At 43.0% G+C, this 142,338-nt stretch overlaps 6 protein-coding genes and 1 non-coding gene across 15 annotated transcripts; 3 read left to right on the top strand and 4 right to left on the bottom strand.

The window, feature by feature from the left end:
* Positions 1-56,358: 56,358 nt before the first annotated feature.
* Positions 56,359-65,380, bottom strand: SOD2 (superoxide dismutase 2). The gene is made up of 5 exons (XM_055713372.1): positions 65,238-65,380; positions 63,905-64,107; positions 60,044-60,160; positions 58,144-58,323; positions 56,359-56,879 (listed from the first exon to the last, which is right to left on the bottom strand). Exons 1-5 carry the CDS (start codon positions 65,264-65,266, stop codon positions 56,734-56,736), a joined length of 675 nt encoding a protein of 224 aa, XP_055569347.1. The 5' UTR covers positions 65,267-65,380; the 3' UTR covers positions 56,359-56,733.
* Positions 65,381-68,417: 3,037 nt separating this feature from the next.
* Positions 68,418-96,857, bottom strand: WTAP (WT1 associated protein). 2 transcript variants are annotated; one of them, XM_055713369.1, is made up of 8 exons: positions 96,619-96,857; positions 92,783-92,820; positions 92,633-92,688; positions 84,869-84,927; positions 83,018-83,145; positions 76,451-76,629; positions 71,498-71,652; positions 68,418-69,640 (listed from the first exon to the last, which is right to left on the bottom strand). In XM_055713369.1, the coding sequence occupies exons 2-8, from the start codon at positions 92,810-92,812 to the stop codon at positions 69,057-69,059; spliced, it is 1,191 nt and encodes a 396-aa protein (XP_055569344.1). In that variant the 5' UTR covers positions 92,813-92,820; positions 96,619-96,857; the 3' UTR covers positions 68,418-69,056. The 2 variants fall into 2 exon arrangements, with proteins under 2 accessions (XP_055569344.1, XP_055569345.1); XM_055713370.1 differs by lacking the exons at positions 68,418-69,640; positions 71,498-71,652 and adding an exon at positions 72,076-76,238 and having other exon boundaries at positions 96,619-96,844.
* An 8,507-nt stretch (positions 96,858-105,364) lies between these two features.
* ACAT2 (acetyl-CoA acetyltransferase 2) lies at positions 105,365-113,763 on the top strand. Its single transcript, XM_055713371.1, has 9 exons — positions 105,365-105,515; positions 105,640-105,774; positions 106,901-107,082; positions 107,931-108,048; positions 108,815-108,958; positions 110,006-110,128; positions 110,835-110,989; positions 112,880-112,990; positions 113,522-113,763. The coding sequence occupies exons 1-9, from the start codon at positions 105,467-105,469 to the stop codon at positions 113,687-113,689; spliced, it is 1,185 nt and encodes a 394-aa protein (XP_055569346.1). The 5' UTR covers positions 105,365-105,466; the 3' UTR covers positions 113,690-113,763.
* A 164-nt stretch (positions 113,764-113,927) lies between these two features.
* On the bottom strand, positions 113,928-123,278 carry TCP1 (t-complex 1). The gene is made up of 12 exons (XM_005443093.3): positions 123,111-123,278; positions 121,511-121,596; positions 120,608-120,736; positions 119,927-120,024; positions 119,475-119,585; positions 118,694-118,875; positions 117,480-117,606; positions 116,968-117,143; positions 116,116-116,239; positions 114,926-115,118; positions 114,455-114,618; positions 113,928-114,223 (listed from the first exon to the last, which is right to left on the bottom strand). The coding sequence occupies exons 1-12, from the start codon at positions 123,181-123,183 to the stop codon at positions 114,010-114,012; spliced, it is 1,677 nt and encodes a 558-aa protein (XP_005443150.1). The 5' UTR covers positions 123,184-123,278; the 3' UTR covers positions 113,928-114,009.
* On the bottom strand, positions 122,126-122,261 carry LOC114016900 (small nucleolar RNA SNORA29). The gene has a single exon (XR_003561667.1). It is a non-coding gene; the product is annotated as a small nucleolar RNA SNORA29 (small nucleolar RNA).
* A 248-nt stretch (positions 123,279-123,526) lies between the features above and the next one.
* MRPL18 (mitochondrial ribosomal protein L18) lies at positions 123,527-126,811 on the top strand. The gene is made up of 4 exons (XM_014283119.3): positions 123,527-124,199; positions 124,950-125,106; positions 126,113-126,347; positions 126,609-126,811. The coding sequence occupies exons 1-4, from the start codon at positions 124,136-124,138 to the stop codon at positions 126,678-126,680; spliced, it is 528 nt and encodes a 175-aa protein (XP_014138594.1). The 5' UTR covers positions 123,527-124,135; the 3' UTR covers positions 126,681-126,811.
* A 148-nt stretch (positions 126,812-126,959) lies between these two features.
* Positions 126,960-140,057, top strand: PNLDC1 (PARN like ribonuclease domain containing exonuclease 1). Of its 8 annotated transcripts, none has more exons than XM_055713365.1 (19): positions 126,960-127,795; positions 128,188-128,245; positions 128,364-128,437; positions 129,427-129,460; positions 129,584-129,707; positions 130,983-131,071; positions 131,367-131,455; positions 132,798-132,877; positions 133,886-134,023; positions 134,968-135,037; positions 135,276-135,361; positions 135,579-135,634; positions 136,593-136,660; positions 137,433-137,486; positions 137,702-137,744; positions 138,315-138,414; positions 138,862-139,037; positions 139,212-139,310; positions 139,880-140,057. In XM_055713365.1, exons 1-19 carry the CDS (start codon positions 127,720-127,722, stop codon positions 139,950-139,952), a joined length of 1,587 nt encoding a protein of 528 aa, XP_055569340.1. In that variant the 5' UTR covers positions 126,960-127,719; the 3' UTR covers positions 139,953-140,057. The 8 variants fall into 8 exon arrangements, 7 of the variants coding, with proteins under 7 accessions (XP_055569340.1, XP_055569339.1, XP_055569338.1 ...); XM_055713364.1 differs by having other exon boundaries at positions 131,355-131,455; positions 136,596-136,660; XM_055713363.1 differs by having other exon boundaries at positions 131,355-131,455.
* Positions 140,058-142,338: the final 2,281 nt, after the last annotated feature.

Here is a 142,338-nt window from a genome sequence, read left to right as displayed (position 1 = left end):
GTGTGATCAGTACACAGCAAATAGCTCAGTCATGAGGCAGTATGTGCTGCCCTTTCTGTGGGACTGGGGCAGTCATTTGTCACAGGGAGGATCAAAGGCACCCAAAGAATCTTTTGAGGGAGTTATCCCAACAGGACCAGAGATAAAATCTGTTCTGCAAGAAAGGTCATTAAATCAGTTATGGGAAAGCTGATCTGTTCCAAGTCCACGCTCAGTTCATTTGGCAGTAACGTGCTCGGGTGCCCACGTCCCTCTCACTGCACTCGCCTGGGGAGTGCAGATGGGCTGATGAGGGAGTTGAGAGCACACCAGCAACACAGCTTTCTGCCTCCGTGCTCCCTCTGAAAGGGAGGCCAGATCTACACTACATGCAGAAATCTGTGCTCTCTTCCAATGATTATCCAACTAGTTTTAAAGTTGGTCTTTCACAAAATAAAAGGCTATTTGAACTTTACTTCATATAATTCTTTTCATTACAAAGATGTAAATCTTACAATTAAAGCCCATGATTTACTAATTTAAGGAATACTAAATGAAAGCAATGCTGATACATTAAATGTTAAATCAGAGGAAATGAGTAAAACCCACTTTATCCTCTTTATAATCTTCTGAGTACACATGCTACGGACCAAATTCCAACTGAGTTATCTCCATGCAGTACCACACACGGAAGGAGGTTGCAGGCACGGATATGAGAAGTTGCAGAAGCTGTGCTAAGTTTTCTGAGGGAGTTCACAACAATGGTGCTTTTGTTTCTGTGAGGACAAATACTCTGCTGAAGCACATGGCTACTGGCACACACTAGGCTGGCTAGATCAGAAAATGCTGGAGCTCTTCTTTTGAAGCTTCAGCTTTCTGTGTTCTGAGTAAATAAAGACATGGGTTTTTTGAAGGAGATTTTACTAATCTGAAATATGTAGGGTAAGGTTTTCCAAAAATTCCCAAGTGGTGTAAAGCAACGCTTCTTGCTTTCTAGCAGAGCACTAAGGTTCCTGCACTGCCTGGACATGTTCTAAAGCGCCACCACAAACCAGAAAATGCTCCAAATTGCACTCATACTTCGTTGGCAAACAGCCAGCCAAGAGCCAAGAGAGGAGACACGCGGTGGAACCATGGCCTCCGAGTCACCGGTGTGGTGCTGCAGGAGCGTAACTGGGGTCGGAGTCACCAGTGTGGCACTGCAGGAGCATAACTGGGGTCAGAAGTCAGTTCCTCACTGCCTACAGCTAATGCCAAGCAGTCAGTTGTGGCATTCAGCAAAAACGAATTGAAATTTATAAAATATGACATAAGTTTGGGCCTGACATGAACATTGGAAACATTCTTGTTGCAGATTCTGTAACCACAATATTAAGTAATAGTATTCAGCCTTGACTTAGAGTATATAGGGAAGGTTCACAGCTGCTGTAAACCAATATCCTTACACAGGTATCAGAATTTGCTTCCTCAGAAATGGCTTTCAGAGAGCAATGGGAATTTGCACCACATGAATCTCTGCCCCTGGGTGCCCACTCCTTACATGCTGAACCAGTAAAAATGTCCTTAGCGTTAAAGGCTATGCTGAAACAGCAAAGTCATAATCTTCGGGATATGCCATTAATGAAAAGACACGTTATCAAGAGATCAAGATATTTGCAATATAAAGACTATTTCTGATCCATTAAGGCATTTTGTAGGTCTTGGTTTAAAGCACTACTTGAACATTTCCAAAAAAAAAAAACCAAACCAACAAAAAAAACCAAACCAGGAAAGTGACAATAACATGCAAATTAGACTTGACTAAAGGCAAGTAAAGTAACTAGTTAATTAAATCTCTTTAAACAAGAGATTTAAACTTTAGCAAGGAATGGGATTCATTTTGTTTTAGAGCAGCAAAAGCATAAGGGCATTTGAAGGTATAAAATGGAGAAGGGAAAATCTTTTCATGGCATCAGATGCAAAAACATCTTTCCATCCCCACACATATGCAGTTAAAGAAAAGTACAATGTCAATGTAAGGTTGTTGTGTCAAGAAAAAACAATACAAACTGCTATCTTGCTGTTTTCTTGTGCATATTTCTTAATTAGCAGATCTTCAATCTTGTGTATCACAGCCTTTTTATCACCTTGCATTGAGGGAAGTTAACTTCCATTATATAAAAGTGTGGTTTGTCACGTTGTGGTTGATGGATGCAGTTGTGGAGGCGTGATGCTGTTAGGTGGTACTGCTCAAGGGTTCCCCAGTCAAGGTTTAAAGAACTTCTAGTATTTCCTCACTGGCACTGGGGAAAGGAGTGTCAGGACCCTCCTGACCCTGGCAGCAGTGTTTCTCATTTCTGCTGTTTCTCATGTTGTTACCTTGTCAGTGTAGCCTACAAGGCTACACTAGGCTGCAAAAGGGTATCAGCAATTCTTAAGCATTTCTTCAACATGACACTTCAAGCATGCCTCTTGTTCAAATCCATCGTGTGTGATGTTGTCTTGAAGCTGGACTACAGAGCTGCTGCACTTCAACATCTTAGCTCCCCCCTAGTGCAAAGCCCTTCCCCTTCCTCACACCACGTATCATCCTAGACACTGGTAGTCCAGTCTCTGAGATGGTAGCCACTGGGATTCATCTTTACAGACACTCCTGCCTTATGTGCTTTCAGTAACAGGTGAGGGGACTGACTGCAAGCACACAGACTCTCCTATCCATGTCATTACCACATCCACACTGTGCCTTGGTTAATTCATTGTGGGCATGCTCTTGGGCTTATTTGAGGTCCATCTGTTGGAGCAGGACTGCATTCTTTTGGAGGAGAGGGGCTGGTTCTCTCATTTCTGGTTTTCTTCCTCTGGTTGTGTCTAGCTGGGTGTCTTTTTCAGGTCTCACTCTGTACCTGTGAGGCAATTTCATACCTTAAGCTGTGATGGTGTCCCTTCGGTTCTACATCTCATGGTGGCAGATCTGTTTTAGACACAGTTGGCCAAAGCTTTAGCAATGTGTTAAGAGGAATGTGAAACTGACATTTCTAAAAACAAACTCAGTAACCACCTCATCTATTTTCAGTGTCTAAACTGAAAAAGAATGAAAGAATGTAATATGTAAACATACAGTATCAATTGCCATAAGCTATTTCAAAGTGATTTTTATCTTTGAATTTCAATATTAAAAGCTGTTAGTCATAAAAGCACAGAAAATGTTTATTTTCTTTAAATGCAAAAGCATTTTTTAGATTCTTAGGAGCTGATATTTGTGGAGAGCTGCATTCAAGTCTTGAGATATTAAATCCAACATGATTTAAATTCATACTCATATAGTTCTAAATAGTGAAGCTAAACAGTATGTTATTCTTTCTCCAAAGCAGTAACTTTTCCATTCGTCACATCTGGCTTTTAAAAGCATCAGTTTCGGCATTGGGTAGACTTCATTAACATAGAAGATGAAATCACTTTGTGACAAATACTCAGTGTACTGCTATATGCTATTATTCCAAAGCCTAACAGCAAACCTCAGTCTTTACAAGCAGAACACTGGCCAAACTGCTTAGTTACCAAATGTGTTTGCATTTGTGTTTACAAACCAAACACATCCCTTCCTTCTTTTAATTTTAAAAAATAATAATAATCCTTGTATTTTATTAAACTAACCCTGCACTTGCTGACCAAAGGTTGGAGGGAAGAATATCCCTTCTAGTGAATCACTAAAATTAGTGACTACATTTATCCCCACCATCCCTGTGCCACACCCTGTGTCAGTGGAGACATCTCCTCGCCATTCAGAAACAATTATTCTCTTCTGGGTAAGAACACAATCCACGCTAGCAAAATCAGTTAGTCTTTGGCAACTGTATGTTTGTGGTCACTAGAAAAGCTCCCATTGTTTCTGGTGTAAGTAGAGGTAATAACTCTTCCTTATCTGACAGGGTTATTGTGAACTGACTTATGTTTGTGAGAAAGTCAGCTATTCAGTGCAGTCTGCAGGAGAAAAGCCTGTCAATAAACCAGGGATGCAGCTCTGCAGAGGATGCTGAGAACTGCCTGGGAAGTGGGATGGACTGACCCAGCAGAGAGGAGATACCAATGGGATCCAAATGTTCGGCAGGAATTCAGTGCTTTGGAGCCTGATCTCTCTGAAAGCTCATGGAAAACTAGCAAAAAACCCACCCCAGTATCATCATGTTACAACAAGACCGGCCAAGCAAGAGCAACAGACTGACTGACTGGCCAATACTGTAACATCATCTTTTCCGAGGAGGCTCTGTTAGAAAACAAAAGTGCACACTGGGGGCAACCCTCATCAACTGTGACTGTCTGTACTCATGCAGAGCCTTTGAAGAAAAACCACAAGCCCCCATGTGGGCTTAGGGCCTTCTCTGTGTATGACACAGCTAAATGAGCAGAAAAGGGGCTCTTTCTGCTACTTTCCCTCGCAAAGGCTTTTCCAGGCTTCACTGTCCTTGAAGGAGGAATGACGCAGTATAGCTTCAACGGAAAACATGTAAATAGATGTAATATCAAACACATATTTATCCAAGTGCTGAACTTACCCCACCATATTATCATTTTCCCTGGCACGTTACCATACAGTTACAAAATTCCTTCTGGGTCTGTAGGGGAGACTCCTGTATCCCATGATTGGTGGCAGAATTCCCATCCACTTCAGCCGGGCTGAAGTTTCACCCAGTCTCTCCTATGGACTTTTTCTGCCTGGAGGGGGAAAGTTTGTGCTCACATTTTGTCTCACAGGCTGGTTCCTATGTACACTGAGTTACACCAAGCCATGGCTTGATTCCGCGCTGTCCCTCAGGTGCACCTCCCCACCTTTTTGCACCTACAAGCCACAGCAGCAGAAGCTGAAGGAGCGTCCTACTGCTTTCAGTAAAAACACTTCTGTGTCCTTTGGATTTTGCAGTTTCATTATTCTGAGTCGGTCTCTTTATTTTTTTATTCCTCAGCCTGTATTTCAAAGTACATTGTCCCCTGCATGACCTGAAGTAAATTAAAAAGTACCATATGCTACAGGACTTATAAAAAGAAAAAGTGCATACATTACCTGAGCAAATATGCAGAAAATAAGTCCATTGTGGGGCTCCCTCCTTACAGAAAACCCACTCTTGTGGTGATACATAACGTGGATACATCAGACATGTATTCTTCTTTCTCCTTGCCATGCACAAAATAAATTAGGGGCTAAAACTCAGTAATGTGAGATAAAGACAAAAGCAACAGCTCAAGCTGCTGTATCCCAAGGCGGATCACAGGAATCTCTGCTATCCACTGTATCAGGCAGGCTGGTGGAAGCCATGCACCCCCAGTTCCCTCCTCTGCTCCCCAGCACAGGGGGCTGAATCGGCAAAAGCAGAGCCCTGCCAGATGCGGGAACACAGGGATGCTGCACCTCATCCTGCTGCTGGGGCGGCAGGAAGGAGCACCCCATCCCTGCAGGGGTACACCTGGGTACTGCTAAGGCCAGCCAACAGGGAAAACCACCGGTAAAGCTGCTGCAGCAACCCAGAGAGGAGGAGGAGTTCTGTCTCCATCCCAAAGTGTCCTGTGTTCACAGTGGGGCGCCCAGCCCCTCCAAAGTGCTAGCGCCAGTAAAACTACATGCTGATAGAGGTCTGATCCAGGTGTCCCCCCTGCTGCCAAGGAGCATGTTCCTTGTGGAGCCACATGATCCCTCTGCCCATGCGAACCATCACCTTGCACCCCTAAAGGGACCCACTCGGGCCCCCACGCACCCAGCCAGCTCTGGGAGAACCTCCCTGGGATGCTAAAGCTGCCAGCTCCCATGCCATCTCAGGGATGTGCCAAAGAGGGCTCTGTCTCCACTCACACTGGCCACTGAGGGTGGCCACCATAACTGGTAAGGTCGTGAAGACCTGGATGACTTTATTTTTAATATGCTTTCCCTAGGAGGAGAAAAAATACCACACTGAGAAACAAGTTGTGCAAAAACTGAACAGACACATGCAACGCTTTGCAAAGAAGGTCTGACTTCAGGATTAGATCATTTTAATATGCAACAATAGCAGTTTGCCAAAATACTTGCCCTGTTAAGTCTCTCTCTAGCAAAGGACTACATGCTGGAACCTGCATGCTGTATGGCAAGCCACATTACTTTCTATAAAATCAGATTTATCTCCTTACTTTATTTATAAGTGGTCAGCTGATCAGTTCAATTAAACCACCCTTAACTGATGTTTATTGGTGTGAACAGGAGTTAAAGCCTCAAACCCAAAAAAAAGGGTGAAGATTTGCTTTTACAAAATGAAGTCAAATGAAAAGTACTCTAGGCATAGGTTTGAAGATCTTTTGTCAAAGGTACAAAACCCATCTACCGCCTGTGTTTCAAATAATTTAAAACTATTATGCAGAAGGACTGCCTAGCTATCTAACTGAATAAAAACCTAGCACAAAAAGTAGTATTGCCACCAAAAAAAGGGGTATTAGTAGCAATCACAGAGTCTTTAGGGAATGGGGAAGATGAACTAGTCAATAAGGAAGCCTATGATTAAGACTTCAGGAAGGTCAGGTATAGGAATCAAAAAGGCAAGGAGTTGGAAAGAAAAAGCAAGTTTTTTCTATCATACACAGAAAGAGTAGGACTGGTGGGCAGAACGGAGAAGGTTGAAATGAAGGATAATCTAGACAAGGCCCAAAACCTGAGTTTTAAATAAAGATGGTGATCTTGAACATGGGAGCAAAGTTGTGATGGCCCATAACAGTAGTTAGAAATGGTAGTTGCTCAAAACCAGGGTGTAAGAAAATTGGAAAGAAGATAATGCATGAAATGTAGATGGCACAAATGTTCCTTCCCCTGTAATCCTAGAGAAACTAGCACCTGGAACTGGGAAACGGTGAAGTCAAAGCAACTAAAGGCATTGTGACAAGTGGAAAAGGCAATAAAACCTGAAGTGCATTTAGAAGGGTTAACATGATTTTGGGGGTACAAGATAACTGATATCTGGAAGAAGAAAATGTAAGAGGTTTATTCCTTTTGGCCTCGAGTAGAACATTTCCTACGGCGTTGCTTGCGGAGATTGCTGCAAGCGACAGCGGACTAAAAGCAAAGGAGAACAGACTGCACAAAAAGGGGCACAGCTGTGTTGAAAGGAGGTTATTAGTGGAGTTTATCCAATGGAACATGTTGGATCTTACGGTAACACTTTCAGGAATGACCTGAATGACTTGCTGCAGTTTGTCATGTGTTAAATGTAATTTGCTGCTAACACAACACAGAAAGGAACTGCCAAGAGAGAAGGACTGTGATATCATTTGAGAAAAACTGGGTGACCTTGAAGTCTAGAGCAGTAGAAATGGAATTAAAAGTACAAGGTCATATACTTAATGCCTTATAAGAAGGATCTCTGCTATAGATGAGGAGTTTGTTTGTGTGAAACAACTGAGAAGACTTAAGTGTATTATTTAGGGTGATGTCCGGCCACAGATTATGGTGCATCCTTAAGAAAAGCAGATGCTATAATGACATGAATCAGATATTTCCAATACAAGAAGTAATGAACTAATGACATTACACAAAACTCTTTTCACACCTAATTTGTACTGCTGTGCACAATTTTGGTGACCTCTACTCTGAAAAAAGTAAATTAAATTGGAGCAAGGCTAAGTAAGGTTGTGGGGTCATCAAAGGACCAGAGAAGTTATTCTATATGAAAAGAAGAGAAAACCAAGGCTGAATGCATACAATTGCTCTCTAAAAATATATCAGTTGGAACACACCAGGGGTGGGAAATAATTTTTTTAAATGATAAGGAAATGGCAGCACAAAAACCCGTCAGTAGAAATGGCCCTTCAGTCCTGCAGCCATCTATGAAACAAGACTTGGGACAGCTACGTAGGTTTAAAACAGAGCCTGATCCACTTACCATACTGGTTGCTTTCAGTAGTCAGAGATACAACTCAAGAGTTCATGGGGTCACTTCCAGTCCTGTGATGTGACATTGTGAAGCATTGGTGGAGCACAGCATGGCCCCTAGACCACCCCAGGTGGGAGAGGAGAAAGGGAAGGGAGGGGAGGGGATCCTATGCTGTTTGAACTTAAATGCAGGGCTGCCTAGGTTGAACAATAAAGAAGCAGAAGGAAAATTTACCTCTGAAATGCAGTTCTCATTTCACTGTAAAGGTCATTGGCTTCCAACCCCACCCAAAGCAGCTGTGCTGCAGTTTTTCAAACCAAGCCCAAAACTTGTGACTGTTTTTGGCTGGAGGAGAGAACAGAAAACTGCTTGAAAGGAATGCTTGGAAGGAACAGAGAGGGTGGGAGAAGCAAGCTCCACATGCTGGGCTGGTCGGGGAGGATGCAAAGGGGCATCCCAGAGCTGGTGTAATGAAGATCCAGCAATAGTTAGAAATACCTGAAAATCAAGAGCAAAAAAGTAAAGGTAGACAACATGCAGCAAAAGTTCAAGCTCTGTGTGTGCCTGACACAAACAGCATAGGCATCCCTGAATACCATACCTCTTCAAAGGCTTTTTTTTTTGAGAGAACTGAAATTTACAACTCATCTGGGATTTATTTTATTTTATTTTGTAAGGAAGTGCTCTACATTTCATCTGATCACTTGCAAATGGAAGGAAGAGGTTGGATGTGTTTAGGAATCCCCCAATACATGTTTTACAAATAACCCTGCAACTCACCTTCATCATGGCTCTGCTCCGCATGAGTCACCAGCACACATAAAAGACAAGGAAGTACAGGGTTAACGAAAAACAGCCTGCTTGCAGACTTAATTCTAATGTTAACAATTAAAGAAAACAGAAGATAAAGTATTCCTTCCAAAGCAAAAATGCTCTGTTTGTTCAGAGCAAGCCAAAATCAAAACAGGAATAATCTATTCCCCACAGCATTGCAGAGGAAGACAAATATAGAATAAGTGCTATGCATAGGAAAAGTTCTGGATTTTCTATAGCGCTAGCAATAAAAGCGGGAACTGTACACATTGATAATGGAAGTAACTCCCAGATATGGTTGGTCTCTTAAGTGGGTCTCCATATACACTAGCCATAGCTCACTCCATGACCTTACAGATTTTCTCAACATCCAGCAGGGATTTGCTGGTGAGTGTCCAGCAGAGTGGGCATTCCCTGGATACTGCCGTCAGCATTCCCATTTGAGATGCCCTCTCAATTTAGTAGGCTCCTTCATTTCAAAGATGTGGTTTTTCTAGTTTTCCTGGGTCTTCTCACCTGGTAATGTAGGGCTTGATGGGAAACACAGAAACTGGGAAGAGGAGACCCTGCAGAGGCAAGGGCAGCAAAGCCTGACCACCTAACAAGAAGTGTCTGCCTTTTGTGGCACATCTTCTAATCACAGTGTATGGCAATCATTACAGGTATCCTTTACTCTCTACTTCTCCTCAGCAGGCTTCTTTGGCCATAGGGTCCCAGATTATTCCAGCAGCATAAAGAAATGTCTTTTCCAGCTAGATCTCTCCTGTTGGTGCATACCACTGTAAGGATGCCCAGTGCTGCCTGTACAAATACAGCACTACCAATGAAACTGCTATACCATGAGTAATGCACAAAACACACCACACCCTCTGCTGATGCTCCAAAGCCTTCTGAAGCTGCCACACCAATGCAGCAGCCTTGGCACCATTTTGGATTTCCCCAGAAAATGGGTGGAATGCAGGCCTGGCCATAAGCCACCTAATGCAGCTTTGTCCCAGCAAGTAATCAAGAAGATCAGCTGTCAGTCACAAAGACTGTGTCAAACCCTACAGAGGAGCTCTTGGAGAGCCCTCACCAGGGTGAACATCCCCTTGGGGGTCTTCCATCAGTACCATGGACTAGGGCTGCCCTGGGGCCACCCTGGGGCATGGGGCTGGGGGTGACCCCCTGTAAGAACACTGCAGCACCAGCTAACTCACCGTCAGCTCTGTGTCACTCCATTGTTTGGGTATACTTATGGGCACTGTGATGTGATGGTGGTGGACAGCCTGTGTCAGCTTAATGGGGGTGAACAGAGCACCGTATGGAAACCGCCTTATACGCTTGGGTGGTTGGAGCTTACTTGAGAGAGACCAGAAAGAGAAGAACAGAATAACCTGAGATGTAAATCACTCGGGTGAAGTACATACATTTTGAAAGGCCAGCACCAGGTGGAGAAGAATCCCACCCTTAACTGCTACATCAGATGTTGGCCTACAAAGGCAGATGAGAGCTGGTGAAGCCAATTCTTGCTCTCAAAGACTTTGCCATTGGGGATGAGCGATCCCAGTTGGCTACTCTGCAGCAAAGGAGCTGTGCTGCTGGGACAGCTGGACCCTGCTCCTGGGATGGAGCACCATGCTGCCAGGCAGGTACTCTGCTAGCACAGTCAGCACTATCTGCCCAAAAGTATTGCTACATGGGGTGACCCTTCCTCACATTTCTCCCATGGGTGGCTGTGCTGGCAAAGCTCCTCTGAAGAAGCCTGAGCATAACATCCCATCCTGTCACATTCCCTACACCAGTCAGAACAGGATTTTATGCAGCCGGAATAGATTCAATACCCTGGGGCATCTGTTTCAAAATAAATCTACAGACCCTACCTGTGAATATCTTGTGTGTACAGACAGAGACAGAGAAGTCAATCAATCAATCAATGTACCTATCGATCTTAGTGAGCATCCCCCATCCCTTACCCTCTGCTCAAATGACCAAATATTCAGCAGTCAGGTCAACGAAAGGCAGTCTCTGCTGCAAGTCTACATCACACTCACAGCCCTGGATCTACCACCATAACCGTGCTGCTATCCCATCTGGACAAGCGTAATTTTTTTGCACACATACTCCATCAGAAAGCATTGCTGCCACAGTCACCCAGGAAGGAGGCTCCTGCAGCAGAAAGACAGGAATTCAGCTGCCGAAGGGGTCACGCACAAAGAAGATTTTCCAGAAAACTCGTTTCCTAGCTCACCTGTTGCATTGTTTGAAAACCTGAAAGTCACGTAATCCTCAGAAATGGATAAAAACATGCCCTTTCCTAAATGGTGACTTCAGAGCCGAGCAGAAAACTAGCTTTCTATAGTGCAAGTTGCTTCTTTTCCTAAACTCCTGAACCATGATGCTTTGCATCCAGTATCTAGTTCATTTGCTGGCCTGCTCAAAGGTCTTTATTGTCTATTAGGAGGACCTGCAGCTTGTTGAAATTATGATGCATCATGGTTGCTTGTAAATTCCTTGTGTCTTCCCTTGTCATTGAGTCAAATAAGAAAATGTGTGTATAACAACCTTTTTCTTCTTAACAAGAAATCTTGTGAACAACAGAAAAACAAATTAAATCTTTACAAGTACCAAATAAATAAAACTAAAAAAATTGTACTTCCTGTAGGAAACATCATAATCTGTTTACCCTGAAAACAATAACATTAACTCCTCAAGTCTTTCACTGGCCTAATGTTATGGAAAAAGCTGCAGCAGTGGAAACTGTTTCAAGGCGCTTTGCAACATACATCAGCCTTTTCTATGCATAACCCACCCTACAGATGAACACACCAAACCCAGAAATTAACATCTCTGCCCATTCTGCTCTGGATCTGCCTATACGAAGGGCAGCAGGTAACAGAGTTGCTTCTGATCTATAGACAAAATTTGTACATGGGTTGAAACCACTAAGCCTTTAGATGACCATCAGCTGCTGTTTTCCGTCACACTCAACCATGATCAAGCTGCCACATGATGATAGGTGATGCTGTTTGGAACTGGTGGTTCTCCACTTATTATACCCCATTTCTCAGGAAATCTGAGGCTTGGAGCCAGCCTAGGAAAACCTTCCTCTACAGAGGTGGCTGTAGCACTGGTGCGGTGGGAGGTATTTTGTCCTGGTCTTCCTCTCTCACAACAGCTTCAGCTCCAATATGCTCAGGCCATTTCCTGTGATGAGAAAGGAGTGATGCCAGGCATGGACATGGGAATGGGAGCAAGACCATCCCTGTAGAGGTGGTCGGTACAGGTGACACCATCACAGTTACAGAGAGGGAGACCAAGGGAGGATATGTTTATGAAGACTGAGGTTCGCCAAGTAATTCTAATAATGTGAAACAGGACACCTCTAGAAGAAACAACTGAGCAGCTGCTGTTAGAGACATGGTACAGCTCACCACCTGATGTCACTCCATTAAGATACCAGTGACTGCAAAGCTGATAGAGCAGTGTTGGCTCACACCTGCTGAAAGGCTGGCACTTTGGTTTCATCTCTGGTGCAGCTCACATTCAGAGAGATCAAAAACATTGTAAGACAAATCCTGCATGTCCTTTTCCTTTACTTTGCCCAGCTGAAGGGACAAGGTGACCAAGGGGTCACCTTTAGAGTGGTGTTTATATTTTTGATATTATGCAGTAATACGATGATATCTGACTGAAGGTTTCTCGTGTAGTCCTATTGGTATTACAAATGTTCTGCAAGAGGACAAAGTTCATCACTTTTGCCTCAAAAATATAAAAGCAGACATAAAAACATAGCAAAGAAGGGATCCACCCTGAAGTCTGTCTCCCTAATATGTATTGGGTAGCTCTTGATGCAGTCCCATGGAGTTAAGTCATTATATGCTATTGACTTTGATGTAATAAATTTAGTATTATCTACTGTCATATTTTATGATAGTTTCATACCCTGATTGACATAAACCTCTATAAAACCTCATATCTGAACCCAGATCAAAAGAGATTATGCACTAGCTCAGACAGATGCTTTTTATTCAGTTCTTTCAGAAATGCCTGGAATTTCTACTGCAAGCCTTCTTGGGACTTTCTCCAGTTAGCTGGTCATCCACTGAGCAGCTTGCAGATTTCCAGAGTTTGTTGTGGACCTTATGAGAGCTGGAAGAAAAGTCATTTTCCATAGCTCAGGCCATATTTTTTCCTGGGGAACCCTGCATTCCATGGGTTTCACTGTCTAAATTTGATATATGTGAAATCCAAGCTTCGAAACATGTTCCTCATGAGAGATTTATTTTTTTGCTACCACAAATACTTTAAAGCAGGCATCACAGTAGGAAAAACACTGGAAAAGAAGTGTTAGAATAGACAATAGAAGGGTGAGGTAATGTTATCATAATTTCCCAAAGGCTGAGACACTCAGAGAAGTGTACACAAACTAGTCATTAATTTAGGAAGAAGAGTTCATGGGAGCTAAGTGCCAATTTTTTTGCTGGAACCTGAAAATTCCAACCCATAGTGACTGCCAGCTCTCCCTGGTTCAAGGCTTCACAAAGTGTGACACTCCCTCTTACACCTGAAAAACCCTCTGTGTCAGGAGAGTGGTCAAGGTGTTTCTGATCATACTGACAATTTTGACATTTTCTGACAATTTTTATTTTTTCTGACAATACCAACAAGTCACAAGGGGAGTTTCCCATGACCACAGACAGCAGGTGCCCAATATCATAAGCCTGGCACACAGAACTGTGTAGATTAAAACTGGATCTTAATCCCCCTCTCCTACCTACCAGTAGGACTGGGGTTGAGCACTGGGATTCCATAGTGATTTTTTGTTTGACTCGTGCTCCTCAACCTCTACGGTCATTTGCAAAAGCCTCCTACCTGCTTATTGCAAGTGTTGGTGAGATTTGGCAGAACAAGGAACTGCTAAGTGTAATATGACAGTGCAAGACAGTGCCTTGTTCCCCATGCAATGCATGCCACTAAGTGATACCACCCCTGGGGAGGAGCACCTTGCTTGCCTTGCTGTGGCAATTATGCATGCAAAGCTCATGGGAGCATTTCTGTGTAGTCCAAGAGCAGCAGAAAGGCCTTACACCTCCCTGCTCCTCCACCCCTTGCTCACCTTGTCCCCTCAGCTGGACAAAGTCAAAGACAAAGTCCCGGAAAGATGGTCTTGCCACACCAGTGCTACCCACCATGCCCACAAACACCCTTATCCTCACTGACCACATCAGCAAAGCTGGGAGGCAAAGCCCAGCTGTAGGAAGGTTTATCTGAAGCTGGCAAGTGCTCTGTGACAGGTCTCTCAGCTGACCCTCAGCACCTGATGCCCTTCCCAAACACTGTACTCTGTCAGCATACAGCCGGAGGAGTGGGCACCCTGGGCTCACCTGTGCCTGGCCCTGCCAGCACGGAGGGAACAGCCACGCACAGTGAGGATAAGGTGGCCCAGAGCTCAGACTTGGTCATGATCCAGCCCTCCTTGCATGCAGGCAAGGGCACTGAAATGGGCAGAAGAGCCATTCTGCCTAAAAAGCCTTTCTTTGCGGGCAGCAGCCACATGGAGATAAGGCCAGACAGTTGATGTCATCCTTTCTATCATCCATAAATCACCTGCTTTCCATGCCTCTAGCCAGCTCCTTGACGCGGTGGATCAGACTTTGCTAGAGAAGGAATAGGAGCCCACTTGTATTTCTTATGAAATAACCTGTGGATCTGCCACAAAGGGTATCAAACATTGTTTATCCGAATGTATAAACCTTTTAAGACTTAACATAGGGATGAGGACGTACCTTCAGTGCAGCTCCATTACATATGCAGCAAGAGAAATAACTTTGCCCTGAAGGGACAGCACTTGCAAGTTTTGAGAAACCAGTGCCATACAACATCGCCTTTCCTTCATATAAATACAGTCACTAAAGACTTGAGCCTTCAGCTTTGCTGAAACCATCAGGAAAGCAAGTATCCATTGTATCCAGATAAGCACGATGGGGGTGGGTGTGCCACCTTGAATTTTATGGCTGGTTTCATGTAAATGTAGCACTGTAGAGCAGATCAGAACAAAATTATTCAGGAGACATGTAGAAGGAAAAAGATTAGATATGGCCATAAGTACTTTTTTATCTAAGTATTTAAAACTTATAGGACATAGCAAAAATCCAGGGCTGGCCAAGGACAAAGAACAGTTCACCATTACATTAAAAAATATCACTTAAGAACATGTTCTTGTCCATTATAATATATTACCTCTGACCGGAGAGTTAAAAGAAACATGTAGCTTGCGATGTGAGTGCAAAGATGTTGGTGAGCTGAGAGGCCTCAAACCCTCCAAAGCAAAGGTGACAACCCCTGACCACAGTCCTAGCACAAAGCATCTGCGCTGCCAAAGGCATCAGCCCAGGGAGGGGCAGGCGTTTATCTGAGGCACAGCCTGGACCTACAGTGTTTGACATTCCCCAAATACCTTCGTGCAGAAAAAAAACCAGGGGTATTTTGAGACTTGAAATTGCTGTCAGAGAGCCATATCCGACTTCACCTCTACCATCTGCAGCCCTCTGCCCAGTGCAGAGAGAGGGTCTCTGGAGGATCTGAAGGAAACCAGCCAAGGATACCACTTAACCTCCTGCCCTCCTTATCCTCATCACAGAAAACTGCCTCTCTTCCAGTGGCATCTTTGTCTCCCCCAAAGGCAGCGGGAAGGGAGCCCGGGGTACAGGCGGAAGCACAGCTGTGTTTCCATCAGGAAGGACTGGCTAGGTCCTGTGCCTTCTGAAGGCTACAGCATTTTTTACATGAAAAAAGCACAGAGGAATCAAGTACCTCATAATCCTGTGTTGTAAAGAAATGGTGGTAAAAGGACTTTGAAAAGACCCCAGTGGGATGTGAGAGACAAGTCTCTAGTCAGTAACTACAGCTAGATTTCTGTGCATGATGGTGATTGTAAAAAAATTTAAGTGAAGCACTAAATTCTTCCCCAGCCTTGTAGGTGCTCAGGATTGCATCTTCACTCAGATGCTGTGTGTACCCAGTGCACGCTGTTACACTCCTCCACTACTGACAGCGTGGACTTCATATAACTGCCCCTTCTCTCATTTGGCAGAGAACTGTCAATATAACAGTCCTGGAGGGTCCATTGTAAAGATGAGCTCAACAGTTAATGCATCGTGTCATTCCATGGAAGCCTCTCCTAGGGTCCTGAGATCACTATGTATTAAATATGGACAGACTGTTCAGCCAAGAACAAAATCCCAAGAAATTTTATGAGCTTTGTGTGAGCTGAAGAGAGAATGAATTCCTGGGGAAGGAAGCATGGCTTTTTATTGCGTGATGTCAAATGTGCACCTATACTCAGATAAAATCAGAAAATGCAACTGGCATTTAACTTAAGAGGACAAGAGTTACTAGTAAGTCACAGTTTTGGCCCTGGCAGGACTCAGGGCGCAACATTCATAAGGATGGTTTGAAGGAAACATTTGTTCATATTAATATGAGAAGAAACCATGTCTAAAACACCTTTTGAGACACAGTTATTTCTGAGCCAGCTACAGGAGTGCCTGAAAGAAAATTCACATAGCGCAGTGTGGGACTTGTAACTGGAAAAACCCCACTGTCAGTGCCCCCCACCTCCATTCCCGTGGTAGCTTCTACTTGTGGCTTTTGCACATTTACTGAGAATTTGCTAAAAGCCATAGGGAAGTCCAGGAGACAGTTGTGGGTGTGGGGGTGATGTATGTCAGGTGTGGGGCGGGAGGAACAAGCATCCTGCAGCCCTTTCCAGACTGAAGCCTGATCCCTGCTGCTGGTCCTGTGGGACTGAGCTCACCCCACCGCTTCCACACTTGTACTCTCCAATTACAGAAGAAATTCAGTTTTATTGTCCTTGTTCTCAATATATGTGAACTCAGCCACGGAGAAAGGTGCCATACAAAGTACCTGAGCCTGAAGAGGCACCTGTATGCTTCAGAAGTTGTCAAAAAACTGATCATACTTATGAAAATTTTACTTCTAAGGGTCTGCCAAAGATATGGTTTGCACCGTTACCAACAACATAAATGAAAGTTGCATAAAACAAATGTGATCTGCAGCAGGACCAGCTGCCAGAACTAACTCCTGTAAGCGTTTTCTGACTCATTTGGTAGCCTCATCCTTGCCTGTCACCCTTGCCAGGCACCGTACATAACAAGCTTTCCATCTCCTGCAAAATCAGTGGAGTGACAGGAGCACGGGCGAGACAGACATTGGAAACAACAGGTATATTGCCCAGATTTTGCTGGGTTACTCACATCCATCCTGCGCTCGGATCTCACAGACATGAGCAGCCTTGCCTTTGAGCCAAGAGCTCTGTACATTGGTACAGACCGACATCAATGGGTGAAGAGTGTTAGCAAAATCACATACCCTTCTTTGCTTCAGTTCTGCTTAGTGGTCTTCCCTCCAGGACAGAGACCTTTGATTCCCATCATGTTTGAAATCAGCATAAAAATCTCTGGTGTTTGTCCAGACTTTGCAGGAAAGGCATTTAGGGTCTTTTTTCCTGAAGAGCTATGCAGAACATTCTTCAATACAATGAAGGAAAAGATCATACTCTGGTTCCCTGTATGATCTTACAGCAGTTCTGCCTCCTGAACACTAAAATTAGGCATCTCTCTGAAAAGTGACATAGCATGGACAACTCAGTCTTCAGTGGGAAATGTGTATCAACCTTGCCTTCCCTGCAGCAAGGATGGAACAGGAGCTACCTGTGTTGCATGACAAGGCAAATTCCATCTCCCTGCTACTGGGAAAACACCGAGGACCAAACCTGGGCATTCTGTGATCTATCAGCATCCCCATGCCTGGTGTCTCCTGACAGCACACAGTCCTCGATGGGTCCCTGCTCAGCTCCTCCTCAGAGACCCCTGGGCCTTTCTGCTGACAGGTGGAATTTGCTGTATGTGGTTCACAGCTTGAATTAGATAATTCAACCCACGAATTTAGTCACCTGCACCCCAGAGTATCCAGTTCTAAGAAAAATCTGGAATCTGCTGTGATCATGGGCACCAACATGCATAAAGAATTTTTATAGGAGGCTATTTTGTGGAAGAAGAGCAACAATACTGTGCCACCATGGACAGGTGAGGAATCTCTTCAGAGCTCAGGAAGCACAACACAAAGGCACTGTCTTGCGTGGATGTGGAGTAGGAGATGGCAGTCCTTGTGTCCTACAGCCACCACCAGGTCATGCCAGAGCAAACGCAGCACCAGTGTAAGGGATGCACGTGAGCATGTCTTGGATGCAGGAGCCCGTGGTGGGTGAGTTGGTGCAGAGGCAGGTGCTGACGCTGCTCGGCCCTCTACCTGTGGTTTGTTACAGCACCCGCTTCCCCTGTACCTCACCTCTCGCCTCACCTCGCCTCAGTGGATATCCAAAGCCATGTTCTTAGTAAGCATATGGTATTTAAGATCTGAATCACAGAATCTGCTACTATTTAGGCTGTTACTGTTGATACCTCTTAAACAGTGCATCTGGCTAATTCTGCAAGGGCTGGAGCTCTGTTGTTTCTTGCTTAGGATGTTTACATGAACATCAAACTTACTGGCTTGTGGCCTTTTTCAGAAGTGTTAATTTTTAGTGTTTATTTATATCAAGGAAGTGCCTAGAAATTCTGGGCATGGACCAATGCTCAGCTTGGTAAGGTATTATCCAAACACATAACAAAATGATTCTCCACCCCCCTTCAAGTCTATGATCAAAGCAAAAGAGAAGAAAGAACAGGCACATATGGAGCATAAGGAAACAACATCTATGTATGACAAAAGTTTACTGTAAGAGTTGCTGGGTTTGATTCATTAAAGACTGAATGTAATTTTGAATGAAACAACATCAGAGTTAGACATAAGAATGGTTGTGCTGGGTCAGAACAGGCTGCTGAGCTTCTCCCCAGCCCCCTCCTCACCATCATACTTGGTGTCCTTGCCTTTCCAAGTCCAAGGTCGATGCCCCCTTGGATGCCTCTGTTGGACACGTCTGTGGCAATGGCTGTTCATTTGAGTGACAGCACGTTCCCATCTATCTTTTCTGGCTAGCACTTCATGTTCAGAAAAAAATGTTCCATGACTTAGACACCAGCCCCAGAGGTAGCTCAGATCCACACACAGATCTCAACCCCGGCACTTGGGAATTGCCCCTGACCTGACTGACTGCAACATAACCAGAGATTGACCAGTGTATTTTGTGTAAGCTGCACATTACATTCAGGAGATTGTGGCATACAACAGTCTCAGAGGAATGTAGTCCTGTTACTTATTTATGTAGCTGCTCTGAAAGAAAATAGCTTTCTTTCCTTCCTTCCTTCCTGGCCAAGCTGTGCTCAGTGAAACATCTTGCACCCATCTTTTGGCTAATTCACTTTAGTCAGAGAATTTAAATACAGTAGAGGAAATGCAGTTCCTGTAATGCTGCTTCACTTCTACAAAGATACTCATGCATAAAAGATGCAGGTGTGTGCTCCTGCCTGTGTGTATACATCAGCTGCTCCTTCAGAGGAAGAATCCAACTTTTGTTCTTAGTTTTCCATTACTATTGCTTCCCTTCCCAATGGGTTTCAAAAGTTAATAGAGCTTCTTCAAAATTATGATGTTGTTCCCTTTTCTTGAATACCAGGAAAATCTGATACTCACAGTAATGATTTATTTGAAAAGTATTTCCACTTACCTACAGCTATGCATATTACTTAAACATACTGTATCATCGGTTTTGAGACATTTAAGGCCGAATTCTTCTTTCCGGGATATTTTGGAATGCAACTGAACTGATGGGGTTTAACAAAGACTCTGGAAGAGGCTGCTCAGAGAAGCTGTGGATGCCCCATCCCTGGAAGGTCATCCAGGCCAGGTTAGAAGGGGTTTTGAGCAACCTGGTCTATTGGAAGGTGTCCCTGCCCATGGCAGCAGGGTTGGAACTAGATGATCTTTAAGATCCCTTCCAACCCAAATCATTCTGTGTTTCTGTGATTTATACAAAGTGAGCAGTGTTGGAAGAGAGTGTAAGAGCACTTCCCAAGTACAAAATGCCTCTCACCTGGGCACTATCAGCAGATGCAGGTGGACAGCTCTGGGGATGGAGATGCTTACAAATATGGATCTCTTACATCCTGTAAGTTTGAAAAAAAGTAGGGGTCCGTTGCCTTCCTCTCAGGTGTTTTGTTTGTAGCTGTTCATTCTTTTCTTTTCTTGTAAGACCCTGAGATGACACGTTTAATCTGGAGTCAGAAGGCATGTTTCTTGCCAAACTGAGTGGACTTCATTTGATTCTACTTCATTGGGTGAGAAACAGAACTTCTTCCTTTTTATACTACTTCAGTCCAAAGCCAAACAATTTTTCCTTTCATCTGGCTGGTTAAACAAAAACTCTTGACATAGCCTTATAAAGAACAAAAAAACACAAGCCGCGCCCCACACAGCCAACAGCTCAAGTGCAAGAGAAGAGGCAGGAGATGGGCACAGCCCTCTTGACTTCTGTCTTTGCAGAGGTGACGAGTGGATGTAGTCTGTCCTAGTCTCCATTATCTATGGCGAGTGCTGTTGTTCCAAAGGCAGCTTGCCTTGGGCAAGATGGGCTTCTCATCCTTTAATTCAGTGACAAGCCTTTGCATGGTGTCTGCCATTTTATGGGCACCTGGGATGAGACAATGATTTGCATGACAATCTTTTTTCAGGTGTGCCAGAAATCAAAACAAAACTTGCCTACTGATTAAAATAAGGAGGCTCTTGGAGTAGTTTTTAGTTTCTTACACCTCAGTAGCTGCCCTGCATCATTTCTGTACCTTAGAGCCTGGCATTTAACCCCATCAATAGAACTGTTTCTCCCTTAGAGGCAAAAGACAGAAATCTCAAACTAAAAAGATATTTGCCTGGTACAGTGGTGAGGGAGATACACCTCACACAAATACACAGCATCATTTCTTGTTGCTCATCAGGTGTATGTGTCCCAGTCACCTCATGAGCTCTTGCGCTTTCTGCCTGGAACAAGTTTTCATTAAACAAGCTAAATAAACAAGCTGCACAAAAAACACCACCAAGACAAAACCCTGAATAATCCAAGCTGGACTGTAGTCAGTGGTGCAGCACCCAAAGGAAATTAAAAAGACAGGCCAAGACAGAGTTTAAGCCACTGAAACTGGAAATCCCATTACCTCTTCTGGACTGTTTTCAAGCAAATATGGGCTAGGGAGAAGTATTTCTGTTAGCTAGATCACAGGTTGCTGCATTGGGACGTTCAGGGACACCAGGATGAATGACCTGTCTACATTGGCCTTTAAGGACTGGTTTGAAGCTGGCATGTTTTGGTTATTGGCCTCTGTGTGTTCCCCAGAACACTGCTGAGCCTCAGAAAAAAGGTGCTCATAAGAGAGTAGAACAGAACGTGGGGGCGAGGCCCTGAGAGCATCCTGTCCTGCTGGCCTGGGCTTGCTGCCTGGCAGACTTGCGGTGCTGTTCAGGGCATTGGTTTAGATCTACCAAGTTTCACACTAAGGTTACTACAAAGACTTCCCGGGCAACTGTCATATTTGCAGCCACCAGAATGACTAAAGAGGAGTTTCCGCCTCTTGGTCACCCTCTTGGGTGGTCTGTGGGCCTCCAGGCCTAGAAGAATCCTGTCTTTTCTTTCAGGCATTTGAAAAGAGGGTGGGACTAGTGGGTTATGGCCAGTTCAGCATACACATTCATTTCTTGCTTCTTGGCTTGTTCCAGGCTGCTTCCTCTGGAAAACACCTTTTCTAATGGCCAGAATCCCTCAAGGCTGCCTGTTTGATGTCTGTAGATGTTGTTTTTCCATCCTTCTGACCCTAGTCTTGTCTCCCCTGCAGGCCCTCTTAAGCAAATCTTTGCCACCGTGCGCTGAGGGTGTGAGCATTGGATACTACCACGAGGAAATGGCATTCACTGAAGCAGCCAGCTCTATGAGTAGTGCCTAGAGCTGCTTAGCACTGGCAGTGACTGCTCTGTGGTTCAAGTCCTACTGTCTCCTCCAGCTTTGCCTCCCAGCAGCCTAGAAGACTGCCTTCAATTTCTGGAGGGGGCTTTGGATGTAATTCAATTAATACACTACTGGGACAAATTTTGATACAAGGTAGAATCTCATGTTAAATTCTGTAAAGCAACAGGAGTTTGCTAGTAGTGTTTTACGATACCTGAACACACTGTGTGGCACTGGGCTGCTATGAGCATCACTTCTTAGTTTCTTTGGGTTATGTCAAGACAGACTGATAAGTTTCACCAGCAGCACTAGGTATGTCTGTAGCTGTAACACCTCCTGACGATGTCCTAAAACTTTTTTATTTGCAAAGATCCAGTTTTTGGTTTGCCTCTTTAGTTTTCATCTCTTGAGTGGAGTGAGCGAGACGCTGCAGGACCTATCCATGGGCTGTCCAGCCACTCCAGTGAGAATATTCTCCAGGAGAATAACCCTGAGCAGGAGAAATCACACTGGCAGTCTCCTCATGGCAACCCTGTCCTATGCTCCCATTAGCTTGTGGGTGGCTCTGCCCTGGTACAGGTGCCCTGGTGCGGGCAGAAGGGAGCGGAGCTTCCCCCAGAGGGTAAAACAGTGGATTCCTCTTTTGTGTCGCACATACGAAAGCACCATTATAACCACCCCAGCCAGCAAGGCAACCTGCTCCGGGCTGCTCAGGAGCAGCACAGCCCTGTAGCCTGAGCTTAAGTGCAGGCAGCTCATAAAGGGCAATGGCAATTTCATGGCAGTAACCAGTCTCCTCTCTTTAGAGGAAATCCCCTCGAAATGCTTGACTCAGGATCTGAGCACTTGGGAGTTTGGTAGGGGATGTGTAATTGCCACCAAAGAGCAAGACAGCCAGTGGCTCAGATGCTTGTGGCTGGAGGGACAAATGGTTTGGCTGAGGCAATCCCCACTGATTATAGGGTTCTCTATAATTAGGAGGTTAACACTGCCCCAGGAACCTGGAAAAGGAGCTAGTTTCCTGCAGGGGTCAGCAAGGAATCTCCCCCACCATCACTCGCTATGCAGCACTGGGCTGAGGGCACACCCCGGCAGACAGGCACCTACACCCAGCCTTCAGCCTTGGCAGCTGGTGGCCAGCAGGAAAGCACAGCGAGTCACCAGTGCTGGGCTCCAGTGACAAGGGGTACATCACAGACTCGTGACCATTGTGGAAGTGAGCCACTGGAAATCTTTGTCTTTGACCAGAAACCACGGCTGTGCCATTACAGAGCATTATCTGGACTGTCCCAGCAAGTAACCACCCCAGCACCCAGCATTGCTTGGCTTGTGGTACATTAAGTCCTCTTTGCAAAGGCAGTCTGGTTTACCCAGACAGCAATTCCAGCAACCTCCTCTCCTTCTCTTCCCGTGGCCTTGTAGCAGGGCAGCATTTGGGGAAAGTGCAGCTGAGGCAGGAGACGTTAGTCCCACAGCTGCAAAGGCAAGTGACGTGCTCAGGCAAAGAAGCTGGATACCTGAAGCCAAAGGTGTTCATGGCTCTCCACCTTATCCTAGTACTTAAGAGGACCTGGTTTGGGTTGGGAGATAACAGTGAGCCGGATGGGATGAGTTGTCTGTAGGACATACTAGTCAGGTATAGAGCTGTAAGAATGGACAGATACACTGGATTATACAGAAGTTATAGATATATTTCTATATACATATGTATGTACCTAACTACATAAGTGTGTGTATATAGAAAAGATCTCTATGCATGGCAAACCCATCAGTGAACAGTCCTCATTGTTAAAGCATTTGCTGCCTCCCATGGGATACTGTTTAAGGATGAGCATGCTAAGACCTTGGCTCAGATCACATTATCTATAAAGAAGTTAAACGCTATTTTTCCAGCCTGTAGGTTGAGGTGACTGGCTGGGTTTTCCTCTTCCAGTGGAAGAACACTGAAATATTCACAGGTCCCACATGATGAATAAATTTGGCAATTCCATCAACTTCCTTAAACATTACCACAGCATCAGCCTGAAAACACATTTATCCAGAGGTGAACTTTTCCCTAATGGGATAAACAGAAATATCTGTAAGAAGTGTCATGCCTCTGCCTCCTCCTGCAGAGGAGCTGCTCAAGAGCCAAGCAAGGACAGGACTCTGATGTGTCCTTGAAAGTGCCCAGTGACAAAGCAAAGCGCGCTCTGCAGTGGCTGTGAGCTGACCCCAGCCAAAACCTGCCAGCTGTACCGGTTTGCTTTCAGTGAGCACAAACCTGGCAGGCAAAAATGGAGAAACATCTTGGGAGTTGTTGCTTAGAGTTCAGCTCTTCCCTTCCCCGTGCCCTTGGTTCCTTCAGTCACACCAGCAGAGCTTTTGCCTATTCCTGCAACCCACCATCAGGCTACGTGCACAGAGGATGACACCAGCTCTCTGAATTAAAATGACAGAAAAAGACTTCAATAAAAGTTCTATACATTTTTTATATATGTAAAACTTACAAACCACACTGCTAAATGCCCTGGTTTCATTGCAATGGCCTCAGTTTCTCTTATTATCTGTCCACTGCAGCTAATTAACCAATAGAATTTCTTGAATTTTGTGTTTTCTCTATAAACCAGGGAAGAGTTTGTTGTTAGTAACAACAAAACAGAACAAACCCACATTTTGCCTTAGGTAATTCAAGATTTTACAGCCCAGCCCACCTGAAATTTTTATTCTCCTTGACAGTTACGGTCCAAATCTTCAACTGCAGCTCAGCTAGAAGGTGGGAACAAAATTCCCCTCAGAAAGCATCTCCAGTGCATTATCAGCAGGTACCAGATTTGAGACATGAAAACACCATGGGATTGTTGCAGTATGAATCTCTAAACAGCTAAGGGGAAAAAATAAGTTGAAGTAAGTTGCTGAAAACCAATGGATATACTGTGAGATTTTACCAGAAAAGACATGACAAAAGGGCTTAGCAGGCATTGCAATAAATGCAGAGGGATGTAGACAACATATTTCAGGAGCAGCAGACATATGATAAAGGCATGTGTTGAATACAGCTGAATTGCAGGATGGGCAAAGATTGAAAAGACTTTAAAGTCACACCATCTCCAAGGGGAGGCAAGTGGAACTGGCCAATACCAGGACTTCGAAGTATCTATATCAGAATTTGTTGGTATTCATGCTGATGTTCTTGAATTCCCATTTCAGCCACTGAGGATAGGTGTAAAATATCAGTCAGCAGATGCCATAAGTTACAAACATAAGTTTGTTGCATAAACGACATACATACATTCATGTTCAAATGTTTTGCTTCATTTAAAGTCCATTTTTTACCCTCAAATAGGAACTAGAGCGTGAGCACTTTTACACTTCTTTAATAAAATCTTTTCCTAGAAACACATTCATAAGTCCATTGCCCGACTGAAGTTTTAGCCAGGCTCCAACCATCCCAATAAAAAAGTTATTGGAGAAACACTGATGGTGGGTGCTGTTGATAGAAACGGTTTCAGGCAAAGCAGGTCCCATTCACCATATTGCAAAAAGAAAGCCTTAAAAGTCTGGTTGCCTGTTGAAGTGTTCACACCCCACACCGATGTGTCTCTGGAGAGGACATCATCTTTGCAGAAGTGCCACGTTTTCAGCACTAGAGCTAAGAAACTTTTTTGGCTTTTTTAAGACTTATGTTTTGAAGCAACAGAGATAATTCTTTTTGGCAAGCATTCTCTCAAAAATGTGCAGATAATTCCTATACAGTAAAAATGAATGATAAAATTGCACTGTAGCAAGAGCAAAACTTATAAAACAGACCTTCCTGAGAGGAGCCAAACCAAACGTGTCCAGCACTCTTCAGGAACCTGCCCTGCTTCAGCTCCTGCTGCCCAAACCACAGGGCGGTGCTGGGCTTGGCAAAACCCTGAGTGCTTATGGTGACAGCCTGGTGAGCCCAAGGGGCTGCACCCCTGCAGATGCACTCTGTAGCCAGCACCGTTGCCTTTGCTATGATGGGGCCAGGGGCTGCCCCCTGCCCACAGCTTTGCCTGTAGAGCACCACATCTATACATCTACAGGCTCACACTCTTTGTTTCTAAAAGCTCTAGTGTACTCCCTCTGACCAGTTTCTCCCCTTGCCTATTGTCCTTCCAGGTCCTTCAGATAAAAAATTATCCTCCTTCCTACTACTCCAGTTAGTTTACACCTTCCCTCCTTGCTTCTTTCACAGACCTCACGTCCACTCTCCCAGTGATTGTATGAGCTCAAGTGTCTGTCCAGGTCTTAAATGGCCCACCGAAACACTTCATTATGCGTGATGCCTTGTCTGGCAAGCTTATGTCTTGCTGTTCTTCCTACTGGGTGTAGTCAACATAGTACTGGGTGTAGGGTGTCATCAAACCTGCCAAGGTACATCTGCCTTCATGAACCAGGTGAAACGGCAAGCTTCTCACCATTTTCTTATGTAACCAGAACCAGTTTCTCTCACCACTGGGCTCAAGTTCATCCTAACTGGTCAAAGCAGATCTTTTTGTGGAGTTTAACACAAAGTGAGGAGTGCGAGGCCTGGAGTCCCATTGCCAGATGTTTCTGCCATTGTAAAGAGGATGGAGGACACACGGCTTGATGCACAGCTGCAGCTCTGCTGAGGCCTGACCCACCTGCTGCTGCACTTTGTCTCTGCAGTCATTGCTGAGTTAATTGGAACCATCTGACTGTTGCCATCTTCTAACAGCCACACATTTTCTGCATATTTTCTTGTCATTGCTAGTGCTTTGTTCCAGTGTCTTTAAGAAAACATCTGCCCTGAGGATTCTCCCTTTTTATAATCTCTTTAAAATATATCACCATCTGCTCGCTTTTAAAATCTTTTCCTTCATCCCATCACTAGCGACTGGCCCCTCAATGACCTCCCATTTCGTAGCAAGGTGCTCGAGTAGGAACATTCATTGCTTTGTTTCACATCATATAGTATTCTGTATCATGATTTGATCCAGTGGTTTGTTCAGCATTTAGCAGAGAAATGCGTCTGCTTTAGCAAATGACTCTCCTCTTAGCTGCTGAAGGCGCTCTGCTTCTTGCCATTTATACAGTGTCAGGAAGCAGACCTTCACCCCACTTCTCACTGCACCAGCCCAGCTCCAGACATACAGTCTTTGGGTTCTTGCATCCTAACAAACAATGTTTTCCACTGCCCCCAAGCCCACCTACACCATATGCCCAGATATAACCACCCTTGAACCTTCACTGATTGCTTTTTGCCTTTGTCCCCTTGTTTCTTTAACACCTCTGCTAGGTACATGCCACATTATTTTGCTGCTCCCTCTGACACCTCACCCTGTGCTGTCTCCATTTACTTTACCTCTTTTCAGCTTCATTTGGCTCAATCAGTCAAAGCCAAAGTGTTTCTTTTCAGCAACAGCAGGATCCACAAGAAGTTCCTCTTCCCCCTTTGCCCTCTCCAGTCCAGGCTCCCAGCTTGCCTCTGCTCTGTGAAACCCTTACGAGACTCTTGCCTCAAGATAGCTTTCTCCTTCTGCATAACCCATCTCCAGATAAATCCTTATTTCTGCAGTGACTCTGCCACTGATGACAATTTTTTTATTTTTTTTTTTTACTGTCGTAACTCTCCCTTTCTTCATATCCACCTGAGGTTCAGCTACTTCATAAACCAAAACGTCCCTTCAGGTTTTCCCACATATACAAGAAACATAACAGCACTGGAAGCTCCTATTGCTATAGCAGCCTTCATTTTTTAAAACCTTCCCAGATACTCCCCAGTTAACTTTATGATCTTTAGTTCAATGCTATTATGCATTTCTCCTTCACACCAGTTTGCCAGTGTTTTTCACATCTCTCTGCAAGTAGCGTCTCATTTCCTCATGCTTCTTAGCTCTTCTCTCCCTTCTTCCTATTTTTAATCACATTATTGTGATTCCTCTGCAGTATTTTGGACTCAAAGATTGCAGGGAATATGCTCTGTCAAGTGTCAGTGGCATCAAAAAGAGGTCCAAATAGAGCCAGGAGGGACCACTGCTGTCCTGCTTACCCTGAGCAGCCCTGCCTGTGGAGATGGCTTCTTGCTGCCAAACAGATTCTTCGAAAAATAATTTGCTTTTCAAGACAGGGACTGGAAAACAGAAATCTGTACATTTTTGTTGTAGCACTCTCCAAACTAGCCAGCTGCAACAAGGTCTTTTACCATCACATACCAAGATACTCTTCACATCAGTCCCTCTGCTGCCTTCTCCTTGTCTCTTCTCATCCAGAGCATATGCTCTCTGCTTCTTCCTCCCCTTTCTTCCTTGGCTGCTCCCTCTTCATTGCCCCTCAACCACTTAACCAGCCACAGCTGCACCTTATTTACATCGGCCAACCCAGTGCCCCTGAAGCCAGCCCACAGCTGTATATTATCAATGGTAATTAACCCAGCTTCATTCCACTACACATTTTCAGATCCGCTTGAATGGAAAGCTGAACTGAGTCAGTGGAGGTAAATTGTCTGTGGTACTTGACACAGTGGTTATATTAAAGTCAGTTTATAGATAATGTAATAATGCTTCAAGAGGTACTCTGTAATGGATTTTACTTCTCTACTTTCTTTCAGACTAAGCAGCTTTCTCCTGATTGCCAGACATGGCTTTGAACACCCCAGAGATTCTCTGGTATAGATTTGGGATCCCAACAGGACCCTGGTAGGACCCCACTCTGTAGACTGGTTCCTCTCCTCCATCTGTGCTCAGCATTTGTCTGGTCTCATCTTCAAATGTCTTTCTGCATGCTTTCTTCCTAATTAGCAATGGACTGCTGCACAAACATGGATCATCTGGTCATGCAGTTATCATCTGTACTAGATTTTGTGCTGCCTGCACTTGTGTGGGCAAGCAGCATCAGTTTGATTTTGCATGAAACACAGAGATGCTGTAACCATTGCATTGGGAACTTTGTCTAATTCAACAGACACACCACCACATATATGTACTGGGTGATGATCCAGTTTGTACTACCCTTCTGACAGCTCACAGCAGCAATCACAGTGTAACTGCAGCCTAATCCACACTAGGAGCAAGTAGGTCTGTACCCACCTCTGCTGAGGGATCCTTGAAGGACACAAAGTTATTAGAGTTATCTTGCTATCTCAATCTAACTGTAAGCCTCTGCTTCTGGGATCCTCAGCTCATAGCTGAACAAAGCAGAAGCCATCTCTGCATGTACTTTAATCATCAAAGGTAAGCACGGGAGATATTAAATTTGCCTCTAGCATTTCATGGTCACAAGGCGTCTTGCAGATGGTGATCTAGAACCCCTGAATTCCTGCCACATCCACCTTGCCCGGTGCATATGCCACCATGGAGGTATGCGGGTGGTACCCAGGCTAGCCAGAGCAAAGCACGTACTGCACCCGCTCCTCTCCCACCTGTCCACCTCCAGACCGCTGGCAAACGCATGGCTCAACGTGTCCTTTGGACATCACAGAGTGGCAAATTCTTTGGACACCCCTGGGTATTTCATACAACCAACAATTCCCTATACTGAAAAGAAAAAAATGATGAAACTTGATTGTGAGAGCCCAAAAGCTGTTTCCCTATACACAATGTGCATGGTTCCACATGTAACTGTTATGTTACAGCCAGTTCTTGGTAAGAACAGTTAATACCTGCTTTAAGATGAGGAAAACTTATTCCCAAGCCTCCTCCACAGCTCAGCTTTGAGTTGGGATTTTCTCACATCTCACAAAGCAAGCCACCAGGACTGTCACAATTGCTAGGTAAACTGCTAGTATTTTGACTCCCAGTTACCAATATAAAGAAACACAAGCTCTTTTTCCAAAGGTTTGAGAGGCACGGAAGTCTGTCTTTCTACCACCTAAAGCAAGGAATGAGGAATAAAACTCTTGCATCTGTCAATGCTTTAGAAAGTGCTACATGAGCTGGTTTGCAGGCAAGTGTAGGAAGATCAGAAAAACAGGCTTTGATTTCTTCAAGCAAGTTTATATAATAAGGGCAATTGGCTTAGTTCATTTGAGACTGTGAAGCACAGGAAGGGTAAAACAGTTCTGTAAGAACATATCCTGAGCAAATAGCAGGGAGGTGAAGGAACTGCCTGAAGAGAAGGATGTCCTTGACACTGGCACAAAGGGGCACAAACTGGATGGTAATACCATTAGGTTGCAAATCGGGAGAAATACCTGGCCCAGGGTACCGTGAAGATGAGGAAGACCCCCAGACTCTGCTGGGACAAGCAGCTGACCAGGTGCAGTGTCTAGTCTCTGGATCCCCAAAGGAGTTACATGCACCACTGTCCACAGCCCAGGGAACTGGACTTGCCATGCCAGAGCATCTCTCCCAGGTCTTTGCCCATCTCCAGCTTTCCATCCTCCATGGTTCAGCTGGCTCCTCTGACATCAGGGAGATGGCTGTGATCCACCCGATCCATGGACATGTTCCTCCTCTGCAGAGAAACATGTGAGAAAGCCTCGGAGTTTGTCTTACAGCAGAAGCACAAAAGAGACCATCGTGTTGCTTTGGATGGGGACCTGTTCCAGCAGCTGTGGGCGCACAGCCCCTTTGGCATCACACAGCGGAGCATGGGGCTGATTTGTGGCAGAAGAGGTGTCTTTCTGCACCTGGGAGACCTACACCAGCAAGCCAGCTGGCCCTCATCAAGGAAAGCCTTGCAGGACCTTAGAGATAAATTTTAGCATCTTAGAGACTCAGAGAAAGTTACTTGTGTCACTGCATGTTATTGGTGTTTGTTTGAATATAGCATCCTAGAGCATTACTTGCGGGACTGTGAGGATCTGAAACTGGAATCTTTGAGATGAAAAGAAGAAATGGGTTGATTTTTGTTCTTTCCTTTTTTTCCATTTGTTTTTAATTTTCTAAAATACTTGTGAATCTTCCTGGAGATTCACCAGGAATAATTCCAGAGGGACTAATACTCATCATTTTTCTGGATCTAATTAAATCTAACATCCACTGCCCCCATCACTAACATATGTCAAACAGAGCTAAATATATCATCTTATTGTAAATTGCATATAATTTGCTTTCTTTTGTTTTTCTTCTGTGGGCACTAATATCTGTTTTCTGCTCCGAATTTGTCATCAATAAACCAGAACTCATCCAGAGAGAACAATTAATTGCTTGTATAAAATAATCTATCAGAAAACGTTACCAAACAATGTCATCAGGTGGGTCCCATGGACATTACAGAGAGTTACAACCATTTCTAAAATGGGGCAAATTATGCAATTCCTGCCACTGTTAACTGCACAACTTGGCTTCTAAAAATGCTGGCAAACAGAAATGCAGCATTGCCAACGTTCGCAATTGTATCATGAGTTGCTGATACTGAACTTTTCAATGAAGTCCCCACTCCTAAAAGCATCTGGATTAGATGAAAATCTAAACTTTAATTTCTTATAAAAGCCACATCTTTCTAACCCACATGGTTAGAAAAGCCTGGCAAAGCATGCATGTCATCTCATCTAGTTTTACTGTCTGTAACTTAGACACCTAGTACAAGCAGGTCATCTGCTTCTACTCTACAGTCCATGAAAGAGGCTGGTACCTCCACGGATTAACCTGCTCCCTCTACTCTCTGCTGACTGGAGCTGAGCCTGTATAAACTGCTCCCGGAGGTGGAAAGGACAGGGCTGCTCCTGCCCTGTGCCCACACTTCTCCTTCTTTGACTTCCCAGCAACTTGATTCAGCCCACAGTAACTTCATTTCAGATCAGATCCAGCAGTGGAAATGCAAAGTTTTGGCCAACAAAGATCAGCACAAAGAGCATAAAGTGGAGTGGTCGCAGGTGGTGTCTCTGGGGGACTCTGAGCTGTGACAGCCATTTACTGCAACAGTAGCAAGAGGGACAAATCCAGGTGACTCTGTGGCCCCACCAGGTCCAGCACCCCAGCACTACCTCTCCAACTGGTGGCCTTGGCCTGAACACCTGGGTGGTGCTGGGTGCCACCTAAGCCACAGAAAGCATCAGCTGCCCTGGCAGAAAGCTGTGAGCAAAGAAAGAGTACAGAGCTATGAAGACAGCAGAGCCAAACTGGTTGCACTGGTGCCAGGTGATATAAAAGAGGACAACCACCACAGACTGTGACTTGGGAGATTTCACTTAATGTTAGAAAAAATCTTTTCCCCCAGAGGCACTGCAGTGCTGGAGCAGGTCCCAGGTCCAGGCATGCCTCCCTGCCTTGGGGGTTTCTGCAGGACTCACCTGGCCTGGTGTTAGTACAGAGTGGGGCTGGACTAGGTGACCTTCAGGGGTCCTCTCCTACCTGGGCCTAGATATTTCATGATATACTCACCCAAAAAGAAGTGGATTTCCCGTGAGTGGTTACACCAGCACTTCCCAGAGAGGACTCATGGCACAATCCTAAGATGCTGCTGGGAGTCGGCAGAGACCCTCTGTTTTGAGACATGAGTTGTACTCCATGTACTGGCACACGCTCCCCTTTGGGTTTTAATGTCCCCCTTTTGCCTTCACTTTCTTACAGCAGCTGTGAAATAAGTTATAATTTTTAAGAGCTCCCTTCAAAAAATGGTGGTTTTCTGTTTTCAAGAATCTTTTGAGGAAGTCCAACAACAACCCCTAATCCATCAGGCTTCCTCCTATCTCCTTGTGAACACCTCAACTGGTTCTGCACCCTCACTCTCTCCTCCTCATTCTGGTTTTCCGTTCTCCAGAAGCCCAAGGGGGTGCTCTCTCCCAGCAAAACAGGGAAGCGGCTATACACAAGGCATTTTCAGAGGACCAGTTGCTCTTTTCACATCCTAGCTGAGTCTAACATCCAACATTTTCTCGCATCCCTGATGATGGTGCTTACCCCTCCCTGACCAGGGAAATCTGTGTGCTCATGATCTGAAAGTGGATCTTCCAATGCTGTAAGTAACTTGAGGCTGTTGTCCAGCAGATCCAACACACCACCCAATCCGTAGCCATGTGTTTTGCACCAGGAGGTCCTGGTCCATGACAATCCTGGCAAGAATGGCACTCACACTCTGTAAGGGACCATTTAAGATGTTATTTATTAGAGCTAATGCAGTAAGAAGACAATAGCATAGATAGCATTATGTCCTTTTCAGGTGCTGGGAGCCCCGAGCAGTGTGACATTGTACAGGACTCCGGCACATGCACAGTGTGCCGTATGCACACCCCATCCACAGCAGAGACTCTCCCCTTTCAGTGATTTGAGCTATTACAGGATTTTCTTACAATGAACAGCTCTACAGTGGTCTGCACAAAGGTATTCTGACCAGGATCACACCACCACGTCAAGCACAGTGCCATATGTTAGCAAGACAGAAGAAAAACAAGAAATTTAGCAGTTTGGCTAAAATGAGTGCTTAGCGTGGTAGAGACTCAAAAACAGTAAGCCAAACGGCAACAGGAGTTGCATAGATAGGATTAGAACTGTTTATACTGCCGCCAAAAACTTTTTATATCCCCAGAAGGCTTGTTAGAGATGGGGGAAGTTTGATGTTGGCTGGAAATATTGTGTTAATAGGAGGAAACACAGGCTCTGTAAAAGAAAATTATTGTGTGCTACATAAATTTAATAAAAAGCTATTTGAAAGACAAATACAGTAGTGTATCATGGGCAGAGTAGAAATTACTTTGAAGAAAATGATGGTTAAGAAAACCTAGCACTTGCTCTCATTTTCTAAGACAGATACAAAACAAAACACCAGCAGGCAATCTGAAAAACAAGTATGTTGTCCCACAACCCATGCTGCTGGCCAATGTAGGGAACACTGGATTTCTGCTTCATGTAAACCCTAAATGCTCAAAATATTGCATTTAAAGAAAAAACATGAAACAAGAAAAATGCCACCAGAATGCAAGTAGCAGGTGGCTTTTTGGACACCAGAAGTGGAAAGCAGACCAACCTCTCTTTGGGCTAGAAAAGCAGCTGCACTGGTTTTGGGGTTGAGCATTTGAAATACCATTCTGCAGTATCTGCTGCAGAAATGATGCAAGGCTAGGAGTAAGAGAAAGATTTTTTTTAAGTCAAAAATTGGTAGGAAAAAGAAAAAAAAGTCCAATTAATTGCACTAAATCAACCAGCTTTCCTCAGGAACAAGAACTTTTTCTGTTCTGAAAGCCATGGGGTAATGGAAGGGCAAGTACTGAGCCATGGGGCAATGGAAGGGCCAAGCGCAGCTGAGAGAGGCTGCCCAAAAGCTCACCCAGCTGCTACACCTCCCTGTCTGGAGGGGTTCCTCAGCATGGCAGGAGCCCAGCTCACCCAGCACCCCGTGTTGGGGTGTGGGACCCAGCAGCACCCTGCTAAGGGCAGGAAGCCTTGAGAAGGGTTGAAGAGGCAAAGGCAAGAAGGAGCAAGGCAGTGGCACAGCTGGAGAAAGTTGTGTCACACCATCTTTCTTGGCCATTGTGACAAAGGCTCACCACCCTGTCCACAGCCTGGGCTTCACTTTGGACTCGGGCTTTCTTCAGGTCCCCACACCCAGGCCATCTGCACCTTGCACCGGCAGCATGCTGACCTGCGCATCTGGACAAATACATGTAAAAGCAGTTTCTCACTATCTCACATTTTAATTAATGCACCAACCTGAACAAAAGCTGTTCTGATCCATCATTTCACACAATGGTCCTTCTCTCAGCCCATCACTGGTCATACGTCTCCTTTGGCACCTGCACAGCAGCATTCCTTCATCTTGGCTACTTCGGCTGTAGAAGGGCAAAGACAGGAGCAAGCTCCTAGGGGTACATGGAGATGTACAAGTTACATTGAGGTGTATTTGCATTGTAGCCAGCAGCAAACAACCTCTGTCCATCTAAATTAGCTTTCAGTTGCCTCGTGTCCACGACACGCTCCTCTGGGGCATCAACACAGTTAAGGACTAAATGTGCGGGAACAAGGAGAGAAGTAGCCAGCACCCATGCAGAATTCAGCCTTAATAATCTGGCTATTTTTCAGGAACTGAAACTGAGTTTTTAAACGCAGAGCTCCAACACCCCAGCCTTAGCAGGATTAGCAGGGTCTTGGTGGAACATCCGCACTTTGAAGGACAACTGTTCTGCTGAGCAAGTTTCTCCCAGCACCCAACAACTGGACCTTAACTTAAAATGGCAGGTGCAACATTCAGCCACCCTGTGTACCCAGCCTTTTCCTTGTGAGGAAAGGTTAGGAATCAGAATCTACACCAGGTGTGATCACCGTTCACAGCTCTACTCTTTATAACACGGCTAACTGCACAAACTGAGCAAAGCAGAGAATGGCACGGGGCAGCTGCCCCCCGGGCAGCAGAGGGCAAGGCGGTGCCCAGGCGGGCAGCCGGGCAGGAGGTGTGTTTGGCCTATCATTCCTGCAGGCACAGCACCACATTTGCTCAGGAAATATTGCCAAAGGGATCTAAAAGCCCTTCTGTAGTTCTGACATTCAGTCAGGACCTGAAACTAAGGAACAGCAACGCTACCCATCTTCTGCCACAACGGAGAGCGCTGCCCTGGCTTGGGGGGGGGGCAGTTACCCCTTCTCATAGCAGTGGGGCAGAGAGACCCTCCCCACACCCGCGTGGGGCTTTTGGTGGGGAGTGAGGAGGAGGACAAGCCATTGCTGGACAATGAGCAAAGAATGTTTTGAAGAGTATCTTTGTAATGTTTTTTACATTACTTTGCCGGCTGGACGGCAGCGTGGAGCATCTGTTTCCAGCTACAGAACTGCTCATGGAAAATGCTCTGGCAAGCTGCAGAGGCTCCCTTCTCCCTCCCCGAGGCTCCCCCCTCGACCGCACCAGCACTGGATTGCAGGCTCCATCGCTCAGGGCATTTTGCCTGTAATCACTGGCAATAGATTTATATGTAGAGTCCAATTATGTCCTCAAATTTATGATTATAACAGAGTGATTTATACAGCAAACAAAAGAGCTAATGGGTCACAAGACTTGTCTTCCTGTGTTTCAGTTTGTTTCCCTGATGGGTTTTTTTTTCTTCTTTCCCTTTTGGGAAGTAGGGGTTTGGGGTTTTGTTGGGATTTTTCTGCCAGAGAAGCTGCTTCCTCGTAGCTTGACTGTACAAGACAAGAGGAAGAGGGCAGGCCAGCAGGAAGCAGTGACTCGCCGTGTCTTGTGCATTTAATTGTTTTTAATTTATGAGCTGTAGGCAGACGGTGGCTGCAGCTCATTAAAGTTTCTTTAGGAAAGAACACAAAGGTTTTTCCCTCTAGTATCTGAAAATTTTGCATCCTGATTAAAAAGTATGAGGGCAGCCCAGTGTCGGCACTGGCGCAGCACCTGCATACACCTAACGAACCTCAGGCTCCGTTGCTGCTCAGAGCTTTTGCTACCTGAGGGCAGCTAAGGGAAAGTACAAGAACTCCAATGAAATCAGAAAAGCTGATGACAACAGATGCTTGCTCTGAAGGTGTGCAGTCCCTCTCATCCTATGCAACACCACCTCCGTATCCACTTAACTTCCCTGAACTGGTGAGAAACCTCAAAGGAAAAAGAACAAAGTGAAAAGAAACAGGACCTTGGAAGAGAAGATCTGCTGCTATGAATAAAGGATGCCAGATGGGAAAAGCACCACACAGAAATGCAGTGTGAATCACTACAACAGGAATTATGGCTCTTTTGGCATACCTGGACCTCAGCAGGCAGACATAGCTGCAGACACTGTGTGTCAGAAGCCTGGCATGTATTATTACTATTACTAAATATTTCATCTCAGGTTATTTGGAACATCTGGTTATAAAAAATCTCTGCAAGAAGACCGAGTAGCTCTCTGGATTTCACTGCTGACAACAGTGAAAGACAGATAAAATCTTTAATTCTGTTCATGACGTGAGGAAGCACCCTAATAGACTTGGCACAGGATGCTACAGGTGTAAAAGTCTGCTTGGGTTCAAGGGACAACTTTACAGGTTCATGAACCAGAAATACATCAAGAGCTATGACATACAAAGGCTCTCCCTTTTGGCCCAGATGCAACCTGCTGGAGGATGGGGAAGCCTCCCTTCACATTTGCCCCATTCATACCACTCCCTGGCTTCGAGTGTGAGCAGTGGCGGGACGCAGCTTGCTGCGCTGGGGGAACCTCTGTCCTGACCCACTCGGTTGCCCTCAAGTTCCTGTAGATGCATTTTATAGCAAGTCTGGTCCATTATTGGTAGCTCATTCCCACACCTCCCCTAAGATCTCCCTTCCATGAAAGAGTATCTCAGACCTTACCTACACACAGTAGTTTGCACTGGCATAGCTATTAAGTGTTATAATCAGTCTGATTGATTGAACCAGTGAGAGATTATACACAGGTACCAGTACTGTAATACTGTATTTTGTCTTAAGCCTTTTTTTTTAATTTATTTTCAGCATGTTAAGAGATCAGAATAAGCCACTCAGCCCCCAGCAGCCTACACCTACGCTGTCCTATCTAGCCACACCAGTTGAAATACACAATGTTAATTAATCCCTGGTATTTTGCATGCAAAACAGGCCTTTCTTGAAGCTCCTTGGGGGTGCTTTGCTCAGCACCGTGAAACTGCTTCTGCTGTAGACAGGAATTACTTTTTGAGGGAATACAGAAAGGTGTTGGAATGCTAAGGTCTAGAATGTCACTCTACATACCACCAGGGTGACAGCAAGCCCCTCTCTGGCTGCTGAGGGCTGAAATACTGCAGCTTTGAAACATGCCTCAGATTCGAGCCTTTGAGGAGGTGGAGAGCCATCTTTTCCCTGGAAAGGCTGCTTGGAGTAATAGATGCCTTTGAGGCATCCAGGCCCAGTATGGGATGAGCACTTTGTTCCACTGCACTAAGAACAAACTTAAACTTGGATTTTGGACTGTTTTGGAATACAAGTATAAACAGAAGTTATACCCAACACATAATTCACACCTTGCAGTGACAGAATGTGCTCAGAATTGTTCTTTCCATTGGTCGGTCCCTGCTTTCAACAGAATGATTCAACCTTGCACACCATTTGGAGCTTGAACCTTGCGGGGGTTATTATACATCCACATGCTTGCAGAGATGAGAAAGCCTTTTGGCCATAAGACCATACTCAATGTTTAAAACAAAATCATATGGAAAATACATTGCAAAGAACCATATTGAGAATCTTGAACCTTCAAAAAGACAGTATTTGGAGTAGCTGGCTTCTATTAAAAAAGAGAATGCAGAAGAAGTTGGTAAAGAGTTATTGTATCCCAAGAAAAGCTTCAAACTGAAGACAACCCCTTCCACAATCCCAGTTTGATGTTCACCAGCCTCCTAACACTACAGGCAAACATATACCCCAAGGCCAAGCTTTCCTGGGTCAACCCATTCACCCTTGCGCTCAAGAAAGGAAACCATTAAAAGCCTCCTGGGCTGATACCAAAGAGCAGGGCTGTGCCAGTCCACACCACTGAAAAAGAAAAAGTGGAGCAGAAGCACTGATGGTTTTTTTTGTTGGCACCACTGTGTATCTCACTCCTCAGTGTTGGTTGCTCTGGAGCACAAGCACAGCCATTGCAGGCAGGCTGCTGGGGAGCCAAACACACTGGCGAGGCTGGCACTTTCACCCATCAGCAGCGTATCTCCATCCCTGCCCTTGTCACCTGAGGTGGGACAGCTGCCTTGCCCTCCTCAGTGGGGGGGAGAAGCCGGCAGAGGCTGAGCCATGTCCCTGCCCTCGGTGAAGGGAGAGGGGACAGAGCCAAGGGGTCCCCTTCCCACGGGCTGGGTTTCTGGGAGCAGTGTGGTCCCTGCCTGGTGGCTCTCGCCAGCACCGCTGTTTTCTCTCTGGGCTTCTCTTGGCTTCCTCCTGTGCAGCTGTGCTCTCCACATCAGAAGGGACTTTTCAGAGAAAAGTGAAATTAGTAAAAATAAAGATAATTGAATGCATTTTGTTTTACCAGAGAGACTGTTTGTGGTTAGCAAATAGACATGAAATGTTATAAAATATTTTCTAACAGTACCCTATAGAGATGACTTGTCTGTAAAACATGAAATAAAGCTGGCAGGAAACCACCGCATTGAGTTAATAAAACATAACATTAACTGACATCAAAAAGCAACCTAGTTAAGAAGTAGAAAACTTTACAACCTCAGTTATTTGAAAAATACAGAGGTAGCCCAACTATTAAATGAAAAGGGATCATTAGGGTAATTTGCACTATTTGGTTCGATGCTATTAAATGTGATGCACTGGATTGGAATCCCTTTGACTCTGTTATTCTCCTGACTACTCCTACTCAAAAAACAGTAAAAGACTAACTACCATTTTAAAACCATACAGTGTTTAGCAACATTCATTTAGAAATAATTCTAGCTGAGCCAATCAAGGCTTCAGAGTTTATGGAGCATATATCTTCCCAGTACATAATAGTACATACATTCTTGACATACTCCATGGCTCAAACTGGGTGACTAAAGGCACTGCCTTGGTCTCACCAAGGCCCTGGGAGCAGGTATTGTTAATCCTTTCCGTCTTTTAACTGGGATTTTATGAGAACATCTGTGCACAGAAGAGGTGAAAACAATAGTAGGATGCTAACCTAGAAGGTAGTTATTTGTTCACACTTGTATTTTTGTACTGCTGTAGTCCATGGGGACCCTGCGAACAGAGCGGGCCTCCAGGACGGCTGGCACTACGCAGGTGTGAGACAAGGCAGAGCCTAGGAACTGGCTTCTCAGCACTTGCATCAGATGCATGAAAAAGGAAAGAAAAACAGCTGAAGATGTTCTTGGCTGGTTTTTTTAACTATTGCGACCTTCTGGGCAATAGTTCTTGGAAGACAGCCCTAAAGCACCTCTCAACACAAACAGCAAAAACATTCACGTTCACCCTAGGTCTGACTAAACCCCTTGCGCCGTGGGGCCCAGAAGAGCATCACAGTCTCTGCTATTGTGCCTGGCATGAGCAGCTTTCTGGAAAATCGCAGGATGCTCAAATGGCTGGTGAGGTGGGACCAGTGTGACATCAGAGAGAGGCAAACATCACTGCCTGCGCCACAAGCAAGCCCTTGAGATGCTGCAGCTGTTATTATTTTACTTGCAATACTACAGCCCCAGCCCTCAAGTCTTTAGGCTGGGAATCTAGGGTACCAGATCATCTTGATATGACTGTCAGCAACAGGCTCAGTGTAACCTTACTTGAGGTGCTGCATGATCCCAAAGCCTTCCTGAAAGGCCTATCCCATAACTGGATGGGTCCTGACCCTATTCCTCTCTATTCTCCTTGCTGTCTGAAGTGTCTCCATTTTACCAAATCTCCTCTAATAGCACATTTAGTCATTTGTTCACTTTTAGATGTACAACTCCTCTGGGAGAGTCAGCAATTTCCCCACCTCTTTCTAAAGACAGGCCCAGCACACGCCGTGGTGTCAGGGATGCTTTCAGCTGCCTCTTCGCCAGGCAGACAAAATACCTGAAAGATGCCTCATTGTGCAACAACAAATACAGCTACCGCAAACTTTTGTGCCAGTACCTAAACAGCCCCAGAAAGAGAGAAAGGTGGGGGGGTTGTTGGTGGTGTGTGTTTTAAGAATGTCTAGTACCTTGGGTTATAGCAAGTAACTAAGTCTCCTGAGTGGTAAAATAATAAAAAGAAATTAATTAGGAGAACAAAGTAATTATATGGAGTAAATGTATAAGAGCAATTGATTCAGCCATCCCTCTTAAATTCTGAAGTGGTGTGCCATTCTAAAAAGAGAAGACTCCAAATACCAACATGCAAAGATTTAATACACTTTTTCCCTTAGGCTAAACTAAAGAAAAATTGGCTGCACTTTCCTGGATTTAACATTAAAACAGGTCACATTTATCATCCTGCCACTTATGTTCAAGAACTAGCAATTTAACTTTCCTAAATGGGTTGGTTTGGCCCTCCTGAACTTGCAGATGGGTTGTGGTTTATGTGCAATCTTATCTGCTAGAAGTGACTAATATTAGAATAACAAGGCACTGCAATTTTGGCATTCTGGAAAGCTGGTGAGATCCTAGCCCTAAATTCTCCTGCTTAAATGCTGCTGGTAATTTCCGCAGCGTTTGTGTTATTACTGTGATTTATGTATATAGGTCCCAGATAAGTTACTCATGAAGGAAAAAATAATTGACAAATTCTCCTCTAGCCTTCTGAGTTGATTTTTCCCCTCCTGGGATCAAAATTTCTTTAGAAAAAAGATGATTATTCTCTCCCCACAGCTATAAATTCCTCAGCCAGCTCCTCTGTTACCATGCTGTCTGCTGGGCATATTCCAGAATTATTTCTGAACTTTTCTCAGACTTCCATATAAGTCCAAAAATTCCACAGCCCTGCTCTCTGCCAGCATGACAGCTGACCCTTACTGCTTGGTATAAATTTTTGAAACACCCAGTTCTGCTGATGCTGAGAAGCCAGTTACACTGATCGGTAAATTAAGGACACAAAATCCGCATAGGGCTCTGGGCAAGCGCTGCCACAATAATTACAGATTGCTTTGTAGCAAACCAACCTGCCTCAGAAACCATGGGAATAGGAAGCATCCAGCCATCCCCACATGGTCCAGCATTGATCACCTCCAGAGAAAGCTGTGTTGTGGGGCAGTTATAAAAAAGAGGGGTGGGGGGGTGGGGGGGGTGGTGGAAATTCCCAATATCTGTGGAAAAATACATGAACAGTACAAAACAAAATAACACTCCCCCACTGGCAGCAAATAAATTACTCCCAGGCTCCGAGTCAAGCATGACTTGAAGTGCTTTGTGAAAACAGATGCAACGTCCTCAGCACGGTGGTGTTTGTGGTGAGGGCTTCCTAGCAGAACCTGGTGTCCCAGGTGTGGTGTGGCCCCCACACCCGCCATGGTCTGGAGGTGCAAGGCAAGCATCTGCTCGTGGTCTGTGCATCCCTGTTCCCTGCTAAAGGAAACAGCTAGCCAACAACAGCACTGTTTGTTTTGTTGCCATCTCAGTAGACGCTCTAATAGAGCTAATAGGAAAAAGAAACCTCACCAGAGAAGGGAAAGGTCAGGAGGCTAATAAAATAAATGCAGCTATTGTGCGTTCACTTGGCAATTTAAAAGGGAGCGTGATTTTCTTTTCTTTTCTTTCAGTAGTAAAAGCGTCCACTGATTAATCCAAAATGAAATTTCAGCTTTCGCACAAGTGTTGTTACAAACAGCCACATCATTGCAGAGTCAGAACTTTTAGAGGTTTAGGTTTACACTTACTAGGTTCCCTCCTCATTTAATTTCCTTGGGGTTTGAGTTTTTCTTCCAGCCAGTTCTGGTTATCAAAAAGAAGCAGTGTCATCCATGAGAAAATGTTGGCCAAAAAAGTAATTTTGTGCTAAGAGCCCTGTATTGCTCCTGAAGGGCACAGCTAGCCAGCTGCTGCCCGTTTTAGTGTTGCCCGGTGAGGTAATACGTGGTTGTTTTATCTTTCAGCTTGTGAGTGTTCCTCGCCTTATAGTCAAACACCTGCTGAAGTGTTTGGCTGAGCTGGGGCTTTGAGTCAACAAACTACAGTGAAAGCATACTCCTCTTCAGCACTGTTCTCGACACTGTGGCACTGTTGGATTCAGGGACCCCCATTCCTGTGTGTGTAGGAGTACACATGCACATGTATACGTACACATATATCCCGTGTATCACCACATACACACAGGGCTGGAATCTGATCCTCTTAACAGCGGCAAAAAATCACTATGGTGCTAGAAAAGATGTCCGCACGGATAAGGGATTTAAATGCAACTGCATCCCAGAAAAGATGCCCCTGTGCTCCCCTGCCTCCCGGCAAGGGTCAGGGTTCTGAAGCAGCAATGGCAGCCTGGGGCTATGAACGCATGGGCACCTCGGGAGGATCCAACCAGTATCCCAGAGCCTGCCCTGCACCCAGGCAGGACACACGACCAAGGCAACATGTATGTCCTCCTGGGCTGCCAGACCTTGGCTGTCCTCAGAGTCAGCGGAGAGAGGCAGCCACGACTCCGGAGCAAGGCAGCTGTTGTAAGGCTTCTGAGCACAAGCCACAGTGCTAATTACAGCTGATCACCAGCACAGCAGAAACTGGGGGAGAAGGTAGCCTGAAAGGCTGTGGAATAAGTTGCATGGCCACATTTACGAGTGCTGATTTGATCCAGGAACCAAGGCAGTTCCTAGAACTGGGAATCTGAACTCCAGAACTGGGGATCTGCTGCAATAAAATTCTCCCAGGTCCCAGAAGGACCCACTCAGGATGGATCCTGCCTTTCACATCAGCCAGCACACTTCCCTGCTATGGACTCCTACGCAGTCATCAGCTGAAACAGCAGTGTCTGCAGCTTCCCCAACAGCCCAAAGAAAAGGCCTAGTTTAAAAATCCATCAAACACATGAGAAGGCTCCATCCTGAGTTCTTGTACAGCAGGCTAGTGCAAGTGAACACCCAGCACCATGCCCTGCAGTGGAAGGAGGGCAGTGTTCTGGTGCGATACGCTTCCCTTCCCAGCGTACTAGAGAAGAAACTCCACGCTAGAGGGGAAAGAACATCTGCCAGGCCAGCCATCCTTCTGCAGCAGTGGAGCTTTTTCCTAGGCAATATGGTTGTTGCTTTATAGGGTCCACACTGGGGCTTTTCATGTCAACCATCACTGAAGTTACATCCTGATCCCAAAAAACTACTTTTGTACTCTTTCTAGTATATATGTTTCATAGGTAACAACATATCCTGCCTCAGCTTCTCTTAGCTTTACTTCATTTCTCTAAAAAAAACACAGCCTGAGATTCTCCACAGAGTTAATGGGATGCTGTGGTAAGGAAACAGGGATTAAGTATCACTCCCAGGTGCTTTTGCTCTCTGCACACAGTACTGGTGAAGGCAGGACAAGGAGAGCTAGAAGTATCAGGCTGATAACCATGCATATAAAGGGATGCTGGAAAAATGAAGCAGGTTCATAGATCAGCTACAAGAAAAATCTCATCTCATCTTGCAATTGATGACAGACCATATGGGAGATGCCTTTTGGCAGCTCAGTTAAATAAGGAAAGCATGGGAACGTGGAACTGGCTCGTGAACATCTTAATTTTTACTCTACAGAAAAATCCATCGCTCGCCACATACAATCTATCTTCTGATAGGCAGCCTGAGTCTTCTGCCTACATTAGTACTACAGGTCCTTAGTTTTCTGATGAGAGTTTCTATCCAAACTCCTCACTCGACTGGAAAAATATAAATTATATGTCAGTGTGATTCAGAGGAGGATTAGTTATTGCTTATTAGTTATCTCTCTAAAACAGAGACCATTTTTCTTTTTGAGGGTCTCTTGTATCATATGGGACTGGATGGCCTTGGAAAACCCGGTTGTTCCACACACTTTAGTGAAGAGGCTCAGACTAGCCACAGGCATCCTACTAATCTACAGAGCTACACACATTAGTAAGAGGGAGTGCAAGGATTTGATCGAAGCTCTCAACTTCTCATCAGGGAGAAAGACAGGAAGAGTAAAGCAAATGATGTGGAAATTGAAAAAGGAAAGAAAAATATATTACATTTACTGGCATTAAAAGACAAAGAGACACTGTGATCATCCATTTCATATAAATTCCTGCATAAGCCAGGCCATGACATGATTGATTACCTCCAAACAAATACATGGTTAGTTCCTCTACAGCTGTAATTAGAGGTATCTTCAGAAAAAAAGAGCATTTACTTGTACGCCAATATAGCAGTATTTTACCAGCATCACCCATGCACCTTTTGGGAACATATATGGACGTGAATTCTTGTGCAAAAATACTTTGGACATGGCCAATACATTCACTAGGGGACCTCAGAAGAATACGGGATGTCCCAGACCTCCTTATTAAAGACTGCTATTCAAACTTACTATAAGTCAACACCCCTCAGAGGAGGAACTGTCTCAGATTTTTCTACAAGCTCTCATTACCACAGTGATATTTATGGCTGTGCCTTAGGGGAGCAAGCAGGCAGCCTAGTCCACCCCATGCACAGCCAGTTGTCCCAGAGACCTATGTATTCAGAGGGTTCTTTTAATACAAATTTAATCTCAGGCCAAGGGATCAAGCAATGATCTTCTAGACACCACCACAGCCCCAGCAGTAATTGCTTGGACAGATTTTTATGCCACATTACATTTTGTAACCTTGATCTGTTAAATGGTACTGAAAGAACCTACAGCCCATTTGCTCGTAGCTGTTCTAATCCAGCATTATCAATCAGAGATTCGCAGACTGTCATCATGCTGGACAGGGTCCCCAAGGACTCTTTCAGCTCCCAAGAAAAAACACAAAAGACTTCTCCAGGTATTCAAGCTTTCTCCAAATACATACAAATCTGATGTGTTTTCAGAAAGCACCAGGAGCAGCAATATTTTTCCAGTCTCCGTTGCTTGTGTCCCTTCTGAAGGATATCAATGTCGTATCTCTTAAGGAAATTGCAGCTGAGATTTCCCAGAAGACTTGTAAAGAATGAAAACTTTATGTGCTGGGGAGGCAGGACAAGACCAGCAGTCAAGACCTCATGGACTTCTGCAGCTTTAGAGAAGTGTTGAGACTTGCTTGATATAGACTTCACTGAAACGCAGCCGATTTCTTACTCCGTGACATTGCTGGATATTAATACCACATGTGAACACTTTAACATAAATTGGAGATAATTGTATTTGTTCAGAATTTAGATGTCTGCATACTCACATCCCAAATTCACCTGTTTCCTGAACTCATTTTTTATCAAAGGTTTCGCCAGCATCAGGAAATTTTCACCTGAATCTGGGCCAGTTTAAGTTTTTAATTGCAATGCCTTGCTTGGATTAGTTCCAAACCAAATTAAGTTTATTAATCACTCATTGTAAATGGGATCCACACAAAGCTTGAAATTCAAAACCAAGTTCAGACAATAAAGGTGACATGCCAAGTCTGAAGAAAAAAATTCACCTGGCTCTCAGCAAAGAAAAATATTTTGAAAAGGAAAGATAACATACAAATCAATTCTTTTAAAAGCAGAATATATATTTCAGGGCAATTTTCTCATTGTTTTCTATATAATGCCATTTTCCCAAAAGTACCACAATTATCTGCCAGCTGTATCAAATGCCACTTCCACTCTGCACTATGTTGCGATACTTCATCCTACTAGGAAGAACACAAGAAACTTCTACAGTCAGTTTTGTTTGCACTTTTGGCCACCTTGAATAATGGATGAAGGACAGTATTGTGAAATGCCTACGTGTCCCAGTAAACCAGAGCATCTCTTTGGTTAATGGAAAAGATTAATTTGATTTTTACGTGGTCACACTAAAAAGCACAATCCCAGTTAAAAGCGTATGACACAGGACAGAAAATAACCCACAGAAAGGTTAGAGGAGAGGGGTAGATCTGCCTAAGTTCCTACCAGAGGAATGCAAGGCTGGACTCCAACACGAATTAAAGAAGGTCACTTCAGTGTGACAGCTCTTGCTTTTTCCATGTATTTGAGCTGATAGCGTACCATGAACAACAGTAGGGAGTTCCTGGGGAAAAAGATGAAAAAGACTTTTTGTTTGAAACCTAATTTTTTAATTTGCATGATCTGCACGGTTTTAGAGGGCACAAGAAGCAGCCAGGGTTTACCGTTGTCTGTTCCCTTCTCTCTTTTGCCACATGGCAAAGAAAGTGACATAAAATGGATTATTTTGTTCCTATGGAAATAAATACCATCTCCTACTGGAAGTGCTCTTCCCTGCCTATGCGGATCATGTCTTAACAGACAGCTGTCTGCTAGATTCACCCAGCTGCCTGCTCTGCCCGAGTCATGGTGACTGTGCAGCTGCTATCAGGAAAGGTGGATATTTGAGTCTGGACTGTCTATACATCAGCCAATAAACCTCACAAACAGCTACAGGCTCTTCTGGGAGCATTTTCTTTGGTGAGAAGGAGCAAATCCTCTAGGACAGCAGAGGGTCTGTACATAAGTTAAAGCTGCTTAGTTTCATGTTAGTTCAAGTCGAGAGTGAAGGTTATTGTAGCAATAAGATATTGTTTGGTCTAGGTGGGACATGGCTTTTATTGGATGTATTTTTCTTAAAGATTAATGTTGGCAAGGCTGGGGCATTCTCAGTAATACTGGACTGCAAGCTGAGAACTTGACAGGTGAGGTCAATGGACATGACAGGTTGTTTTGGGTGGACGGTGGTGATACTACCTCCTGTGGGCAGCTTTTAATCTTCACAAAAAAAATACTGTAACAGATGAACAACTGGCTTTCTACAAGCACAGGATTTTGGGGGTTGTTCTTTTTTCCAGCTACATCCTTTTTCTGATTCCTTGTTTTTTTCAGAAGAGTTTTACAAGTTTCTCACCATTGTCAAGAACAGCAAATGAGTACAAAAGACAAAACAGAGGCATGCTCTCCTCTCTCTACCCCTTCCACTGCAATTGTTTTTCTGCTCAAAATGAAGAATAAAACCTGATCATTGCTCCAAGAGAAGCTGAGGCTGCACTGCTTCAAAAAAGAATGTGATTATCCCAATTTTCAGCCTATAGTCTTTTTTTTTTTTTTTTTTTTTTTGCTTTTTGCTAAGCAAACAAACAAAAAAATTAAAAACTGGTGCTGTAATTTTTCCCTTTTGATCTGTAGCCTTACAGGTAGTTTCTTCTTTTTCACTTATTTTTCATGATGCTAATTCCTACTTATTATATTTAATTTTGCCCTCTATTTAATTTTGTACTGTATTTAATTTTGTACTCATTAACATAACCCAAATGTCACTGCCAGCTGCCACCAAGACAGTCATTCTGACTTGAGATGAACAAATTCATTGCGAATTCCTTAAAAAAAAAAACACTCCACAGCCTAAATATCCATAGAAAATGAAGCCTAAATTTGACTGTGATGAAAAATCAGTAAATCAGAGTTCTTGTTTAGCTGCCGTTACATGTTCTCTGACTCAGTCTGCAAATTTATTTCATTCCTGTTCCCCTTTCAAGCCAACAGAAAATACTTTCATGGAGTTGGAAAATGCTTTGGGCAAGACTAGGGGAAGCAAATAACTTATTTACTGAATACAGAGTGTTGACTGATTCAAAATGTCTTGCCAATTAATCCAAAGTCACCAAAAGCTTGGAGCCAGAAAGAGGATGTGGGGCTCAGTTAGTGGAACAAGACCACGGCAAGGGCAGATGGCTCCCCTTGAGCAGTTGGGATGCAGCCTGCAGCATTTTTCAGAAATCCAGAGTCCCCCTTTTAGGTGAGCATCTCAGGCACTGGACTGGAGGGGCTCACCTCTGCCTGACCACCCCAGCTAATGAGCATTGCAGTAATTTTGGCTGCAGGAACTCAAAATTCATCACCTCCAAAATGCCCCTGGTACGGCAGACAGGGCACTCTGGTGTGAGATAACACATTCGGGTCCACTTCAGCAAAGGAAGAATTCAATGCTGCTCTCCTGCATGTTGGAGGAGTGTCCAAATTGCCCACCCAGAGAGCAGAGGCAAAGCTGCAGCGCGCGCCTCCTCCCTCTTTGCATGAACAGTGCTGTCATCCCACCCTTTTTCATTCATCCAGAAATAAATCAAGGGGGTAAGACACAAGGTCTCATTTCCTTGGGGGTGTGCATGTGTGTGCACATGAGGAGGAACAGACAGACACCAAAACATATTTTTGCTGAATTTCAGTTCAGAGGCTAACAGGAAGCCTTCATTTTTTATTACACAGTGCAGAACTAGCATTTTACCTTTATGATACACCTGGGTAACTGCAAGAGCAGTTCCAGCTTTTTAAGGGGAAGGCTTTAACAATGAAGCAACATGAGAACCATACACATACACCGCCACTTGGATTAACCGGCTACAGTTCCATGTAAACAAGGTCTAATGGTGGACACTTTCTATCCTTACAACACATCGTCAGCTTATACCCTGCCATGAAGGGCGAGTTCCTCTCCAGCGCTCAGTCGTAGCGGGGAATCAAAGCATGGAAACCACAGGAGCAGAGATTACACAGCCTCTCAAGTCTGGCAGCCAGATGTTGATTTGCAAGAGTGAGCGTAACCAGATGGTTTTTCTTCCATTTTTTCCTCTGAACACCCAGAAGTTAATAGAACGACACACACAGAGATAAACTCACTATCACATTTGCATATTTAGACACATACACCTATTAGCCCCTTCAAAACTGTAATCTTTAAGGCTCCATAATGGGACAGCATGGTTAGTATTTCCAGGTATCAGGTCCAGCTCAGACTGTGCAAGAAGCTCCAAGCGAGGAACAGCCAGACGAGGACTTCTGCATACTGCTGCCTTGATGCCAGGACCAGCCTGGGGATGCAGTCCGCAGAAGCCCTCTGCAGCTGACTCCAAGCACACTCCTGGGTGCAGCACATGGCGACAGGTTCTCAGCTGGCCATGGAGAGCCTTGCTCTTTTCTACCCACGCAAAACCACCTGACAGTGAACTCTGGGATTTGGTGTAACAAAAGCAGCAGAAAGATCATTGCACTGTTGTGATGCACTGGCTGCTGATGCAAAGGGCTCAGGCAAAGGAAAGAGGGCTTTGATGGGATAGTCCTACACCTCAGCATGAGCTAGCTCCCTGGGTACTTCTCTGAGGCCACAGAAATGCGCTCCTTTCTAATGAAGCTGACATCACAGCTTACTGGAGAGAAATAAGCACAGGTCAGCCCAGAACCAGTAGATGCAGATGTTACTTTCAAGGACCAGTTTCAGGGCAGAACCCTCACCCACCAGCCCACACCTGTATCTGTCCCACAGTGTCTGTGCCAGACAGCCACATCTGGAACTAAAACATTTAGTTCCATTTAATATCCTGTGCTTTCTCCTATACAAAACATGGATTTGACATTCACACACACAATATGCATTACACAGTCCCACACCAGCTGGAGAGAATGCATTTAGGACAGCAATGTATATCAGCAGATAGACAACCACCACCACTTAACTGCTACGACTTATGTTTAAGATAAAACAAAATCCAGGAATAACTCCAGTTCCCAGCTAGATAATAGAGAAAAGCAGCAGTTCTGGCTCTGAACTGCTTTTAACTGACCTGGATCTCATGAAGGCAAAGGAAAAACTCCCAGTGGAGCTTTCAACCCTCAGACACGCCAATTCCAATTGATTGTTCCCATTTTATTTAGTTATACAAACAAGCACCAAGCCCTACACTTAAGCTCTCATAAATACATTCTTCCATCCCTAAAAAATCTAGGTGAGAGTTCTAGTTTTGTGATCTTATTCTTTCATAAGAAAAATAAATAAGCAGAAACTGATGAGCATTTCTTCCCTGTAAATACCAGTACAGCTTATTGTAATTAAACCCGAAGTCTTCTGAAATGGCCTGAAAGTCTTTAGAGGTGAGGGAGCCCAGATGGAAGAGAAGGGTAAACTCATTCTGACGCAAGTTTCCCTCAGCCTCTTGGGAAAGGAACTCAAACACTGAAATGACCCAAGAGTCAAGCTCTTCCTCTGGCAAGCTGGCCAGGTTTGTGTGCATCTTTTATGGGAGGAAGAAGTCAAAGACTGTCCAACGATGCTTCCTTTGAAAGCCTGCATTTCCCCTCCTCCCCACAGCCTCCTAACACAATGCTGCTTGAGGACTAACAGTGGCTGGAAATATCCCAGTGAAGCCTTTAGTCAGAAGACAGATGCATAGATACACAGAGAGACAGAGAGGGAGAGCTTCCTTAAATGCTGTGTTGGTGAGCCCAAAACGCTTTATTTGAAAAAGCTCTGTCTGAACGACCTTTGGAGAAGCCTGAGGCCTGAAGCCCATGACAGCTGCCCCAACAGACAAGAACATCAGCCTTCCCCAGCAGCTGTAGGGCCTTGGGAGCTTCTAGATTCCTGGAAATACTGAGAAGTTTTCAATTGTGGACAGTTTTGGCAACAGCCAATTTCAAAATTACTGCAAACTAGAAGCCCTTGCTTTTAGTTACCTCAGGACCGAATTTCTAGAGGCATAACTGGGGTTGCAGTATCACCCATTCCTGCCAAGTCCAAACACTAAAATAGTATTAATTGTAACAATTAGTAACAGTTCTCAGAATTGTGAGATTACCTTCAAATCACCACTTAAATTAACAGATGCTCTTTCTCCTTACCTTCTGGTTTGCAGATGTCTGATGTGCCGGTGATAATTTTTGTAATAATGGTGTAAAAACTTTTAACCCTGTCTTAAAAAACAAAGAAAAATTAAAATTTATATGCAGTAGTCTTCTGATAACTGCCAGTGTTGCAAAATTCATGGAATAAAATAGCTGAATTACCATGCTACTTGCTTCTAGATCTGACTTTTGAGAGCTACAGTTCTATGGCCAGCAGCATAAAGGACAAGCCCTTAAGATGCAGGCACTAGGGAGCAGCCATGGGAAGGAACACAGCTACAAGGAACACAAGAACCGCAGAGCTCGCTCTGAAGGAGGTGGCTCTCAATAAGGGACCTCACCAGAGGTAGGGAGAAGCCAAGGAAATAGAGACTTGGTTCCTCCCCAGAAAGACGGTGGCAAAAATAAGAAAGGACTAAGGGACTGTAGCCCAACTGAAGACACGTTTGGACTTTTCAAAGTTTTTACCTTCCCTAGCAGGGCAAAACTCTACCAGAGGAAGTCAGATCCTGGAAGCCCCCAACCTGTCTGCAAATACTTAGTGCAGTAACCAGCAACTTTTACATGTTTCCCCAGAGTTTTGGAGAAATTAATACTTTCAGAAAACTCTCATTTTTTCCGCAAGTTTATGTGCAGCAGGAGCCCACAACTATGGGACTGCCAGTCATTTCACGTAGCCCTAACACCAAGACTTCCCAAGTGCTGTACTGTAGGGAGTTCTCTGCATTCCAGGGATTTGCCATCAATCCAGACAGATCCTTAAAAACACCACAGTGGGACACATCCTTCAGAGAGCTGCTTCAGTCGTGTCACAAGGCTATGTGGGCCCACCACCAGCTCCTGCAGGTCCAGACAGCAGGTCTGCTGACTTGCCTCTGTGCTAATTTGTCTATCCAAATCTTCAGGTGGGAGGATCCAGTGAAAAGCTGGAGTTTCTTTGGAGCAGCGATAGCCCTATGAAGCAGCACAGGTGTAACTGTAAACATCCACCCCTCAGGTAGCCCGCTGCGTACTCTGCAGTCTTGGCTTAATAATAGCAGTAAGACAGACTTCATTCCCTGTGGTTAAATCTCCGGGCTCAAAAGACCGTTCAGGATGTCATGGACATCGTGCGCCCCTACCCAGATAATAGTTAGAGCCTGATGAGGCAGTGAGGTGGGAGCCCCAGAAGCATCTTCATTTTAATAAGCAGTACCTTCCTCTAGCCTCTGTCTGCCTGGCTCTAATTATACTAAGACCTGTATTTGATTGTATGTACTAAAATAAACGGTCTTCTCCACAGCAGCAGCATTACCTTCTCCACACATACTGCTCCCTGAGAAGTAGCTTCATTGACAGGGGTTACAGTGATGATTTAGAAAGCGGAAGCCCCAGCAGTTCCCCTTCTGTGCAGTGAGAACATACAAGCTGCTTCTTAACTTGCTTCTTGAAAATTCAGCTCGGAAGCCCTACTGACTACGGAGTAAAGTAGGTACACACTCCCACCTAGTGGGAAGGAAACACAGGGCTCTGGTTTTCTGGGGTGGCTTCAGCTCTGCAGTCAAACATACAGCCTACACCACCGACCCCCAGAGCAGCCTGCCTTTTTGAATCAAAGGGGCAGCAGTAACAGCTGTGATGAAATCTGGGGGCATTACTTTTAATCATTAAGCAGAAAGCACTAAGGAAAAGGCAGGTTAAGCCTACTAAGTTACCAGTATTTTACCCGCTCAGTGTTAGACACGACTGCAAACACAACTCTTGCTTTACATTAGTGTAATGATTAACTTCCACAAGGTCAATGCAAGAGGCATGGAAAACGTTAGCAGAATGGCATAGCAACATTTTAAACTTATTTTGCTACACTAAAAATAATTAAATTATTGAATGCAGAACAAAGACAAGTCAGTGTCCTGTAGATAATGAGGTTTTAATACGTCTAGAAGAGCCTACCAGCTCACAAGCTGAGTCACTGACAGTATATTCTGGAGACAGTTTGAGGTTTACTGCTTTCTTAACACATGCTTTAGATAAAGGTGAAGTAAGTAATTTTGAGGTGGAAAGCAGAAGCTGGAGGGAAAAAGCATCTTTGACCCCTTTCCATTTGACTGCTCAGTTAAGACATCAACCGACCACTCCTGTTTCAGCAGCAAAACAAAAGCACTGCCTGCTGGGCTTGCTGGGACCGGCCACAGCATCAGCCCCACGACCCACCACAGAGGGAGAGCAGAAATACTGCAAGAGCTCTGTTTGGCTGGCCTTAATCTTTTCTAGTACACAATGAGACACACATACTTTGCAATTCATATTATTCATATGCCTTTTCACAGGTCAGAAATGTGCACTTGCATTTCACAGCAGCATATTGCCCTTTGAGACAAGATTGCATCTGCTTCTGAAAAGTTCTGCCACTGAAATCTATTTGCGGTCTGCAAACCGAAGTCTCTTACATGCAGCAGCTTTGCCAGTTCTAAGTATTGCTTATGGGGTCACCCTGATGCACTTTGTTCTTCCAACCCATAATACATAGTCATTTCCAAGAGGATTTGGGTTGGGTACTGCACTTTATTCCTCTTTTGAAAATGATTCCAAGTTCTTGTTTTAACATAGCATGGCCTGCACACAAATTAACCGTGTATACATACACTGCAGCTTCACAAGCAACGCTGCTAAGCAAGCACTGACAAAAACTAGGCTCCAGGGGGCTGCCAGGATGCAATTCTGCAGCTCTTCTGCCTGGCCCAGGTCAAAGACTGATTCAGCTAGCACTTAAGTTAGAAAAATCATTGTTCCTGTCACACACAGCAAATCTGCAAGAAATTTCATGCTCATTGAGGAGAGACACTGCACAGCTCAGGTTGGAGACGTCTCACACACAGCTACTATTTTTACCATTAAGGTCAGGAAGCTCTAGGTAGAACAAACTGTGTTAGTAGCTCAGTTTTGAGTAACAGGTCTTAGACTTGTCTGTTCAAACAGGGCATTTGGGATGGGCTGTAACGATTTACCTTCCTGTTTCACAATTCATGGAGAGAGAGACCCACCTGCCCACTTCCACAGCAACTTCTGTAATGCAGTGTTACTAACAGAGATTAGCGAGAGGTTAAGCACTTTCACTGCCCAGAGCCGACAGCTTTGAGACCAGAGTTGTTAAATTACAGGCACGTACTCCAGCTCCTAGCGTTGGAAGACCCACTAGGACTTTTTCCAAATTTCACAGAAGTTTGGAGCTAAGACAGTTTAACCAAGCCCTTCCTTCAAATGAACCACACAACCAACCTTTGTCCTTTATAACTGTCCACCAGAACAAGCATTAAGTCATTTTAATTGCTTCAATGTTCCCACTATTTGCCTTCAACATGTAGTAAACTTCCACCTTCCTGTTCCACAGACATTCCTGTCTGCATACAGCTTTGGACCTTCTGTACTCAGACTTAAAAGACGGAACACGAGGCAGCAGGACCAGCTCACCAGCTGACTGTAAGCAGATGAGCAGAGCCGCCTCTTAACTTTGGTGCGCAGCAGAAACTGAGCCTTAACAGCATGTGCTGGGTGTCTCACTACTAGCTTTAAAGCCTCCGTACGTGGTGGTCCTGCTGGAGGAGCTCTCCATGGCTACCTCCTCACTGCCTGGAGTTAACTCAGGCTTCCTCCATAGCTTAAGCACTCCCTTCCAGAGCACCAGTGTATGGGCACATTTCCCTCTCCATTCTTTAAGAGGATGCAGCACCAAGAAGATGCCTGACATCAGCATTACAGCACTCACCAACAAAGCCCTGCCTCAGCATTCACTCATCATGAGGAGCACTCCACTAGGGTCTCCTGCTCTATGCTATATGGTACTTCATCGTATCATATAGTCTTGAATAAGGAAATGGGGAGGGCGTGGGGGGGGAGACTCCACCATTTCCTTCATCTTCAGGCAGACATCATGGTAAACACAACATGACGCCTCTGTACTTTGAAGGTACTTCCGGAAAGTAAGAAACAAAGGATTCTCTTAATACCCAAAGTGCCTGTTCCTCCTCTTAAAAAATGCCACTGCTTCACCCCTGCTCAATCCACCCTATCTGCAGGATTTCAGTCAGCTGAAGTCTGACAACTAAAACCTAATATTGGCCTTTAAGGCCAGATACTAACCCAACTTGCTTAAATTAAGCCTTATATCTACAGCTAGCTACACATGATTTACTAGTTATGGCAAATATTATTCCTTTCTCTCCTTAATAACTTTCAACAATAGTAATCAACTCTGTAACTAATATTAAGTCCTTAAGAAGGATTTGCCTCAATTATCCTGCAACGGGAATCTTGTGGGCTACATGATGTATTTTGCATTAATTTCAGCAATCTGAAGCGCTTAAAAGGAAACACACAAGGACAGAGGCTGGGAAGTTAGGAAGATGTGTTTCAAAATAGACTGATCACCCCTGTAAATTGAGTTGCCACCTAGGAAGTATAATTCTTTCTGCCAGAAGCTTCTATTACGGAAAAATCTATGTAATGCTAGAGTTTACTCATGGAGATCCCCGCTTCCTCTAGGAGGAAATGCTGAGCAAAGTTTGTGACACAGATCTCAGTCACCAGCTCTCCAGACTTACAGAGGATTTTGCAGACGGTAAGCTTTCTATTTTTTTAAATTTCAAAGCTGCCAGACTGATTACCAATACACTTATTTTAATTCATCACTGCTCTCGCACCCTCAGAGGCAAACGAAGGATATGAGCGATGATGATACAAGTCTTAAACAAGATTATGAAGCAATCCAGACTTAAGAAGAAGCTCAAAAGCTGCATATCCAAGATGAAAACTAGGCCTAGAGAAAAAGTATTACATAGTAAAAAAATAAGCACTTTAAATGTGAAATATGCCCTGTTTGCACAATTCACTTTCATTCACAACAGAGGTATCTCACCAGTCACAGCACTGGTTAATGACTAAAGACTGTTGTTGCGGTGGTGACAGTTTCTCTCCCTGCATCTGCTAATGAAAGGCATTTCTTTCTTTATAAACACTTCTCCCCTTAATCTTACTCAATACTTCAAAACAGCAGCCTAGCAGTACGGTAATGTAAGCCTATTCCTTGTTTCCCTGAGAATCCATCCTGAACTTAAAGGGGCATACAGAGTATTGCATTTAACCAGGGCGTGGAGAAAGCTCGAAGAAAACTTAAGCACAAGGTACAATGTATGTTCAGTAGCATCCTGAAACACTTGCAACAAAAACAGCAAAAACACCGAAGCACACCAACAATTTCTTGTATTTTTCAAGACCTTTTGGGCATGCTCCTTTATAGCAGACAGTACTTCGTTCCTGCCTCAAGCATTAAGTTTAATTTGTTAGAACTGCTTCAGGAACACAGCTATGCAGAGACATCTTATACCTGGCATATGCATATAATCAGTCTCTTAAAGGATTTTTTAGCATATATACTTCAACAGCTAGTATGAAACAAGTATCACATGCTGTCATTCGGTTCCTAATTTAGCCTGAGCCAGTGCTGTAACCTCTTGCCCGAGGTAACACTTCAAAAGCTAGTGCATCAGGCACTACAACTGAAGAAGATCTCACGTGAGAGATCCAGGAATGGGTAGGGATGACTGAAGACAATCAATTCAGGCAGTCACAGCGACACCTATTTCCCCCCTTGCACCCATCTCTTTAATCTGTAAGAACCTCCATAGCCTGTAATACAACAAATTAAAAGAGGCATTTTTAAATCTTGACTTTTAAACCAACTAACTGGACCAGCTACTACAAAAAAATTAGTCTCCTGTACACAGTTATAGAAGATTCTTCTTTTGAGTTTTATTTGTTTATAGCAACGTTAGTACATGTTTCCACTTAGGTATTTTAGTGCAACAAGGAAAACCATGACCTCATTAAGTTTCAGCAAGGTGATCTATGTTTCTATATGCAATGGAAAAGATTAAAGTGCCTCTCCTCTGTTGCACAAGTTTAAAGCTTCAAAAATCTCAGTAAATACCTGTCACTGAACTAAACAAGCAGACACTTTGCTTGATTATGAAATACTTTTGTTGGATGAGCTATCTGTTTTCTGCAGTAGAGCAATTCATTTGTAAGCCACAGGCACTACTACAAGAGTGGTATCAGAGTACAACTGGTGACATTTTCATAGTCTGTGCAAGAATTTCACTCTATTTTTTGCAAGTTGCATATCTTGAAGATACATTCTCCCAGTTGATCACATTCCAGATGGCTTTCAAATAATCAGGTCGAACATTTTTATACTGAAGATAATAAGCATGTTCCCATACGTCAATTCCTAGCAAAGGAATGAGACCTGTAAAAATAAATACATAAATAAATAAATAAATTTTGTGAATCTATGAAAACATGCTTTACATGTATTGTACCCAATTTCTGAGTCTTTATCTACAGAAAGACAAAGAGCTCTCCAGCACATAGGTGCTTATTACAACATATTACAGAACTGTTTGCTCTCTCACACACATACATATATTGCATAAACTGAAAGAGCTAATTAACACCTATGAATATTCTAGAACTGCCTTGATGACATAACTGAAACCAGACAGCTGTTTTTGAAAGGTTTAGATCACTTGCACAGCTCTGCAAGCATACACCATGAAGGAGTCTCTTGCAATGCCAGTTTGCTTCCAATATTTAATTAAAAGTTATTCATTAAGTGTCTAATTACCTTCCTTGCTTTTGTGCTAAAACATTCTTCTCACTGAATTATTAATGGCAAGTTTTCATGGGGTGGAGGGGTGAAATTTACCCCATTATGCTGCATGTCCCTATACTAAAATGATTCTTTTTCTTTCCGTACTCATAAGCAATACACAGGCTGCTGACAATACACAAAATTCCTTGCCATACTCTGAATTCTACAGAACATGTATCTGCCATGGGATCTGAACAAACATCCAGTGCAGGCAGGATTCTCATTGGCCATAACCTCTTTCCTCTGTGGAGGGCATGCAGCCTGCCATCATCACTTCCATGTCTCTCTAAGCAAGTAAAAGTATCTTCAAAAGCGATCACTGCCAGAATTACGCTGTTTGTCTAGCTGTAAGATTTACCCATATCCAAGACTGATTTAATTGACACTCATTACTCTTTACCAATACTAAGGAAGGAGGTTACAAGCCTTCCATTTTAAACCCCACACCTTCCCCTCTCCTGTTGCCTAGCCTACACTGACACAGAAAATCTAAAGGCAAGAGGCTTAATCTTCCTTGATACAGGGAGATGCTCCAGCTACTCAAAAATAATCCAAAGGAGACTAAGCTGAAACTACTGTCTAGAGACAGCGCTTTCACAATATGCCCCATCTATTTCCCCTTGGACTAGACAGACTTTAAACCCTACTGCTCTTCATAGATTTTAAGTCCTGCTTTAAAAATGTTGTTTTAAAAGCTGCAACTGTTTTTCACTTTTGCTAGTAGTGACATTCAGTTTTCCAGCTGTATTTATCCAGCAATTTCTTCTCAGCATTTGTCCACAAACCCCTTTTCAGATCTCACACACTTGCTTATGAAATCTATGAAGAGAGAAGCAGAGGGGAAGGAAAGAAGCCTGACCTGTTGTTCCTTGCAAAGGGTCTTGATTTGCACAAGCTGCTATTTGTAGGCGCCCCTGCTCTTTGTTATAGCCAAGCCACCCCCAGCCTGATCCTTGAACACCAACTGATACAGCTGTCAGCTTCTCCTTGAAGTTTGCAAAGGAACCAAAGTCACGCTTGATGGCTTCCATCAATTCTCCTTTAAAAAAAGCAAAGATCACAGAACATCAGGTATTTAACATCTTTCAGTTTCCAGATATCACCTGGAAACAGAAGGAAAGAAAAGCAAAAACATTTAGGCTCTGTGGGAAAGAAGTGTCTAGACAAACAGCAGCTGCAACATGAATTAACAGTTCTGTCCCAACCTGCTTAAGAGGGCAAACAGACTGGAAAGAAATTAGCCCAGCAGTCAAACATGCTGTCCCCAAAGACACAGTCAAGGTGTTATCCACTGGACATCAGGACCTGTCATTCTTGCCTAAAGGGAACACCACAAAGGACGAGGAAAGAAGGTAAGGAGCTAATATGCATATCTCAAAGGACAACACTAAGTGGCTGTGATTTCTTTGTCTTAGTACAAAGAAATACTTGGACATCTTTGATAGCAGTACAATGAACCTATACATAGTAAGAGGTATTTAACTACTTCCCTCAGATTTTAGATTTGTATCTACCACTACAGTTAGTCTATTTGATATGGATAAAGAGGTTCCGTGATTAGATTCCTTCTTTATTATTATATGTGCATGCTGTGGCAAAGGGAACAGAAACTAGAATTTTTTAGTGTAACAACGAATTGTCAAACTACTTCCTCTCCCCTACCCTAGCACACTTGTGCTTTTCGGGTATTTAAGAATTTGCTCAAAACCTGAAGGTGTTTACACTCCTTTCAAATTAGGTTCCTAATTAGCACATGTAAGAACACTTCATACAGTACAATGATGGAGAATTCTTCATTCCTTCCACCTTCAGAGAGGGGGTCTTGAAAATGTCTTGGCAATAGCTCCAAGTGCATCTTAAGACAGGCTTTAGCAGGCTTCCTAGAGAAGCCCTGAACCATTCAGTTGAAACTGAAAGATGATGGTTTAGGTTTACTGACTTTCACAGAAACTGGGAAACAGAAGTCAAGGCTTTAAAGTGTCTTTTCTGAGAATGTCATCTGAAAACAAGTTCTATCAGAAATGTACTTATTTTAGAACTGCTTGTTAAAATTTCAGCTTTGAAGCTTCAAAACTTCATACTCTAGTCTTAACTAGATCATCTTCAGGCATCTTTGTACTTCCATGATAGAGTTAAAAGTCACAAGCAGATGTCACCTATGAAGGCTGGAGTACAAAGCACCTGAAGCCCACCAATTTACAGCCAGACATATAAACCCCATTCAAAACCCCCCAAGTTTATCACAACAGCTTTTGTGAGATGTGTATTATAGGCCCTTTACCCTTAATTGCAGGTCACTTGCAGATAATCACTACTCTATCTTTCCAAAGGAAATTTCTTCCTTTAGGCTTTAACTGCTAAACTATCCCTACTCAAACTGGAGCATAAATCCAGCCACTAGGTTGGGCAGTCTGCAGCACATTTCCTCCCTTTCTGTGAACCATAAGCCAACTTAATTAGTAGAGCTTTGTACAACTATTTTCTCTTTTGAAGATGGAAAGGACAATATACAGCAACAGCCAAGTATTGTGCAGTGTACACATAATCAGCTTTAGAAATTAAGAATACTTAAACACAGGGCTAGCTTTTTATATTCTTGGCTTGCATTCAAAAACCCCTGAATTCCTCAGAATTGTCATACAAAAATGCAAATTAACAGTGGAAAAAATATTCTTTAGACTCTTTCAAAGGCAGAAACAATCATCAGTTCTACTGGTCAAGTAAAAGTGATGCAATAAAGTATTCTAACAAGCACCAACCTTTAGGCTCTCCTCCTCCGTTAGGAGAAAGGTTTGTCCAGAAGATGGTATGATTGATATGACCGCCTCCATTGAATTTCAGTGCAGGCTGAAGTGACACCTGAGCTGTGACATCACCTAAGGATGCCGAACATAAAAATGCGTAAATAAATAAAAACATCATCATCACCACAGCAGTTCCTAAGATGCCACTAGGCCTCCGTCAATCTCCAAAATCTTTCAAGTCTTACTAGCCTATAACATGTCTATGGAAAACATAAGGTTTGTGACTGTTATCCATATTTTAGACAATCATTGACAAACTACATTAAAGGTTTCTTTATCTTTGACCTTTTCTTACGCTGTAATGATATGTGATTTGCCAGCATCGTAACTATCATGGAAGCCACGCTACACATGTAAGATCTACTGCCATTCTGCAGCAGAATAATGCAACTAGTACAGCCAGAACACTGTAAGGACCCAACACTTGTAAATCGCTCAGTATCACCAACACAAGACAAGAACATCATTCATCCATTAGCTCACTGATTTGCAAACTAAGAATTTTTAAAACAACCCAATTTCCAGGGCAAACGGGTTGTGCTTGAGAGAAAGTTGATGAGTACAGTAAGCACATATGCAAACAAAATGTTCTTCTCCCTCCTGCTTTTTGTTTCATTTTGGGTTTTTTTGGAGGGAGATACTTACAGGAAGAGATAGCGACCCAGATCATTCTACCCCACGTGACAGAATCCTGCATCTGAACTAAAGATGAAACAGCCCTGTACTTCCCTCTCCACAAAATGTCATGTTCTTTATAGAATTCACTGGTGCCTTGCATCTCTAAATGGTGTTGCACCACTTCAACACAAGTGTTTTGAATGCTATTTTGGTTTTTAAAAGAATTGAAACATTTTGAAGGTTTTAAAATCTTTTTTTATCACTCCAGTAAGAAAATTAGTGGGGGCAGCTGTTTCCTCCACTCTCTCAGGAATGAGTGGTAGAAATCTTCCTATAGCAATAAACAAGTCATCTTAACACAGATGCAAAGGCAAGTCACAAAGCAGTAGCACACCTGTTAACTAAGGTTTTACTACAGGATTCCATCTTCTCAGCATCTCCTCGTACCTCTCACAAACTACAGATGGGTACAGGACTGGAAGAAAGCATCCAACGCAGTTAGTAAAACCACTATTTGCTGAATTCAGATATCAAGTTAAGGATGAGACACATCTCATACCCACTCAAATGGCATCTTTGGGACATTTTCCTTGAATTCTGCATGCCTTAATGACACTTTTAAGTTCATCCAGAGCATACAGCATATCACAAGTCAGAAATCCAAAAATAACCCAGACGTCTTTAACGTCTTCATCCCTCTTTACTCCACCATTCCTTAGAGGAACCTATTCCACAGGACTACGAGGAACCAGAGACTGCATTTGACTACTGTCCTTAAAACACAGTATTTGTGGTGCTGTCTGATCACTCCAGCTCAACTCTGCACTCAAAAGACAAAGGTAACTTGCCCTTAAGTTACAGTGAATGTATCTTGGAATCTGTTTGTATACATAGCCCCTGGCCTTTGCTTCAGCTTACCACGCTCCTCAACACAGCCAGAGGACAGTTCAGTAAAGTAAAACTGGCAACTCAGAGGTGCTCAAAAGACTAGTCAGCTCAGTTTCTCAGTCTACTGAGAGTTATTTGTTTCTCTGTAAGAGCACTTTTCCTTTTTTTTTTTTTAAGTAAAGCACCACAGGGCACATGACAGAAAAGAGCAGGGAAAACTGTAGGCACAAGTTTTCACTGAAAGTAAGTTTCAAGCTTGTATGCTTCCATTAGCAAATCTTGCACATTTTGATGGACCAGTAACCAGAACCAGCTTATGCAGAAACAAAAGTCCTGTGCTGCACCCTATCACAAAGTACACACTTGTTTTCAAGTGAGCTGACAACGTAAGCCAACAGGACTCAACTGCAGACAGCTTTTGAGTTTTCTAAGCAGATACAGATAGGTGAAGAACTTGTTAAATATAATCTAAAGAGAAAAAGAAAACTTTACTTTCTATTGCTGAACAAAAGCTACTGACAAGGATCTGTTACCCAGAAGAGATACTAGACAGTCATCAGATGTGCTATGTAACACAACACTGGAATGCAGCACAGAAAGATTTCTGACCATGCTCAGTTTTAAGTATGGAAAAAGAACTACAACACTGCAAGAACGAAGTAGCATGCGTTCAGACTTTGCCCTTTCCTAAAGCCTGGTCTTAGAAGTTTTTCTAGTGAGGGTCAAAATACTACACAATAAACTGGGATACCAATTTGGGGGAAAAGAAAAAAAAACCACAACCAAAACCACAACCTGAAAAACAAACCAAATCAAAAGACACAAGTATCTCAAGTACGTGTTTGCTTTGGTGTGCATAACCACCACCAATACCTTACCCATTTGCAAAACAATGCCTGAAAATTCCTTAAGGAAAGATTTTTACAAACGGCAAGCAAAGAGATGGTATCAAAGGATAGTATGTTAAAAACATACCTCGAAGGATCCACAACACTTCAGATGTTTCTGCTTATCAGAAATGCTGCTTCCCTAGGGGCTGAAGCCTCGGTCATTAAACAGCATTAGTAACAGCAGCCACAGATACACTGTTTTCTTATAGTTCGGGTTCCCTCCTCAGTTGTGCTTGCACTAACCAAACTCCGGAATACAACTTTCCTGGATTCACCACTGGCAGGACAAAGCAGCCAATCCCAATTGCCTGATTCTTAATCAAACCTCATTAGTTCATTAATTTAGACTGCACAAGTTATTTTTAGGCTTACTCAGGCACTTGAAAATCTCTAAACTTGCATAAGTAACCAACAGTCTCTATTCAAGCACACAGGCAATTATCAAGGGATACAAGGTTCAAGTTAACCCAGATCTTGACAATTCTCACTCTCATCCAAGCCCAAGCAGTTAAATTACACTGTGAAGCAACCTGGCAAGACACAGAAGTGAGTCTATACAATAACCGTTTCTCAGAGGTAAAATGGCACTCTTTAGAAAAAGATCACCACAACAGAAAAAAAACCTCAAAAATATTCCATCTTAAAAAAAATATACACACTATTTCACACATTTTCATCAGTTGAACTGAAAGAAGACTTGAAAAGAAACATTTTATGAGTTTCGGTGTAGCCCTGCTCCAACAATTGTAAAGTTTTCCTGTAAGTCAGCACATCTCAAGATTCAATTTGAGATCTTAACAAAAAATTCCACGATGGCTTGCTGCATATTTTAGTATCTCACACTGGCACGAGACCTATGTGACCCCTTAAAATGACGCAGCGGTGTAACTGACACCCAAATTCAGATCTCTTCACTGGGTGTTGTACAGGTTAACTGCACATTTGTCCTGCTTCCATTTGTAGGTGACTAAGATTATTTCACAAATATCAGCTGAGTATCTGATGGTGCACAAATTTTACTTATGTTTGTTAGTAAACTTTCATTACAAAGTATTTGTGTAGTAAAATGACTGCAATTTCCTATTAACTCAGTCTTTGGTTCAAGTAAATATGGACTAAATCCACAGCAATCAATTAATTTTCTTCTAGTCTTACAGTATTACAGAGAACAGAATTCATGCTTTTTAGTTACATCTAGTTTCCAATTATCAGCACCACTGAAGCTTACAATAAAAGCTTGTTCCTAATAACATTTCACTGCATAAAAAAAAAAAAGAAAAAGAAAAAAGAAAACAAGAAAGCTTGAATTACATAATCCAAAACTTATTTCCCCTGGAAAGAAGGGATTTTTTTTTTCTTTTTCCTGTATCATCTATGTCAACAAGCTTTCATCTCACCTGTTGACTGCAGATATACAAACCTTTTGCCAGTGCTTCTTTGTATTTCTCCTCCGTAACATTCAGGTTGTTCACGTAGGTGGCATGATGTTTGCTGTGATGCAGCTGCATGATCTCCGCATTAATATGAGGTTCCAGAGCACCATAGTCATACGGCAAGTCAGGAAGAGTATGCTTTTGCCTAGAGACTAAGCATCCTAATGGTGCTATCAACTTGGCACTACTTCTAGAAGAGAAAAACAGGAGAAAGTAGTCTTATGTAGTACTTGGGCTTTACCACTGAAGCAGACAAACCATGACCGTTATGATCGGTTCTTTTAAGTGCACAGGGTAATAGCTTAGGTAAACAAGGCAAGCTTCCGTTTTTCTGGAGCTTAAAGCAAACACAGTCTGTAGCTTCACTGCAAAGATGAATTCACGTAAAGGTCACAGACACAGGGCTTTGCAAGGTAAAGCTGCCACTTCTCAAACCGACCCCCTCAAGCCGCTGCAGCCACACCCTTCCAAGCGTGCTGGTAAGGCAAAGATAGGAATTGAAACCCAGCAGTAACACGCTGACACGCAACGCTTCACCTGATCTTTATTAATTAAAAAGAGAAGCCAAGAAGCCCCTGAAGCATCCTTTCCTCACTGTCCACAAGGTCCCTATACTGGGAAATAACTGCAAAACCCCACACAGCCCCCGGGTTCCCAGGCCCGGCTCTCTCCAGCGCTAACAGCAGCACACCTGCTTCCCGGTCCCTACGGCGGGGGCAGGAAAACCGCGCGCTGCGTGGGGAGCGGGCAGCCACCACCTCCCACGCACAAAGACACACAGGCCGTCACCCTTCCCCGTTCGGACACCTCACGCTTGTCATGAGACATAACCACCACGATGAAAGGCGAACCGCTAGGCCAGGAGGGAGGTCGGCTCCCGAGGCCCCTTGTACAGTTCACTGGTGACCTTGGCACAAACCAGGGACAAACCAAGAGCAAAACCCTCGGGGCGCCGAAAAGCAGCCGTGCGGCGACCTTAGCCAGCAAAGAGGAGATCTGGCAGCACCTCGCCAGGCGACGAGAGCCCCTCGGCGCAGGCCGCCAGCAGCAGCCGGGCGGGTGTGCGGACAACGGCCAGCAGCCGCCCGGCCGCGCCGCTGCCCAGCTCCGCGGAGCAGCCGGCAGGAGCGCGACCTCCCTCCTCCCGAAATGGCGGGGCGCCCATGAGGTGTGCGGAGGGGACGACCCCACCACCATCACCTCCTTCTCCCCTCCCGCCCACCGCTCGGCGGCGGAGGGCGAGGGCGGTCCGGCCGCCGCCTCACGCTGCGGGGCTGCGACCGGCGCTACGCTCCCCCACCCCGGCGGCGCGGCGCTCACCTGCCCGCCGAGGCCAGGCGGCACAACATGGCGGCTGTCTCGCGGCCGGCTGCTATACCGACGGCGCAACCGCGTCTTCGCCCGCCCCCGGCAGCGCCCGCCCCAGCGGAGCCGGGGGCGGTGGCAGTGCGGGCGGCGCCGGGGGCGGGCACCTGAGGGGGCTGGCCTTCGCCGTGTGGCGGTTGACACAAGGCTGTAGTCACCCTATTTCTTTAAATTGAGAAAAACACCGTTTCTTTATCAGTCCGCGTAGCGCAGCATTATAAACCGAAGCCGTTATCCCAAAGCTCGGGCCCTCAGTGCCGCCGGGCGAGGCGAGGCAGCCGCTGCGCCGGGAGGGAGCCGCCGCCGAGCGGCAAAGCGCCGGCCGGGAGCTGCGGCCTCTGGCGCGGCCGTGGGGCAGCGGAGGGGACACAGCGGCACGGAACGGCCCTTCGAAGGCCTGAAAACCTGCCCGACAGACAGGTGCCTGTCCGTGTTCAGCAGTGCTTACAAATACCTTTCAGCCATTTTCTCCGCTTTGTTTGTTCATCTGTGTTCCTTGCCTCAGTTCTGGGCACCTCTTGTTGCCCAACATCCGGTTCCCTCCCGGCAGCAATTCAGCAGCCCTTAGTGCTGCTGACAGTCCTTCATTCGGGCACCTCACCGATTATTTTAGCAGACGGGGTTACAGTTACTGCAAATGAGTTCAAAGACCTATTAAAAACCGGTTCTCCAGAAAGGTCAGTGAGGATAACTCTTCCCTCAGAGTTAGGAGGCACTCTGCAGACAAGACAAACATTAGGTAAAATTTTAGTTCTATGGAAATCATCTCTGCCCCCACAAAACCCACAGTCTTTTGGGTTTAGTCCCATTAAATAAACACATTCTAAGATCTTACAGAACCCACGTTTATCAGAATACAAAAACACAAGTTACAAAAATTCAGTGCAGGTTAGGTCTGAACAACCTTGCTGAAAATAAATTACCTTATCTTGGAAATTGCCAGAATATCCAACTGGAGAGATCCAGGCAGGGAATCTCAGCCCACCATGAGGCACAGGACAGCGGCATGTGTCCCTCCATCCCCCCGCTCCTTGACAGATCTGAGAAAGCCATGCTTCACCTACCAGCCACCAGCACTCTGGAAGTCTGAGCAGTGAAAGTAACTGCTTTATCAACAGATACGATAACAGGCGAGTTGTCTGAAATCAACAGGAGGTTTGGAAACAGAGTTCCCTGTGAATGCTGAAAATATGTACAGCAAGATTTAGACAGCATCTAATTTTAAGGAGTATATCAGTGATCAATAAAATGTCCTATTTTGTTAAAATGAACTAACTACTTTTGGCATTACTAAGTGTCGTAACAGCCACTGACAGCCAGGCAAGAACATCAGTATGTTTTAGCATTCCTGTATTCTTATACTGCAATTCACTAATGCTTTTTTTCCAGTAAGCATTGAAGCAAGTCATTATATGATGCACTTTTAACTGATGTGGTTGCTGGGTTGCTTTCATTAAAGAAAAAAAAAATCAACAACTACAGCTTGCTTATTTAGAAGATACCCTGTAAGCAGAGAATGACAACGGGAACAGCTTATCTTCCCTTACAATTATTTTCCTTCAACAAGTTAAGCTAATTTCTAAGTCTCAGGGTATAATTTGTATTTCTGGGTTTTTTTAGCTCTTTAGCTAAGCCTTAATGTTTTACTAATTTAAAAGTTAAGTACCACCTACTTAAGAAAATTAAAACCATTCTTTACATGAATTTTAAGGCATGAATGTCCTACAGTAACTAACAGTGTAAGTAGTAAGCTGTCACCACCCGAAAGCTATGCATTTTTTTAACCTTCACACAATTAACAGCAATTACTGTAACTCCAAAGATATTTTTCATCCTTCTAACTCATTACACTAGGTGAAAAGATGTCTACCGTTTTCTTGCCATGAGTTGGTTTCAGATTGAGATTCAAACCTCAATCACACATTTCCCCACAAGGTTTTTTACCTTCTATACTATCACATAAAGCCTTGTGATCTATTATCAACATTTTAAACTTCTTACAAATATATTCTACCATGTACAGGATCCAAGATGTCTATAGTGCTTATGTATGTACAATCAAGCCACATGATACTAAGACCAAAAATAAATCACCAGCACCTACAGATCTAGATCACCATCAGGGATTTTTGTAAACCAAATTACTTTGGGTGCCAGATGCTGGTACTGTTTTTTATAGATACTTGTCACTTCCTTTCCATGCATTCAAGTAATAACTGCTATTTTTCAGGCAATGCAAGCTGAAATAATATTAAGAACAACCAGGTATTGCCAATAGAATACGCACTTCCAGTGACAACTAAGTGGGTTTAATACATTTAAGTGAACCGCATGAAGCTGAAATAGCAGCCGCACATGGACTAGCACATCTCTACACAGATGACAGCAGCCAGTAGTATTTTAGTTACATCCATTTGTCTTGGACAATACTACTGCAGATGCTAATGCTCATATAATATGCCACTTAAAAGGTACCACAGAAACCCTTCTATAATCTAGGAATTTATTGTAACTGTGTAAATTTGAAACAAATTCAAAAGCTTCCCTTTGAACAGTGCTTAAAAGCAAGTGCTTTTTCATCTCCTTATGTTACCATCACTAAACACCTAGATAGAAAATAACCACCAGAAATTCAGGTTCCAAGAAATTCTTAACTCATCACTACTGAACAAAAAAGGTACACCTAAAGATAATTTTTTCATTCTCTGCACCTGTTTAGTCAGTTCCCTCAGGCAGGCATTTAAAAACAACAGAAGTAGTATCTGGTTTAAGAGGCTGAATTACTAACACCTTGATTTTTTTGTAGTTTAATTTGTATATCTACCTGCTGGATATGTCTAGAATTTTGGAGGTTTTAAAATCTTTATAAAAGCCAGTTTCCAACACTAACATCTACTTTTATTCCCAGCCCCACCAACCCCCACCCCCTTATCTGCCAATAAGGGCAAAACCTGTAGGATAAGCACTATTAGGCTGTCCTGAAATTAGTATGAGTACACACCTGTAACTTCAGGCATTTGGCATAAGCTGTATCATATACCATTGACACAGGAACAAATTCAATAAAAAACACAAGTACTGTAAATACACTGCATACAAATAAGCCATGTAAGCCAATGCAGAACAATGAGGAAATTACATTATTAAAAGTTTTTATTTAGGTTTGGTCAGTACAGGTAAGATAATATTGGAGTCACAGAGCAATATGCATAAACAGGATACAACAGTTCTTAAAAACTGAGTAACTATGCACACAATTCAAACATTCGGTCACCTAAGGAGAAAAATGCACAGATGTATGGTGGGAAAAACTGTAATTAACACTGAAACTACTACAGGACTTGTTCAGTAAGTCCATCTTTTAGTGATATAACTACTGTACTGGGCAAACTTGGCAGTCATAAACCCACGGCTATTATGACAAATCTTGAAGGTGGTGTAAGTATAACAGTATGAGTAAGAATGCCCTTACACAGCACAGGTTCTAGATATACACAGATTTGTACAGACATCATTTATGTTATACTTTATGGAAATAATTTCCATTTCAACTTCACATTAACTCATATAAAAATAACTTGAGCTACACAAACGTCCTTTTAGCAACATTCAACGTAATTAACTGTTAAAATTTCCAAAGTGGCAGAGGTATTGAAGCAAAAAGAAACCCACAAAAAGGCAAAATCGTGACAAGTATGCACTAATTTAAACAGCTTCTGGACAGTATCCTCTCCCAATTTAAATGACACTGTATAAAAATGTTGCAGAAAAATGTTACAAAACTGAACCCTGCACATTTACACTGGAGTCCAAACCATTCTGGACATGACGAGAACCCACAGTTCTGTTACCTTTCATGCTCACTGTTTTCTCCTCTTGAGGATCATGATTGGAGTCTGTGTCATTTGAGTGGTGAGTGAGAGAGTTTTCACTGCCAGTGGGAGAGTCTACACTTTCATACCCAGTACTGAGTTGATTTATGTAGCTACCACTTCCTCTACCAGTTCTATCTTCAGAGTGGTTGGACAGCTTATTACCATTCCCTGGAGAAGCCGGGAAGTCATCTTCCGTGCCGCTACCCTCCCTATAAAATCCAGGCCCAGACGTCCGCTGATGGGAGGAACTACCATTGCTTGGTCCGTTTGCCAGGCGGCTGCAGTCTTTACCCACAGCCTCTCCCTGGTCTGTAGGCTCTGAAGATGGAGTCCTGCTGGTACCCGGGTTGGAGGCCTGGGACTGCTGCTGCTGGTACTGCGCCAACTGCTGGCGAGTCTCCTTCAACTGCTGCTGAAGAACTAGAATGGTACTCTGCATACCCTCTACCTCCTCATCAAGCTGGATGATGAAGTCATTCAATTCTATATAAAGAAAACACATTTGTTGCAAATACTTAATAGCCCATATATAGCTTCAATCTCAGACAAAAAAGTTAAAATCCTGTAACAACATTTAATGCTGAATTTTGAAAGAGTTTTTCAGCCATCAGGTATGCAATGGTTTTGATACTCTGCCTCTGAAAGAGGAAATGCTTAACTGTCATCTATACACTTTTCATACTGCTACTCAAAAATACATGAGAAGAAATTAATTTCTGGGCAACAACGGAGGATATCTGGAAAACAGCTCAACTCCAGCAACTAGTATTTTGCAAGTACATCCTCATGTATCTACTTTTACTCAAGTATAAAACCTTTGCTGAAATACTGTAAGAGTGACCAAGAACCACATCTGTATATAACAGATCTGAATAATTATAAAAGACTGTACAGCAACAAAAAAAAAAATTTAGTCCTATCTCAAGTAAGATACTGTTCTTAATCCTGCATAACAACAGGACACTGAAAGACTTTTTATAAAAAAACCCTGTTAACTAATTCCACAGGGTATGTTAATACTTATGTACCAAGAAAAACAATGTTACAATTTAGACTGCATTTTGGAGCAAACCAAATCTGAACCAGGAACTGTGAAAGAAACAGACTCCCTTAGTTTTCAATTTAACTGCACACCATTGATATGGTGGACCAAACAAAATGCAAACTGCTTATTACTGTAAAAATTTGTAAAATTGAACTGTGTCTGCTGCTGTGTAAAAAAAACATCAGAAAACTGCTACTGCAGTATTATCATCTTTGTTCATACAGGGAAGCAGCAATAGGAGTTAAAGAACACATCTCAGTTCTGGAGCTTTCTTCACTATACTGCACTCAATAGCAGACATCTTTAAAGAATGTCCACGCTCACTTCAGTCTAAATTTATCAAGTTCATAATTAAGTGCATTATCTTAAACAGTAGTTAAGAAGCAAAAGGGTAACTATTTCAACATGTCATTGCAGAAAATCTAATATTAAAGATTCCAGCTATTTCATACTGCTGTGTTCTCAAAAATATGACTGGGGGGGATCTATTCTTCAAAATACAGGGTATGTCAAGACTTAGATAATGCCAAATGAAATCTATGCTATCTTACAGACTTCACATGTAAAACAAAAACACATCCAGGTTTATGTAGTGTCTAAATAGCTCATGTCCCAAAACTTACTGTAATTATGAGATAACCTACTCTTAACATTAGAGTATAAATACCTACTGACTATGTAGGTCTCTCAACTGAAGATTTTTTAAATTTGCATTTTCCCCTCCACTTAAATTATGCAAGAGGTCAGAGTTTATAGGTAATCTCAATTTAGGTTTACAATGCTGTAAAATTTGGATTGTAAATACAATGATGACATTTTAGTTTATTCAAATTACCGAAGGGGGGAAAAAAAATATCTATTTTTCTGAAGCATTGTTAAAAAGTTGGTATTTTTAAAAATAATTCCAAAAGGAGTCAGTTAATAAGAAGCATTCTGCTCTCAGTGCGTGCTTAGCTTCATGCAACGTTAACAGCTTTCGTGTTACCAATTCTCCAATAACATGTGCAAACTAAACATTCTCTATTAAATAGCATGGCCTACCATACAAAGTCTGGCAATTTCACATTCAAACACTGCATTACTGGAACTGCAAATCCCACCAGTCCCCCAAAGATAAGGGTGGGTTTGTCTGTTTTAAGTTAAGACTACCAGTGATGGCTTACAATTGTCATATTTCACTCTGTATTGCCTTTTCTTTCATTCTGGCAAAGATGGTTTTACAGTATGTGTATTATCAGGAAATTAAACTAGCAGAAGTGCAAGGCAACTTCCATTTTCTTAAAAAAATCCCTTACCATCCTGACTGCTTTTAAGTTCCTCACTATATTTCTTCTGTAAAGCCAACTCTGCCTCAAGCTGTGCAATACGTCCTTGGGACAGCTGCCTTCCAAGCTCTTGATTCTCCTGGATAAGCATTCGACACTTCGCCATTAACTTTTTGCCTGTTTGGCTGCAAAGGAAAGAGCCATCTATCACAAAATGAATACAAAACCTTCAGTAATCTTCCTCAATCACAATTACAGACAAAAAGGAGATGCAATTTCTGCATGTCACAATTCACGAAACATTATGCCTCAACATAATTGTCATAGCAGAAAGTCTCCCTATAGTTACCACGTGCTGTTCCAATGTCAGTTGATCTTCTGTCGCTGTCCCATAAAGTGGAAGGAGGCAAGTTTTATTACTGCAAACACGAATAAGCATATTGTTCTTTTTCAGTACCAACATCTGGATTATCAGTATGCACAATCTTGCATGTGCTAATTCTCAGTGGAGTTAAGTATCTGATTAAAGATGTGCCCTGTAATTCAAAACATCAGGTACTGCATAAAAGTTACACGTGTAAACTAAATTATAAATAAAAACTTTCTTCATTTATTGTACTAGTAAAATTAATAATTTTTTGTTTGTTTTTTTGAAGAAGGAAGTTGCTTGGGGTAAGTATTAAATCCCATGTTCATTTTCATAGTGACATCCATTTTTAAGAGGCTTAGACATTCTTTTGAATGCTGTCCAGGTACTATTATTTAAAAAAAAATCAGATGTCTATTTTTCAACCCAATTTATGTATTGACAGTAACGTACAGTCTGTTTCACAATTCCTATGGTCAGCTTTCCTAAGCACATCTTGCATGGTGAGGAGAAAGTAAAAAGTAGTTAAAAATTGGCAGGAACTTAAAGAAGGAGTCTATTAATACACTTCCTTTAGAATTTCAAATCATGAGTAATGATCATTACGATGCCCAGTTTCTGAAAGAAATGGGAAACTGGCATGAAAAACTATTTTGAACTGACAAGATTTTCTTTACTAAATGAGTAGTATCACACATCTTTAATCTTCATGATAAATGTTGCATTGTAAATAAAGCATTATAGGAAGTAGTATGCAAATTAATATATAGGCAATACAGCTGACTCCATAAAAGAGAAAAATTAAAGTCCTTTAAGACCTTGGTCTGCCAAAGTCAGGATAGCAATAACAAAGTTCTCCTTTTAATAGGCTCAGCAACATAATGAAGCTGTCCTCTTTTCTACATAAGTGCAAACTATGCCAAAAAAAACCCAACTCAACAAACCCAAAAAACCCAACCCCAACTTGAACAGGTTTATTGTTAATTCAATGGCAGGACTTGCATTACTTCAAGACCAAGAAGGTCATTTAATTTTTTGTTTGCTTTTAAACAAGTGACAGACTGAAAGAAATTTTGAGGATTAAAAAAGTAGAACAGGAAATTTCTGCTTCATTTCACAGCCACAGTTCTCTCCTGCAACCAAAATACCCAACCAAAAGAATTTAAAATAGTAATTTTCTTATCAACTACCTTTTAAGCATTCAGGCCTTAGACAACTTTTATGTTCTGCCAATTCTGCCCCATTAAACATTTTCCGACTGACTTTCCCAACTCTTTCAGATGGGCTGCTCCAGAAGGAATCTGGCTGTGTAAAGTCCTGGGAGCCTGAAACTCTGCTAAAGGCAGCAACCCGTTTTCTTTCTTGATGTGATGTCCAATGCCAAGTCCTTGAAGTTTAAATTGTGCTGACCTAATACAGTCCAAGTCGCACACTTTAAGATGCAAGTTTCCTTAGAGATGTTCATTCTGTGTAAAGCAGGACCACTTTGGAGATAACCAATGTGACACATCCCAAAAGTTATTAGGCAGACATGCAATGATTTTTAGCCGTTTGCAAATTCCTGTTACTGTATTCATCACCACTACAAGTTGAAGAAGTTCACAAGAAGTGCTTAAGTCATTTAATGCTTTTCTCTTCACAAAACAACGTCAACTGTAGAGTTAGCCAGTACCAGTTACCTTGGAATTGGGACAATTTTAGAATCCCATTAATTTCTTCATGTCAATTCCTGCCAAAATGTAAAATACTTATTACCTGTATAGAAATTTGCATAGTTACCTATAATGCTGTTTCTTCCCATCAAATTTTTTTCCAGATGTTCTTAACTAGTATGGCACCAAGTAACCTCCCCTTGCAATTTACAAAAAAAAGACAAGACATGCAAGAATATAAAACTCAGTACTACTAAAATAACTCCTATTAGCTGTAAAACTAAGTTTGGCATCATTTTTTCAAATTTGCTTGAACATACCATGCAACAAAACCTGTAAGAATATAAGTGGTTAAGTTTCAGTGGACTAATGGTGTACTAGGCTTACTGCAAGTGAAATTTCTAATAGTTTCTAATGCAAGTGTATACTCCATGTTTAATGACTGTTGAAATGGCTTTGCATAGCCATTCTTTTGATTACATGCCCTTTTATTTCTCCCTCCAGGCGTCAGCAATGATTGTGCTGTACACCCTTACCTATGGTTAAGGCCCAGAGCTAAGATCACTTAGGGTTGCAGTTAACATGTTACCTTAAGAACACTAGTTAGGGACCTGAATAGGAGCATCATCTCTTTCAAAAACTAGGTCAGATGCTGTGAAATGAAAGTAGTTGCATACAAGGATGGACAATTAATACAATTAAGGGGGGAATGCAAAGAGAAGGAAAAATCCTATAAATACATGAATCATCATTTCTTTACCTTTCCAGAAAGGGAAGTCAATAAAATCTTATCCCAGTTAATGAAGACAGCCTCAATTATTTACCAGGAAGTTAACTCTAATTTTCTGTATTTCAGCTACTGCATGTATGAATTATAGTTTTAAGTTAGTGGTGTGAATGTGCATATGAAATACAGAAATCCCACAGCTACAGAAATAACAAAAGTTTCTTTCGATACTTCTTCTTGAAAGAAAGTGGTGAGTTACTTGTCTCTCCTCAGTTGTATACACCCATTTAGAGCCTGAGGACCAATCTGTATCTAAATGTATTAAATCACTTTCTGAACTCCAAGTTAAACAAGCAATCTGCATGGCATGCCTCTATCCGCATATTATAGTGAGCTTTACAAATAACTTGGTAACACATTAACAATTTATTAATGCAAGTCTTACCTCTGTTGTGATGCTAGATCATTAAAATCTTAAGATACTGCTATAGCAAAATCAAGCATTCCAGATGTATCACATTTAAATAGGTAAAGTTTTTCCTGTAGGTTTTTCTTTTGCTGTTAAGTCATTACTCATTAAAAAAAACAAACCTGCATAAGTACACTACTCTTCAATCCCATATTAATCATCTGAAGCACAAACAGTTAAGATACTTATTTAACTTGGAAGTAATGCCATCTTAATAGAAGTCATCAAAACAGTTAGAATACATCACCTTCTGTGATAGCTGGATGTCTTTTTTTTTAATTTAAAACTGAATTTTCTAGGATCAGACTGAGCCATAAAATGTTGCCCAACTGTTTTGAAAATCAAAACCTCAAATTACTAAATAGAACTCAATTCACTAAGGAAAAAAAACAAACACACAAACACTATACCAAATCTGCATTTCACTTTACACACCTCAGACATGCACTCCCAACTGTCCCGAATTGCTACTTTTACAAGTAACTTGGGACAACAAAACAGAGGCATCAATAGAGTAGCAAAGGCTCCTTTCACTGATTCCACCAAGGAAAATGCATGCATTTAAGGTTTTTTTGGTTTGTTAAAATACTGACTTTGTTTTCAGAGAACGAGACAATGCAGAAATAACAACCTGTTGAATTCTCGTTCATCCCAGGAGTTTCACAATACAACAGTATAACCAGTAGTGTTCCTTGAACTATATATTACAACTATTTCAAGGCACATTTTATATAGAAGTGCAATACAAAAAAAAACCCAGCTGTACAAAAGGAATAAAAACACCCCACCAACACTCAAAACAGTTGCCATCGTGTGCCTTCTGTATTAAGCATTTGAGATCAGTTCTTAGTATAAAAGATAAAAAAATTCTCATTTCTGCATGAAAACATGCAGTGAAATACTATCACAACCAGTTTTTCTTATACATGCTAGTTGTGATCAAATATATATTGCTTCCAACAGTTTTAAACCTGCAATTAGGTAGAACGTACATTTTCGTACAGCCCTAATTTTGAGGCATCCACAGTTATTACCAACCATCCAGAAAACAGTTCATTATTTAGCAACATTGACTTAAGGCTCCGTCAAAGTGCTATAGAGCCCACAGGCTAAACAGTCAAATGTGTACACTACCACTGTTGTGATATCAAATAGCACTCTCACGGCTATTCAAAACTGGTTAGCAAGTAAACTCTTTAACGCAAAATTCACCTCATCGAGTTTTGACCCAGGAGTTCAGTGAACAAGCAGGAAGTCCACAGTCTTATTGGCAAAACTGACTTACAGTCTCTAAGTCACTAGGCTCAAGGTTAAGAGCGAAGCATATTCCACTTCTACATTTTACGGGAATTTTACATGTTCAATTCATGATTTATAATCTCTAGGTTCTCTCTCCTCCAAACTGTCTGTAGACACAGTGTGCCACAGACTTAAGACTTCTGTTTCTCCCTCTATTTTCTTCAAATAGAACAATTTTGCAAGTGTCTACATGTTCTAGAAAAGATTTTTTTTCGAAGATGGCCATTTCTTCAGAATAGTCCGACGCTGTCAGGCCTCTGAAGCAAAGGGGGAGAAAAAAAGCTGAAACACAAGGTTCATCTGATAAGTTTTACATTAAGCATTACAAGCTGGACAGTATAAGAATGTGGCTTTTGCCTCAAAACGTCTGAGTCTTGGTGTGGAAACGAGTACTTGGCTGTCCCACCATAGCATTCTCGTAGTGGGACTGTCAGGGAAGTCTTGACTGGGGAGTATTTGTTTTGTTTACCTATCAGGCGTAAATTTCCAGGCACTCAGTTCATTTTGGGCTTGTTCCAGTTTGTCTTTAGTCTGTTCCAGTTCACCTTTCATTTTTAGGAAAAACAAGTTGATGGCTGGGTCCACCATTGTCGATCGCAGTTGGGCAACACTAGGCTGCTGGACTTGCTTGAGGTACTGAATCTGATTCTGCATAAAGTAAAAAAAAAAAAAGACTGTTATTCCTACAACATAAAATTAAATTTTAAAGTCATTTAGATGAAAGTTATTCCAAAGATAACATCAAGGAAGTTTGCCTTATTTCAGTGTAACTTGAAAGAGGCAGGATAAAAAAATTAAATCGCTTTTGCCCATCTGAACCCCATGAATGTGCATGTTCACCTAATCTCCGACCCCGCCACCCACCAAGCTTAAGCTTTCAAAGCCAGTTTTTTCCTCCCTTCTTTCTGCTTCAAATAATTCTCTATATGCGAGTTTACATTTGCTAAAGCAGTGACTGGAACATTAGAATGCTTCCTTTCTTTTTTACCTGCCTGCACTCTTTTGGAAAAAAAAAGTATATACAAAGTTATCTCCTTAAAACAGCCAATTCCCACATAACTTCAGTGAAAGTTATTATGAACATTACAGCTAATATTGACCAATAATATTTTTAAGCAGCTACTAGAAAGGTTTATTACAGACTTCTAAGGTTTTTTTGCAAACACAACAGTTATTTATGAGCAAAGTTGGCATACTTATTTTTTAAACAAAATAATTTAGAAATAGTAACATCCAAAAGATTTTGGTTCGATTTGATTCTTTTGAAGTAATTAAAACTCAAAAGATTTACAATTTTGTAATTTACTACCCAGAGGATTTACAATTCAGTTAAACTTTCAGGAGTAACTGAGATTTCTTTTACATACAGCATTCATTAGTCAAAACTTGTACATATTTAAATAGGATTAACTTCTTTAAAGTTTCATGTATTTTTAACTCTTCACGACAATCTTAAAATGCACTAAACAGTACATGTTTAGAATCCAGCTAATCACTAGAAGCACATCAGCCCATTGTTATGCTCCCTGTATCATACACATTTCTTCATCAGCAAGAGGTGAACAAAATTACATGAGATGAAAAAAAGAAATATTAATTGAAAGTCAGTGGGTTTGCCTCCTGCTGCACACAGAATGTTACAACCAGACTTGATAGCAACAGTTTTACTAATGAATACTACAAGGCATCACCAGTAAAATGGAGGGAAAGAGAATCTCCCTCCACACTTGGGACAAGCAGCACAGTCAAAAGCACTGTCAGTTTAAAAAAAATTTGCTTTATATACAGTTATTGTGTTATGGGATCCTTACACAGCAATGGTGAAGAGAAAGTTTAAGTACAAACAATCTATTTACCTTAATGTGCAGTAGTGACTTCAGTCACTTCTTGACTGAGGACAACATGTTTTGATTTATGTATTGTTAAATAGCAACCACTCTTGGATTTTTATTTCAAGTAAGTGATTTCAAAGGTATTGAAATAACTGATATATTGCCACTGACTTCACATTAACTTGATACTGTCAAAATAAAAATATTTAGCTACTTAACGGAAATAACCATCACAGTAAGTTTTAAATAGATCAACTTGTGTCCAAAAGAAATCTAAAGGGAGTGAAGGACTGCATAAAAATATTTTCAAGAAATAACTCAAGAACCCACCAATAAACTTAACTTGGAAACAGAAAGTTCAAATTAAGATTATCTTAGTGTTTCTTGGATGGCACTTTACCCTCCCAGGTCCTTTGCCTCACTGAATGCACAAAATGTTGCTCTCACTGAGTAAGGATCTATTTAATTTATTGTTATTGATATACCTTTTCCATCCACTCAATTTTCTGACACTTGCACTACTGGAAGTATTTCAACAAGCTGTCGATTCTTTGTGAGGGCTAGTGCTAGTAGAGGGCAAAACAGCTAGTTTAACAGATGTCTGCAAACATACAGACACTCCAGCTGGCAACATATTCCAGAAATAATAATATGCTACAGCTACATGGTTCCCAACCTATTTTTAGACAGGCATCACTGAGGGGAAAAAAAGACCATGTTCCTTGTCTTACCTAGACCCAGCTCCCTCCTCCTCCTACTGCCAGCCTAAGAACTGTAAGATTCCTTGCTTCAGTAGCACAAAGAATTGCTGCCACCTGCTCCTTACTCATGCCAGAAATGCACTAAAACACTGAAGAGGACTCAGCTGATTCCGTCCGATGTCAATTATTTAAGTTTCATTTGGGTTATCTCTAGCTCACACTCTTAGACCAAGCAGAGAGCACTTGCATAGGCTCCATTCACTGACACCTCAACTGTCATTCCTAAAACAGTAGTGTAGAAAGAATTTACTTACGCTGAACAAACCTTGATCCTTCCCTCCCCAAACTTAAGACCATTTATTCCTCTGGTTTTTCCAACTCAAATTTTCTCCATCCCTCCACAAGTGATTTTTCCAGCTGCAACTCCAGAGTTTTCATCTGTCAGTCTTTTCATCCACCCAGACCTAGCAGCCTCCCCCACTATGACCCACTCACAAAGCAGGCAGAAGGGTTGAAAGGTATGAGCTTACTTCCTTATCCTATTAATCTTCCTGCTTAGCCAGTCCAAGTCTCCCATCCTTGCTCCCTCCCTCTGATAACACCCTGGTAAGTGTCTCCCTCTCATTGATATTCCAGGTGGCAAGGGGTGGGGAGCAGAAGAGTTTGCCTGTATACTCAGCTCTAGCCTCAAGTTGGTCTTGACTGAGAGCATAGTCAAGTCATGTCCATTGCCAGACCCCAGGACATGCCTGCTCTTAACACCTGAAATGCCTACTGGCTGTTCATATTCCCAGACACGAAAGCACACACTAGTTGGTATTTTTCAAAAGCCCCAGTGGACAAATAGGGATGAATTTTCACAAACAAAATAAAAACCATTGTATCAGCTTTCTCTCTGCTCTAACCCAAGGCAGGAAAACACTGAATACAGCATATCAGGCTGTGCAGGGTTTTGTTTGGGTGGATTTTTTTTTTCCTCAGACAATAACATTTTCAACCCCTCTGCTTCTCACATTCTCAGAAAGAGTTGTATTCTATCAGCTGAAGCTGTCCAAAGATACCCACAAAAAGTAGACTCCCTGATATGAATTTAACAAAACAGAACACAAGTGCTAAACAGAAAATATAAGCAGTCTAAATAAGTACAACACATATCCTTCTTATAAGGAAGAAGGAGGAAGAAACTGCATAATGAAGAATAAACACTGCACCCTAAACCACAAGTTAAGAGCAATAACTACATAGGTACTACAGTACAACTGCACCCACAGGAGGCTTCCACTTTTTGTTATCTGGTCCACAGAAAACCTACTTGAATAGCAATTATTTCCAAATGCCTGTCTTTTATTGACCTATAGTAGCTGTGCAGTAGCTTGGAAGGGGGTTAGGGCCTTTCGCTAAAATAGCGGCAACTTCATCACCCCCTCTGCCAGAAATAAGGCTTTATGTAGCAACAGCAGCCAATACGTTATCTGCACTTCCCTAACAGCAGCAACATCCTTTAGGGGTTGTTCACGCTAGGGGGAAGGTACTTCTCGGCTGTCTGCTGACAACAGGGCACCTGAGGTATTGAACACGTAAACTTCCATCTAGCTATTTAGTTAGCCACCCTTAACTATGCAGAGTAAGTTTGCAACACCAACCACACTCTCAGTAAGCTGCTACCTCAAAGGAAACCCACATACTCTACCGCTAGACTCAGCACAGAGCATGACAGAAAATGGAGCTATGCACTACCACCTTGTTTCTTAAAATTGGTACTGAAATAGGATCAGGATACAGATTCTGCTACTGCTACTCTGACACACACACCTATATTTTCAAGACAATGACTGGTGAGGTTTAGAAGCTGAAATAGTTTTGTTGTGGTTTATCTTTTAAAAAGAAGGGTACAAATTAAAACAGCAACTAAGATGAAGTCTATTGTGCCTTATTTTAAAATAGAGCTAGTATATTTCAGTGCGCAAGTCATTTTACACATTAGTAATCAGAAAACTCACTTTGTCAACTACTACCATTTGAACATGGTACAGTCTCTTTCATTTTTAATCCATTTAAAATTTGAATGTGACCTGAATATGATGGTAAGTATAAAACATACACGTCCCAAAAATACAGTAAGAGTAATATGAGCAGTAAGTGTTATAGGTAAATTTTCACCTGCAGTTGTCAAGAAACTTGGTATCATAGATGCTCAGCCTTTCTAAGATGTGACAGGAAACATTAAAGGCTTATATATAAAGTAGCTGTCACTGGTGTATTTTACATGTAAATATGGGTTATAAAAAACTACACTAAAAATAGTTATTGTATGGACTAAAAATTAGACACGTCAAATAACATACAGTGATTAGTTTTTGTTCATTTGTGAAACTACTTCACAACCTACAGCTTGGCTTTGCACCTTACCTAGCATGATTTATTTTGCTACTGTTATTTTACTAGAAGAAATGCTATCTAATAATACAAAGTCAATTAGTTCTTCAGAGCTTCTTGACACTATGTGCATTTAAACTTAAAAACACCTTAAGGTGCTAGTATCTCCATTACAGCTTTTAACCCCCTTCTTAAAGGATTCATCTTGCTACATCCACGCACTATGGAGGAGACTACATCCTTGATGTTATTCATGTGTCAATACCTGGAAAAATACAAGCCACCTGGGGCAGGGGGCTGTGGTGGCAGTATTTAGGTTTTGATTCTTGTTGGCAGGTTGTCTCCTCCTGTCACCCACCCACCCCCCACCCCCTTGAGGTACACTGAAATTAATAAAAGCTGTTCAAAAGCAATAAAAGATGTTCTGGAAAGCCTATGCATCACAACTATGAACATCTGTAACAAAGTGCAGCCAAAAATCCTGTAGCCTCCATGATCTTGTCAAAAAATTCATAGGCTTAAATACTTGGAAGTTTTTGTCTAACTCCCCATTTTAGAAATAGGAAGAAAGGTGACAATAGTACAAAAATTTGGTTTTGATGAACAACTTTTTTTAGTATTTGTTTCAGCTATATGTTCAGAAGTTCAAAAGGAAAAATAACCTCTTACTACTGCTGTTCCTCATAGCAGGATTTATCAGTAAAACTATCAAAGGCAGCAGGACCAATATAGTAATCTTACTACTAGGGAAGTGTTGTGGTATGGTAGGTACCAGAACAGATCTTCATTAGCACCCCAAGCTGCATTAGGAAGAGTGGCGCCAAAAGGTCAAAGGAGGTGATCCTTCACCTCCACTCAGCACTGGTGCAACCTCTGAAGTACTGGGCCCAGTTCTGGGCTTCCCAGTACAAGAGAGGCATGAACATATACTAGGGTGAGGCCAACTATGGGCCATGGAGATGATTAAGAGACTGGAGCATCTAACGTACAAGCAGGGGCTGAGCACGCTAGGGCTGTTCAGCCCAGAAAAGAGCAGGCTCAAGGGGATCTGATCAACGCACATGTACACCTGATGGGGGAAGTAAAGGTGGCAGAGCCCTTCTAAACTCAGCTTTCCTGTGATTCATTTTTTGCCACTGCAAAGTAAGCTTTACCCCCTCTTTTCTTCTCTTCCTGTTAGTGTTTAGTATGAACTAAAGTAATCTTATAGTCTTAAGAGCAGTGGAAATACTGCATGCAGATTTAAGTGTCACACTACTGTACCTGACAGCTCTGAAAACCTATAGGAAAAAAAGAAAGGAAAGCTTAAAGTGAGAGGAAAAGCTGCAATACTAGTTATTAGTTTTTCACAGAGCTTGTATTTTTTAATAAGATAAACTCTCAGGAGTATATTACAGAAACTAGCAATAAGAAGCTTTTTACAATCTTCTCTCAGGAACTGCCACATTAAAGCAGTAGGTGAAAGTTATGCTAAGAGGGTAATTCAAGAAAGATCAAAAGTCCAAAAGTGGTAAGACATAGCTTCGAGAAAGCAAAACTAAGCACAGAAAACCCACAGGAATGAAGGAGAGAAACAGCAACAAAAGAGGTATTCAGAACCAAGAACATGAGAAACCCTGAGAAGCAGATTTGCCAAATTTCAAAAGAACCTCCTCCAAAAGTCACTAGCTCTTTCCCTACCTAGCTAAATGGGTGCAGAAACTTACGAATACCTTGTTATCCAAATCCAATCTAAGTACCAGCCTACAACCTCCTAAATGAAACCCAGTAAACTCAGTCTTATCCTTTTTCAATTTGTTTCTGCATCCAATGACAGAAGTAACATTTTTTTGTAAATATGATGTCAATAAATACTATAAGCGAGCAATGGTTCATGCAAGAATTAGCTTGGTTCTGAAGCAATGTTCTTCCAAGCACAGTTGTTGCTGAAAATCAACTGAAATAACCAATACTAAAAAGGCAAGTAAGTAGTAAACTTTCACTGACTTTGTAAAAATCAAGTGCCCTGCCACCTCTTTATGCACAGAAAATGTGATGCTACACATATACAAAAAACACAGAACAAGAGTACTGGCTCAAAAGCCAATATTCCTTTAACAGTCTGAAAACACTTATCTAAATACTTACAGTACACTCTTGCATCTCCTGTTCCTTAGTTGCCAGCCTCATCACCAGAATGTTTTCTCTTCGGGCAGACTCTTGCTGTTGCTGTTTCAACTTCTCTTCAGATTCTCTCAATCCCGTCACATCATTAGCTAATACAAGTAGTAACACACAAGAAGCACATGTTTTACAGCATCTTCTCATGAAGATTTTTAAAAACAGCTAAAAGAATCTAAACCCCAAATTCATACACAGCAAGAGTCATAAATGAACATGACTATAACCATAAATATGAAAAATCAAAATACCTTTTAAGTATCAGAAAAGCTTGACAACAGTTGGTTTTAAATATATCTTTCTTTCTGATCCTTTCTCGAAGCTTACTAAACTTTTGAAAATGTTTCCATGTCCATATAGGAAGTAACTTTAAAATTGCTTGCTTAACTGCTATTACAACTTGCAGTCTGAAACTTGGGAAGTTGGAACTGTCCAAGGTGGGGGAAGAGGGAAGCCTACACTGGACTAGAAGTGATCCTCAGTCTGTAGAACAGTACTATTTGTGGTCAATCCTCAAACTGGTCTCAACACTCCATGAGTAAACAGCAAGACATTCAAGAACATCAGAAATAGTGGTTCAGCCTTAACTAGAATTTTTCTGACCTATGAACATTTAATGAAGTTTATATATATGAAAGATGAGAGAAGGCAGCACATCACATTTCTAAATTATTCACAGGAACACGTGCCGTCTGATACAAACAGTATCCATTCACTCTACTTGTCATGTACAAAAATACGGGAAGTTGGATTAAGATTTCTACTTCTTTTATTAATTACTTGAGAACAACTGGCTGTGAATGTAAGCTGAGAACGTCACAAATTGCTTCAGAACAATTACTTTAAATAATTCTTTGCAGATAATTCAGTAACACTGATTACTACAGCCTGTTACTAGTTGCCAAAATTGAAAAACTGAGAATGTTGAAACAACTTGCTTCTTTATCTATGACAGGACAATTTGAAATTATAATGAAATCCAATGCTTACATTTGCTAATTTTAGTCTCTCCAAAACTCAAACTTTATGGGGTGGCTGTAGAAAAGGTGCATAACAAGAGAAAACAGAGGACATCCACTTGGACCAACAGAAGAACACCCCTTCAAACTCAGTGGTACTGAGTCTTTAAGAATTTAGATTGAAAAGGTAAGTGGAAAACAGGAAATAGTCCGTCTCTAGCTGCTAACACAATTTTTAAGAGTGACTTAGAATTAGCAATTTCACTTCCAGAATGTATTCAGCTTTTTCCATTTAAAAGTAGGATGGTTTTCTCATTCTCTTTTGAAAGACTGGAGTACAGACCAGGTTTTAAAGACCAAGACTGACAATCAAATAATTAATTTGCCTAATCAGATCAAACATTACTTGGGGACTCATTTTAGATCTTCATCTCTACAAACTACTCCGCTTCCTATGTGGTTTCCAATCCTGTGAGACTACTGAAGGCACATTTATGGAATATTTTGGTTAAGGATAACATTTCCTTTCTAATGGAAAAGTCCAGAAAATACACCTGTTTGTGGCATGACTTTTTAAGACTTCTTTTCCCCTAGCAGTCTGGGTATAGATGGTCCTACAGGTACAAAAATACACTTTTTAGATGCTGTGTTAGATCTGCAAGGGAAAAATCGGGGGCTAAGAAACTGGGAAAGGCTGAAAATTTACACTAGAAAAATCAGGGACGTTTTCTGACAACTAACTGATATACATATTATTAGCTCTTTATTTCTAATGGTTTTAGAAAACAGACATTATTTGAACACTGCTTTATGTAAGCATTCAGGTAACTCGTACCATTTTGAAACTTGGTTAACTTACAATTAAGGTCTGTGTACTTGCCCTCCAGAGCTTGCACATATGCTTCATACTGTTTCCACCTATTGCAGAGAGGAAGAGAAAAACATTTTCTGAAGCTCAGTTTGTTACATCAGGTCACCTCATTCCTAGCTTTGACAGTATACTATCACACGATAATCAAGAAATGTCAAGAGGGAATTACACAACTGCATAAAAGCCAATTCCAGTTTTCAAAAAGGGGCTTTTAATCATGGAAATAAATACACTTTGCACCAAAAAAGGATAAAAAGGTAGCCATCTGTTAAAACACTTAAGATTGACATCTGAAAACTTACTGTAATATTTTGGACAAACAGTAGGATCAAACACTTATTACTTAGTTATCTGTGTAAAGTACCCAAGATATATCTCATTCTCAAAGCAGAACAATTAAAACAAAATTCTGCAACAGAAACCATGATACAAAGACAACATTAAGTCTGTTACCAAGTGAACAAGACAAGCAGGAATGCATTACAATACACTAGAATTGGCAGTCCAGGTTAAGTAGTTACACCAGCTCATTCAAATCAAGACTATACTCTGATTATATTCATCAATCAGAAGCCAACCAGTTTAATAACTCTTAGAAGGCATGTTATTTAGCTGCTCATCCACAGTCAGAAAACATCACACAAAAACAGCAATGCATTTGATACAAACCATCAAATCAGTAGCAAAGTCTGCAGTAAATATTAGCACCACATGCCTTATCAACAAAGTTCACTGGATGTTTTTGGTTTTTGTTTGGGTTTTGGTTGTTTTTTGTTTTGGTTTTTTTTTTTTTTTTGGGGGGGGGGGTAGGTGGTGGTGTGTTTGTTTTTGAAGAAGTAATTTGCTCCTAACCACGTGTCTTCCCAATGGTGTAATTCTACATGAGACAAATTCATCTAACACCTTACCACTACGGAAGGGGAAGGTTTCTTTTCCCTCCTTCCAACTACCCCTTCTCCCTATCACTTGTTTAATTCTCCCTGTCACCTGTTTAAAGCCACTCAGCATAACTGCTATTTTAACTCCAACCTACACCACTATTCTCAAAACTATAAAATCTAGCTATAGATAATTTTTGACCATTTAGTGAATTCAATCAGCTTGTTAAAAGGTCTAAAAAGCATCAGATATGTAACAGCAAGTGAGATCGCATCACTGAGAAAAGCAAAACTAAGCACAAGATTTCTAGCAGCAACAAAATTTTGCATCTCTTCAGCTGAATGTGAAAACAGCGTGAGTTAACTCCCTTAAGCTCTGCAGAAGAGCCCAGTGTGTTGCTATTTTATGCTTAAACTTACCTCTCTGCTTAAAAAAGAATACTGTTAGAAACAAAAGTTTCACCTTTGACCACTAAAGTTCTGTAAATTCACGAGATTTCAATCCCACAAAACTGAAACAGTCTACTAAATAGCAAACCTGGAAATAACCTAATTTTTTTACATGAAATAATTATATGACATGAAAGAATTGGCCCTCAAATACAGCTGCAGAATTGACTGACTCCCAAGTTAAATCTCGCAGCCTGAAAACAGTCATTCTGTCAAAATCATGACCTATCCTCACCTACAACAACAGGAGCTATACAAAGAGCGAGTGAAACAAAGACCTGAAACACAAGTCGATGTGACAGACCACGGGGGGAGGGGGGGACCAAAAAAAAACAAACCATAGCCCATTGTCATCAAGAACATCAGAGAATACCTCTAAGTCACCTCTCGACAACTATGAATATTTAAGCAAGAACTGAATTTCTGGAAGAGAAAAGCCAAAGCACACTATACCATACCTTGGATTTTTCAAGTCACATGCCTGACAACTCTAGCAGAAACATGACTGTTCAGACATAATGTTTTGTCAAAATCCTGGTGAAGACTGTTGCTGTTCCATCTTCAAGCAAGTTATATTGGGTCTGGCTGAAATGGAGTTAATTTTCGCCACAGCAGCCCTTGTAGTGCTGTGCTTTGTATTTGTAGCACTGTGCTTTGTATTTGTAGCTAGAAAGGTGTTGCCAATACACCATTGTTCTGACTACTGCTGAGCAGTGGGGACATAGCATAAAGGCTGCCTCCCCAGTGTTCCCCCCTTTACCAGCAGGTTGGAAGTGGGCAAGATCTTAGGAAGGGATATAGCCAGGACAGCTGACCCAAAGCTATCAAAGAGACATTCCAATACCATATGATGCCATGCTCAGCAATAAAAGCTAGAAGGGCGGGGGGGGAGGCATTTGTTGCTGTGACATCTGTATTTCAGAGCAACCACTATACACACTGAAGCCTTACTTCCTGGGAAGTAGCTGGACATCACCTGCTGATGTAAAGTAGAGAATAAAACTTTTGTTTTCCTTCTGTTTCTGTGCAAGGCCTTTGCTTTATTAAACAGCCTTTACCTTGACCCACAAGGTTTTTTTCAATCTTATTTTCTCCCCTCCCCATTCTGCTGAGGAAGGGAGTGATAGAGCAGCTTGGTGGGCATCTAGCACCCAGCCAAGGTCAACCCACCACACAAGTTTACAAAATGGTACAGAATAAACTTGTGATCGTGACACTGACATCGTCAGAACTCTTCAACAATCAAGCCATCAGTTTTAAAACTTAAGTTAATGTGGTAGAAAAAGTTTTACTTTCACACACATGCACTGTCTCAATTTTGCTACAACTACAGATCTCAGAAGCAATTTTCTCTTCTAGCAATTGACCTGGTTTTCAGCTCACTTGAGACAAACCAGAAAGCTAGTAACAGAGAAAAAAACCAGTAGCAGCTTAGTTGAAGCAATTAGATTAAAAAAAATGATGGTTAAAACAACAGTCAAATAACCTAAAAGCATCAAAACAAGAAGTGAAATAATGAAGGCTTAGAATCATTCACATTAATGAAGCAGACCATTCTTATACATTACTTCGGCTCAGGAAAATCATCAAGTATACAGGCAGGCCCTCACTGAAAGGGGACTGGCTCCTTTTCAATCAAACTTGCAGTTGTGATTCTTCATCTGACCTGTACACATTTTTGTAGTGATCTCACTAATCCTGAGGACTAACATGTCAAAATATTTACCAAATATAACAATAAAGTTTCACAAGAACATTCATGAAACCAAGTTAAAGAAAAAAACCCTAAGATTTTTCTTTTTTATATATATACACACACACACTTGGACTAGTTTTAGGTATTTTAAGAAGTCTTGTGATGGCCCCGATAATATAGTTTTCGCTTCCGCATCTACTAACTGACTTGACTTTAAACACCTTTTACGATTTCGAAGTTCTTAGGTCTGCTAACTCTTCTTGTTCAGTGCCTTTAATAACGTATTCCTAAACACTCTTTCCAGCTTGCTTCACTATGATCATTTCCCCTTGTTTACAGTAGTAGCACAGGTCATTAACAGAGGGAATTCTATCTTTGAAAAGCTGAAGTTACAAGCTGTAGCTTCTGAAGTTATGCCAAAAGAAAAAGAAAATAAGGAACCACAACAGAATAAAGCATTTAAAAAAAAACCAAAGACACTGAAGACCATTGACAGGGTGGGGTTTTTTTTAGTACTTCAACTCCAGACAATGTTAATTCTTACCTGTTTATTCCTTCTTCTCCATTTACTATACCTATACTGGTAGACAAGACCAGATGATACTATGAACATACAGCACAGGTGTAAAATTCTATTTCTAGGTCTCAAATGACTACATGAATGGTGCATGAGTCTGTAACACCATTCTCTAAATGAACAATTCTCACAGAAAAATCTCGATTTACCTGTACAATTAAAGGGCAGTACTTCTAGATGCAGGACTTTGGTCTGAATCTCCATGCACAACAGTTCTGCTTCTATGCTTTTTCAGTAATATGGACTCTCTCCCAGATGCTGACACGCAAGGCTGAGGTAAGCCTGCACTGCCATTACATGAATCTCACATGCTAAGTTCTCACACAGAGCTTGAAAGAGGTGACAAGGACAGCAGGTTTGGGGAGTGTTGTAATGATGCCTTTGCTCAGTGATGAAATCTCAGCCATGCTATGTTGAAACTATACAGCAGAAGCTGAAGCTAATCTAGCAGTGGATGTAGTATCACCTAGAAATGCCAGCTACCAAGCACAACCCCAGTACAATCCAAGGATTCAGAGCTGCAAGTTAATGAAAAAAAGCAAGTATGATCTGAAGCCTTCATTAGGCCCTACTGCTATGAGGAAACTGTTAGAAAAAGTCAACTCACAGATGTCACTATATGCCACAGAGCAGGTCTTTATTTCCGATCCAGTTAGAAACTTTAACGAAAACTGTATCCAGAAATATTGTAATGCTCTGCATAAAAACACATAACTTCCCAAAAGACATCAGAACGTATTAAAGATCTCTGATAAATTATTAAAGTTTCCATATAAATAGCATTCCTAAAAATTATATGCTTCAAATACTTTCCAGCTAGCTAACTTTACAGGTTCTTCAGGGAAAAGATTTTTGCCCTTACACACATTCTAAAGTTCAATAAAAGAAACATGTTCTAGAAAACCAGTAGTGATGCAATCTCCAGATTCTAATTCTGACAATTTATTTTTTAAAAATATTTGTTACTAGCACATCTTCAACTACAGGAGGAAAGCATTCCCCTCTGGGAAACTTTTTTGCCTTGAAGATGATATATCCCTTCTACAGGGTTTCAATTACACATAATACCTGCATTAAACTCTTTTTCAACATGCATACATAAAACAACACTTACACTGATGTAGAAACCCAGTTTTCAGTTAAACTATTTAAGAATTTGCACATACTTCTTTAAATAAACCAATGATTTCTAGGAACTCACTGGCCAGACATTGTCTGAAGCCTTTCTTCCCAAGATCCAAGAAAGAGTTCGTCTCTTCCCACATGCAATGTTAAGAGATGCATTGGTTTAAGCAAATATGAGAGCTGCCTTGACCTCCTTGTCCCATATTGCCCCTTCCAGTACATCTGTAGCAGACTCCAGCAGCTCATCAGTGAACTTGAGTGAAAAAAAAAGACAAAGGGTAAAAGCCAGGTTTTTTTCTCTAGTAAGTTTGGTTTCCACTCAATATTGGCTTCTTGATCTGTTTAGTAGTTCACGACAGTAATCTGATGGCTAAACACTGAAAATCTGAAGAGCTTTACAAAAGTGTTACTTGGAAAGGCACTAAAGAACAGAGCTGTACACAGAACTAGGAAGACAGTCCTGAATCACAATTACATTCAACGGGTTCCTTACAGTCTCACAAGAACTGGAAGGTAAGCGAGATCATTATGTAAGTCAGTTAATTCCCTTCGTTCTCTGAAAATACTAAGCAGACTTCAAGACTCCATGGCTTCAAAATACCTCTATACATACCACTATTTTTCTTGGACCACTCATTTTTTATGCTAAGCTTTGGGGTTCACTTTTTCCAAGAATAAATAAGCACTTAAGAGAGTAGGGCACACACGGCATTGCACCTAAGCCATTCCAAAAGCAACTGAGGGTAAGTCCATGTAGTTTGAAGTCCAGCAACAGCAGTGTATTTCCTCAGAACTGCTTGTGCCAATCGAGGTGCTTCAGTTTTACAGACTAACCATTAGGCTAAATGATCAGGCAGCACTGATCAGATTTTTAGCTATGATCCACAGAACGCTTTGTTATCATGTTCCTGGCTCTTTCTTCACAGAAGCTCCTACACAGTCAAGCTAAGTAGCTACTGCATTAAAGTAAGGAGGGAAAAGATGAAGGAAATGAGTCCACAGCAACCTGTAATGACACAAGCAGAAATTCCCAAAAGGCTGGACTGCAAGGCTTCTTGTTGATCCTGCTCACATTTACTTAACAGAAATTAAAAGTAAGCAAACTTAAATTAGGTACTTCATGGAAAAGAACAGTGAAATTGGGACTCATGGCACAGGAACTGACAAGAAAGAATTAGTATTTTCTACAGATGTATTTTATCCATGCAATTGTACAGTGATGATTATGTATTACTTAAAACATCAAACGCAGATGACACGCTCCTATCTTAAGAAGAATTTGCCTCACCAATGCATGAACCAAAAAAAAATATGCATTCCAAATCTTAAGACAACCTGGCAGCAGTGAACACATGCTTTTCTATGGCTGGAAGTAATACAGATGTTTTTGATTCAAGTATGATACACATACAATAGTGTTATATTTTATTCCAACCTACAAATGAACCAGCTGTTAGTATAGTAATTGCTAGTTTTACATGAAATCACAATTAAAGGTGGACTTACTATAAATTCATTAAATATGCACCCCATTCAAACAAAAAAGTGTTTGTAAGGCTGCACACAAATAAAGTGGACATAGCCAAATCGTCATTTAACTTTCCACTTCTGGGTATAACGGACAGTTACTCTCCTTCAATCCATTCAAGTGGCCTCTGAGAGCAGAAGTTGCTTTGTCTACATTAAAAAGATGATTCAACAGCAACACAGCTGTCATTAGCAAATTCCCTCCTTTATCTTCATTAACACAATTTAGCTGCTGACACACTTTACCTCCTTGGGTGTATTCTATCACATTTTCACTTGAATATATGCTAAAAACTTATCTCTTCTATGGTAGCAACTGATCACAGTTGGAAGCCATTTTTTGTTCCAAGTGGCACAAAAATCTATGTTTTAGTACTTTGACAGGAATTTTATAGCTGGAAGTAAGGGCATAGCTTTACAGACTTAGTAGTTTACTCCTCCCAGGCATAAACTTCAGTATGGAAACTTCTATAAAAAGCTTCACAAGGCCTAAACCACTTAACACCAAAAACTTATTTTTTCCTCTGTTTAAATACATTCTCCTTTACTACCCAAAAGACTAGATACTCAGAGGAAGCCAGAAACCAGTTTTAAACATGGAACCAAACTATGTTGACTGCCCAGAAAGAACTGTCACACCAGGAGTACCTGGCAGGATAGTCTGCCCAGAAGAGGGAGCAGCTGATCATATATGTTAAGTGCTGCACTTTCATCCTGATGTTACCACACAATTTAGTCTTGGTTCTATTAAAAAGCAGTGTCTGACTTGACAGACCCTAATAATACGCATAACTTACAGCATACAAAAATTCAGGAGTTAAAGTTTACCAAAATGCAAACACTAGCAGCAGATAAACACAAGACCCACAGATACTTAGTTAGCCTCTTGTTTACAAATCAGGATTTTCAGGTATACAGAGACAAGCGGCTTAGGTCAGTTTCTTTAAGCAGGTGGTCTGCGCAACAGGATTGCAAGACTGCCTATTCTCTGTTCCATGGTGACACTTAGCTTGCTAAGAAGTGAAAAACATGGCCAGGCTCTTTTTTATGCAAGTTTCAGGTGATGAAAACTTCATTATAACATTTTACTGTTAATACCTCAATGCACTGAGAAAACAACTGTGCAGACTAAGAAAACCTATAACTTATTGTAGGAGTAAGGAGTTTACTTTTTTCTGATGCTTAAAAATAACATGCTACCTAGCAAGGAATGTAAGCAACCGTATCTTCTGAAGTTACAAGTGAAGAAAAAACACTCCTGCTCATGTATTACAAAACACTGTTCACAGTTTTGTCTCTTTGGAAAACCTGTTTCCCCCCAAACTATATGTAAAAATATTTGAGACAAGATGAGAGCTTTATAGAAAAGATGCATCACAAAAAAAGTAAAATACTTTTTCAGAGCAAGGACGCTCAAAACAATGGAAGAGGGAGGTCATGCATCTTCCACTGGAAGTTCACTAAAACACTGAGATGGAAAAACAGCTTTTTTACTTTACCTTAGGATAAGCTCGTCCCTAGGTAAAACCTTAAAATCTGCTTCACTAAGGCGAACCTATGGAGCAAAAGGAAAAGCACAACTTACCAAGCTGTCATGACTACTTGGTCGGGGGAGGGGGTGGTAAAGTTACAAGTAGTTTTAAACATACCTTCTTTGGGAGAGGTTCTTCATTCGTCATTGTGAACTCTGAAGAGGGAGGAAAAAAAAGAACAGGAGTTTTATTTAGTGCATCTACTAGTGTACAGGAAATACTGGACAATTCAGAAGCTTGTACTTCAAGTCTTTTTTATTTGCAATATTGGACCAAAATACTGGTTCCACACAGTGCAGAGCCAGAGTACAAAACAACATATGACAAGTTTACTGCTGTAATCTACATACAAAGGCAGATTATTTTTTCCTGAAAGTTAACCAAAACTTTTAGATGTCTAAAAAGCCTGTCAGTAATCTATTCTTCCTATTTAACTAAGCAAAACCACACAACTTTGTCCATTTATGTTTAGATCAAACTGACGTTCTTATGTATCTAAATCTATTTAACGTTGTATTTTACGAGGTAGAGAATCAGAGTCTGAGAAAAGCAATTTATACTACTACAGTATATCTTTGGCATAAAAGTAAAACATTTGTGAACATTACCACTAATGTTTGGGTTATGTTCAAAATAGTATGTTCTTCCTGTTTAGCAGATACTTAAAAGAAAGTGCTTGGAAGTATTAAGCAGTTATTTTAAAACCCTTGTAAATATTTTTAGGAAAAGATGTCAAACAAATGGCTTGAATACACTGTGAAATTCAGTTCCTCTTGTGTGCGTGCAGTGTAATAGGACTGCGTTGTGCTAGGTTAAGTATTCACACTTACTTGAGTTACAGGACATGCTTCACTACCTCAAAAGGATAATACACAGTATTTTCTCAAAAATATCAAGTTCACAAAAATTATAAGCATGTAAGCAATAATGAATGCAAGGTTTTCTACAGGTATGCACCTTTGCCTTACGCTTTCCAACAGAAAAGTTGCATGTAATACTAAGATTCTACAAGCTTGTAAAGCTGCTGTGATGCATGTATACCATGTGTCAACCAGTTATGAACACCTGGCTTTGCAAAAACAGTTATCTTAAGTAGCTAAAATAGTCTAAGTCTTTTTGAGAAAACAGAATATGTTATTTTCACAATGACACCCAACAAACTAACTTTTCCAAATCTTAAGACATTTGTCAATAAGACAAACAAATACACACCAAATTAAGCACAGGCCTTTTCAACCTACACTAACCACTGACAATACACAGCACTTTACCAAGCAAGGCCTTGTAATAAAAAACACCCCAAAACAACACCCCTTAAAAAAAAAACCACACTAAAAAACCCCACACCAAGTGCAGTACACAGATGAAAACTTCTAAGCCCTTCATAAAATATAAACTGACATTAGAACCCACAGAATAGTTTCCAAAAACATTAAGTAGAAGCATCTCACTGATGAATAGCTGCTCCTGTTCTTAGTCTTAGTAACAAACACGCACTTAAGTGCTTCCCCAGCCTAGGAAGTCCTCCCACATCCTCCACCTTCACCCTCACACACCAGAAGTTACTCAAGTATTTTGCTTGAGCTTCTGGATGCAGCTCCTTATTATGAGACTTTTACCAAAACCATACCTTAAATATTTTCAAGCGTTAAGAGGCTATCAATACAAACTGCTGGTGCCCAACTCAGTCACCCAAAATAACTTGATCACAGGGGGAATGCTTGTGAATACTGTGTTTAGGTTGCCTACTTCTCCTGCTATAGTTTTCCTAAATACTTTTATAATCTTCTAAACTCCTTTATCATTTCAAAGTAATCTTGAAGATCTTAGCAAGCTTTAAGTCCTTGACAGAGAGAAACATGCTTTTGAGATGTCCTCAAAACTACAGCTAACAGCTATTAACCTGTGCATTAATCTCGTGCAGATGATGTCAAGTCATTATTTTGCTTCTCAGAAAGGTACCAGAAGCATACAAATAGCAAAAAAGGTGAGTTTCCCCAAAGACTTGCCTTGTGAACCCTGCAGCAGCATACCACTACTACAAGCACTTGATTGCTGCCACAGTCACGACAAAGAAACCAAAAGCTGATGCTCCATCTAAGGGTATCCTCTTATCTCCAGACCTCACACCAGGTTTAAGCACCCAGTTCTCTACTGCAGCACCAGAGCTGGCTTCTCTAACAGCTACACCCAGCACACCAGCATTTACAAAGCCATCTCTTGCTTTCAGACAACAGCACGAAAGTCCAAAAGACTGAGGTTACAGGCCACTGTGCTACAGAAGCTACTGTCTTACTACCACCTATTATCAGTTGTAGTGATAGAAACACACATTTAAAAAAAAAAACATACACACTAGCTAAAAATATTCTACAAGTTACTTTGGAAAAGACAGGCTGATGACTTCTACAGATAAACACTCTCACTCATTTCTGTTCGCATTAAGTTCATTCACCTCACTACTCCCATGCAACAGCTTTTTTAACATCTAACAATTTCAACAAATGCTTAGAAATTTATGACCACTATGTATTTCCACCACTGCGCTCAGTGTTTTTCAGAAACATTAAGAGCATCAGGCTAACTACATCAGTTGTCACAATGATTTGCCTTAGCTCTATGTTCATCAAGAGATGAATCTGTATGCTACAGACAATAACACTACAACTGAAATGTTCATTCTTGGCACTTTATACAGTAACTTTTCAAGTACTGTACATCAAGAGGTGCTTTGCATCACTTGGCTCTACTCTAAAAAAAGAGGATCTCTCCTACTACACAGATCAGAAGTATTTTGCAACAACATGAAGTACTATTTTATGCAGAAAAAAAATCAACAGAAACAGCATTCCTGTATAACTGACTGGAACTAACATTTATATGCAATTTATATGATTAACAGCTTAATTGTACTATCTTAACTAAGCACTTTCATGATTTGGGGGAAAACTATGACTCCTGAACGCCAGTCCTTCATATCTGCTCCTGGCAACGAGCAATATAGAAATCCATACTTAAAGTAACATAGTCATGAGCACAGGAAGAATTTTTATGTAATCGCATCATGTTTTAGGCTTTCATGGCACTTTCAACACGAAGAGAGGTGAAAACGGGAAAGTGCGTTTTAATTTCGGGGACTCCAGTAGCCTGTACACCTTTTACTACAATGTTTAGAAAACGTGGGATTTCAGGATTACAAAAACCCTAGGATACAAAGTAATTAAATAACACCACGGATGCTGCTTTACTAGTTACGCTTAAAGTAACTGCCAGTTAGTTATTTTAACGATATGAAAAAGAGTTCCGTGAAGAAAACCCCGTCACAGACACCATGCTCCCGAAACATGAAAAAAAAAAGCTTCAAAACACCACTCCTGACCGGGCAGACCGCACGCTCGCCTCAGGCACGGCGCTCTGGGCCCCCCGCACACGGCGAGGCCCCCCCGCAGCCCCGCCCCCTGCGCGGAGACCCCGCCGGCGGCGGGCCAGGCGCAGCTGCAGCCGCTGACCAGCCGGCTCGCCGCAGGCGTTTGACAGACCCTGCTGCCGCCCCACCACCACCCCCCGCCCTCCTCAAGCCCAGGCACTGCCCGCCCAGGCGGGCCGCCCTCGCTCGGCTTCAACGAGGAATGAGAGAAACGCGTCTCCCGCGCCAGGGGGAGGCGGCGGCCGCCGTGCCCAGGCGTGGCGGCTGCCGAAGGCGAGGAGGAGGATCCCAGCCCAGCAGCCGGGCCGGGCTCGGGGCCTCGCACAAAATGGCTCTAAGTGCTTCCGCTCCTCCCCCCGCTGAGCCGAGGGATAAAGCCGCCACCGGGGTTTGGCGCCCCAGGGCCGCCAGCTGCCCGGTCCCTCCCGCGGGCCCCGCCGCCTCCCGCGCAGGAGAGGGCGGCGGTGCCGGGGGAGGCGGGCGGGGGGGCTCGGTGGCGGGGAGGAGCGCTCGCGCGGCCACTCACCTCCCGCCCGCGGTGCGGAGGCCTCGCTCTCCCAGCACGCTAGTTGCCTGGGCCGCGCCCGTCACATCGAGGGCGAAACGCCGCCACCTCTCGCGCCTGCCGCCACCTCTGCGCCCGCGACCAGCTCTACGGGGACCGCCGCTCCGGAGCCGGGGTCGCCACCGCGTCCCCCCGCCCGGGCTCCCTCGCGCGCTGCTCCCGCCCGCTCTTTATTTGCGGATTCTCTGCGCTACAAAATGGCGCCCAAGGAGGAAATGAGCGCCCGGCCGCCCCGCCCTCGCCCCGCCCCTCACGCTCGGGGCGGGGGGCTGCGCGCGCAGCCAGCGCGGGGCGGCGGGAGCCTCCGCAGCGCCGCGCGGAACGGGGAGCCCGGCAGCGGGCGGGGTGGCCTTAGCTCTGGCCCCGGCTCCGGCCCGCTTGTGGGGCCGCCTCTGGGGACACCGGCCCCGACCCGCCGGAAGGCGGTGCCGGGGCGCTCCCGCCGTGCTGAGGCGGCCGTTTCCTTGGGTTATTCGAACGCTGATTTAAAGCCTGTCAGTTAGGCAGGCCGCGGGCAGCGAGACGCGGGGCATGCCGGGGCGGGCGGAGGGATACGGGCGCAGCGCGGCCTCCTGCCGGCGGGCGGCGCCGCTGCTGCCGAGCGGGGCCGGGCCTGCGCGCCCCGCGAGGGCGGCCGGCGGGGAGCGGGGGGGGGAGCAAGCGGCTTGGCGCCTTTTGGCAAGCTGAGGGGAAAGATGGCGTCTTTGGGAAGGAAAACGGCGCGTAGTGGTTAATAACGTGCAAGATGGGCGCCGAGTTCTGGGTGTGACGTGCAGGGCTTTCTGCCCGTCCGCCGGGCCGGGGCAGGCACCTTCCCGGCGGGGTGAAGCGAGCTCAGCCGGGTCGGTGCGAGTCAGCGACGTTAATCGACAGTGAATGAAAAGGGAGTTAAATTCTGGCTGCTTCCAAAGAAATCAGACTTCTTTTGCAGCATCTGGGAATCATAAAGCATACTGTTTGCCTTTACCTTGCAGCACTGAGCTGTAACTTCAAAACCAATTTTTTCTGTCCTACTATCCATGAGTTCTCAAGCAATGCTATTAGCACAAGTAAATACTTTCCCCTCGTGCCAGCATGGTCATAAAACTTCTGTAGGCTAAGTCAGTCCTGTCAGCTGGGTTGCACAGGTGTAACTGATTGTCACTCACTACATCAGTGTTGAAGATACTCCAGAAATCTCTTGATGACTTACTGGTAGCAGAAAGAATATAGTTGCTACAGAACAGATTCTGATGTACGTCTCCCCATATCCATCCGTATATATATATATGAATACAAAGATTCATCAGTGAGAACTTGAAATTTCATTTTGAAACCCATGCCACGCTACAACTTATTGACATAGTTACCCAAAAGTGGGTAAGGATCATGTTATTACTGACCACAAGGACAGAAGGCTTTCATTAAATCTTTCTAAGTCTTAGCTCATTTTTAAACTGAAAAAGATGCTGCTGCAATTATTGTTTGGGGTTTCCTGCTCTGCTCCTGCCTCTGATTTCCTCCGCAAATACCCTGCAGGTATTTTTTAGAAGTCTTGAAGATCCTAATTAACAGATGAAGCCATCACAGGATGGGGCAGCATGGAAGAGGCACTGAAATACCGGAGTTGATCTTCAATATGAACACTAATGTAGAAAATTGACTCAATTTCCCAGTATGCAAATGTAAACATCACAACAGCAAAAATGCAGATAAGCCAAGGCAGACAAGAAACTGAAACTTTTTCCCTATAGAAGAGATGCAGAGATAGACTCAGAGTTGCTTCTATTCTGTGTATTGCTATTCTGTATATAAATTACCTAACATTTTCTGTATATCGGTGGCAATGGAAATACAAGATCTCCTAGTATTTGCTTGGAGTTTGGCTATTTTTTGCTATGTTCAGAAACCATGCCTCGCTTGTGTCTCTTTCAAAGTACAGATGAAGGTCTAGCTCAGATGCACTGTAAGGTGTGGGACCGTAAACCTTCCACCAGTGCCTGTTGTTTGTGTTCATGACTGTGTAGAAAACAGCCTTGCATTTTTTACCCCTTTCAGCACTTAGTTATTTTAAATGTATCTTTACAAGTGTAGATTACGTTTGTGGGAAACGTGCTAGCTGAGCAAGAGGCAAGCAGCCGGAGACATCTAGAGATAAGTGGAACCAGTCTGAAGAGCTTTATATTCTGGCCTGCTTTCCTTCTGTCCATTCAAATTAACGTGTGTATTATCAGGCTACTTTTTTGTTTGAGAAAGTAAGAGCAGCAATTTGTTAACTAACCTGGTACCTTTGGGAAGAGGATATTTAACTGAAATAGTCTTTTATTCTGTTTGCACATTACCTAACTCAGTGAGAACTAACATGGGACTTTCTGGTGACACTGGAATAAACGTGTTGACACCTGCATTGGGTTGTGTTTACAGTGTGATAACTGGAGTAAATTTTCAAATAAGAGTTGCTAGCACAAGCACCAGCAGCATCATTTGTCCTCAGATGAGAGGGCACTTAACTGTCTGTCTGAGCACCAAAAAAAAAAAGCAAAATCCATACATTTGTTCATCAATAATGGTAAGATGAGGTGGGAAACATTATGAATGCACGGGCAGGACAGCTTGATGTAATTAAACACAAGAAATAAGTATGTTTAAGGCAAAATTAATCACAGCACTTTCATGAAGCATATTGTGTTGGTAGGTCTCCTGTTGGTTTAAGAAGTCATCAATTGCTGCAGACTCTCCTCTACGTTTGGCTTTAACCGGAAAGTAGATTATAGAATGAGCAAGGTGGCACTGGGGGAAAAACAGTTCTCCCGTTTGTTTTAAATCTGTTTCACATTGCCTCCCGGATTTAGGTTCCTTGACGGACAGTATGTCATTCATTAACTTAATTATCCATTAACTGGAAGGCTTGTAATTGTTTTTACCTGCTCGGTACTGGGTTTCTTCAGACGGGCGCCAGCTGGGACAACGCGAACACTGAGAGGCTTGGAACCTCGGAGGGGTGCTGTCTGTCCCCGTTTTGTTTGGCTCCTCTTTCCGTTCGCCGTCTATCGCGCCTTCGTGTCCCTCCCGTGTCCGTGTCCCCCCCACCCCGGCGTGGCGTGGCGGCCGCGGGGGGGCGCTGCGGAGTGTCGGCGGGCGCCGCTCCCAGCCTGGGGGGCGGGCGGGGCGCCCGTGCTGGCGCGAAAGGCGCGTAGCGCGGTACCCCGGGGGTCGGGGCGCTGGGGAACGGGCAGTAAGTGGGGTAAAGCACTGTTTGGAGGCGGGGGAGTCTGCAGGACTGTTACGTAGGTTTCTTCGCGTTTTAAAGTACCTTGAAATACCGGGGCCTGCGGGCGGGCTGGCTCCCGCAGCGGTTGCCCTTGCGGGGGGCAGGCAGAGCGCGGCGAGGGCGCTGGGGCACCGCGGGGGGGCGCTGCGCTGTGGCGGGAGGGAGGCGGAAGGGCCTGGCAGGTAGCTGCCGGGTGAATGCCGCGGTAACGGAAAGACCCAGCCTGGCATCTGTGAACTCTCCCTCAGAATGCTGAGCTGTAAGCTCAATGCTTGTTTTATACCTGATAAGGTGTTTTTTATGGGTCTTTAGTGGAATTGTCACACACCTTTCTACCATTTTTAAAGCGCAATATAGTTAAACATCTTCAGAAGGCTCTTACAAGGACTTATCTTTTGATTACCAGTGATTTTTTTACAATTTAGTAGATAAGTAAGACTCCACAAAAGCATATAAAATCAGCAGTATGGTAACACAGAGCTCTGCAGAGCCAGTGTGGTTTGCAACTGGTTGTCTCCAAGATAGCAGCAGCTGCGGTGCCTGCACACACCCGTGAGGTGGGGAGTGCAACGAAGCAGAAGCGGTCAGGACTGTTGTTCCTGTTAGGGGCTGACCACACCAGTGAGTAAACTCCAGAGCTTCTCCTAAAGACATTCCTTGACTGATAATCAGTCAAGATACCATTACAGCTTCAGCTAAAAACAGTTTTAGGATGCTTGGTAAATACTGCAAGCTTGCATTTGAAGTACAGGTATGCATATAGTTGCAAAGGTTATAAACCCAGGTTTTTATTGTACCTTTTCTTTTTTTAAGCCCCAGAAAGGCTGTGGTTTTACTGTACCTTTTCGTTTTTTAAGCCCTAGAAAGGCCGTGGTGGTTTTAATAATGTGAAAATTTTTCTGTCTGAGGGGAAGACAGCATTTTTTTATTAAACACTGATTAGATTATGGGCTGTCCCTGACAAAAATAGATTCAAGGAAAACACAGATTGCTTTTAACACAGCCAAGAACATTTTTTGCCTATCATGAACTTGTTTGCCAAGGACTCAATCAGTCAGGTTGGAGTTTGAGGTTGAGGAATTTTAGAAAACATCAGTCTCATCCTCACTGGGAAACAAGTTTGTTCTTTGAGATATACCTTATGTGCTGGACCTACCCGTAGATAACTGAGTGTCAGACCACTGGTAAGAAAACCTGGAAAAAGAATTAATTGTCTTTCTAGATGTGAGAAAGGGCCTTAAGGTCCTAAAGGTACTTTGCAAGCCTGAGTGCCCTGTATATCCTGGCACTATGTCACAGTACATGGAGAAAGGGAAAGGCTTCCTCAGATCTTTCCCAAGTGAAAAAGGCTCTGGTTTTCAGGAAATTAAGTTTGCTGTCAAGCTTCATTATTTTGATAGCTGATGAATTTTTATTATTTTTTTTAAGGAGAGAAAAAAAAGGATAACTTTGCTGTTGCTTTCTCAAAGAGCAAAAAGCTGGCTTTTTGCTTAGACCAGCCAAAGAACAATTTGTATTCTCTATGAGGAAGAGAAGTAATATCAGACACAGACAAAGCATAGAAGTCTTGTATCTAAAAGGTGAATGCCTCTTAAATGGCTTCAGATGAGAACTATGGGCCCCAAAAGTATCAGAAGATTATGAGGTGTCTTGCGCGATTACTGTGGCAAGGTTTGACTCCTGTCTTTGAAGGCGCTGTTTTTAATGGACACTGCTGCAAAAGTAGTTAGGTGTGTTCCCTGCTGCTGGCAAAGAATAAAAGCCAGAAGAGAAATAACAAAACCCAGGATACTCGTATCACTACTAGTAACAAAGTCCCAAATCTTTGTCAATTATTTGACATTAAATTTATGTATTATAAGTATCCTATCCCACAGCAAAGGGCCAGTTCCATAAAATATGAAGATGGAATGCTTCTACTGTGAATTTATGTTTTGATCATTGGGACACACTGGCATTTGTTTATTTCATTGCTGTGAGTGTTCCCTCACAGGTGCAGATCAGCTGAACACCAATGAGGACGTGAGTAACAGCATATCTGCCTGAGTGACCCGAGGAGCACATCGGTTTTTTCTGGCTGTGCAATATGGAATGATGGCAATGTCAGCAGGGAAGGGGAGGAATCCCATGTGCATGTTTTTCTCTAAGGATCCCAACAAAGCAGATATTAGAACCATTATTTGTGTATAAGATTTTAAATACTAGAGGATTTCCTAGTACAGGAAAATTGTAAAACTGTGTTGGTTTTTTTAATTATAGTATGATTTTGTATCAAGTTTTATGAATCTGAAGTAATTGTAGTATTTTTTTTTTTTTTGCCTGTAAAAGGCGCAGCTTAGTATTTGTCAAACTCACATCCCCAACAAAAGTATTCTTGTAAATACTCACTGACCAAGTGTCAGACTTATTTTGGTAGCAACACTTATCTCAGTGAAGACTGAATTTAGAAAAGCTTTTTTAGCAAAACAGTAAATGAGTGAATAGTGAAATGCTCTAAATTTTAGCCTATTTCTAATAAAACTGAGCCACCATTACCAAATGAAAATGCCAAAATCCTTGCACTTTAAGTATTTCATATAATGCAGAAGTCCATTTCATTATGTTCATAGAAAGGTAATAAACAAACCTTGGGCAACATAGCCTTACTCTTTTACTGACAGCAAGTAAGCTTTCTGTCCTGAAGTGACGTCCTCATTTTTACTGACTTCATTTCCCAGAGCTTACATTTCCAAGAAATGTTAAGATGTACCAGCACAGGGCAGTAGTTTGCTGTTGAGTATTATGCTGCTCATTAACTACACTGAATTTAAGAACACAGCTGCCTAGTTAAGTTTAATAGTTTTTTTTTTCCTACATTTAACTAACTTAACTTTGATCTGTACCATACGTGTTTCATAATTATTTGCCTTTGTGCAATTGCTATGTTATTTTGTTCCTTTACGTGTCCCTTTTATCCATTTGGATCTCAATCCTGGACACCATCCAAGCAGAGTTAAATAGGGTACTGCAAGTCTGATAAAGATACCAAGATGAAACTCATTCACCTCTGTGTTTTAGGGTAGCCCAACATTGCAGCTTGGTCTGTCACTCGTGTTGAGTTGCAAAACCATCCTGCTGTTTGGGGCTGAGAGCAAAGGTGCAGCAGGTCAGCTCGTGGGGGCGGGCTGGCCTGAAGTCCCTAAGGCTGCTTCACAGTCAGTCTTTCTGTCTGTTACTGGGTTAAAGGTGAATTGTGCGGAAGGAAGGGGCTGAACTATTCAGTATTTATGATTATATTTGTAAAGTTTTAAATACAAGGGAATCCTGTCTGTAAGGCTTACTTCAGGTGTATTGTTGGTTTTGGACTTTGCACACCTGCTAACATTAACCTTAATCTGTGCTCATCCTACGTTACTGATTTTGTATTTGCATTGATGACCTTAATTGTCATCAGTCAAATATTACATTAAAAATCATGTCTTGGTATATGGTACAGTTGTTAAACTAGGTGACTTGGTGCTGCTTTCATACATCCCCATTACTCATTCTCGACTGATTTTTTAAAAGGTGAAGGGACTACATTCACTTATGTAGTGTTACTCAGGAACTGAACAATATTTTTCTAAATCAATCACTCTGTATTGCTTACAATCATATATTCCTGAGTTTTCCTTATATAGTAGAGCTACTAATTACTGATGAGTCTTTTGAAAAGACACCAATCATGTTTTTCCCATCCAGATTTAATCTGAGGGGTTTTTTTAGTGTTGTCAGCTGCCCTGAGTGCATAGCATCATTAAAGAAAAGCTGTCACCCATGCCTGTTGCCAATTAATGCATCCTTAGGGGGCTGGTAGATGGGTTCACTAAAGCATTTGGCTGTCCATGGGATTTTTGTCTGAGAGATTTCCTTTGCTGAAGACACCTGGGGGGATTCATCTCTTGCTAAAAGCTTAGAAGCCCCAAAGTAACTGAGGAAATCTTTTGATACATAGTTCCTTCATTTGGCTGCATTCTTTGGTCAGACTGCAATATCTGAAAGGAGAAATGTGTTTTGAGTGTTGGGAGTTATGCTGACCAGAGTGGTTTAACAGTGTTACTTGTGAAATTTTGGTGGTGGTTGGTTGGGTTTTTTCCCCCTGTGTAGTAACGCTGTAGCTTTTTACATTGTAAAAGCAAGAATAGTGGCTTCTGGGAGCCAGAGTAATCCAACTCAGGTATTGTAATGCTGTTGTTGCTACGTGTTTCCACACAGAGGGTTCAGATACATTTTATACATGCAAATTTAATACCACCAAGTTACAATTGGCCAACATGCAGTGTAATCACGGGTGTATTGCTGCAGCCACTGTCACGTATTCTTGTCAGTGACTGTCATCACATACTGTGTGCTTTTCTAGGACTTAATTTCTGTGTGTCCGTGTCCCAATCCTACTAAATTTTACTGCATGGATAGAATAATGTGTCTCACAGCTTTGTTGATACTCTAGCTAAGGTAAGAGTGACAGGCTGTTTTCTAACCATGTCCTTGGCCTTCAGCTGCAACTTATATGTGGTACTGGTACTTTGGCTGGCATGTCCATGAGGCTGAGTATCTTCTGCGAATGAGTCAGCGCAGGGCTCGGTACAGGAAGGAGTAAGGACTGAGTATCTAGGCTGTGAGAGACTCACACCCATATATCCATTGGTTTTTTAACTGCTGTTCCGTTCTTTGACTTAACGCTTTTGGGTCCTCCCTTCACTCCGTCCCTTCTTCCTACAAATGCCTTCCTACCGTCTCTCCCCACCCCACATCTCTGGGCTTCCCAGCTACGTTTCCCCGCAGAGGCATTCCTGCAGCCTGCCCTGCTGAGGGCTGCGGCCATCGCTGCCTCCTCGGAGCCTTCCAGCCTCCGCCTGCCGGGGCGGCTGCCCCGCGTCCCTCCCGGCTGCCCCGCGTCCCTCCCGGCTGCCCCGCGTCCCTCCCGGCTGCCCCGGCACCGGCCGCGCCCTGGGGCCGGGCGGCGGGAGCGGCGCCGGGGCCGGCGGCGTGGCGCCGCCTGCGCTGTGTGTGTGTATATAAATGTAACGCCAGGCTCCTGGTAAATTCGATTAAAAAAAGGACGTCTGGGCGGTTGTGATCTCTGGGTGTCGGTAACCACTGCTGGGCAGATCTAACGCCGATGAGCGTTTTTGTAGGGTTGGATTTAGGTTATTGCCGTGCTGCTCGCCTCGATCCCGTGAAATAAACGCGCTGCCCTTGGAGCCACGGTGTAATAACGGGGCGCTGATCCCGCACTGTATGTTGTACACAAGCAACCCCGGTACCAGCCGGGGTCCGCAAAAGGCGCCGACCGGGCCCGGGCCGGGGCGAGGGGCCGGGACCCGGCGGCCTGAGCCGCCCGCGCCGCCTTGGCGCCGCCTCCGGGGGCGGCCGGCTGGGGGCGCCCCGATGCCACCGCCCTCCCCGCTCCCCTGAGGGCCCCGGCCGCGAATCACCGGTGCGAGCCCCGGGCAGCGGCCCGCCTTGCCGGGCGAGGGGCGGGACCGGTGCCGACTCCGCTCCGGCCGCCGCTCCTCGCCGCTCCGCTCCGCCGCCGCCATGAGCGCGGACCCCGTCGTCTTCGTCGCCGCCGCCAGGACCGCCGTGGGTGAGAAGCAGGGCCGGGTGCCCGCGCCGAGCCCGGGTGGCGGATGTCCCCGCGGCCGGGCGGGCTGGGGCGGCGGGAGCCCCCCGGGCCGCGGCCGGTGCTGAGCGCTCTCCCTCTGTCCCAGGCTCCTTCAACGGCGGCCTGTCGGCGCTGCCGGCCCACGAGCTGGGCGCCGCCGCCATCCGGGAGGTGCTGCGGCGGGCCGGGCTGGCCCCCGGGGAGGTCTCGGAGGTGATCCTGGGGCAGGTCCTCACGGCAGGTAGGCGGCGGGGCCCGCGGCCGGGCGGTCTGGGCGGGCCGGGCGGGGGCCCCTCCTCGCCGCGGCGGCTGGGGCCGGCGCCGCCCGGAGCGTGGCTCCCGACAAAGGAGCTGAGCGGCGTCTCGGCCGCTTCCCGGAGCGCCCTGGGCGACGGAGCCATCGCTGGGAAAGCACGTGGGGGGGGGGGGCGCCTTGGGGTTTTTTGGAAGCCCCGCAGCCGCTGTGTCTGGCCGCAAGTTGGTTTCTTTCCTTTGTTGCAGCATCCTTCCCCCGCCCCCCCCCCCCCCGGCGTCGGTCTCGCCCCGAGGGCAGCATCCTGCGGGACGGAGCTGCCGAGGCTGTGCGGGGCTGGCCGGCGCGGTCTGTGTGCGCTGGCTGGGAGGCAGATACTTTGATTGAATAAAAATGCGGCCGATAGGGAATTCTTTTGAACCGTCCCCTGCTTTTTCCAGGGAAATATTTCACCAGCAGAGTCATAAGGCAGGTTTGTTTATGAAGATGGAGGAATAAAATAAAGGAAATAAACGTTTTTATCTTACTTAAAGCTGATCCAGATTCTTCTGTATTTTTAGCTCGCTGGATGATGTGGTTTCCTTCTCTGTTTCTTTGCATACAAAGAGCTGGCATCACTTTGGCCCGGGGAGACGCAGATGAAGAATGTTTTCTTTGAATATTAGCACTCCTACTCCCTCCATCAGGATTACAACAAAGAATGGAAGCTTTCAGGACTGTACTTGCATAATTGTGCTTTTGATTTCCATAGGAACTGATAGGGAAAGTTGTGGGCTGCTGGTATGCAGAGGATGAGCTCTTATCTTACACATGTACAAGAGGCTAGCGCTAATTTGAAGTTGGTGTTTCATCTGACCTGCCATCAGAAGCAGAGCTGCAGATATAAAACTGTCAGTAGCAAGCCCCTGATCTTGCAGGGATTTTATTGATCAACAATATAAACGAGAGGTAACTGATCTCGTGTTTACTGATTACCACTGGGAACTTCTCTGTCTATCAACCGAAAACAGAGCAAGTTCTAAATTTTGGTGGATTTGGTGTACCCGTTATGAAAAGTGACAAGGCTGACATCTCTTTTTTAAGGACAAAGGTAAAATGTTGCCTGTTTCTGCAGGTGCTGGCCAGAACCCCGTCCGACAAGCGAGTGTTGCTGCAGGAATCCCTTATTCTGTCCCTGCCTGGAGCTGCCAGATGATCTGTGGGTCGGGCTTGAAAGCGGTATGTCTGGCTGCACAGTCCATACTGACTGGAGACTCCAACATCGTGGTTGCAGGAGGCATGGAAAGTATGAGCAAGGTAAAGCAAACGATGGTGCTCATTGCGCTGACTTACTGGGAGCACACATGTCAAGTGATGTTGAAATCCTGCATTTCAAGGCTAATGCTCTGGAGGCAGATTGAAAGAGTAGCTTTGGTTTCTGCACTTGGGAATTAATTTACACATGCAACAATTGACTTCAAGTAGCTTTTTTTTTTTTTTAATTAAAAAAAATACCTGGTACTGTGGTTACTAAAAAGGTGCCATGCAAACACACCCCATGTTTAAAATCTGATTTTAATTTCCATCTAGCCCTGTTGTGTTGATGGATTTGCTTGTGACAGGTGGCAATAGATGGGTTTTTTCGGTGTTGCAAGAATGTCAAAGAAGGAATAACTGGAAATGTTATTGTTCACCAAGCAATTTTATTTCAAGGTGTTCATCCCAAGGTTGTATTGAGGAATTGTGCTGGGCCAGTGGTTGGATGCCTAAGGGGGTGGTCTCTGCTGCTGCGGCTCACTAGCTGCCCGTGCTGAGAGTGGTGGTGGTGTTTGCTGGCAGTGGAGTGCGATCGGGAACCACCTACAAGAAGACTGGCAGGATGGTGGACCCATGGCCGTATGGCCCCAAGGACAATTGATTCAATCTGTGGAGAGAACACATTGGCTGCTTGGTGATAGGCTGCTGTGGAAATGCGCAGGCCAAACAGACCCTGCCAGCTGGCAGGCTGGAGGGAGAGACAGAGCGTGCAGCCAGGGAGACCGCCGGGGTTTGAGATAGCTACCTGCAGCTGCGAGGCAGGGAGGGATCTGTCTCTTCAGCTGCCTGGCTGTATTACACACTGGAGATCTAAAACATCTAACTCCTTTCAAAATACCTTCTTGCAGGCTCCTCATGTCATTCACATGCGAGCCGGGGTGAAAATGGGAGAGGCTTCCTTGCAGGACACTATAATCCTTGATGGCCTTACAGATGCGTTTTATCAGTATCATATGGGTATCACAGGTCAGTTATGACAGTTCAGAAAACGAAATGGTTAACTGGGGAAGGGGAAGAATGCACTGACAGGGAGTTTCAGAAATGCAAATTTTCAAATAACGTGTTTCAAGTTGTTCTTAGGTTGTAGTCATGAAAAAGGAAGAAATTCCTGATATTGAAAGGCATTGAAGGCATTTTCTGCTTTGCTTGTAAAGCTACTGGTCTTTTTTTCCTGTCTGAGCTAATTTCGCTGTATCTCTTTTGCATCTGAGAAGTTTAATTTAGTTCAGGAAAAATAAACGAAGCAAGCCCTGTTCTGAACTGGAGCATTCAGCAGGATGGATTTGTGGGGGGTGGGGTGGGGGAGTGTACTGTGGATACACATGGTTCTGCAACTTCAGGTTATTGCACCCTGGATGGGACAGTCAGCCAACTGCTCTTTCAGACCCTGCTTATGAAACAAGAGTAACTTCAGAACTGTTCCCTCATCTGAAGTAGCTGTAGAGAGACCTGAGCTTAATAATCTAGAGAAGACATAAACTAGAAAAGTTTGTTTGCATTTGTATTTAACTTGACAAAACATCTGGGAGGAGATTCCGCACAGAAATTTTCGCTCTTAAAAAAAACATTGCACAGAATCTTGAGCAAACAAAAATGAGGAAATCTGAATGAAAACTGTTCAACAAGCTTAGCTGCTTGCTACAGTAAACAATGGCTACCCTTGTGCTTAAAATTTTACAACTTAAAGTTTTAGCATTTCCTGATGGCAATTTGCATTTTGTTCCTATTTCAGCTGAAAATGTTGCCAGTCAGTGGCAAGTCAGCAGAGGTGAACAAGACCAGCTTGCTGTACAGTCACAAAACAGGGCAGAGGCAGCACAGAAAGCTGGCTATTTTACAAAAGAAATTGTTCCTGTTCTTGTACCTTCTAAAAAAGGTAGGTGTGAGTGGATAATGAAAACTGATTTTAAAGAAAAAAAATCTGTTTTCTACCATGTCTCCTACAATCAGTGGATAGTTTCCCACTTACACGGCCTTTTCTGTAAGCTGTTCTGTAAGCATGTAGCCTGTTGCTCTCTTTCTCAACTTTCGGTGGTTATTTTTTAAATAAGCGAGAAGTGATGCAAATATGGAATATCTAAATGTAGCTCTCGGCGAATATGCCTGTTGTGTTTTATTGGAGATGTAATGACTACCCACGCAAACCGTTGACTTAACATAGGCTCAGCTATGGTATCAAAATCGGTATTTTTCATTTTGTTAGACTCCTGCTGCACCAAACTTAAAACAGTCATGTTCATTGCTCACCTAGTAAAATACGTAGTAGAGTAACTAAGGTTACTAGGTAATTAACTAAGTCATATATATCAGGTATGCTTCTCTTCAAGTCTGCCAGGGATATAAACGGGCATGTTACGGTGCTTGAGCCAAAGGTCTCTTAGTAGAGCATGGGAGTTCCCTCAGCTCCATACGAGGTGGGTGCAAAACCAAACAGAAATCAAGAATCAGTTGTTAAACATTTGCATGTAATAGACCCTGTAGGAAAAGTTCTGGCATTAGGCCAGTTACAAACTAAGGAAAGGCTTTCCTGATACCAGTTTAGATAATACTATTTAATGACGCTTGACTACACTTTGCGACAAGATTCCTACAAGTATCATTTGGAGGGTAGCCTTCTGTTTGGAAGAGAAGCTATTGGCTTAGGAACAGCGAGAATAAGATCTGCTTTTGTAGAACTAGCCAGTGTTTTAGTTGTTAGTATTTGTCTTGGAAAACCCAGCTGTCCGTCCTCCTAGAAGCAGCTGGAGGTTAGAGCTTTGTTAAACGGCACACAAGTTGGAAGCTGTCTCTGACGTAAGAATGGCCTGTTGGTTAGAAGGAGCATGGCATATGTTCCTGATGAGCCTGTTGTTTGTGCTGGCTTTCTGTTGAGGTGAGTGTGTGTGCGATTAGACCCTCCTGTGAGTATAATTCTGTTTTGCAGGTCCTATAGAAGTTAAAACAGATGAACACCCTCGACACGGGAGCAACTTGGAAACAATGGCAAAGTTAAAGCCCTGTTTCCTGACAGATGGAACTGGGACAGTAACAGCAGCTAATGCATCAGGTTGGTCCGTCTGGCTAAAACCGAAATGGAAAAGCAGCAGTGGCGCCTGGCAGGGTCTCTGCAAGGGGCTTGGCTGCCACATGGTCACTGCTGAATGGATTTTGCTGGACACGGCAGTGTGTTTGACAACATAAGTAGAACTCGAATAGAACTGTGGTGGAGGATCTTCTGTGTGTCTTTTGTTAGCTTGCTTTCTATGAAGCAATAGAAGTGTTTGGACAGTAACAGCAATATTTGATAGGCTGTTGATCAGAAACTACATCCTCTCTTTTTAAAACTAGCTGTCTGGTGGTTTCTAATACTGCAGGTTTGGACAAAGGAAAAGTCAACAATTCATGTTGGAAAATGTTACTCCTGTGGGACTAATGCTCCTGCCACAGGCAGCTTTGAAACTTCTTCCTTGGTCCTTACGCTGCCTCTTCCAAAGCCTACCGAATAAAGCTGATGTGCTCGTTTTTCAGAATGTGCCTCAGGTCTTCCACCTGCTGCTTTCCAAATAGGATCACAAATGTGTCACATGTACAGCAGTATAGATATGTTACCCGTTTTAAGTGTTTGTGGCAGGCAGACTTGGCTTGCAGTCATAAAAGATTTATGATTTTTGTGTTGTCTAGATTGTGAACTTACGCAAGTAGGAAAAGGTGGTACAGTAACAGCTGTAAAGCCCAACAAATACAAAAAACCAAAGTTGTTTGTCACTCCACAGGTATAAATGATGGAGCTGCAGCTGTAATTCTGATGAAGAAATCGGAAGCTGCTAGGAGAGGTCTTATGCCTTTGGCTCGGATTGTGTCTTGGGCTCAGACAGGTGTAGATCCATCTATAATGGGAGTAGGGCCCATTTCAGCAATAAAGCAAGCTGTAAGTAATTACCTATCTATGTATCTATTGTTTGAAAACCCTTCCTTGTAATCACTTTTCATTTTCTGGCCATGTCTTGGTTTTTCTATATTCTGAGTGAAAACGAGACTTGAAACAGTGGAGAGTATACAAGATTAAGATTTTTAGTGCTACCAGGCTAATGCCTACTCATTGGGGAAAAAAAAATAAATGTACAGGTGTATGAATGGAGTTCAGAGCACAAACTAGTCAGGTTTGTGGAAGGCCACCTGCACAACCTAGGAGGCTAAAGATCGCATTTAGTGGATGCGTATAGTAACCTAATTTGGGGATGATTTTGTCCTGACACAACGTGGTTCTGATGCTGTGTCTGGCCAGGTTACTTGTCAGATCACTGCCTGACTGTATTTGTAATAGCACAACAATGAGAGAAGGGCCAGTCAGTGCGTCTGCGTTAGCAAACGTGGTGATGCCCTTTGTGTTTTAGTTTGCCCTGTGAAAGGGTTGGAGCGTGCCAGCTGGATTCCTTGCAGATGAAACTAAACCAGATGCACTCCAGAACCATGTCTGATGTGCTCAGACCATTACTGCACCCACTGATGCGCTCTGCGTTCAGCCCACGGGACAAGGTTCTCAAATGAAATGCCCTGAGCGGGCAGCCCCTACGGTACCATGCTGCTTGCCAGTATAGACGTAGCCCATGGCAACCCCAGCTGATTGTTAAAAGCTGAGCTATGAAATTGAGTATGAAAAGAGCTCTTACACAGCTGGTAAGGACAGATTTGCTTTATTTTAGTTTTATTTATACTCTGTAAAGGCCTTACTTTGTTCATCTCTGAAATGTCCTGGCAATGTAGAAGCCTGATTTGAACTCAGCAAAGCTCTGTGGCTTTTGACAAGAAAATCAGAACTGTAATGGAGAAGCTTTTTCTTACCAGATCTCAAACTGTTCTTTTAAACTGAGAATGCTATAAATGTATATACAATACACATTGCTAGTTTAAATTGTAGAACAGACACAAAATAATTTTATAGGTACTCTGCAAAAGGGTATACCACTTCTTAATGCAAACTTTGTAATGTGTGTTATCAAACCCTTCACACCCTCCGTATATTAATCTCTTCAGAATCTCATAGCAGCACTTCTTAGTGAGAGAATGACCAGACCATGCCTTTTACTATGTTAACACTAAACCTTATAGACTTCTCCCAGAAATGGAGTGGTTGCCATACTGTCTCTAGCGTATCTAGCAGGAAGGGCCCTCATCTTAGACTATACTTGGAGATGCACCAGTCTGGCTAGCTGGTTGTGAAACATTGCTGCAGCTGGTCCTGCTGGTAAAGTGTTGCTGTTAAAAAAAAAAAAAGTGAATGGAAGTAACAATGTACAACATGCCTAAGCCTGTACCCGAGTAGGCAATTGCACCACAAGTTTCACAAGTAGAAAACATGAGCCAAGCCATCTCCCAGCATAGCCGCCTGTGAAAATCTTCAAGCAAAGACTGGACAAATGATGCTTGACACTAATGGTTACTTCACTATTTCCTGTGTAAAAATCTGTATTAGGCAGAGAATCTCTAATGGAGTTGCACTTATGTCCTGAAAAACTTGCTGTTAATCTGTTAAAACCTACTTTTGAAAACAATCCTTGTTCTATTAAAGATACCACACACTGCTTAACTCCCACAATTGCACCACCGCTGCGTGTGAAATTAGTTAAGTAACAGCAGCCAGCATTTTATAGCGCGTTGTGTTGCCTTGTCACCAACCCTGGCTATGAAAAAATGTTTCCCTCAACTTTTAGAAGTGGTAGCTTCAAATCAACCAATTTAAGTCTTACAAGAAGCTTCCTCTGCTGCTGAGGAAGACTTAAAAAGTAATAAAGCCTCTTAATTATTTTTTTTTTTCCAGATTGACAAAGCTACCTGGACTCTGGAACAAGTTGACCTGTTTGAAATTAATGAAGCCTTTGCCTCGCTATCTGTTGCAATAGCAAAAGAACTGAAAGTAAATCCAGAAAAGGTAATGAATATATTTGAGGCCACAGTTAGTTTGGCTCCTGAAATTCAAACTCGTTCCATTCTATGCATCTGGATTGTATCCCCAAGACATGAGAACAGTCAGTCCGCCCTTGCCGTCACTTAGCTGTAAGGAAAAAGGATGGGAACCCCAGCAGGCGTTCCCTTCACATGCTGTGCCGCAGGCTGCAGCTTTATTACAGTGGATTTGTATGCAAATCTAGGTTCCTGTTTGAACATACTTATCATTAACTTCAGAATTTGAACTTGCTGCTGGAAATGCATTTCCCCCTGTATTCTTCCAGTGATGGCACAAAGTGTTGGTGTTACTCTCCCCTCCCCAAACCCGTATTAATTATCTTCAATTTCAGAAATACTAATTATTAGCAGCTGTTGCATCCATGCTTGGTTTCTCCTGGAGATGGTCGTAGCAGTTTATTCACAATCACAGACCATATCCAGTGAAGCCATGCTGAAGCTAACCTGTTTGAACGGTTTCTTAACTTGGCCTTCTGTATTGGCTTTTTTCTTACAGATTAATATCCAAGGTGGGGCTATTGCTCTTGGCCACCCTCTTGGCGCCTCTGGTTGTCGCATCCTTGTCACTCTTCTACATGCACTGGAACGAACAGGTGGAAAACGTGGTGTTGCTGCTCTCTGTATAGGAGGAGGAATGGGAATAGCCATGTGCATTGAGAGATGAAAGTGACTGACTGAAGTAATAGCTGGTGTGAACTAGCTTTGAAACTGTTTACTAATAAACCTCTAATCATGGAACATGCGTTTGTTTTCTCTAAAATGAAATAATCTTAATCCATTACTTTTTGCCAGTTAATGGGTGGCTGCTGCAGGCACTCTAGTTGTTAACACAGGCCACAGCTAAAATTGTCAATGCCAAGGACCAACCCTCACCTTCAAAAATCAGTTTGTTCACAAGAAAATAGCAGCAGCATTCAACCACTTCTTTTATTAACGTTTTAGTTACAAGAGTGAGAAGTTAGACAAACATAAATAAAACCTAAGTTATTCTTCAAGTGCGCCAGAGTGAACTGCATCCTCATAGCACCCTCTCTCTTCTTTAGTTTCAGGGTGCAGTTTAATGAGATCGTCAATCCGAAGAATAGTAATTGCAGCTTCTGTTGCAAACTTCAGGCTCTTAGTTTTGACCATGGTTGGTTCAAAGACACCGGCTTGCTTGTTATCACGAGGTTTTCCGTTGATCAAGTCAAGACCAATCCTGCAAAACAACAGTCAGATGGAGAGGTAGAAAAAGCAGAAGTACAGCTGGGAGTATGCGGCTTAACTACTACTAGGTGCCAGGGACACATACATAGGACTGAAGGGCAGAGGGAGAACAGCGTGTTTTTTACTTTTTTCATGCAAATCATTGTTCAGTAAACTGGCAGAACAATTTTCCATCTAAGTCACCAACCCACTTTCGATACTCTTCCTCCAGACAGATACTTGCCATTTCAGATTTTTGCGATCCGGGTTAACTTGAGCCTCATTGTGGAATGCTCTAAGCTTTGCAACAAGATCTGTCGCATCTTGAGCAGCATTTACTGCCAATGTATTTGGAATTATTAAGAGGGATCTTGCAAATTCTGCTATTGCAAGCTGTTCACGTGATCCCTAGAAAGAAGAAAATGTTTTTCAACTAACTGCTGCAGTAAAAGGAAAAAATACAGCCATGACCAAGAGTGTCAATAGCAGGCAGGGGTTTTCACATACAAAATCTGGTTTTATGTCAAAGAATCTAATTATCAAAGAAAGAGTAACTCATATCCCCCATTTTAAAGAAGTATCTTACATTCTATATGATGATGAGGTTTTCATGAACTGTAGAACCAAATTCTAGTAGAAGAAAATAAATACTTGAAAATACACATTATCCTTGTCTTAACACATACGCATTGTTACTTCTTCATGTAAGACTTACCATGCTGGTTGCATAATTTTCGAGATATATGGAAAGTGCTGCCTCTACAGCACCACCTCCTGGGACAACAGACTTGGATTCCAATACTCTTTTAACAACACAAAGAGCATCATGTATAGATCGTTCCATTTCATCACACATAAAGTCATTAGCTCCTCGTAAGATAATTGATGCTGAAGTACGAGCCTTTGTACTAGGGAATAAAAGGAATCTGATGTCAGCTGTGTTGAACAGAAAATAAAACTCTTCTTCTAAGATTTTTTCTTCAATGTTTATACATACACACTGTAACTTAGTAAAACATTTTTGTTTCTAATATGCAAGATTCTAGTTTGAGTCTTAAGACTTAGAGAAAGCTAGCTGAAAAAATGACCAACAACATGTTTTCCCATCAAATAAGGGGAAAATGTAATTAGATATTAAGAAAGTTCTCTTCTACATAGCCATCAAGTGAGCAATTAACAACTGCCAACGTTACAGTGTAAGCAGGGATGTAAGTGCCATGGTCGGAGTACGTCATTCACACACAAACAAGACTACAGCAAGTTAAAAACTGAGATGGGATACTGTAGCAGTGGAAAACAATATTCAAGGTACGTTCCTGTTAAATTCATACTCAAATCTTCAGGTACTAGACAGCAGTGGCATACTAAAAACCTCAAGGGAAAATACCATGTGCATAGACAGTTAGTAATGGTTGCTCTTCTTACCCATTAAAACAAATAAACAAACCCCACAAAACCAAAACTCTTTTTTAACAACATGGTCCATTTCACACTACCAAGCAGATGACTGAGTCAATGAAACCAACACAAGTAAACCCTGTCTTCCTATATAAATGTCAGATTTAGCTTTGTAGCTCCTTTTTCAGATGACATTAACTCAGATGATACCAATTTCCTGTTACTGTCTGTAAAGGGAAGCCAGTTTAGAAAAATCTGTTATAAACAGAATTTTAAGTCTATCTAGTAATCATACATTATGGCTGATGGAACAGCTCTCCAGCCCCAGCAGAAAAGATTAAATACTAATACTTTCACTTTTAATTTGCAGTGGACTTGTATACCCTTTCCCATGCATATAACTACTCATACCACTGAGACAGCATGAAAGTAAATAAAAGGGATTTTTTCTCAAACTTGGTAGAAAGCGTTCACAAAACTGAGTATTTTAAATAAAAGGATCCTTACTTCTTGATTAGAATCAGCTCATCATCACAGATTCTCTCTTGAATCACCTCTTCTGCCTGTCCCAGCATTAATGCCTCAAAACTTTCCTCACCTTCAAGGTTTGCAAGGGTTGAACATATGGTTGCTTTAACAAACAAAAAAGTGAAATTAACTTCAAAGTCCAGCACATCCTTCACAGACTTCCCAGAACAGGCATACAGAAAGAAAGACAGAAATTGAAAACAGAAATAAAAGCAGTGTAAGCAGAATTTTCTTAAATTCAACACCATTTCTAATTCTCAGGTAGCAATTCAGTATTCTGCTGTTTATAATCAATACTGTTCTTTCTGCTCAACTTTTACAACACTTACTTTTCCACAGCTAGTACAAGCTCCTGTGCGTTACCATTATGGAAGTGCTTTCTTGCAAATTTAAGAATTGACAGATGAAATCTGTATAGTACCAGAACTTTTCTCAACATATATTTCATGATTTAGAAGTTCTTCGTTTGTCTTGAGCTTTCTATACAAAGTACTTAACACAGCTGTCCAAACAGAAGCTTATGAATGTGTGTTTAATGAAGACTTCTAATACAGATTCTGTTCCAGGAGAGGACAGTTTTCCCAGTGCAAGACAGCATTTCCCCCTGCTAAATCTTCAGCAGTCAACTCTAATGGTAGTCATCTGCTTTGACAGAAGGCACGTAAAAGCAACAGTAAAGTTAAAACCTAAAAGCGACTCAGCTCTAGTCATCCTCTCTTTGCATGGCTTGCATGTTAAGAAACTGTATTTTGAAAAGTAGTTATTAATACCCTAACAAGGGGGAGGGGGGAAGAAAGGAGGAGACAGGTATTGATTTTTCTATATACACACCTCCAGATGCCTTGGCAATCCGCTTGAGGTCCTTTTTTACAACTCTTCGTACTGCCATGGCACCAGCATCAACAAAGTATTTTAGGCACATGTCATCAATACCTCCAGTGGTAAGAATAACATTGGCACCAGTGGCCAAAATCTTCTGGATCCTTTCTTTGGTAATATCTGACTCTCTGTGAGGATAAAGTCAAATAAAAATACATAAAAATGTATTTTAAACCCTGTAATCACATTCTGTCAACCCATTTCCTGAAATCTTAATGCAGAGCTCTGCAAGAGGGGACCGCTGCACAAACATACTCTGATTTCTCAAAAACTGACTTAATACTAGTTCTGCTTCCAGAAGTGAAGACTTTTACCATTAATATTTGGTATTGTTGAGAAATATTAACATTTAAAACATCTTTACCTCTTGCGCTCAGGCAAAATTACATCGAGCCACCTCAACTGAAGAGACCAAAACAAGCCTCTGAAACCCCACTGTCTCAGTTACTCAAGGTTCCACACACCTCTGCCTTATCTGGTCCAGCTTCTCAGGGTCTGAGATAACAACCTGAACACCAAGCTTCATTTTTGCTTTCTGCAGGCTGAAGTCAAGGCATGCAATCTTTGCATTAACTATTCTCTTGGTCATACCTGAAAGCAAGAGAAAACAAGAAAAAAGATTTTGTAAAATAAAAAGAACATCGAGTTAGCATTAGAGATTTAAACTAATGTTACATTCATGTTTCAGATTTCTATTCAGTTTGCTTCTCCGGTTCTGCCCTAGTACAGAAAAATGCTAAAAAAAGACTTTCAAAGAGAGATTTTTTTTTTTAATCTTTCCTGTAACCTCTGTGAGCTTTTTTACAGACCACATCCCCAAAATACGAATGACCCATCAGTCTTGCATCTTACAGGCTACCTAATCACAACACAGCTCCACTAAATGTAACAGTTCCCTACAAGCGCAACAATGGCTCTGCACAAACAAGGTGCTTACATTCCTCCCGAAACTGTTACCACGCTGATAATGAGCTAGGGAAACTACAGTAACTTGCCCATGCTCTGTGGATCACTGCTGGCTGGCAGATCCTAACCTAGAAACCACTGGGGAAGCAGTAAGGGTTTTTTATGTTCTTGTTTTAATTGTTCTGGAATTGAAAACCCACATGATTTGCAACTAATGATAGAACAATTACTCACTTTAAAAAAGCAATATGTAAATGGCTGTAACAGAAAGCAAGAAAGAATTTGTAAAACAGAGGATGTTACTTAATCCTTGCAAATAGTTAACAAGACATGGCCTTGGGAGAAGGAACAGACACCATAAATACCTCAAGTTAAGAAATAACAAGATAAACTCAAGGAGAACCAGATGGTTACTGAGATTGAACCGAAAATTATTTGAACTATGAATAAACTATCCTACTTAGCACACAAAAAGATCCACCCTTGAGCAAAGAAAGCCCCCTCCTCACAGAACATGCACAGTGAAAAGAACAATTGCTCAAAGTATATAAAATGTTTTACCATGTGTAAAGAGCTGTGTTAGCTTTGTGGATTTACCACCTAGCACCCACCTCTGCGTAGACATGAAGTAAATAAGTATCTCGACTGTGTGTGTGTATTGCTCTTGCACACCAGGTGAAGAACCCAGATTTTGGGATAACAAGAACATACATGCAGAAAGACTAAGGACTGAGACCACACAAAAACTTTGTGGAACAGCATATGCTCTTACCCTGTGAGCCCACCACGCAGTTCAGAGCGTAACCGTTCACAAGTATGCTCTCTTTTTGGCTGCGGCCATGTGCCTTCAAAACATTAACCGAGTTGATTGGATACCGAGCTTGACCCTTCTGGTCTGTGTATTTAACTGCCAGTGCAGCATCCACCACCATATTAGCAAAGAAATCACCATCTCTAAAATGTTTTTTGTTAAGGTTAAAACTGAAGAAGAGAACTAGTATTATGCTTATGAAAAAGAAGTCAGTGACAGTACCCAAACTAAGAGTCAAAAACTGTTTCCAAAAATGAGCTCTAGGAAGGCATGGAAGTGCTACCTTTCTTCCCCATTTCATTAAAAGGAAGAGTAATTCTTAAAGCTGAACACTGGTATGAAAATTAGGACAGTCTAGTATGATAACTGCATTTTACTCGCCTTTTGTCCCTTAACAAAAATACCTATCCTATGGTCAGCATGCATTCCAAAAGCTGAAAATGCAGGTTTTCCTGTGACTATGGACTAAAATGTAACCTTTCCTCTAGTTTCAGTCCCCAGGTAGTACTTCATTTCTGTAACATTCTTCCATTCACACAATTCCTTATCTAGTCTCACTAACGCATTATGTTTCCCCGTGCCAGATAATAACATCTGTGAAACGTTTTTCACACACCTGTATAAAAACAGCCTCAATACTATATCCCATTCATAAAAACTTCTGCAAAGATAACTAGCCTAGCTACTCAAGCTCTCCAATCAATCACGCGCACTTAACTAGCCTGATCAACTTAAAGGATACATTCCTATAATTTTAGAGGACATGGATGTTTTAGCAGCATTAATTAGGCACTCCCTGCCCAATTCATCTGTGTTAATAATAAGATTTTCATTGATGTAGCGAACTGCTTCCCTGTAAAGACAAATATTGGTAAAGATTTCCACCCTCACAAAACATAAAAATCTTACATTTTTCAGCCCCTCTAAATGTTACCTCAAAGAACCAGGGATGAAATCAATTAATCTTCTCAGACAGGAATGTGTCATTTTTATGTGATTATAGAAATACAACATTATTAAATAAATAAAAAAAAGCAAACCAACCAAAAAAGCTGACTCTCCCAAAATAAAACCATACCCAATTTGCACCAAGAAGTCTGTATTAATGTAGTCACAAATACAGAAATCAACAAAAAGCATGCAGTTATTGTACCTCAGAAAATGAAATGTACTTCAACTATATTAGTTTCTTACTTGCAAGCAAGTCGGTATCCACCAATAATGGAGGTAGGATGAATTTTCTGTTTCACTAGCTCATCTGCATTTTTCAGAAGTTCTGCAGCAATAATTACCTGTTTGAAATACAAACACTAAACACAAGTATTCCATACACAACCCCCCTACCTATTGTCATTAAGTGGAAAGCAGAATCATGGTTCTCCAATGCCTACTCAGTGGAAACAAGTACCTGCAATCTAGAATTACAAATAGTTTCTGACACCAGGTAAAAGCTACCTGATTCTACCCCCTAGCCCCTGCCCCACAGTGCCAGAAGTGTCAGGCAAGTTTTCAACACTCAGCATCCTTACTAGTCCTCACACTTTAATTTCTTACGGTAGTTAAAAATTAAGAACCTTAATTCAGAGTCTATCCTCAACCCTCAAGAAAGGAAAAAATAATGAAACCGCTGTAAGCAAATACCACTCCAATGCACCAGCTGTCTATGGAAACTAGCATCATTCAAGAAAAACAAATATGGATTTGGTAACCTACTTAAAAAAACTGCCTATATTCAGTCAGCTTCAGTGTTTTTGTTTTTCACTCTGTATAACTGATCGACACCGCATCAAGATTTGTAACAGATAAATCAAAACGCGCACTGTGATAATGAAAAACTGACTTCTGCTACATCCACCTGCAAAACTTCCTACGTACCACTGAGGTTGTCCCATCACCAACTTCTTTGTCTTGCAGGTCTGCCAGCTCACAAAGAACTTTGGCAGCAGGATGCTCCACTTCCAGTAGTTTCAGAATGGTTGCACCATCATTAGTAATGGTCACGTCCTAATTTTCAGAAATCAAATGTTAATATGAATTATACTTCCATTATGTTTTAACTCTTGGGTTTCATAACATTCAAATAAATGAAAGTTAATTACTCTTTGCAAATGGCCATAAAGTAACTGTTTATACTAAAATGTTTACTATCTCTTTTTAACCAGGCGTCCCAGTCTAACAACGGAAATGTTATCAGTGCAAAATCTGCACTTTCTTTTTACCTGGAAAGTTTTTATGTTACAAAAACTCATCTAAGATGTTGCACATACTATATTAGTAGGAGTGCAATGACTACCCTCTAATACAGTATTTTATTACAGCAGCTTGTACAATGGCAAAGTTCCTTAATTTGCTTAAAATACTCCAAAATATGAAATACTGCTTTAAAATTGTTACAGGATTATTTGTTGTATTTTTTTTTTTTGTATTTCTCCTAATGTGAAGACCAATATGTACCAGTCAACACCATGACAAGGCCCAACTTTAGTGGTGATATTGTGGGGATAACTGGATTTGACCAACACTTCTAAGTGGTGACAAGAACTTACGTGTAGTGAGGAGACAACTGTACCATGGGAACTACAGTACTAGACTAAACTTAAACGATGTAGCACACACTACCTGATGCTCAATTTTACCAGAGTTCTCCTCCTACCCCCTCTCAGAACCCTGGAAAAAACCAGCAATGTGGCACACTGGACCTATGAAACACACTAAGTGGAAGCACTTTTACACAATCATGTAAGTCTTCCTGACAGTTCTTGAAGAAAGCTTACTTACCCCAATATCATCCACCAACATCTTGTCCAGACCAACTGGCCCAAGAGAACTCTTCACAATATTGGCAATAGCAGATGCTGCAGTAACTGAATAAATGAAAGAAAAATTTAAGTTTTTAGGTTTACAAGAAAACGTGCCAAGAATCTGCATTTCAGAAACTTGAGATAGTGACCTAATCAAGATTAGGTTTCAGCCTAGCTAAACTAGTAATGGCTTGCTGCTACTAAAAAATACTATCTGTGCCAAACCTCACACGTCTCCCTCCAAGCTGGTTCAGCAAACTAATCTGGCAAAACCAACCAACAAGATTCATTTTCTGCTGGCATGGAGGACACTACAGTGGTCAGAACAGCAATAACAGGAGCTCAGCAACAGTTACAAGCACTGGTTCTTGTGGCAGCAGCCAAGTCATGCCATGAAATTTCACTCATTTACTCCTCAGTTCCAGGCAGATAAAAACCAATGGTATCACCACATACCAATCTGTAACACATCTTTTTGTCTTGATCAGATCTGCGACTGAAACAAAACGCTTATTCTCTAAGTCAAGAAAGTCAAAAGTGACCTTTTAGTCACTACTAAAATAACATGAAACCTCTAACACAGCGGTTTGTCCGAAGGATGTTCTGCCAATTTCATATAGGGAAAAGATACAGTCAACCTTTTCCTTCAGACCATGGCAAGTTTTTATTTATCCCACAAGCATAGCCACTTAATCTGGAAATTGAAAAAGTGGTAGTATAATGGGAATATTTACAACTCACACCTTCACACTGAATTTCAAACAATACAACCATTTCCTTTGCTTTGGAGAAGTAAAGAGCAGCTCTCTGAAAGAAACAACAGTTGTATCAAAGGTCCCATTACCAAGCAGAATCTCAGGTGTAGATTAAAGTAATTCTCATTCTAAGTGTTCTGCCTAGAGTATCATCACAGATACACGACTCTCAGGACCATCAGGAAGCAAGACTTCAGCTTCCCCTTTGTCTACTCCGAAACTGAGAACAGTCTCGGAATTTGCAGCCTTCCCCTTTGATTCGGGATAAAATCCTGAGAAATGTGGAACGTCTTTGAAAACTACAGTCAAAAACACTCATTTTGAGGACGGTCTCCACTTTCAGCAGCAGTTTATTTCCCCGTGCTGTAGCTGTAAGCTTCCCCAGCCGCCCCTTCCCCACCGCGGTTCCTCGGCCAGTCTGCAGGCCTTGCCGGCTCACGCCTTACGAGCTCGGGAGGGAGGCGAGCCGGCATGCAGTCGGCAGCCGCCCCCCTCCCGGCGTACACTTCTACCAAGAAACTGTGAGGGACGCGGGATCGCTTCACAGCGGGGAGCGGCGCGGGACTGCGCGAGCCTCCCGTCTCCTCGCGGAGACTGCGGAGAGGGAGCAGTGCCACCCGCCCTCCCTCCGGCGGCAGCGGCCCTCTCAACGGCTCCTAACGGCCCAGAGCTGAGGGAAGCTGACGGCAGGGCGAGGCCCTGCCCAGGAGAGGCCTGAGGCATGTAAGCACATGGCAGCAGTAACAGTCGCGCCATGTTACCTCCTTCCTGCCCCTCCCCCCACCGCTGATCAAGCCCCTACCGGCAGTGCGCGGCCGTTACCGTTTTGCGTGCGGATCGTGTCGCCGCTGGTCCGCTCGCCGAAGACTGCCAGGGGTCCCTCCATCGCCGCCATCTTCCCACCCGGCCGCGGCGCTAAAAGGAGAACCGAGGCACAGCGCGGAGCCGCAGAATGGTCACGGCGCCGCAAGGAATGCTGGGTACCCCCCGGCGGGTGGGGGAGTGGAACCGCCCCGCGGGTGCGAGGGGCGGGATCACGCCCTGCCCGCCCAATCCGAGGGCGCGGTACGGCCCAGCCTCAAGCCGCGATTGGTGCGCGCGGCCGAACAATGGCGACACGCCGAGTGCGGGGCAGGGGCGCTTCCAGCAGGTTCTAGAAGGCAAGGCGCGCTTGCGCGCGCTCCTCTCCGGGGCGCGGCCGGCGCTGGGGCCTCACCTCGGCGGGGCTCGGCGCGCCGGCTCCCCGCAAAGCGGGCAAGGGTTGTAAAAGCTCAGAGTAACCCTGAAGCGGAGCTCAGCGGCCGCTGCTATGGGGTAGGCGACATCGCACGGCCTCCGGTGCCGCTTGTGCGTGATGCGGTAGCAGTAGATCTGCAGCCTGCAGCGCAAAAGCAGCAGCAGGTTTACTTTTAATAACGGTGGGCAGGTTTTTTTGTAGCCGCTCTGGTGTCTGCCCTGCGCGTTTGGCAGGCGCTGGGAGCGCACCTCCACGCCTTGCCCCGCGTAAGTCCGGGTCCTGGGCCACCCTCCCTCGTCCTTAGGCCCGTTCCAGGGCCGGTATCTCCTCGCGCCCTTTTTCAAGGGGAAAAATTAAAATATGATCTCCGAGTCAGGGAAAAACGTTTCCTGCTTTATTCCGTCAGACATGACACAGGGACACGTTCCCACAGGCCGCACCTAGTGCGACGGTGGTCGGCGCTTCTGCGTGACATCATCAACTGAGGCCGGAAGTCGCCGGTGTCTGCTTCCGGGGACAGTGCCGGCTTCGCCAAAATGGCGGCGCCCGGGTGCGCCTGAGGGGAAGATAGGCGACTGTCGCTCGAGGCCGTGGCGGACGCCGGCTCCCCATGGCGCTGAGCAGCCGCACCTGCCTACTGCTGGTGGCCAGCAGGCTCCAGGCACGTGGAGCGGGTAAGGTCAGGCCCCTGCGGCTCACCATGCCGGCCTGTGCCGGCAACAGAGCTCCGAGTCCCCCGTGCTGGCGGCGGAGGGCCGTTCCCAGGGTGATCCGCAGGCTGGATGTCTCGATGGGGCTGCGTCGCCGTGCGCAAGTCCCGGCTTGTGCTGGGCTGCCCCTTGTAATGGGTGTTCGGGCTGCCGTGGGACGGGGTCGCTGCTGGAGGGTCTCCGGCCGGGGCGGGCGGTCTGGCGAGGAGGAGCCCTGCCCGTCGGTTTGGGGAGAGGCTCCCGGTGCTTCTCTGGACCGAGACGTTGTATAGCAGAGTGAGTTTGCAAACCTACCTGCAAATTCGTGTTTGTTAGGTTAATTAGTGACGATTAGCCTGACAGGGCCAAGGATTTTTACCTTCTTGTTTGGTAGTGCTGTTATTGGTTCTTTGTGTGCTGAACTTTTAATATTCTGTGAAGTCATAATCCTAGAAACTTTGTAGTCAGGTCTGAATTTATATTTTATGCATGAGTTTTGAACCAGTGTTAAAACTTTATGTACTTTTAATTTTTAGTTTAGAGTTCACCTTGTAGTTCTGTTATTTCATCTATTTAATGTTTAAAAAAAGCGCTGATTTTGCCCTGCTGAGTTTTACAAGCTGTATCATTCTATGTCGTATTCATTCTACTGTGTGCACTACTTTATATTTTTTTTAAGTCTGTGGGATCTTTTTCCTGCTTTCCCCCAAAGTTTTTCTTTTGTGTCAACTACAGCCAGTCTCAAAATTGAGACCGAAGCGGACACAAGCGAAAATGAGGTTGTTGCCCCAGACTTTACTAACAGGAATCCTCGGAACTTGGAGCAGTTGGCCCTGGCTAGGAAGGAGCGTGGCTGGAAGACGACATGGCCAAAGCGTGAATTCTGGCATAGGTGAGTCAGAAGGTCACCAGCAGAAATTAAGACTCCAAATGAAAACAAACAAAACAAAACCAAACCCCAGAAAAAACACCAGGTGGAAATACTACAAAATATGCTTTTTGGGTTGCTGAATCAGTTGCCCCCTTAGTTGTTCTTATTCTAGGTATCTTTTGTGTTCAGAGAACAGTAGGCTAGCATCATGTTAAAGTTGGCATATGCGGTGAAGATCTTTCCATCTCCTGTTAAGGTAGCAGTAACATGGCTTAAGCAACTGCCATTTGACTTGGGATTCTCCTAGTCCTGTGCTGACCATGCATCATTGTTTTATTTGAGGCACTGTAATCATCTGGTGGGTGGGTGGGTGTGTATGTGGGTTTTGTGTTGGGCAGTTTGTTTTTTTTTTTTAATGCTGATTGCATTAAGTAGTTCTTAACTTGAGCATTCAAAATAATTTATTTTGAGGTGAGAAGTATGTCCAATGTGTTCATACTTGGAAATCTGATATTGTCTCAGTACAGTAAGAAATAGTTGCTCCCAATACTTTAGTTGTGTGTTATGGCTTAAGAAGTCCTGCTTGATCACTTGCCGATCCTGACAAGTTAATTTGCCATGTAAGCACAAGCCTGTAAGAGACTGCGTAGCAAACTTGAAATTACATTTCTGCTGGAGCAGTTTCCTTGATCTGGGTAATAGATCACTGCAGCACGCCGTGCAGGTGTACAGTGCTTGGTTTGGAGTGCTGGCGTGAGTTGGTGTAGGACTGTGCACCTGAGTAACAAGTGAAAAGTTGCTCTTGGAATTTCGCTCTACTGAACTAATAATGAGTCCTATTTTATGTCCCAATAAGCAAAATCCTAGGTAATAAAAGCAATATTAAGAATTCATTATTACATTAATAGTTCTAGTACATTCCATTTCATGAAGTGAATCACTTAATGCCTTTTAGCATTTGTGTGTGTTCTCTCTTTGCATCTGGAAAAGACATCACAATCCCATGTTATTTCTTCCCTGCACCCAGATTACGGCTTGAGCGCACACAGCATTATGTAGAAGCCTTTGTTGAGCGCCCCAATGGGGATATTGTGGTATCTGCCTCTACCCGAGAGTGGGCCATAAAGAGACACCTATATAGTCCTAAGGGAGTAGCAGCATGCAAAAACCTTGGCCGCGTAATGGCGCAGCGGTGTTTGGAAGCAGGAATCAACTTTGTGAACTTCAAAGCTGTTATCCCCTGGGAGCGTCGCTGTGACTCGGCAAGTACCCATCTCCTTACACTTATTTGGCTCTTTGTTCCTTTTTAAGCATTAATTTTACTTCACCATTAATTTGCTTACGTGGCTTGACAATCCCTTCTTGCAATGCTCAAAAGGGTAGCTTTGACAAGCTGCGGTTCCTGGAATTATGCTTCAGTGAGACTGTTAACCTCTGCCCTTCCATGTAACATGTCCCTGTTGGTATTCTGGTGCCAATTGCTTTTTCTTTGTATTTATTTGTGTCTCTATCTTTTAAACAAGATTCAGGAATTTGAAAAAGCTATGGAGGAGGGTGGTGTCGTTCTGCGTGAGCCACAAAGAATCTATCGGTAAAATGGAGACTGTTGGGAAAACCTTCCATGGAACAACGATCACTTCTTTAGGTGCACGTAGCAGCACAGTGAAGGTTCAGAGCTGGAAAAAGTTGGAATGTGACGTCTTACAATAAAATGTTTTTAAATGGACGGGACTATGTCATATTCTTGATCCTAAAATTATCGACACCTTTAAGGCTAGAATAAACTGTTGCCATAGTTCAGCTGGACAGGTTAACAGAATTTACTTAAGAATTCAGGAATTTTAAAGTATGTTCTATTTTTCATACTTGATTTTGCATTTGTTCTAACCTGAACCCTGGAAATGCTTAGATACTCGATCCCTGTACACTGCCAGTCTAATTTAGCGAAATACAGTAATCATGTCAATGTTTAGAATCGTAATAAAGTTATGTGCTACATTTGGTAAAAAGATCAAACTCCCCCAACTCATCCCTGCAGCTTTCTCGCAGCCCCTTAGGTCTGAACTGCTTCAGCCCCACCCGTCTAGGAGGGAAGCAGCACAAATGCCAGCCGCAGGGGGTAAGAAGCCCCTTTCCCTTTGCGTGTCCCGCCGTGTGGCCGCCGGCCGGTGCCGCCAGCTCAGCTCCCCTCCCCTGCCCGGGGCCGGCGGCGCTCCCGGCGCGGCCCCTCTCAGCGGGGCCCGGGCTCCGGCTCGGCGCGCTCCTCTCCGCCAGCGGCTGAATCCGGAGCGTTCTTAAAAATCATCCTGGTGTTTTACTGCGTTTAATTTACCTAGCAGCTGGTGCCGTTTCGTAATGTTCAATGGCTCGGGGACGGCGTAGCTGCCCGAGCTTTACTGGCGAAGATGAGGCGGCGCGAGTGAGGGCCCCGCGCGGCGGCTCCCCGGCCTCGTACGCTTCCAGCCTCACCCTCCCGCCTTCAGTGCCCGGCGGCTGCCCCGTCCCGTCCCCTCCCGCCCGGCTCAGCCTGCGCTTCCCATGGCTGCGGCCCGCCTGATTCCTTAAATCCGGGCGAGGGTCGCCCCGGCGGCGGTGTGCGCAGGCGCGCAGGGCCGGGGCAGCGCGGAGCCCGCCATGGAGATGGGGGCGGCCGCCTTCGAGCGGCGCCTGCCGCGTCTGCGGGGCCGCGTCCGCCGCGCCGCCTTCCTGGGTGAGCCGCGGCCGGGGGGCTCTCGGCTGGGTCCCCGCTGTCTGCGAGCCGCTTGGCGCAGGGCCAGGCTCCGGCGTGGCTGGCGCTGAGGCGTATTTGCGCAGATAATGGCGCTGGTGTGTACACGTAGGGCGAGCTCTGGGGCGCTGGGCGTTAAAGCGGGCAGCGGCGGTGGGGAGCGAGCCCTCTGCCGTGCTGGCCGCAGCGCAGTGAGCTGGGGGTCGTGGTGTGTGTTAACTATACACACTCTCATCTCAGTTGCCTTTTTTCTTGAGCTGTGGGTTTGACACAGGTTACGGCATAGAGAGGTGTTCTGGAGATTCTTGTTCTGATGCTGGCAAAGTACCTGCTTCGTATTTCATATTTTTTTTTGTTTCCTTTCCACGTCCCAGCCATTGATATGGAGTTTACTGGGTTACATTCAACTGCCACCCAAAATAACAAGCCCAGGTAAAAGCTGTTGGGCTGGAAATGTGAGGGGTACTTGTTGCTCTAGCTCTGGGAGAGCTGCCTGTGTATTTGCAAACCTCCTTGTTTCCATTCCCTCCAATTCTGGTTTTGTTCGTAGCCTGTTTGATTCCCCTGTGGAACTGTACTTGAAGGCCAGGCAGAGCATTCAGCGCTTCACTGTTACTCAGCTTGGTAAGTGCTGTTCTGACACAGAAAATAATCTCCCGAGGTCTTAGTGGGAGCTGCCCTTTTGCAAGCTGGCAGGCCCTGCAGGTGCTGGTGGTTTTAATTCACTTGTTACAGAGACATTTGTTTGCTGTGGTAGGTTTTGGTTTTTTTTTTTATTTTCACTCTGATGTTTGAATTATATCAACTTTTCAGTACTTTAAATAATGTAGAGTCGGGTGGGCCATATACTTTTTACTGGTCTAAAGTTGTTCATATTTAAAGATGGCAGGTACTAATACAGGGCTTTTAAAACAGGATGCAAGCAAGAAGCAGGGGACAAGCTCCTAGTCAAAGCTGTGGCAGTTGGTGTAGTGTATGAGTAAGGGGACTGTTAGAAGAACATGAAGGCTAGTATTTCTGATATTCCTAAATAAAAAAAAAAATATCAGCTTAAGAAAGGGCCTGTGGTGGTAGAGGAGGGTTATTAACGGTTAAGAACCAGTTAGAGGTCAAGAAATCGGCTCCAAAACCGCTTAAAATATTGTTCAAAGACTTAGGCTATGTAAGATCTTAATGTGCTTTTTAGGGATTAATAGAAAAAAAAGAACCTAAGTGGTAAAAAACATGTTTCAGTCCTCTGTGGTGCCTAGCTCCTTCCAAACCCTTTTGTGGTGTAGTTGGACCCACAGACCTATGTATGCATAGTTGGAGATTTTCATCACCAACTCGCCTCTTCTCACCCAATGCTCAGTCTATTTGCTATTTTATCAGACTCTATTCCTTCTCCCACTTAACACTAAAAGCTTGTCCCTGTTTCACTTTCAGGGAGCAGGGGAGTGGCCTGGCAGTTGCTGTTAAGATTTGCATTGTGGTGTTAGTGAATGGAAAACATGTACTCCATCGGGGGGGGGGGGGGGGGGGGGGGATCCCTACAGCCATTATCTAATTTTCACAGTATCTGTAGACATCTAGCTAAACATTGCCATTTCAACAGAGATTTCTCTCTCTTGCAGGGCTGGCAATATTCTCAAATGAAAATTCGAACAAGTAAGTTAAAAAGCAGTTTTCTGTCTTAATTATGACAGTGCAGTTGAGATTTTATGCAGAATTCTCTTGCGAGGAGTTATTTCTTACAATTACCTTCTAGACATATTTTTCTTTTCATTGTAGGTATGTGGTACATTCATACAACTTTTTTCTCTTTCCTTCAACATGGGGAGTTACGGATGTTGAATTTGCCCTCTCTGCATCTAGCATTCAGTTCCTGTCTCATTATGGCTTTGACTATAATAAGGTATGTAATCTTTCTGCCAGAAATCTAGAACAGAGGAAGTCTGTGCAATTACAGGAGAAATTAGGATTAATATCCCTAAATGCTACATTTCTGGGGTAAACAGCATCTCGCTAAAGTATGAACACATCATGTGGTTCATTATCAACAGGGAGAGTGAGTGCTGGTTTTTCTGAACTGCTGTAGAGGCAATAATCCCATGTATGTCAGCCATACAGATTTCTCCACCTCAAAAAAAGGAAACCTGTCTGTGGTGAGCCAAAGAGTTACTGAACAGACCCCAGTGGGCATTTTTACTAGCCATGAAGGTGGGGAAATCTCAGTTTACCTGCATCTTACATATTACCACATTTCCCATAAAATTCAGACTATGTCATCTCGTAAGAGCACTTCTAGCAATTTTTGGACAGGAAGCATCATGATGTTGATACTGGAGGAATTTTACCAGTGTGCTTAGCTGTAAATGTTGTAGCTATGTATCCACAATGTTGCCCAGCTGTACAAGTCTGTATTATGTAGTTTAGCTACTAGTAGAACACTGCATTGTATAGTTTACTAAGTAGATAAGAACCAGTCTGAAACCAAGATGTGACCCCAGAGTGCTGAAAGAGGGCCAGAAGAATGGAAGGTCATGAAAAGAATAAGAAGAGGAAGATGACAAAGAGGAGAATGAAGAACGGATAAAGATATCCCAAACAACCACTGGAGGACCCCTGACCCGTTAGGCCACACATGCGTAGTAAGGGTGTAGATATGATAAGTAGTTCTTGGAACTGTAATGAATATGCTAATCGTTTCTCCGAAATGTCATTAATGTGCGTAGATCGGCCATATAAAGATAAACAGTGAAGAGAGTCAGTATGCATGTTGGGCATGTCGTCCCCCATGCATCTGGTGCCAAAAATAAAGAACGCCTGCTGTCTAAAACTCCAAACTAAGAATTAGAGTTTTGTCTCTGACTTTTTGGTATCGGTATTTTGACCCTTGAAGTATCTCATTGAAGGAAAGGTAAAAGCAGAGCAAAAAAAATAATATTACAGTTGACAAAAATCCTTTTCTTTCCTCCATATCTAAACATGCTTCCTTTATGTAAGAATGCATCTTGGATTACCTACAGTTTATATTTTTGAAGAGGATATTCTGAGAATGAGGCACAGCAGCATCTTTGAAGTATATGCAGGTTTTGGACCTGGCTAACCTGCTGTTCTCTGATTTGCTGCAAGAAAGTCCAAGGGAGAGTAACCAGCCTAGCTTTTTCCCCCCCCCCCCCCACCTCAGTTCCTCAAAGATGGAATCCCATACATGAATGAGGTACAGGAGAAGATCTTTAGCCAGCATCTCTTAGCGGGTAGCTGGAACATCAGCAGGTGAGCACTATTTAGAGAGGTGGGTCCTCAGTACTGACTGTGTTGACAGCTTACCTTCACTAGGATCGCGTTCTGTAGAAATATTAAAGCCTATTGGCCTGAATGTCTTGTCACCAGCATTTCCAGCACACTGTGGTCTCTCCAAAGGAAGACTGAGATCACAGGATGTAGTCTGGAGAATTGGGTGAATGTTGGGAAGTGATGCTTTTGCATTCCCACAGCAAAGTATATGGTAAAGAGCTCTTTCTCACGCTTTGCCTCTTTCCACCTGATCCTGCTTTAGTGTTGTGAACAGGGATGTGCTGAAGAAAGCTATTGATGAAGTGACCTGTTGGGTGGGTGCAGCAGAGGAAGAGGAGACTCTGATTCTGCAGGATCTGAGCGGTATGAAACGGGGTGCCTCCCTTGGGCATCTGTGGGCTCTGAGTGGCTTTATCACATCTCCTGAACCTCTGGGGCTGCTACTGTCCTTCGCTACCTCTTCTGTTAAACAGCTCTGTTGAGAGAGAACCTGTTGAGATGGGCACCTGTGCCCATCCTGCTCTTACAACTCTTTGCCCTGTCTCTGCCTCTGCTCCTGTCAGCATTCAGCTCTGGGCTCTGCCTTTCTGCTCCACTGGGGTGGTGAGTTTTCCTATAGTGAAGTGAATGTCTAGGTACTTGGACCATGCTTTTTGGTAACTGACTTCCATTTTGTGCTTCTTCTGAGCAGGAACTGAAGAATTTGTAGTTGTTCTGAATCAGGAAAACTTTTAAACTTGTTTTAAATCCTGGGTGGTCTGGTTTTTGTTTTTTTTTCTCCTTGGAGAAGTGAACAGCAGGTCTCCTTTCAGAGTTTGTTCTGTCTCATGTGGAGCATCAAGGAGTTATATATGCCAGTGCACTATAGAGCTGAGGGACAGGGAATTGTAGCAGAGAAAGAGTTTGTAGGTTTGCTCACAGAAACCAAATCTTGACACTCTAGATCAGGGAATAAAATACAGAAAAGGTTACGAAGGACAGAAAGTATTTAAGGTTTTGTCTGTTGGGTTTTTTTTTTTGCAGAGTGTGAAATACAGGGGTTGGAGAGTGTGCTGTGTTTTGTATCTGCTTTTTCAGCTGTAGTAGATATGATACTAATATTTTAATAGGGTCTGGCAATGGTGAGCACCTGTGACAAGACAGACTATTAAGTAAACAGTAAGACTAATTAAGGTGTCTTTTTTGAATGCTGTTCAGAAGGGGACTGGGCTAGTTCCTTATCATCTGTGGGGGGAAATGCATTTTTCCCTCTAATACATGCTTGGCTTCTGTGTGTGTTGCACCGAAACCTTCCAAAATCACAGATGGTCTTTTTTGTGATAGTAGTCTTCGTCCCTCTTCTTTTTCAGTTAGTCTTTTCCTTTCCTCTGTGTCCTTGCTAAAGCTTATTATTGCTGTGACCTTTTTTGTTGTTTGTTTTTTTTTTTTTTGTTTTGTTTTTGTTTCATTTGTTTGTAGTTTTTTTCTGGGAATGGGGTGGGGTGGTGTTTCTTGTTTGTTTGTGGGGATTTTGTTTGTTTGTTTGGGTTTTTTTTGCTGTCATCATGTATGGCAATGTACCAAGATCATACATTCGGGAGTATATGCTGTATGTACAGTGGGGGAGAAGCATCTGGTCAGTCCTGCCTAGAAAAATGTGGTTTCCTAAATAGGCTTGTCTGTACCTATGAAGTTTTTACTTTTCTTTTTTTCTCTTTTGTCTCAGGCTATCAGGTGTTTGAAGTTCAGCTGGTTCTGAGACAAGCTCTCCAAAATGTTTGGACACAACCTCTTGGAGACAAGAAGGTGAGATGGAGATGTGGACCTTTTGAAAAGAGGGTTTCTATCTAGACAGATAGGACTGGCATTCTTGCAGGGACCTTGAAATGTTGCTTTTGCTTTTAATGATAGGGTCCAGGAGGAGAAGACTGTGACAAAAGAATGTTCTGGGAACTGTTCATTATGGGATCCCAAGAAAAGAAATCCGGAAAACTCAGTAACTTTGGTTTCTGTTTGTCCTGTAGCCACAAAATACCTTGAGCTGGAAGTGCTTGTCCTTGGGGCACTTCTGGAGGGGACCCTCTCTGTGTCTCCAGACCTTGCTAGATCTCTCTTTCAATACCTCTACAAGAATGTACAGTTTGTAGCCTTTTTTTTGGTGTTTTTCCTTTGATGACTTTTGCCATGTAGTTGCTTTGAAGGCTTGTACTCTGTCTGTTCTGTGGCTTGCTGTTTTGCTATTGCTATTTTACATTTGGTGCATTTTTTTCTGAATTAAATCTATGGCTGTGGACTTCTCAAAATGTTGTATGAGTATGTTACCAGTCAGTTGCTTAAAGTAGATCATGGAGGTATTTTTTTTTTCTTCATTGGTACTATTTTGGTCTGATAACCAGTGTCAACAGAGTGACAGATTTACTCAACCTTCTCATCTGAAGTGTAGCCTTTGGGGACTCGGTTTATGTGATTGCTGGCGGGTTTTCTGGTGCCATGAACTTACCAACTTACCATATTTGTATCAAGTTACATTGAATTATGTTTGTTTGTGCTCCAAAAAAGCCTGTGGTAGGAACTGTCCTCTTAAAAAAAGAAGCATTAATAAGACACCCTTATAGCAGGTCTCTTCTGTTACTGGAGCACTGGTCTCCATACGAAAGAGAAGTGAGACAGTCCTGTGCTCCCAGGGGGATGCACTATTTCTCCATCCTTCATAGCCTACAAGCTGAACTTGTCCTCAGCATTACTGAACCCCAGTAAGCAATGTACATACAACTAGCATGGGATGCTGAGATACCCAATAACTGTTCTTTTCAGGTAATGGTGAAAAAAGTGAGTCCACAGCATCGTTGGCTTCTGGAGAACTCTCCTTATGACTCCTGCCGGAAGGAGCTCATTCTCCTATCTGCCCGGGGCTTCACTAACCTCTTCCAGACACTTGTTAAAGCCAAGAAGGTAAAATACCTTATCCCTAATCCCATTTTAACTCTCTTCCTTATTCTGCTACACTGGATGTAGAGGGATGATAAAAGATAAAGTAGTAATTTGTATTAAACGACTCACCTCATTCGGTGTGACCATCCTGTCCGGTTGTCAGTAAAACCGAGATGAATACTTACGTTGCAGTCATGGTTAGGAAAAATGAGTGTTAAACATTTCATCTTCTTACTGACCAGGTCCCGCTCCCAAAGCATGCTCAGAATTACGGATCCAAACACTTGATTTCCCTGTGTTACTTTTCTATTACTGCTGCAATCCAAGTGCAGCCAGGGGAGAGGGAACCAGAACCCATTCTGCAATGTATTTCTTATTTCATTTGAGAAAATGCAGGAGTCTGCAATGTTAAAAATCCTTGTGTTACACAGCATGAATCACCATCTAAGGAAGCTGAGCAGATTCTTGCCTTTTGGGCAAGTTACTCTTTTTTTTCAGCATGTGACAGACCAGTTTATTGAACCCAGTGGACCATTGGTCTGATTATATGTGGGAATTCTTCTGTTCTGTATGCAGATGATTGAATGAATCTCAGCTTCAGAAGACTGTGTGATGTGCAGGCAAAGGCTGTCCCTGCCTTTGTGAGTGAGCTTATAAATGTGATCGCTGGAAGGTTTTTACCAGCGTTCAGTTGAACTATGAATCCACCTAGCTCCTTAGGTCCACTGAAAATAGAATGCTTCTGGAAAAAATACTCCACTCCGTGAATCCACAAGTCTTATTTTCTGAAAGCAGTAATCTTCCTGTGAGCCTTGCAGCCTGAATGACTGGGTGAGTGTGTGGATGCTGTCTGCCAGAGGAAAGGGTTATAGCTGTTGAGTGTGTTGAGCATGAGAGCTGGTTGTCTCTGAGCTTTCTTCAAAAATATGCTCCAATGGGCTGTTATGTTTGTATTTTTCCCATAGCCCCTGGTGGGACATAACATGCTTATGGACCTTATGCATCTTCATGACAAGTTCTACAAGCCCCTTCCAGGTAATGCTGTACATAGGTGCTGTCCCCAGGCTGCTGCCTTTGCAATGGGGATGCGGCAGTGGTCACTTGCCACCCACAGTGCTTGGCAAGCAGCAGTACTAGTTGCCTCTTCGGAGCTTTAACTGTTGGAGCAGTACGTTGTTGCTCTGGCTTCACCTCTCTTTTTTTACTCATTTGCAATACCATTGGCTTTCCCTCAGTTCTATGCTGTCTTTCTTCACATGTGTTTTGCTTTCAGAAAGCTATGAGGAGTTTAAAAGAAACATTCACAACCTGTTTCCTGTCCTCATAGACACCAAGACTGTAACAAAATCTGTCTGGAAGGTAAGATGTGAAGGTCTTTACATTTGGAGGTAATGCTTGTCTTTCGCCCAAAAGAGAGGATATCTTTCCTCAGTGCTCTGTGGTTACAGAACTGTGATTGTTGCCCTGAGACATTCTGATTTTAGTTCTCATTTAATGAATCGGCAGTACCAGCAGATGAGTTCACTTACCATGAGGTCTGTCTTGGTCGGTTTTCTAATACGTTCTTCTTTTACAGAAGCATCCATTTCCTCGAGTATCTAATCTTTTGGAGATATATTCAGTTTTGTGTAGGTAAGTGGTGGGATATAAAGCCTTCAACAATCCCTTTGTTTTCTTGGGAAAGATATTTCAAAGTCAGTTATTTCACGTATTCTGTACTTTCCCTCCTCCCAAATGTTTTTCAGCTGGTTTCTTGTTTTTCTAAATTTAAAAGCAAAAGATTTGCTCATCTGTCTTGTAAAGTAATTGTGAAATAAATTATTTGTTCTAAGTCGCTTTTCATATTGTACCACTGGTAGTTCATTTGTCATGAGTTTGGCTCGCAGACAGCCTTGACTCTGAAGTTGTATGTTGCTTATGTTGTGTTAGGAAATGAGTGAGTTTCAGGTCTCAGTGAAAATACACCCTAATTGCAAATGACAGCTCCCAAGAAATGGCTGCACTGAGCCCAAAGCAGTAACTAATTACGATGTTCAAACAGAGTGTGTGCCATGATGTGGTAGAAGAGTTCTCTTTTTTTTTTTTTTTGTTTGTTTGTTTGGTTGTTTTTTTTTGGTTTTGTGCTTCCCTTGTAGATAAATTGCTAAAAACAAACAAAGAAAAAACACCTCAGAATCCCAGTACTATATTTATAAGCACTAATTTTGTATCTCCTTCTTGGGAATAGAGGGATGAGGGGAAACTGGCAAAATTTTGCTTTTCTTAGCAAATTTGACATGAACGCAATTTCAGAACCATCTAGTCACCTCCTTTCCTTGGAGTTTTCCATTGATTTTTAGTTTGGCTGACACTTTTTGTATGCAGTTAGAGCAGATTTGCAGCTTAGAAGGTTTGACTAGGGGAAGAGACTGAGGAAGTATTTAAGAGTTAGTTTTCAAGTATCCTAGCCTTTTCATAGAATACTACCGAAGTTCCTTTTAAAGTCTTCAGTAGCTTTTTCTGAAGTGAAGTCAGAGGTCACTAGAGAACAGTAACTTGTCTATAACGTACTGAGGAAAGGCAAAAATCTTATACACCCACTTGTCTTCAGCAGCAACCTGAATTCCAAAGATTCAGCATGCCCAGTGATAACTCCTGCAAGTGACTGCTCAAGATATGGTATGTTCGTAAGCAGATCTTCAAAGTCAGGTAGCTAAAAAGGGGTTTGTTGTACCCTGTGGATATCCACATGCAAGGCATGAGTGAGTGCCAGTGGGTCTACTGAATTTGCACACATTTTTGTCCAGACCCAAAGCCTGGGCTCCCAAAATGTCATGTATTCTGCATGTCCCTGGTAGCTGCTGAGGGTAATGTAGGGCAGGTTTACATCATGTTGCTAAGTTGGGCTTGGAAGGGGCAAGGGGAGGTGGGAAGCAGCAGTCCTAGAATGGAAAGTAGTAGGAGCTTAAAGGCAGGGAGGTCCTGGAAAGTAGCAGAAGCTCAGTGGTTCATGTACAGGAGGTTGTGTTCAGTATGTGGTGTGATACTGGCTGCAAGGCAGACATTTCGTGGCTTCTCATGGCAGCAAGGTGTCCTGCAGTGCAGGGCCTGCTCTGTATTGAAATGGTTCCCATACCATCAATAACATATACAACACAGTTTTCTTTAGATCCTTATAAAAGCTACAGTTTTTTTAATGGTCATCTCACTAAGCTTTTCAGACATTCATGTAACTGCTGCCTTTGTGTTGGTATAATTTTAAAATGCGTGGCAGAAGCATAGACTTTGTTGGGTGTAAAGGTTTGAGGGCGAGGAAGGAGACTGCTGAGAGGGGACACACACCTCCAAAACACAACAGTGGATCTTATGAATGTTAGGATTCTGCAGTGGAGCAGTATACTCAGTGTGCTAAAGGTGTTCATTCCTTTTTGTTTTTGCTGGACACTTACAGCTGAGAAGAAATGTCCTCATGAGGCAGGCTATGATGCATTTCTCTGTGGTTCAGGTAAAATGCCTCTTAAACACTTCTTCAGAGTTTGTGTGGGGACTTGGCAATTCCTTTCCTCCTCCATAGCTCTATTTCATACTAAGACATACTTGTTACATACAGTCTGTTGCCCTTAGTAACTTAGCTGTACTTCAGTGAGTTTTTGCTTTCCATTCGTTTAATTATCTTTCTTTAGCTTTGTTCTAATGCCACCTCATTATTCCTCCTTCTAGTTCTTCTGAAGTCGGCTCATTTGCTACTGTGCGGATACACAGAGTGAGTGATGTTTAAATGTTTGCTGAGAATTGCATTACATGGATGAGTTCTACAGAAAACTGTTTTCAGTTCACTCTGGCTGAATTTCTGCTTTGCAAGCTCGCCTTCCTTTTGAATAAGAGAAAGTCTTACTGGAAATGTCACTGTTCTAATTAGATTTTTATTTTATAATCTGAAAGTAGTAGCTTTATGTCAAAGCTGACATTTAAAAAATGGAATCAGGGGCCATGTGGTGGCTCAGAGATTGGGAAATGGCATTGTGACTCCTTTATCCTTGAACAATCTCTCAAGTTCAGTTCACTTGGGTAAGGGTCAAATAATTTCCCATTGGTTTCCTTTTTTGACATCCGTGTGATTCAGTGCCTTCAGTTAAGTTCCTAATAGGCAGCTGTTCAAATCCCTTCCCTTTGCTTGCAGCATTTCGACTTCTTTAGAAGATGCCAAGATATGAAATACCTATGTTGTCACTAGTTAAAGAGCTGCTTCAGGAGCTCTGTGCTCCATAGACACTGTGCAGCAGTGCAGTGCTGAAGAAACAAAACTTTGTTCCATTTTTGTTTTCTGATTTAGTGATGCAGTGGAGGTTGATTCTTCTTTCTCTCGATATCTCCCCGTGTTAGCAGAGTATCTGAACAAAGTGAACGTCATCCGAGGTGGTGTTGCTAGCATTGTGCGTATGCACTGCAGGTTTGTGACCAGGTTGTGGGGTGCATGGGACAGTAGCGTAGTTGATGGCTTTATTAGAGGACAAAAACCCAGCAGTGCCTGGGCCCACCTTGGCAGAAATTGTTGTCATACAAATGACACAATTGATCTTTCAAAATGATAAATGAGTTGAATTTCTGCTTTGTGAAATATATTCATATTGTTATCCTGTAAGATGGTGTTAGTTTACGTTGCTGTTTCTCTGATGGTTTATCCGTGGCAATCATGACCGTTTGCTTTTATGTATGATGTTTAGAAGAATCTTGGGACAAAAGAAAAATAATTTTACGCCAACAGCGATGTTGTCCAACTTGTCTTATTTTGGGTCGCATTTTGCATATTTTCTGATTATATTAGTAGTGCTTATATAGTATTTGTGAACTCGGATGTCTCCGTATTGTACACTTTACAGAATTTTTCTGGGGAAGATGCTCCCTGTCAGCGTCCGCCTCTCTTGGTTGTCCATGTCCGAGGCTGGTCAGGGCTGAATGAAAGGCAGATTCGCCAAGAGTTTAAAGCATTTTGTCACTTTGATGTGAGACGGCTTTCAAAGGACCAGTTCCTTCTTCTCTCCAATAAATTTAAGCAGTAAGTGACCGGAAAGTATTTCTTTTTTTGTCCCTTGATACTCTCTGATCGAAGTCTTCATCCCACCCCTTCCTCTGCTGTGACAACTCTTAGATGAAGAGATTCCTGTCCCGAGCTGTGGGGTGCTGTAAGCAGTGTGCAAGCCACGGCTCAGGACATCTGCTTTCATTACAGCGTCAGGCGCGTTCTGCGAGATGCTAACCATCCCCCTCGCCTGGGGGTATCCATCTACCGCCACTGGAGACACTCTCCGAGCATCAGCTGCCTGCTGCAGTGAGTTACGGAGATCCCAGGAATGGGGGAGGGGGAGAGTGTGCCTTTCAGGGTGCCTGGCCCTGTCATGGCAGCAGTCTGCTGCTCTTTTGCAGTGTTCTTTTCTGCCAGCTCTTCAAGAGAAAAAGGGGTTCAGGAGGAGGTTCACTTGCCAGCTGCTGGGTGGCTACTTGTGAGCGTTCAGCCCTGGGCAACTGCAGTTTAATCTTGACCCAGGTTAAACCGGGGAATGTTACCCTGTGGGTAACACAACACTGTGTATGTGCTACCATAACAGAGGGTTATCTTAATGAACTGTAATGCTAGCTCTAATAAGCCTGAGGGGAGAGAGGCAGTGTCTCCCAGGTGTGGGATAGATGTTTTTTCTACAGCAGAGTTGAAAGCTCAGTAGTTAGGAGAGAATTCCAGATTCAAAGTACAACCCTTTTGTGAGGTGGTGACAGCAATGTTCATGAAGGGTGAATTTCTGGTCTGATAATGTTTGGGAAAGAATCTCACTGCTTAATAACAACAAAATTAAGCCCTAAATACAAGTAGCCTAACAGCATTTTATTATTCTTGCCCTTTAGAGTCTCTGGTATTGTGGCACTCTGGTCTCTCTTGGCCTTTGTACTCGGAGGAGCTCCCTGCTGTTCATTCTAAAGGACTGCCTTACAGATGAGGCGTGAGGAACGCAGACTTTTTTGTGTTTGTCTATGTTTTGTTTTGTTGTATTTTGCTCAATAAATATGTGGGGGCAAAAAGCTATGAAGAGTGTTTTTAATTCTTTTCTTGGAAATGTGTTTTTGAAGAGGATGTGTTCATTTCCAACCTGTGGTAGTTTGTAATCTGTTCAAAGCATAGTCCCCTCCCGAAGAGGGAGAGATGGTTCTTCTGATGCCTAATTTACTTTGATCCTCTGTTGGTTCTTCACAGCTATTCGTAACCCCAGTTTGTTCCCAGTGCTTGTGCTGCTGCATTAAACACATTTCTGATGAGGTTATGAAATGAAAGAGGTTATTTTTAGCTTCAATTGTAAAGCAGGTGAAATATCACTGTTTACCAAATGAAAATGGGCAGCACTGATGGAAGCAATTGCTTTTGGGGCACATGAAGGATTCTGGGGAATAGTGAATCATTTGCAGTGCTGTCAGTGTTGTTCAGTGGTACTTTCAGTGGCGGTGTAGGTGATAGGCAAGTGCAATTTATCAGCTTCCAGTTTGTTGAATATACACAGGTGAGCTGGCACACATTTATCTTTGCTTCTGGCGCACAGCATGTGAGAAGCCCTTTATCCATAAATATCATGAAACATGATCAGTTTCTGTGATACAGCTGGAGAATTTGTCAGTCCAGGGACTGTGGTCTTCAGAAATTTTTCTTATTAATTTCCTTCTCAAAAACAACCTGCTGATCTGTGGTTTCCAGATAATGGTCCCTGGATTTCATTAGGCAGACCTAGTTGGATGGGGCCCGTGATCATCTGCTATATAGAATCTGCTGTTAATCAACTGTAAAGTGGGAGTTGCTGCAGGGGACCTTAAAGCAGCAGCACAGTATTGTGATGTGCCTGAAGATCACGTGCTCTCTGCTGCTAATGGTTTGCTGCTGTGCTGCTCTTTAGAAGACAAGGGCTGTATATCTTCAGATGTGGCTCAAGTTCTGCACAGCTGGTGGTTTTTAGCCTTTGTTTCATAAGCCAGCTCCTAGCCAGACAAGTAACTGACTTCTTGATGACCTTTCTTTCTTTTTTTATTTTTGGTAACCCCTTCAAGTGATGGGGTTCTCTGTCGCAATGTTCCTTCAAATACCATTGTATCTCCCTCCCTATTTATTCTGTAATTTTTGTTATCTTTCAGCATCATTAGACACCCTTCTTGTGTCAAGGAGAGCACAGGCTCTGTGTGTTGTGTAGATTTGGGAAAACTTCAGCTGGGCGTTACGCTCATTTTCCCATAAAAACACTCTTCTTGGCTTATGATCTGAGAAACAATACTCTTGTTCTCTGGGGTCCAGATTCATCTAACTACTTAAATATGGGGAGGTGCAGACTCACTTGCATGTAATCTGTAGTCTGTGGATCATGCTGTTACCTGTGAGAAGCACAGCATTTTAAGGGAGCACGCACTTTGAAGGAACAAAGAAATTGTTTGTTCTGTCTTTAAATTTTGCTCCCTTCCTCCCATTTTCTTCTCCGGGTGGCACACTGACAAATAATGAATTAGCTTCCTGCAGCACTGTTTGCTCTCTTGGCTTACCCTCTAGAGAAACACACTTCCCTGTGGAAGAAAGCAGAGATCCTTTCACTCCTTTTTGAGAAATAGCCCACGGGTCTTCCCAGGGGACAGACATACCTTGTGTAGCGACGTTGTGTAATGGATCAAGAAACTTGGCTTTTCTGCATTACAGCTGGGAGAAATTGCAAATTAACCATTGCTGTGGATCCTACTAGATTTTCCTACTATAAATCAGAGAAGTTTACATGCAGAGCAAAGACATGAAGAAATGAGAGCGAGTCGAGTATATTCTGATCTCCCTCCTAGGGGAAAACTTACAGAAACAAGTTGCGTGTCTGTAATAACCTGGGGTCACTCGCTGCTCAGAGCCTTTTAAAGAGATCAATCGCATATGCTAGCAGTCAATTCCCATGAAATGGGTTAGCTGAGGGCTAGGCTAATGAATCAGAGCAGCAACTTTTAGCTGTGGGAACAGATTTACAAGCTTTTCTGAGCGGCTGTAGATCAAGACAAAATCTCCCTGAACATGCCGATCTGGCCAATCTGACCTCAGCTGTTGTTTTTGCTCCAGACCAGGGAACTGTTATTAATTGAAGTTGGAAGTATCAAAAGTAGTTCAGGTTATGCCTGTTCCCGCATGTCTTCTGCAAGGAGTTTGGGGGGTACTTTTGATTCTTGTGAAGCCAATTCAAGGGGGTGGAACCTGCCTTGTAACTCTGGCTCTGAAGAGGTGCATGTCAAAGTCACCGAGAGGCTCTGAGGGCTGGCGGCTCAGAAAATCCAGCCTGTCAGTCTAAGATGGTGACAAAACC

This window comes from Falco cherrug, chromosome 6 (assembly GCF_023634085.1).
Source record: "Falco cherrug isolate bFalChe1 chromosome 6, bFalChe1.pri, whole genome shotgun sequence".
NCBI classification, from domain to species: domain Eukaryota; kingdom Metazoa; phylum Chordata; class Aves; order Falconiformes; family Falconidae; genus Falco; species Falco cherrug.
Note: the sequence above shows the minus strand (reverse complement) of the source record. Positions and strands in the feature narration are given on the sequence as shown.

Bases quoted from the DNA above. Each gene is read 5' to 3' on its own strand.
- PNLDC1 (XM_055713363.1), top strand. From the start codon at position 127,720: ATGGAGATGGGGGCGGCCGCCTTCGAGCGGCGCCTGCCGCGTCTGCGG. The intron at 127,796-128,187 runs GTGAGCCGCGGC...TCCACGTCCCAG, and splicing joins CCGCCGCGCCGCCTTCCTGG to CCATTGATATGGAGTTTACT. The intron at 129,461-129,583 runs GTAAGTTAAAAA...TTTTCATTGTAG, and splicing joins TCAAATGAAAATTCGAACAA to GTATGTGGTACATTCATACA.
- WTAP (XM_055713369.1), bottom strand. From the start codon at position 92,812: ATGACGAATGAAGAACCTCTCCCAAAGAAG. The intron at 71,653-76,450 runs GTAAACAAAACA...TTTCCTTTGCAG, and splicing joins TGGAAATTTACGCCTGATAG to CCAAACAGGCAAAAAGTTAA. The intron at 69,641-71,497 runs GTAAGGGATTTT...TTCTTTATATAG, and splicing joins ACTTAAAAGCAGTCAGGATG to AATTGAATGACTTCATCATC.
- ACAT2 (XM_055713371.1), top strand. From the start codon at position 105,467: ATGAGCGCGGACCCCGTCGTCTTCGTCGCCGCCGCCAGGACCGCCGTG. The intron at 105,516-105,639 runs GTGAGAAGCAGG...CCTCTGTCCCAG, and splicing joins CGCCGCCAGGACCGCCGTGG to GCTCCTTCAACGGCGGCCTG. The intron at 105,775-106,900 runs GTAGGCGGCGGG...CTGTTTCTGCAG, and splicing joins GGGGCAGGTCCTCACGGCAG to GTGCTGGCCAGAACCCCGTC.
- SOD2 (XM_055713372.1), bottom strand. From the start codon at position 65,266: ATGTTGTGCCGCCTGGCCTCGGCGGGCAG. The intron at 60,161-63,904 runs GTTTGTATATCT...CGGCATCCTTAG, and splicing joins CAAAGAAGCACTGGCAAAAG to GTGATGTCACAGCTCAGGTG. The intron at 58,324-60,043 runs GTTGGTGCTTGT...CTTTTTTTAAAG, and splicing joins CGGAGGAGGAGAGCCTAAAG to GAGAATTGATGGAAGCCATC.
- MRPL18 (XM_014283119.3), top strand. From the start codon at position 124,136: ATGGCGCTGAGCAGCCGCACCTGCCTACTGCTGGTGGCCAGCAGGCTC. The intron at 124,200-124,949 runs GTAAGGTCAGGC...TGTCAACTACAG, and splicing joins GCTCCAGGCACGTGGAGCGG to CCAGTCTCAAAATTGAGACC. The intron at 126,348-126,608 runs GCAAGTACCCAT...CTTTTAAACAAG, and splicing joins GGGAGCGTCGCTGTGACTCG to ATTCAGGAATTTGAAAAAGC.
- TCP1 (XM_005443093.3), bottom strand. From the start codon at position 123,183: ATGGCGGCGATGGAGGGACCCCTGGCAGTCTTCGGCGAGCGGACCAGC. The intron at 118,876-119,474 runs GTATCCTTTAAG...AAAACATTTTAG, and splicing joins TCCTCTAAAATTATAGGAAT to AGATGGTGATTTCTTTGCTA. The intron at 114,619-114,925 runs GTAAGTCTTACA...TCTTCTTTCTAG, and splicing joins AAAATTATGCAACCAGCATG to GGATCACGTGAACAGCTTGC.